This window comes from Salarias fasciatus, chromosome 22 (genome assembly GCF_902148845.1).
Source record: "Salarias fasciatus chromosome 22, fSalaFa1.1, whole genome shotgun sequence".
Taxonomy (NCBI): Eukaryota; Metazoa; Chordata; class Actinopteri; order Blenniiformes; family Blenniidae; genus Salarias; species Salarias fasciatus.
The window spans coordinates 28,298,128-28,434,891 of record NC_043765.1 but is presented as its reverse complement, the minus strand read 5'-3'; the positions used below and the strand labels follow the sequence as shown (position 1 = coordinate 28,434,891).

Here is a 136,764-nt window from a genome sequence, read left to right as displayed (position 1 = left end):
AAAAAGATGTTTTATTCCTCTTCTGGGGAGAAACTAAAACACACGACGCAGTCTGTAGAAACACTTTTATCCATGTATTTATTTTCTCCTCTGGATAGTTTCTTTTCTCTTTCGCCTGCTCTGATGGACGCTTTTTACGCACAAACACGTTTAGGAGGAAAATGTCTTCATTGTTTTTTTTTTTTTTTTTGGCTTGTTTTTTCTTCATATATACAATAAGTTTTCATGATGAATGTATTTAATTCGCCGAATCAAGGACATTTACAAACAGGGCAAGTTTTTGTTTTGTTTTGTTTTTTTTGTAACGCTCCTCTATTTTCGAAACACCTTGCTTTATTTCTGTGGTTTTACTTTTTTGCTTTCTCTGTGAAGTATTGTCAGTTGCCTTGTGTTTGAATGCTGCTCTACAAATAAACCTGCCTTGCCATTCATGCACAAGGCAAAAAAAGAAAAAGAAATACATTAAAATAATAGATATAACTAACGACATTGAAAAATAGCTTTTAAAAGCTAAAAAAAACACAATTTGAATTGGAGAATGCTCAAACTGTTTTTTTTAAATGAAGCGAATAATAATGTATTTAGGGTAGTGTACTTTGCTATCAAGGACATTTATCGCAAAACCAGGTTTATTTGTATCACAAGACAATTTAAAATGCTTCTCAAATACAAATGAACATTAAAATCACAGAAGCAGAACATAAGAAGAATTCAAAACATGAGAATGAATTTAGTTAAGGAATTAAACATGAAATTGATAATAAAAATAAATTTATAGAAGTGTATTTTCTGGTTTTCCCATGTTTGTATTTGTTCTCCCAAAACAAACAAACAAAAAAATTCTGTTTTGTCATCAGAACCCAACATGTCCCGGAACCTCCACAGAAAACAGACTGGCTCCACACACCACCACAGGCATAATGAGCACAGCGTGAAGATCCCCAAAAAAATAAACACTTCCCACTTTTTCTGAACACTGAGATTCCTGGAAAACACAATTTTTCCAAAACACGCAGAGAAAATGTTTCTTCTGTACAACACAGCAGGACCAGGGCACCAGGTCTGATACTGCAGAAGGACTGCAGTGACGGGACGGCCAGCGCCGCGCTACATGCTACATGCTACATGCTAAAGAGCTCCATCGCTCACGCACCAGTGATGCTACATGCTACATGCTACATGCTAAAGAGCTCCATCGCTCACACACCAGTGATGCTGCATGCTAAACCTGACTGAAGCCTGACAGTGTCATTAACTGGAGTGTGTGTCGCTACACACTCGGCTGGTCCCTCCATCTACTGGAAGACTGCTGGAGTCGCATGTAGTATGGATGCAGGGGTGGGTCGCAGCACCACAGCCTCCTCATATCATTTATAAATAAATAATCATATTGACAATAAGCTAAAAGCTCATACTCCTTTAAAAAAAAAGTGGCGTCAATGCATTTTTCTAGCATCAACAACACTTTGAGAATCCTAAATATTTGTGCATTCAGTCTTCAGAAATAATCTGCTCTTCTACAGCAAAGTGAACTTCTCCTACTTACTGCAGTGTCGTCTGCATAGAGGGAGAACATTCCTTCCATACAGAGTGTGTGGACGTTCACCATGAGAAGAACGGACGAAAAGAAGCTGATGTGTTTTCTGTGTGCATGCTTGAGAGGTTTTATCACAGAAACACAACATCATGGTGACCTGATGCCAACGGCAGCATTTCCTGTGTTACCAAAAGGATATTTTAAAGAGAAATATGCAGTGAAGGCATTAACTCTCCTGACAAATCCAAATATTCACCCTCCTGATGTTTTTCAGTCAGTGACCTCATTTTAAAAGCTTTGTTTTCTTTGTTTTATTTTGCCACGCTTTGAATCATCAGTCAACCTTTACTTACAAATCTTTTCTATACAAAGAAATAATTTCAAATTTTGTGTTTAATTAGAAATAGTTCTTTGATCCTGTGTTAAATATATATTTTGCCATAAACATAGTTAAATTTCTTCATTTTCTCATGAGATTTTAAAGGTTTGATTTAATGTAAATGTGCTTTATTAAAGCATATGTTAGAAAAATGAATTTGACTGTGTGTGAATGAAACAGACTATTTCCTAAAATTCCTAAAAATGTTCAGTTTCAGCTGATCAAAACTTTTGTCAAAGTTAACCAATTTTTGCCCCAAAATTATGTAAATTATGTCCAACATGAGGCTGTGCAATTAATCCATTTCTAATCATGATTGAATTCTTTACTGAGCAAGAAATTAAAAAAAAAAACCTGAAAATCAAAAAAGGGATTTTTCCAGTAACTGTGTAATTACAGTTACAGCTCTGCACACACACACCCATGCACACTCATATCTTTGGGCTGTTGGCTTCCAGGCCACCGTAGTATGAAACTATGAAATCTATAGATGAATGATGTGTTTCCACGATAAATTGATCAAAAATCCATCAATTTATAAATTGAAGAGAGTTCTTTGTTCTAAACACGAACAGAACTGAAGGAACTCAGAACCTGTTCATGGTGATTCAGGATTTTTTTGGTCATGGTTTCTCAGCCGCTCCAGACGCTCCAGGTCGGTCCAGAAAGCTCCGTCCTTCGTCTGCCGCACTTCCTGCTCGGCCTCTTTCAGGTCCGAAGCAGCGGCGAGGCTCTCAGACGCCCAACAGCAGATTCTGTTGCATTTCCTCTGCAGCTTCCCGTCGGCTTTTCCATGTTGCCGCTGCTCCCCGTCCTCAGATCCTGTTGTTCTTGACCTCTGACCTGCCCTCTCAATTCCTCCTTTTCTTCCAGCAGTTCCTCAACGTCTTCTTCCAAGCTGCTGAAGTGATCACAGAGCTCCATTGTTTGTTGTTTTGTTTTTGTTTTTTTTTTTGTATTTTGACATTAAATAGAATAATTTATCTTGACAGCAAACGTAACTCGGAATTAAAAAAAACAAACTCTGAACTCTAACCTCACTGATCCCCGAGGGAGAGGTGCCGCTGAGAGGTTAACTAAAATGAGAAATGAGTTATTTCACCAGTCAGCAGCTGTTTGACATGTAGATTAATGCAAAGTGAGCTGTTCTTTCTTGAGCTGTATTTCACTGATAATATATTTTATGTCACAGTTTATTTTCTTCCAGTTTAAATTAAAAGCGGTTGAAATAATTAATTCTACTATTTTTTTACGGTTTTACAAAAAAAGAAAATAAATAATAATAATAATAATAATAATAATAATAATAATAATAATAATAATAATAAAAAATAGTCAAAATTAAATCAGAATCCAAAATCGAGTTTTCAGTGAAAATAAATGTGGATTTTGTTTTGAGCCAAAATGGCATGGCTCCAATCAAACATCTCATTTCTAAATGTGTCTGAAAGAAGCACAGAACAGGTGATATTGTGATTTAAATGTAATCAAAGTGAGCAGGAGTGACACTCGGTCAGATGAGTGGAGGTTTGAAAAGACGAGCGGTGTGTGAATTCTGCCGAGGCAGGAACTCACAGAGATTCCGGTTCTGAGTGAATAGTTTCTGCAGCAGAATGTTTGGAGGATCCGTTTTCATTTTAACAGACAAAGAGTCAGTTTGATTTTAAACTCTACTTCAAATCCAGAGAGCTACGTTCAGTTCACTGTGATTAAACATACAAGAAAGAGGAACATCCTTGATGAATGGCAGGAACTAAAGTGGCTCATTTTTCTTTATTATCACTGTTCAGAGCATCAGTTAAGGAGTTTCATGGTACATTGTAAAAACTTCCACAGGAAGACCTTTGAGTCTTTCTACTGTTGCCATTAAACATTTTTCAATAATGTCTGATATTACGATGGTGACATGACTCCAGTTGTGTTCATGTCTCTGCATCGATTTTTTTTAAATTAAGATTTAGAATTTTTTTCATTGCATTTATTTAAATGGTGCAAATAGCTTTGCCAAAGTAAAGTTATTATTCACTCATATTAGGATTGTCTCTTTTTTACAAAAATCATCCACAAAAATGCAACTTTTTAATGGTTCAGATACAACTTTTCAAAATAAAGGAAGAACGAGTGCAGTTACTTTCAGCTTAAATGTCGACCGCAAAGAATTATAAATATAAGAATGTATCCTTATATCAAACATGTTTGGCTTTTGGATAAACAATAAGAATGAATTAATCTTATTGATAATAATATTAATATTCTATCAGAATTATTATTATTATTATTATTATAACAACACCACCACCAATCATAATAACAGTACTCGTGACAGTTCTGTGCTCAGCTGTGATTGGCTGCAGCGCTCTGCGGCCCTGAACAGAGTCAAGCGTTGTAGAATAAGTCTGTTCACGTCTTCAGGAAAAGCCTCATTGAGGCTGAACGCCTGCAGTCAGATTAAATCCAGCTGAAGCGGCCGGGGAAGGAGTTGGTGAGAGGGTTTCCCGTGGTGGAGGTGGAGGTCGGGTGCGAGCGTGACCTTGGGAGGCGGAGTTCCTGCGACCGTCTGCCCGTCTTGCGACGTGACGCTCCGGCGTTTAACTTCAGGATGACTCAGACTCTTCGTTTGTTCAGCTGAAGCCTCCATGCTGTTACGCCGCTTCCAGCAAATTAATCACTTCAAACAAGTGTGAAGTCGAGTGGAGCCAGCGCCGCCGCCGCCGCCGCCACAGCGGCGTTCGCGCGCCCAGTGTTTTGGGAAGCTTCCTGCCTGCCAGTGTTGTTGGTATTTCACTCAGCGGGGGGGGCCGCTTGGAACTTATTATTTATGGCTGCACGCGCCGTGAACTGAAAGTCAGCTAAACCGCGGATACAGAGGCTCCAGAAGGGATTCAGAGACGCTCACTTCTGCTCTTTTCATCGCGCTGTGGCTCTGGCTCTGGACGGGAGGAACGCCTTTCCCACATCCATCAGCACCAGGTGACGACGCCGGGATGAGGGGCCACAACATGGAGGGGTTCTGAAGGTTCCTGTCTGGAGGGTTTGGGGTCTTTGTCTGACTTGGACATCTGGAAAACTGAGAGCATCTATAAATCCATCTATCCACCCTCCATGAAGCCATCCATCCATCATCCATCATCCATCATCCATCATCCATTCATCCATTCATCCACAGAATACCACAGAATGCTGAACTCATCACTACACCACCCTACAATCTTCCAAACACAAACTTCCAGCACAACCGTGTTACCAAGATTGATTCACACATTTTTAACCATTTTTCAGCCAAATGTAGCTTTGGGATGAAAACGAGGGAACACCGTCAGTCCGTCACACAGGCGACACAAAGACGAATCCAGCTAGCAAGTCTGAGAGCGGACAGAGGAAGTCCTGATACCTGGAACAATAACACATGAACACAGAAAGATTACCAAACCAGGAAGCACAGCCGGTCTCCCCCACCCTGTGACCTTCACCCTGCAACCAAGGTCAACGTCCAGAAGAAATGCACCATAGAGGAGTCTGATGAGTCAAAATATCCGTAACCGTCGTTTCATCCCGCTGTGATGAAGTTACGCTCGTTCATGATTGTTTGTTTGACAAACCAGTGAGAACCTGCATTCATAACCTCTTCCTGATCATGAAACCTGGAACAGCCTCGACCTGTGATGAAGTATCAACACACCGTCCTGGAGACCAGGCCGGCACTTCATTCACTGTACTGCGTTCTGATGGAGGTTCCAGCAGGACAACGTCAAGCTCGACTGCAGCCAATCGTGGAACTGAAGGATGAAGCAGCGTGGAAGACGGGTGGGTAAAAGATGAACGTGTGACGATGTTCATGTTCAGAGAAACTACTATTTATGAACAGAGCGACACGTTTCAGACAGTCTTCTCAGTTCAGATGGAGATAGTCTATAAAAAATGCACTCTGGAGCTTTTTACACAGTGAAAATGGAACATTTTGGAAAAAAAAATGTAATTGTTTCTATAATAACAGCTGGGGCATCCTGATCAGTTTGGAAGGTTTTAGATCAGGCTGATCATAGCAATTTTACATTGATTGGGAACATTTGAGAGTGCGGAAGAAGAGTTAATGGAAGTGAAGCATTTTTAAAAGTAAAACTGGAATTTAAATGGACGTTTTCAAAATAAAATGTTTTTCTTTATTCTTTCTTTATTCTATCTTCCCAGTTTAGGTAAGTGTCGGATCTGGAACATATCGGGAAAAATGGGATGTGTATCGGGTATTTTCACAAACGCAAACTCTTCATGGAAAGGTGACGGCTGTGCAGCGCTCGCTCGTCGCTGTGCGGCCGGAGACCGCTCGCAGCTCGCCGCACAGCGTGTGCAGTGGGCCGCGGTCCAGCCGCACCGCGGTCCGGCGCCGTGTTGGATGGAGTGAAGGCGGCGCGGCACACTGATCCCACCGGAGCTCATCAATGATGCAGGGAGCCTGAAACAGGAGCCCCCGGACCGGCCCCCGCCCCCCTCCCCTCAGCACACACCAGCTGACCCCCTGCGGTTCAGCCGCGGTAACAGTAGCCCCCTCCCCGGCCGGCCCAGGTAATGAATCCACCTGAAAATCCAGCTGTAATTAGAAGGTGATAATGAACCCGTCCATCAAGATAAGCCGCTTTCTGGCATCGCTGCGCCGCGGCCCGCGGACGCCTCGCCAGAGGCCCGCCGGCCCGTGACCAGACACGGCGCAGCTGATCATTTAATAAGGCCGGGCAAAGCCTGACAGGCCCCGGGGCCGCTCCCGCCCTCCGCCGGGCGGCTCCGGGTACGCCGGCCCCCACCGACCCCGGCGGGTCAAACCCCGTTCAGACGGCTCCGTGCAGTTACACTTCCTCCTGACTCTTCATGGTGTGGATCTTCTCTGAGGAGGAGAAGCACGCACGCACGCACGCACGCACGCACGCACGCACGCACGCACGCACGCACGCACGCACGCACGCACGCACGCACGCACACACGCACACACACACACACACACACACACACACAGCTCCTGACACTCAGGAACCAGCTGCTGTTCCCAGAGTTGCAGGTTCGAGTCCAGTCGCTGTCACCACCTCAATGTTCAGCAGCCAGTACTTTCCATTAATCTTATCTGTCCATATTTTCCTCATACGCTTCATATGGTCCTTCTGTGGTCCGGATTGGTCCTTCTCGTGGGCTGGATTTGGCCCCCGGGCCATATGTTTGACACACCTGCTGGATAATCCCCCAAATATCCAAAAACTACAGTTTTTCTTGATCAAGCACACATATGAAAATGTGTGATTACAATAGCAGCAACATTTTACCATTTCAGTTCAGTTAACTGAATTAATTTAATACTTTGTAATTAATTAATTCAATAACTTCATGAATCATTTTTAATCGCATCTCAGATTTTGGTAGATGAATGAATCGGCGTTTGGACTCATATTTCCAGTATTTACACAACAGAACCACATTTGTTCTAATACAATACCCCAAATACTTAACCACACAATTCTATCTATTTCATATTTCTATCTTTTTGAATTGGCAGACCGAGAACACAGTGCAGTGAAACATTAGTTTAAAATAATAAATTTGCGTTTCTACTGTGCAGCCCGAGATCCCAAACATACCTTCAGTGTCCTCTGTTTTGTTTTTTGCAATTATTTTGCCAGGTTGGCTTGCTGGAGAGTGCCACTAAACAGAGAAATATGTTTCTAAAAAAAAAAAAAAAAAGGAAAACGCTTATGAGATCCCATCTGGTGTTAAGAAGCAGAAATGTGTTCAAACTGGTAATATTTTGAGGTAAATCCAAGCTCATCCGTCAGACTCCATCAGTCAGAGTTGTGAGCAGAGAGCGTCTCTGTTCGTCCCAGATCAGGTGTTATCCAGTCTCCACACTCTGAGGATCTGCTCGAGAAGAAAACAGCTTCTGTGTGAGTCGCACAGACATCAGAAGAGTGTGTGTGAGTGTGATTTACATATGAAGGCACAGGTGGAGCGCGGAAGAACAGAAATCCAGAAAAGGCTAATTGATAGGAAGAGAGGTTGCGCTGGGTGTGGAAAGAGCGTCTCTGAACAACAGAGGCTGTCAGTACAGAGGTGTTCAAGGACCACAGGTCAAAGAAACACCGAAACACAAGCATTTCTTCATGTCTGTGGTTGTTTCACTGTAGTTTAAATCTCAGAATGTATGCCTCCGACTGCTTGAAGACACACTTTAAATCTTCAGCTCTTTCCGGCGAGTCAAACTTTTGTAGCATCGATGAATTTCCAAATGCAAAAACGGACTCTTACAGATGTAAACGGATTAATACCACTGATGGCCTGTGGGGGCAGTGTGGAGGCGTTTAGTTCATGTGTGACCACAGAAAATAACAAAGAAGACAACAGAAATGTTGGATTCCTTCGAGGAAATCCCGAATCTGTTGAGCAAAACAAATCAGGACGAAATAGCTTTGCATTTGTCCACAGTGACGAAACATTTCCACTGAGAGTTTAAAATGTAAAAGAGCAAATTATTTTGGCCAAACCAAACGATATGACTACAGATACCAGGGTGAGTTTCAGTTGCCTCGATCTTACGCCAAACATTTCTTAAAATCTGCAACTTTGGAAACCCCCACATTGTTTCTCGTCTGGAACTTTCAGGCTCTTGCAGGTCGGAAGCTTCTCAAGGCCACTGAATGAAGTCCGCTAGACCCGATCATCAATCATTCAACTGATTCAATTACTGCGACAAACACGAGTCTGAAGTTTGAGATCTTCATTTGGAGAGAAGCACAATGTTTACGAGCGCTCATACATTTTTCTGGCCCGGTTACACCTACTCTACTCTACTCTACTCTACTCTACTCTACTCTACTCTACTCTACTCTAATCTACTCTACTCTACTCTACATTTTGGGTCTGACTCAGTCTGGTTAGAACGCCTGCCGAGTAGGCAGACTAGTAGAGTAGAGTAGAATAGAGTGGAGTAGAGTTGAGTAGAGTAGGGTAGAGTAGAGTAGAGTAGGGTAGAGTAGAGTGGAGTAGAGTAGGGTAGTGGACCAGGGTAGAGCAGGGTAGGTTCTGTGGAAATGGGCCATAGAGTCAATTCAAGAGTCCAACATTGTGTGAAGTTGTTTCAAAAGGTTTTTATATTTGATTTTATATTTTAAATATTGTCAGTTTAAAAACAAATGTCAAATTTGAAGAACTCTGTGCAAAATGAACTTTTGCAGGAAATGATCGAGTAGAGGCTCGAGGATATGTGTGACTGAGACGTGGGCGGTCAATATGTTGACCATCCATGTTTTATACATAAAAAACTGTGTTTTCCAACAGAAACCATCTTTAATCTTTCATCCACTGAAAGCTTTCCAGCTCGGACTCCGGAGGCTCCGTCCGTCCAGGGCTGCAGCGGCTGCAGGCTTCCAGGTGAAGCAGGTGGAGAAGATGGACGGACTGATTAATACATGAGGCTGATCTGATGAGATATTTATTGTATCTTGTGTGAGAGGCACTCAAAGAACCACAAACTCCACCAGTGTGTCCAACAAACAAACGTCTTCACCGGGTTTGTTACTGGACGTGATTTAAACGTCTTTTCCATGAGCCGTTACCGACTCACTTCCTTGGAACAGCTTGATGGGAGATCTGAACCTTTACAAGCCATCAGCACGTTTTATCTAAATGTCTCTGTAAAAAAAAAAAAAAAAAAAAAATCTTTAAAAGTGTTAATGGAACAAGAGCAGCATGTGGCGCCTGCACACAGACCGTATTAAAAGAGACGGAGGTCCTGAGGTACAGAGACGTTTGGCAACGCCGACAGGACCGCTTCAAACCAAACAGATGGCAGAAATGCACTTTTAACCAAAATGAGAGCTAATAGCTGGATGGAAACCACGTGGATCTCTCTTCATACCAGTCCAACTGCAAGAACCACCAAGAACCTGATCCTGGAGTGACCCATGAGAGATCGACTGCTTCTGTCTGACTGACTGGCTACCAAAACAAGACCGGTTTAATGAACTTCATTCTCATGAGCTTTACATGTTCTGCATCAAAGCAAAGCGAGAGAAAGTCATTCAAAGGTAGATAAATCAGCCATAACATTATGACCACCTGGTGGCTTTTTCTGCTAAAACAGAAGACTTGCTGTGATGTCTGGATCATTTTCCAGCAGATCCTTTGAATCTGAAAAGAATACTCTGAATGAAACTCGTCCCTCCATGGAGGACATCTGATGGGTTCTGGCCTGCAGGAAACAGCTCATTATTCTATTCCACTAAAACTCCTTTGACAACACAATGTTTCTGACTAAAAATGGAAAACGTTTCAGGTGTTCGAGCTGCTCTAAATTAGATATTTTTGAAAATGGCGCCCAAGGTAAAACTTTCTGAAAACAGTATTGAAAAATGAACAGCAGAGAGGTTCGCTGTCAACAAGATGGTGGGAATGTGACATAAAGTAAAGTGCTGTTGAGGCCATCCTGAAAACCACTGTTTTTTTGTTTTTTTGTATTTTAGTATGTATCACAGCGAGGAACAGGTACAGAAGTCGGTACTTTGATAGGAACTATAGGAACTGAGTGAATCTCGTCGGTACTACTGTGTGCCGATTCACCTAAAATCAAATGGTACCATGTTTTGGTACCTGAACGCATCCTTGTGACTGTGAGGGAGTGGAAGAGTCGGGGATTTTCCATGCTGGACCTGAATGCAGCATTGTCCACAAGAGGGTAATTAACGTCAGCAGCTAGCATGTCAACAAAGCAAGAGTGCCTACAAAGAACCACAGCTCCACCACAGCTTCAAAATAAGATGTAGATTCCTCTCACTGTGGCAGGAAAACCTCTAACCTTAGGAAGCCCCTGGTTAAGAACAAGACGTTTATTAGGGCTGAGGAGTGAACAGCCTCAGATCTACACCTACAACTCCTGCGTTCGGCACGTTAGCATGCTAGCCTCTGTTGGTATGCTAGCATCATTAGCGACTCGTCTGCAGCCAGAAACAAACTAGTATTTATTCCCACATAAACACACAAAAGTACTGAAAACTGGTCCTTTAGAGGACCGGTACTGATTCCCGGGTACCAGATGTTGCTACTAATGAGAACCGAACCCCTCTCTGATTAGTGGGTTCAAAACAATTTCAATGTCTTTTTTTGTTCCTTCAATATTGTGCAGCCCAAGTGTAAAAGCAAAACTTTCCTGAGACAAAAATGATAAAATTCAGCATTTTTACTTAAAGCATTGTGTAAAAGCCTGGAAAACTTGGAATCTTGTAATTGGTTGAGTAACAATAAAATGAGTTTGATTTCCTTCCTGTTGCTCTTGCTTTTTTCTTTCTTCTTCTGAAACATCAACACAGCGTTCACTTCCTGATTGAAACATCCCACCCACTGACTGGTGCTCGGATAAACAGACCCGGTAGAGTAAAAAAAAAAAAAAAAAAAAAAGAAAAATTAAGAAAGAAACACTGAAGGAGTCAAAATGTGCAAAACGTAAGCAAATCCATGCATCCATGGGCGAGCAGAGCGAGCTGACGGCAGCAGGCCTCCCGCGGTCCTGGCAGGGCTCTTCCAGTCAAACGCACATCGCCGTGCGAGACAATAGCTAATAAACATGGACTGCGCGGCTGATGGTGATTGGTTAAAGATGTGTACCGCTGGCCAGAGGTATGGAGGAGAGACCCATTACAAACTAGAAGGCAATAAAGTGAGCTCATTTACCGCTAACAGCCTAAGTACCTCAGCAATGGGTCCCCTGCTGGAAATTCGGGTCGATGCAGAAGCAGTAATTACACTTCTGTCTAAGTGTCCTAATGTGACTGCCTTCATTGTTTACCTTTCTGTCTCCTGCAAAAAAAACCCCGACTGATGAATCACTTTCATTTCCATCAACTCCGATGCGCCCGTAGCCACATGCATGTGTGTATTTCTGCCTGCCAGATGTGATTTAGCCTCCTAATCAGTCCAATGCAATTTGTTCACGCGAAGGAAAGAGCTTTAATGGAGATGTATTAATGTGGTAATCTGTTTTCTGGTTGTTTCTCCTTGGCACGTCATTTGCATGTTTTGCATATTTGCGCTGTTACAGAGATTAACAGTGATTCTATCCAGATCGAGATATTACGGGAACCTATCGGCAGATCCAGGCGTATTTCACACGCCGGAGGTGGGTGCCGCCATCCAAGCTGATCACAGCTCAGAGTTTTGGAGTTCTGTTGACAGGTGAGGTGAGGAGGGGCCGTGCTGGACTGGAGCTGATCTGTAAAGTACGTCTATACCCTCAGCTGTGGCCCTGAAGTCTGGGTCAGGGCTGAACCACAGCCAGGATTTTTTTTTTTCATTTAACTTGTACATTAAGGGGAATCATAGCTACTGTGATAGATGTTGTTTATATATGTTGCTGAAGAAAAACATATAGTCCCTCTGTTGAATTTCTTTAATTCATCTTGAAAATGTATTGAAAAAGGAGAAGAAATGGGTTTCTCAGTCCTGCAGGACATGATGGAGGACTGGGACACATGGTTCAGGATGGCCCTCGGATTGGACCGGGTCCCTAAACCAGGGTCCCGGGGTCTTTTCACATCATGGACTGTATTTCTGAGCTTCTCGTGAGGAAATCCAGAGTGATTTTACCTTCAAGCTCAGAAGAAGAAGCAGTGCTTTGAGAATGACCCCCCCCCCCCCCCCCCAGCCGTGATGAAGCCGTCTCAGACTGAGGAGGCAGAGGTTTGCAGTGAGGGGAGCTGTCCATCGGGGGGGCTCTCTCTGGCTCGGGGAGGGATTAGCGGGCATTCAGGGGGCTTCACATGGTGAGCCACAGCCCGTCTGATCAGAGAGGCACTCGCCTATCTCCCCACCTCACCCCCAGGGCCCCGATTTCACAGGGATTAGCACACAAAGTCGCCTAATCTCTCCCTTCACTCTCTTATCTATTGATGGCCATCTAAAACATGAATGCACACGCAAACACACACACACACACACACACACACACACACACTCACACACTGAAACACAGACACGGTGCAGCCAAATAACTGTAAGAATTTAACATCTGACAAATTGTGTAAGAATCCATGAGAAAATCTGTCTCTTCTATCAGCTGGAGTGAAGAGCGGAACAAAGGCTTCATGTCTGAGAGCAGATCAATATGAAAACGGTTCCTCAACTCTGATTGGCTCAAACAAATACAGTGCGACAGCTCACACACCCAGCAGGCCAGGTCAAGAAGGACAGCACAGGAAATGGTCACGATGGAGGAATCTTTTCTGAGAATGAAGCATATTTATAGAATTCCTGAAGAGAATCTCCACAATGCTCCACCTGTCATCACCGGTCTGAGGTCAAAGTTCACTCGCCCTGGTGCATGACACTTAGGAGACCGGGTTTGTTGAGAAGTGGAAAAAAATTTAGATAAAAATAATTGAAATTTGCTTAATTTTCTGCAGCAAATCGTTTCAATAGTTTTAAATGAGAAGAATTTGTTGATTAGTTGAAAAATCAGTTCTTCCAGCAGCCAAAAGTCCTTCAGCTGTGAAACGAGTAACAAACACACAAACTGTTTCTGAGCGACGGCTCAGCCTGGTTCTACAGGAAGTCTCCTCTAGGTCTGGTTCTGCAGGTTCCTTCCTGCTCAGAGGAACTCTTTCCTTTCCTCTGTGTCCTCGACTTGCTACCTGATGCTCTCAAAATAAAAAGGAATTGAAATTGTAATATTAATTTACGTCCTTTATGATTTCATGGTGGCAGAAGTTCAGAAGCACAAAAATCCAGAGAAACGTTAAAAAATGTCAAGAGATGTGTCTACTTCTGAAGCTGCCAAAACAAACCAAGAAAATCAAATTAAATTCAGAATGAAAAGAGCCCAGATTCAGGTTCCACGTATTATGGAGCAAGAGAAAGAGCACTGTTGATTAGAAAGCACAGGGAGTCCTGGCCTGAATGTTCGGCTGAACAGCGGCTCTGTTGGTCTGTCCAGCCGCTCCCTCCGTCCCCTCCGTCCCTCGGAGGCTAAATAACTCCTGTGCCCATTAAGTGTTGGAGATACTTCAGGCTGGTACCGAACGGCAGAACACAGACGTCTTAATTCAATCACAAAGCCCGAGGGCGAGCCGGCACGGCTAACCGCATCACGCTCAAGCATCTTGATTTTGTCAGAATTATCGAAAATGACAAGTGAACTCGACGTGAACCAGGGAGTCAGGGTGGAATCCTCGTATTGGCATTTCTTAATCTGAGCCAGGAAATCAATACCGCGCAGCCGAGCCGCTGCTTTCTCCCCACGAGTCAGAGGGGAAGAACCGGCAGTCCAGGAAGCTGTGAGCAGCGGTGGGAAGGAGGCAGGCCGAAAGGAATTTCTCTCCGTCAAACTGCCTTACAGACTGACAGACGCAGTTTAAAAACAGAATAAATACCATATCTTGGATTTTTACAGTTACAAACATGATAAAATCCAAATGAGTCGGTTTGATTTGTTTTAAACATCTTTATGTTTTAGAACCAAGCTAAAAAAAAAAAAAAGTGAAAATGAATGTTTAACAGACTGATATGTGAACAGAGGATTATTGTATTGATTGTAGCGAGAAGGAAAGTAAAGTAAAACACCCAAACTAGTTCAAAACTCCAGGTGTGGTAAGCAGGTTACCAGGTGAAGAGATTTCCTCATTAATCACTGATTATTCAAACAGTAAAGCTACGCTCATTAATTTGGTGAAGCACCGTTCTTAAGTAGGTTACCCAGCAAAACATGCAGCTGTGTAAAACAAAATATAAATATCATGTTTTCACAAAATACGGGATGAAGAGGGGAGGATAGAATCACTGGGTGTGACAGATTATTTCTTTCTTTAGCTTTTTGCTGTTGTTGTTGTGGTTTGTTTTTCAATGATTTTTTTTTCAAAAGTGAACTTGTCAGAACTTTGCTTGTCTTTGAGATCATCATCTGAATGATAGTTTTTGAATTATCTGTTGACATACAAGGAAATACAGAGTGACGCAGATATGATGTGTGGTGAATAGAAACTTGTATGCAGATGATGTTCATGTTTTTATACTTTGAGGTTTTCTTTTGTTTTGATAACAGTATTTTTTCTCTGAGCACTAATTCACAGCAGCTGCAAGTTTGATTTGTTTTCTCTCATTTTCTCATCAGTTTGTTGAGTTTTTGTCTTTTTCGCTGATATTTCTATTTCTGATTTTTGGCATGTGGCCCCCAGCCATGAAACAATACAAGCTCCCAGTCCCTTCATTATTTCATTAGTAATTAACTAAAACACACTTTTCGTCCATATTTGGATTTCTTTTTTATTGTAAAATATGCTTATAAAAATACATCAAAACATCATTTATTCAGTTCAGTCACTGTTTTTACCTCATTCAACACAGTATCTCAGATCTCAGTCCATCTTGTTCCATCAACGGTGAAACAAAAAGAAAAAAAAGGTTGGAAATGATGAATAGCCTGATTTAAATGAGATCTGTCGTAGTGCACAAGACAAAAAACAAAAAAGGGGAAATGATGTCAATGTATTGGAAATATTTTTTGATTTGGTGATTGTTTTATATTTCATGTCTTAAAAGTAGTGAGAACAGAAGCCATGTTGTCGTTCTGTAACTGGTCCCGAGCGAAATGCCCTGGCAGTGATTCACGTTTCCACGGAGGAAACCGGCGCTTCACCTTCCTGATGCAAACACGAGGCCGCGGGGAGAAATCCACACGCCGGGATGGGAGGAGGGGGAGGGGGAGGGGGAGGGGGAGGGACTCCGTCCAGCCCAGACAGATGGAGGCTTCACCAGGTGTCGTTCCACATCCACTGGACTGAGTCCATGCGGCAGGACCAGGGTGCTGACAGCCGCTGATTGCTGGGAGGAGGGGGTCACTCAGAGGACAGGAATGCAGAAGGGCCTTCCTGAGGGCCCACAGCGTCCCACCCCCCACCCCCCAACCGCCCTCATTCTTCTTCCCTCCGGCTCACTTCCTGTGCGCTCTCCTCTTCCTCCTGCCGGGTTCCTGCTCTCTTGCAGTCAACATGGCGGCCGGTTCAGGACTGGCGGAGAGGGGCCGCTCCAGACTTCGTCTTCACTGTAAATACTTCAAACTCTTTCTCGTGACGGGAACCGTTCACATGTCAGCCGATAAGGTACCAAGACCTGCTGCCCGGGCATCAGTACCGGTCCTCTACGGTACCAGTTCTGGGTCCTGTCATGTGTTTTTTTTTTTCTGTAATTTGTTGCTGGCAGCAGATGACGAGTCGCTAGTGGATGCTGCAGTGCTAACAGAGGCTAGCATGCTAACAGTGCTGAATGCAGGAGCGGTAGCTGTAGATCTGAGGCCGTTCACGCCTCGGCCTTGAGAAAGACCTCGGTCTTAACCAGGAGCTTCCAGATTAGAAGTTTTCCCGCCACAGTGAGCATAATCTGCATTTTATTTTGAAAAATGGAGCCATACTTTGGAGCTTTTTCTAGTCTTGCTTGTTTATTGACATGCTAGCTACTGACGGCATTACACTCTTGTGCGTGCAATGCTGCAGTCATGTCCGGCCTGGAAAATCCCCAACTCTTCCTCTCCCTCACAGTCATAAGGATGCGTTCAGGAACTGAAACATGCTACCATTTGATTTTATGTGAATCAACATTACGGAATTTGCTCTGTACATTTAGAAATATGTAATTTTGTGCCTTCACCTAGGTAACAATTTAACTTTATTCATCGCAAGAAAACATTTGGACACACCTTCTCATCCAATGTTCTCTTCTTAATTTTCTTCGGTTAATTGTCGACTCTCACTGAAGGGACCTAAACTACGAATGAACACACATAGTGAACCACAAAGTGTAAAATGACTCACTAACTTGCTTCCTATCTCCGATTCTTTGCCCTTCAAACTCTCGTCCTTCTCCAGAGGAGCTTCCAGAGGCTCCTGATCTGGAACGCTTTCCCCGCAGTCTGGAAGCAGCTCTTGGAGATGCTGAGCTCCTGCTGGTCCATCTGGACTGGGTTCAGGTCATGTGACTGAGGCGGTCTGGTCCTCGTGTCAGACAGTTTCCTCGTAGTGCTTCATGATTTTTTAGAACACTTTCAAAGTTTTTGCATTTTTCTGGACTGTCATGCCGCACTGTGGTCTGTCTTTACTCAACTTACAGGTTTTTGTCATGATATGAACTGTAACAGTTGCGAAATAGTTCAGCGGTGGATCAATAGGGAGTAACAAAATAATGAAAAAAACATTGATGAAACAATGTGTACAAAATTTTAAATTGCAGTATTCATAAATATCAAATTACAAGATGCATTTTAATAACATGACCATCACCGATCACCTGGTTCATCTTGTCTGATTTTACAGTCAGACTACGGTTCCACATGTGGACACAAAGCTCTATTTCTCTATTTTTGAGAAAGGTATTCATTAATTCTACAGATTTGAAGTGATTGGCCAATGAGCTGCTTGAATAAAAGAGTTCTCAGAGTTCCTGATGAACCTCCATACGGTCCATCCTGATCAGACTGTATTGACCCGATAATGAATAAAACATGAAACATGTTATTAATTCCACTGAATTGTTATTGTTAAATGTTGTTCTCTGTTCTCTGATTTGGCATTGGATTGCTCTGTTTATTGTCTGTAAAATCTATTATTTCATTCATTCATCTACCAGAATCTTTCCAGTTGAACATTCGGGATCAAATGAGATGTGATTTTTAGCAATTAAACTAATTTATTTGTGAGACTATTTTATATTGTTCTCATCTCTAAAATAGAGTAAAAATGAAGGCTTGACGATAGAAACAGCATCTGCTGCGTTTCGTCGACGCTGGAAATGCAGGAAAAGCCCAATTGTTGGACCAATTCGTCATAATTCAGCAAAGCGGTTCTTCTTCCATCCAGACGGCGTTCAGAGTGTGTTTACGACGGCATAACTCAGGGAAGTGTGTCCTCAGCTCCTGCCAGCTGAGCGTTATGACACTGTGAGGAACACCAGCGGCTCGGTATCCATCCGTCGTCACGCTGGAGGAGCTGTTATACATTCTGCGTTTGAGGCTCGTGGCCCACGAGCCCGCTCAGGGCGCCGGGTCAATTCTTTCATCGTACGGAAGGGAAATGAAGGCAGAAGCTATTTCTGAAACACAGAATCAGGTCTTTCCTCCCTTCAGTGGGATTGTACCGATGTAATAAAAGCTGTGTGACTGCTAAACAAAGCAAAGTCCATCACTCTGCGTCGGGCGCTGAAATCATTTAACATCTGTTTTTAAGCGGCGCCGAGCCGTACGGGCTGCAGTGCAGTCGGGAGCGAAGCCATCAGTCCGTCAGCGAGCGGCCTGCTCGCCGTTTGTCTTTTGTCTTTTGGTGTTTTTCCGCCGGCGCTGGAACCCGGCCGGAGTGTGAGAGGACGCCTTGCTTCCTACACATGAGCCGGCTTCTGTCCGCCGCCTCCCCGGCCTGCTGGCCTCTCCCCAAAACAAACCCTCTCCTTGAGAGGGCCGTGCTCGTGGGCCCAGCGGCGCCGGAGGAGAAAGGAGCTCCTGTGCGGCGGCCCTGGAGTCCTGATAGCCATATCGCCTCAGCGTAAGAACTCCCCGCGGCCTGATTTAATCGCAGAGACGCATCGTGACCGAAAGCTAAATATAGCGAGGCGTCCGTACAGACGGTTCAGCTGAGGCCGACCGCAGACCGCCGGGAGTCAAGTCCCGAGCAGGGAACCTCCGGCTGACGCGTGACGTCTGATCGCTGGCCGGTCCGTGAAGCCACCACAGCTTCGGGAAGGATTCCTCCAGACAAAACACACCTGCTGTATGTGAAATAACTGAAGGTTTACACTAATAAAGTCAAGAATAAAAAGATAAAAATCATCACTAAGACTGAATGTTTAGCAGTTTTGTTCAAACCTGAACTAAAGTCTTTATTCCAGGTTTTTGGCCTCGAGACCAAAGTTAAGAAGCTTTTTTCATCAAATCCAGCTACAACGTTGTCATAAAGTGTTGCAATAGATAGCATAGTGTGGAGTTTAATGTACTGAGCACCAAGCTTTCAGCCACACACCAAGCATGGTGGCGGCAGCATCATGGTACGGGAGGCTCCCATGAAGGTCAACAGAAAGATGTCGGAGAAAACTGGATTCAGTCTGCCGGGAAGTCATAGTTTATTCACTGTGAAGCAACACAACAAGTTGAAGCATGATTTAAAGACAGCGACGTGCCGTTAAAGGTAGATTAAGAACAGCCAATCAAGGTGGAAGTCTTTCAGGGTTTTGATTGAGGCTGAGTGGGAAGAGTCTGCTGCACAGTGCAGTCCAAGTACTCTGCCTTCACTGGTGTTTGGGAACCAGCGAACGGTTCAGCATCCAGAGCAAACGATGCACATCGGAGTCACATCTAAAAGAACCCACGATGCTTTCACACCAGTACAACACAAAAACCTCCATATGAGGAATTTAGAGCAGGAAAACAACTCAAAAAACAGCTGTGTTCGCCTCTCGCTTTCGCTTAGCACAATGCTAATTCCTATAGTAAAACCCATAAGCATGCTGAGGAAGCTGTTAGTGCGCAACATTTCATATACAAACACGAACTACAACTGCTGTATTAAATTCTATCCTTTTACCAAACTAATCCTGAGCTGGATTGCCTGGAAATGTGATGAATATGTAAAGACTCATCCTGAGACACGAGTTTAGGATTGAAATGTAAAACTCACTGAAGTCCTGATGTATTTTCAGCCTGACTTTCTCAAAGTGAACTAATGGTTTCCCTCCATCCAGCAACACAGTCCAGGATCCAGGAGGGTCGTTCTGGTTCCAACTTCAGTCCGAAATTCAATAAAATCCTTCATCCTTTCTTCACTTGAGCTAAATTCATTGAAACCATGTCGCTTCAGGTGAAGAGTCTAGAGGTGTGAGCTGTTTGTAGACTCAAAAATAAACAGGACATTTAGACATTTTGGAGAGCAGACTGTAGAACTCCGATGTGTCCGAACAATGGCCTGCGGGCCAAGTGTGGCCCGTGGATCAGTGGACATCATCCCTAGCAATTGTAGAGACTTAATTCCACACATTTTGATTTTTTTATAGCTGTCTTGCAGTGACATATCCTACCATTAGAGAAACATTTACTCTGTTTGAAGCAGTGATTTTTGAATAAACACACAATATTCATAATAATTATAATAGTAACTATCATTATTATTATTATTATCATTATTATTATTATTATTGTTGTTATTGTTGTTGATAAAACCAGATCATTTTTATTGATTTAATAAACGTGTCTGTATGTATTCTGATGTGAAGTCGTGAGCCATTAGTATGAGGGACCTGAAGTGGCCCACGAGCCTCGCGTTTGAGACCCTTGCCTGGCTAGGAGGGTCCTTATTAGGAGTTTCAGTGGATAATGCTGGGCTTGGACCAGTCCGCTGGAGTCCATCAGCAGTACGTTCTGGAGTCACATGACATGAATGCATGTCAGAAAAACGGGGTGTAAACTCAGGCTACGCGCACACAGAGCAAACACAGTAGCAACACACCTCTGGAGTTGCGTTGCCAGAGTCGGTGGAGTCTGGCAGTCGCTCATCTCACCAGTGGAAGTTGTGCTCAAAACAACGAGAATGAAACATCCTTGAAATTGCTTTCCTGAATGAATCCGCTGCACACGGAGCCGAGGCGGCGCTGTCCGCCGCCTCGGCCCTGCTTTGGGGTGTGTGTCTGCGTGTTGCGAGTGTCCCTCGTCCATTTAGCGCGTGGAAGCACACTGGCGCCGAATGAATGGGAGCAAACATCCGTCCAACTTATCTCTGAGCGCAGACGGGGGCTGCAGGTTCACACACAGCGGCGCTCGTGGACACACACTTCTCTGTGGGGAGCTTAAGAATACCACTCATTTCCCAGTTTTTTTTTTTCTTTTCTTTTTGAGTCCAGATCAAATGGAGGGAAACACGCGGTGAAAACTGGACCTTGAGGCTGCATTTGCATCGGCGTGTAACGCTCTTACGCTGTACATGCGCCTGGCGGGATGGAAGGATCCGGTGATCGTTTGGCTAAGTCTGAGCGGCGCGGCGAAGCCAGATATCGCTGCGGAGAGTAGTCGCTGGCCTGCGTTTGACTCCTGGCCCCCGCCCCCCCTTCACATCCCTTCCCGTGATGAAATCTGCTCCTGGTTTAGGTTTGCGGAGCCCCTCCTTCAGGAAGGAGAGAGGAATTCCAGCCATCTTTGAAGCGGGCGAACAATGGGATGCTCTCTGGTTGCCTTTGTGCTTCGGGCCTCTCAATGCAAACAAGAGCTCTGAGAACTGCTTCTTCATTGTCTCCTCTTCAAGGGGGCAATAAATAAGAGCGGGACGGCCAGACAAGCGGCTGGGGGGAGCCGGAATGGGAGCGCGGCTGTTCAGAGGGTCGGCCCTCAATCAGCGTCCATTCAGAGAACAGAGCGGCTTCTGTACCAACGCATGTCGCGCCGATTAATGAACATACAGCCGAGGCCGTTTCCTTGATTTATGGACGGCTGTGGAGGGGCTGCGGGGCCACGCGCTAACACGCCCACCTTCGACGAACCACCAGCATCCCTGTCAGTGGACGACCCGTCCGTTTGTCGACAAAGAAGTTTTAAAACGGACTCTTGCAGCAGGAAAAGCCGCCGCGCTCGGCCCACAGGTGCAGGCAGCAGGCGAACCATATCAATAAACCACGGCGCGCTCGGCTCCGATCGCAGGCGGCTTATTGCTTCAGGGAGTTAATACCAGGAGATCCATTTCAAATTTGGAGCCCTTCCACCAATTAAGTTTTGCTGGGTGAGCCCCCCCACCCCCCACCCCCCACCCCCCCTCGCAGACGGCTATCGCTCGTGCATCGACATTGTTCGTCGCTCGCCAGAGAGCAGACGAGGGGTTGGAGGCTCTTGACATCTTGAGAATGAAGCGAATTGATGGCGGCCCGGGAGTAAAGACTCAGGCAGGCTGAAGCTCTCATTAAAGAGCTCCAGATGTGTGCCAGATGTTGGGGGGGGGGCTAGCCATTAAAAAAAAAAAAATTAACTGAAACACTCTGACTTGAGGAGTGATAGGAGGCTTTCTAAGACAGCATCGGACGGCCACGACATGACGAGTACTCACCTCAAACTATCTATTCCATTCCGTAAAGCTTGGCTTGTCCTCCAGATGACACATGAACGCTCCTCATCGCTGTCAGCCGCCTCCACACAGACCCCGAGTCGTCGCTACGTCACCTCCGACCTTCTGCAGCAGGGTTCCCCAATAGGCGGCCCGCGGGCCGGATCCTGCCCGCCGAACCGTCCAATTCGGCCCGCGAGAGGATTCCAACACGCGTGCGCGCACGCATGCACGGATTACCCCGGGCCCTGGAGTGGACGCACGCACGCACGCATGCACGCACACACGCACGCATGCACGCACGCACGCACGCACCCCGAATTGATGGTTCTCGGTCCGCGGATGCATGCGTCGGCCGCTGCTGTCATCCCCGCACCACCCGATCTGTAGATGTATGCCGCCACTACCGCTACCCCCCCGCCCGCCCGCTCTCTGGTCCGCGGATGGATGCGCGGCCCGAGATTCACGTGCCCAAAAAAAAGTGGCCCACTGCCAAATCTAATTGCTGACCCCTGTTCTACAGTCTCCAGTAAGCATAGGCGCAGAGGTCGCCGTGTGTCACCACACCCCAGCTCGATGTTCATGAATGTATCAGACTTTAATCAGGTTTAGCATGTAGCATGTAGCATCACTGGAGTGTGAGCCCTGGAACTCATAAGCATGTAGCATGCAGTATCACTGGTGTATGAAGGCTGAAGCTCTTTAGCATGTAGCATGTCACATCGGTGGTGTGTGAGCCCTGGGACTCTTTAGCATGTAGCATTGCTTGAAGTTAAGTGCTGAGTGACGTCGCGCGAAGTCTGCAGACTGAAGTGTCTCTTGACATTTTGTGAGATTCTAGTTTACGGATCTCCAAACCAGCTGGAAGTCGCTGCTGCGCTAATTAACCAAATCAGACGGTAAACTGAATTTAGAGGTGCGTCACAAAAAGAACATAACATTAAATATGAAGCAATATGGAGGCTAAAGCAAAAATTCTCCTTAATGCGTATCTCAGTTTGTGGTGTCTGTGACGGTATCTGTGTGTCAGTTATGACATTAACTTATCAATAATCATATATGTGTGTCTGTTTGTCGTTTAGCTACAGCAGCCTGTTAAAACTCACCACAAATCAAACTGTTCATAACCTGAAATCCACACGCACGCCTTCAGCATGTTGAGCGAATGTCTTTAGCAGGAATATGAGCGGCTCTGTCATGGATCATCCTGCGGCTATGCCAGTTAGCTAGCTAAGAGTCACTGGATGCGCCAGCGCTCCCTCGTGGGGGAGTAACTGCACTGTCTCCATGTCTCCAGCTGATTTCTGGGCGTTGGGGTGAAGCCTCCGTGGAGAGAGCAGACTGGACGCCACAGTGACGGCCTGGTTCTGCCTGTCAGGAGGGAAACAGCCGGGAGCCTCTGGGCTCCAGTGGCCAATGCTCGATGTTCGCCATGAATCCAACCAGAGCTGTGCGATTCGGGGGCTTTGCGGCGTGCCGCTCCGTGTGCCGGTGTGTAACGATGTGCCGGGTTCTCCCGGTCTCAATGTGGAGGAGAGGAGGGTTTTTTTTGGTGGGGGCGGAGACTCTTGGCAGTGTGAACTATGGTTGAACTGCAGGAGGGAGTGCACTCAAAGGCTGGAAACGGTGGGGGTAAAAAAAAAAAGAAGAAGGAAAAAAAAAAACCTCCCAGCACCCCCCTGATAGCCCCTCCCCCCTTCTTTCTTCAATCAGTCATACTGCACCAACAATGGTCTCGTTTTCAGACATTCCTCTACGCGCTGTCAAAGACCAGTAATCTTTTTCTTACTCCTTCTTTCTCTGTTTTCGCCCCCCGCCCCCCACAAAGCCTCACTCTCATCACATTCAGCCTTCGGTGAATGAAGACGCCTCTCGCAGATGAAAAGCATATTGTATCTGACGCAGACAACGAGGAGAAGAAGAATTAAAAAAAAACCTTGGGGGTGACACTCCTCACGGCCGAGGCCAGTCAGCCGGCCACTGGAGTGAGCGCGCATTGATTTCTCGATCCGGGAGGTTAGCACATGGTGTAACGAGAGGAGTGTGCATTATTCATCGCTCGCCAGAGATAGAAACCGCGTGTGACCTAAATACCCCGCCACAGATTCTAAAATAACAACAGGAAAACACTGACAGACAGGCAGCCAGACTTAAAATGAGCCATGCAGACAAAGGGAGGGGGGGGGGGGGGGGGGGTGTAGGTGTGAGTGCAGACTGACACCCCATTCTGGCATGTTGGCAAACATTAAAGCAGGAACGAGCGCATCCGTGCGCACGCCGCCCGCCTCCCACTTTAAAACACAGTGAAAGTTACAGCGTCCTCTGACTGACTCACACTACACTTTAAGACGCACTCTTTATGTAAAGAAGATCCTCTCTTCTTTTCTTTTCTTTTTTTTACAGCGTTATATAAGGAGTGATGACGCGGAAAAGAATGAACTCAAGTTTCTACACGATTAATGAAATGAGCTTTGTTAAAGGAGGCAGAGCGCGAATCTGGACGAGCAGAGCCGCAGAATCCATCACGCTGTTTGAACAGGTACTGCAGACGCTTGAGAGAAAACAGGACTTTTAAAGAAACAGAGCAAGAATGATGACATTTAAAGGAGGAGGATGAGAAGGACGGATCATTTACGGAGCTCGAATCTAAAAGTCTGACATGTATCTTTGTTTTTAAAGCTAAACGACCAAATCTCACATTCGGTAAATAAATTCTATATCAAGTTATTCGGATACAGGTTACTCTTCATATCTAATAAATGTTACTTTTATATCCAAGATATTAGACATTGAAAAGTATCATGAGAAAAATGCATTACAAAGTAAAGATATAAATATTACTCATACAATAAAATCAGCAACATTATTAATTACTTTGTTGGTTAACAAAGTAATGTAACACATTACACTTAAAATATCTGTAATGAAATTACTTTACCAGACGTATTATTCTGCATTATTCACACCGTGTTGCTTCTGTGTCGAGGTCTGGTCCTTCCAGCCTGCGCAGCCAGCTTACGGCACGGCGGAACCATAACCAGGATTATGGTTTCATCGCATTTGTTTTCATTTTATAGCTTAAAATCATCAGGCCTTTCCTGGTGTTTCCAAAAGCCTGTGTTATGAGACTGTCTTCCTGCTCTTCTACATTATACAGTGAACCCCATGCAGACAGAATAAGTGATCATACAACCGTGTGTCTCCAAGTATCTAACCGGTGAATTGAGAAATTCAGATTCAGATGGATTATAAAATACCTGATTTTATGCAGCCCATTTCTTCATTTAACTAAAAGACTTGTGTTTGTAAGTAAAGCTCTTTGTTTTAATTATTCATAAGTACGCAGTGTCAAAACTACGTCTCTGACACTTAAAACAAACCAAAGTGTCTGAAAATGGATAGAAAGCTGATGAAGTTCCAGTAGTTGAAGTGTCTGAACACAGTGATCTGAACGAGCCAGCTGCCTGGAGCAAGATGGCCGCCAAGAGCGGACGTTCAGCAGTACGGATACTGCAGATGCCACGCCCATCTTTATGCATAACCTGAGTGAGCCAGTTTTTAAGATTCACACCCCATTCTGCTGTTGCTAAGCAACGGTTGCTGGGGCAGAGCAGCGTTTGTGTGATGATGTCACTGATGTGATGACATCACAGAGGAGTTCTCCTGGGCGCCGGTCGGCTGCAGCGAGTCGCGGTTCATTCTGCGTCTGGAGTTGTGTTCAGACGAAGGCCTTCCTCAGCGCTCCCAGCTCTCAGCTCGCCGCGGCCTTCTGCCGCCATGGGCGCAGCCTTGTTTCGAGCCCTTTTCCCCGAGTGCGACTGCCAGCCAGCCTGCGGAGCGTCAGCCAACGTCATCTCCTCTCCAACCACGTCCTACCGAGTGGAGTCCGTCCTGAGGAGGGGCAGCTTCGGCAAAATAACCAAATGCTTGAGGATGAGCGACTACAAGCACGTCACACTTAAAATGATGGAGAACAAACCCTCCCTGAAGGAGGCGGCCAAGGCAGAAGTAGGGAACACAGTAGTTTCATAGTTGTTGACTTCATACAATAAATGGCTCCATGAAACTGTACTCAGAATGTAAGTTGAAGCTAATGTGTTTAAATTGCATATCGACAGATCTCGATCCTACAAAGACTCAGAGAGCTGGACTCTGACAAGTGCAACTTGGTGAAACTTCACCGGGTTTTCAGCACCAGAGAAGTCATCTACATGGAGTTTGAGTCTTTCGACCAGACTCTTTCGGACTTTATGGAGAAGAGACGTTTCCGTCCTCTGAGTCTGCCGGAGATCAGACCGATTGTGGAGCAGGTATGTTCTGCATTCTTACCCTCCTTCTAGTCAAACTGTCAGAAAGTGGATGCTGATGAAATATTGTGGATGTAATCAACTTCCAGGTGGCGTCAGCTTTGCAATACCTCAAAGCTATGGATGTCATCCATGCGGACCTGAGGATGGAGAACATCGTGTTGGTCGACCAGCAGTCCCAACGTCTCCGGGTCAAAGTGTCCGGCTTTCTCCTGGCACATACCACATCCGCAGCCACGCCAGGCAAATGCATCCAGGCCCTGGCATACCGGTGAGTGACGGGAATGTTGGCCCATCCGTGACTGACAAGGTGGAGACTGTGACGGAGGCTCATGTGATCGTGGCTGTTTCTCTTCCATCAGGTCACCAGAGGCCCTGCTGGGCCTGCCCTACTCTACGGCAGTAGACGTTTGGTCCCTGGGCTGCATCGCCGCAGCGTTGTACTTGGGTGGGCTGCCCTTCCCTGGCTCCAGTCCCTATGAGATGGTAATTACCAATAAAATCTTCTCCGGGTTTGAAATGTACATGACATAGACATCCAAAAGAAACTGAACTTATCTGACTGATGTTTTTTTCTTTATCTCCAGCTGAGGTGCATAACCAAATCTCGCGGAGAGCTCCCTGACAAACTGCTGAGCGCTGCATTATGGACAAGCCACTTTTTTGTGTGCGACGACGTGACCAACACCTGGTGGATCAAGGTATCTCCCATTCCAACTCCGATCTTGGAAAACCTTCTGTTAAAACTGGCTTTTGAAATTTTCTAAAACTCTTTGTTGGCCTTTGTGTCTTCAGACCCCAGAAGAATATTACGGGACGTCAGAACATCCAGTAAAGGACAACAGGAGGAGAGCGCTGGCTTCTGTGGACGACCTGCTGAACGTAAGAGAGTCCAAAACCTTGGAGATAAACGTATCTTTGAATCGCAGCACTGCTGAAGCTCTGAAGACACAACCTGACCGTCACTGATGTTTCTCATGGCAGCTCAGACCCGTCTCCTCGGCGGGCGAGACCGAGCGAGCGGCTGAAGTCCAGGATCTGCGCATGTTTGTGGACCTGCTGAAGGGGATGCTGGAGGTGGATGCTGCGGCCCGCCTGAGCCCCCGTCGAGTGGTCCAGCACCACTTCGTAACCATGCAGCCCCTCGTCTCCGAGCACTACGGCAGTGAATAGTAAGACTGTCTGCCTTTAAAGGCTTCTCTTCAGATGTTTTCTCTCCAGTGTGAAGGTGACTGAGACTAACGGGAACATGATTGTTTTCCAGTATGAAATCCTGCGCTCAACAGATGGACGTCTGCGGTCAGAGGAACTCTCTTCCTCCTAATGCAGTTCAAGATGAGCTGAAACATCACAACAGGTACGTTCATTTGTAGGGTTTTTATAGCCTTATGATTATATTTTTTAACATTTGGGATGCTTCAGGGTGGTGCGTCTTTTAGTTTCACCTGTATGAGTTAGTTAGAAAGGGACAATAAAACTGCATTAACCTGATGTCAACCTGTCTTCCTCCAGCAGCAGCACGACGCCAAAGACCTGGTCGCCCCACCAAAACGCCACATTCAGACCAAGACAGAGAAAGAGAAAAGTCAGGGATGAGCAGGAGACGGCTGCTGACGGGACAGAGCCTCACAGAAAGAAGCCGCGTCCCTCAGCGGATCCTCCCAACGCCACAGCTAAACGGAAGCGCGTTGAAGACCCTGACAGCCACGAGAGTCCGAGGAAGAGGAGCAACACTGCCTCCTTCCACACAGACACTGACTCCAGGCCAGCTTCAATCCTGACAAAATGGCTCTGGAAACTTTTTAAAATTTAATCCAAGGCTTGGGCTGCATCATCTGATTGTACGAGGTCGTCTAATCCGATTGATAATCCGCCTGAGCCTCGTATAAACAGCAACAGCAGCAGATCGGGTTGAGGGGAAATGATAGAAAGGAGCATGAGTTCAGACTATACCTCCTAAGAAACACTCTGCTCGGGGCTGAAGGCTATCAGAACCTGGACAGTGGGATAGGGACCTTTAGCTCATGTCAGACACTGAATCAACAGCTGCTCACTGCCTTCCAAATTAAAGTTACTGTTTTCTTAGGTTTTCCTGGATGTAGCCGACATAATGCCTGTTACATAGAGGATGACACTCCGATTCTGTGGAGGTTTACAAGTTAAGAGACAGATTCCAGAAAGTGAACAGATGACGGAGCCTCTTCTGTTCATCCTCACTTCAAATTTAAGTTTAATGAAAATGCTTTAGGTCTGGATTGTGTCAAATCAAGTCGGATTCTCCCTATGCGGAACCAAACAGCATCTTTAAGTCCATATCTTAATGCTGGAGACTCTTCATGTTGGGGGGGGGGGGGGGGGGGGCTAATGTCTCCGTCAGCATCTCAGTACGAGATACGAGAGGAGGGGGGTCGTTGACGTTTCCTCTGTCAGACCAAGGCTTTGATGATCCGCCAGGGCCGTAAGCAGGTGGGACGCTGACAGGCTGGAAGCACAGGTAACCCCCCCACCCTGGAGGCCAGATGGGAGGAGAGCAGAGGGGGGTAATGCCGGCGTGTGAGTGACAGGATCCATTATCCCATATCCCGACACGCTCAGGTCAGGCTTTTTAGTGCTAATGATGCTGGAAAGTAGGGTTCAGGGTAGCTTCAGGGACCGCTGGAAAGTTCAGCTGTGAAGCCTGAGGACGGCGGTCTGCAGCCTGACACTTCCCGCCAAATACATTATTCACCAATAAACCAACTTCTTGTTTCAAAATAAAAGCACTGTGTCCCTGTCAAAAAGAGACTGAAGCAAACAGACGGACAAGAAACAGCAGCAGTGAAACCGTGAAGGCCTCCGCCAATAATCCAGCTGCAGTCTCACTACCAGTGACGCTGCATTCAAACCTTGTTTCATCCTTTGTTTCACCGCTTCAAGAAGTTTCTGCCACGAAAAGTTTAGACAAAGACAACTGGGTTGTAATTTAAAACACATAAAAGACTCAAATCACACGCCGTCCTTGGAACGATCCCGTCCGTTGGACTTTGGAGTATTGAGGATCTGCTGCAGTGGAAAAGTAAAAAACTTCCCCCTGAATTCATTAATGTGCCGAATGTGAGGTCTGCTTTGTGTTTCGTCTCTCTGCTCTGTGTGTGTGTGTGTGTGTGTGTGTGTGTGTGTGTGTGTGTGTGTGTGTGTGTGTGTGCTCCCAGGAGGTGTGTGATGTATGTAACCCAGTTCAGGTTCCTCTGCGAATCCCCGGGCGGGGCCGACCGGACCGCCGACCCGCCGCGGGGTGCGTTTGAGTGCGTTCCCTCCCGGGGACTCCGCCATCAGTTTGAAGCTCCAGAAAGGGAAAAAAAAAAAAAAAAAAACACCACCAAACAGCAAAATTCATTAGCCTTGTGTTTCTGTTTGATGGCGTTCAGACATCTGCATCCGACCGGCTGCCGTCTCGCCTTTCAGAGGATCCCTTCTGGTTTTATCTGCTTTTTGTTGTTTTTCATGAGGCTGCTGCTGCTTGGTTCATCTGTAAACTCCGCCCTGCGGTCGGCGAGGTGAGATCAGACCAGCGGCCTGGACTCCTCTCATCTCTTCTCCATCATGCTGTTTTACATTCGTCTGTCTTTGATTGACGCCACTGTTTCCACAGCACGGGTCAGTCTGGGGACATTTTTATACTTTCTCAAGATTAGCGTTAAAGAGCCTTTGACCGCCTTGAAAACCTCAAAGAATAGAGATTGTGTTAAAATATCAATATATTTGAATTAATGTTCTGATTCTGGCACCAATCACTCACAAACACGTTTCTGTAGCACGAAATTCACTTTATTCAATACGATCCCGACATTTAAAGCCATTTGGTTTTTTTTTTTCATACATTTTTGTATTTTGCACAGTTAAAATAATAATTTCTTGTGTAATTTAAATGATGGAAAAAGCCGACTCAGCATGAAAAGAATCTGAAACAGCGCCCCCTACAACACAGCCCAAAAGGATGTTTTAAGCAGAGCTGTAGGATTTGGTCAGCCTCTGTGGTGCGGACAGTCAGAGAAAAGCCTCTTGGACCCACGGCGTGAACCCAACAGGAAGTCGGCCATTTTGAATGAACTGGGCCATTTTTCTGTGTTTTTGTCATATTGCAGGGCAAACGCCTCCACCGGGTTAATACACATTTTAAAATCTGACCAGCACATATAACAGGCCTTCTTCATGACAAGTTACCCAAGTGTTCCTCAAATGTCAAAGGGCGTGGCCATGGCGAAGCTACGCCATCAAACAGGAAGTGGTGTTTAACTCTCCTCCACATGCTTCAATCTGACTGAAACTTTCCACGTGTGATCAGAGTCGGCCCTCATCGCATCCCTCGGACAAAATACACTGCCAGTCACAGCGCCACCTGCTGGACAAGCCTAAAATCGCTGATCACCTGGAGGGCGACAGCCCACCCAGCGCCGCTTCCAGCTTTCATCTATATTTTATGTATAACAGCTAAATTACAAATACACAGTGGGGGAAATCTAACGTGTAAAAAGCACTGTGATTAAAACAGAACTCCAGCTAACAAGGAAGGACGACAGTATTTATTTTAATATTTTACCTTTACTGCGATTTTATGAAACCAATGGGTGAAAACTGGAGAAGTGCTGAGTTGGAATTTATTCCAAATTCTCAGCACAAGCCTGTCAAACTTCTCATTATATGTGGAAAGTGAGAAGCTGGAGGTTTAAAAAAATAAATAAATAAAAGGTTTGGGAACTGTTTGACAGTTGATGGCATTTATACATTTTTAATTTAACCTCATGCCGATAATACACTCCGTTTTCACTCACTGATTCTAAGTGAATGCTAAACGCCAGGCTGTTTCTCTAATGAGTGTATCTTCTGCAGTTATGTGAGAGTTGAATTCCAGAGGAAGAGTCAAATTAAGGGAAATGAAACCCCTGAAAAAATGAAAAAAAAAAGAAGTCCCTCCCTACTGTGTGTGTGTGTGTGTGTGTGTGTTGTGTCTATTTCCACTTCAGAGTTGAGCTGCACACCTGAGCTCCAGCAGGAGGATCCCCTCTGGGTGAACCCGCCTGCTGGGTTTCATGTTGGAGATGAGGGTTTATTTTTCTTTAGGAGGAGGTGGGAAGAGGAACGGAGGAGGAAGGAGGGGGAACAAGTGGGAGTAAACACGGGGTTGGATCTGGGGGTTGGAGACGCCACAAACCGGAGTGTGTCAGGACGCTGCTGCAGCGGTGGGGAACACCGGGGGGTGGGGGGTGGGAGGGTACAGTCAGGAAATAATTCAACAGCCGTCATCCCTGCAAATCAGTGTTTTGTGTGTCAATCAGGCTGTTCTCCTGTGAGTTGAGTTTAGAAAAGGGGAGAAAAGAGGGTCTGCTGCCTGGTACCTGGAGGGAGACATGAATATTTAGAGTCAGGAACACAAACTGTGGAACAATTCCTGACTGGTTGATTTGGTCAGTAAGTCAGTGAGTCGGTGGGACGGTCTGTTGTTTGGTGGGTCAGTGGTTCACTTGTTGGGTTGGTTGGTGGTTCAGTCGTTGATTCAGCTGGTTGGTGGTTGAATCCATAGTTTGGTCAGTGGGTTGGTCCATAAGTCGGTCCGTCTGTGGTTCGATCGGTGGGTTGGTTGTTGGGTTGGTTGGTAACTTGATTGGCCGGTGGTTCAGTCGGTGGTTCGGTTGATGAGTTGGTGATTTGTTTGGTGGGTCAATCATTAAGTCGGTGGGTCCATCGGAGGTTCGGTCAGTCAGTCGGTCGATCCGTGGTTCGGTCGGTGGGTCAGTTGGTTAGTCGGTGGTTGGTTCAGTCAGTGGATTGGTTGGCTGCTGGTTGGTTATTTGGTTAGTTGACCGCCAGGCTGGTTGATTGGTTGGTTGATTGGGGGGGTTAATCAGTGAGCAGTTTGACCTGAATGAACGAATTCTGTGTGATCCAGCAATTTTGTCCAAATGCCAGGACACTTGACAAAACTGCAAGATCACGCAGAATTCAGGAAATTGGCTGAATTTAAATGACTTGTTGTGATCACAACTTCCTGGAAGGACTGAAAAGTTGTGTAGTGAGAAACATAAAAACAAAGTGGGGCTTATGAAATATGGTGCTTCATTAAAACTGAATTAAAAGAAAATTAGTAGAAAAACAAAAGAAAATGAGTTTAACAACATAGAACACATACGTCTTTGATGACTAGGGAACAGATATTCGCCTCTTTCTGGCCCTTTTTAAAGCACATGTAGTCACTGCCGGGTCCAGTAATGAGTCCTAGTGGGTGTATTAGAGCCTGAGCTGGTGTCTTGTGTCCGCTGCAGATTGTTCTTCCTTCTCTGGCTGCTGTTTCTCTTCCTGCAGGTATTTCTGTCTGCAGAGCTGCGAGTTTCTGATCTGTGGTTGTTGGCCCCACCATCCTGCCCACTGTTTACTCTCTGTTGTTTCTCTGTGTTGTTCCTTTCTCTTTTCACAGTCCCTTCACTCCAACCGATGGCAGCTGGCCACCCACCGCACCGTCTGTCTGAGGTTCCTTCTGCTTAAAAAAAAAAAAACCAAACAAAAAAAAGTTTTTCCTCCTCACTGTTACCGCTGGGTTTCTCTCGTTTTTTATAGGTCATTGTCAACTTCAATATTTCAAGTTTCCAGAGAGTTTACTGTAAAGTGCCGCCGTATAAAACCCACAGAGGTGATGGAAAGAGTTCACTGTGTTGGAAAACTCTCGTCCGATAACACTCACAACCAACTGAACCCTGCATGTCTAATCTTTAGAAGAATCCTGCTGGGAGAAGGCTTTTAATTTTTAGAGGGAACCTTTTGCACCAGGAGAACCATTTCGGTTATTTCACAAAAAAAAAAAGAAAATCAACTATTGGCTGAAATGATAAACAAAATGAATAAACTGATGCTCTTGATGTGATCTTGAAACATTTTCATGTATTCTTCATATTTTTCGTATTCTGTTAAGTGATAGGGAGCTTGTAATTCCTTCTGATAGCACACGGTGGAGTATTGAGTCACTTTTGTGTCACACAATTGTTAGAGCTCACTGACAGTTTCCAGAACAAACAAGAAAACCCATTGAACTCAATCAAAAAAAAAAAAAAGCAGGAATCACAAGCTCTGTAGAAATTACGCTAAAATAATCACAATTAATATCCTAATTGAAAAGGATTCATGGATAAAGAACAAGTCACAAAACACAAAGCTTTGCATTAGATTACCAAAGAAAAGCAGCATTATGTCTTAATCAGCCCGACCAATCCAGTGTGTTGAAGAAAAATAAACAACACAGCAAGTCGAAAACCCGCTGAATCCAGTACCGATGCCTCCAACCAGGAAGCGAAAAGCAGAGGAAACAGCAACACACCAATGTTTTGGTTTTCACAGCTACCAACTACAAGCTGACACCGACTGACTCAGAAAGACAACTGAACCCAAATCAGAATCTTCAGACGAGTAACCAGGAAGTTTTAACCACTGCAAAGTGGACTCCGCTCGTCCAAATGTGACCTCTTGCCAGTATTTCTCTCTTTTAATTTTGCATGAATAAAAAGGCAACAGCTGAACATTAAAGGTTGTTTCATGTCAAGACAACGAAATAGACAAGCCATTTTTAAAAATAAATTAATTAATTAATTAACCACAATAACATGTATTGAACCTAATAACGATTGAGCTCAACTGAGAATCCTGGGAGATTCATGATGTCATTGAAAATGGCCGCCTGAATGAACCTCTGATGAATGAATCGCTGTTATTTCATCCTGTTGTTATTTCGGGTCAGTCAGGGCAGGTTTCAGCTCGTCCAGGGGACGTTTTACTGCTCAAAACGAGTCCAGTGTGACTGGGAGCCAACAAACGTCAGCAATGCTGGCTGTAACTCCACCGAGCCTGGAACCCGTGACCCTCTGAACCTCGGCTGAGTCACCTCTCCATCACCTCAGCCACTCCCTCTGGGGAGGTTCCCAGTTCGCCGATCTTCGCGGGGGGCCGGGCCGGACTCACCTGCGGGCGACGGCGTGCCGCCGCCGCTGGACGGCTGCTGCGGCCGCGGCCGGTGGGGGGAGGGCGGGGGCGGGGGCAGCCGGGGCAGCGAGCTGATGACGGACGGGAACAGGAACGGGTAGACCCCCGGCGCGTAGCGCCTCATCTGGACCAGCGGGGGGCTGCTCCGGGGCTGGGAGGCGCGACTGGCGGTCTTCATCACGGCGACGGGCGAACGCTGAGCGGGCTGGGGCGTGGTGGCGGCGGAGGGGCCGGGGGGCCATGGGTCGAGCCCCGTGACTGCGCCTAGAGCGTCTGCCGCCGGCGTGGCGCCCCCTCAGCGCGCATGGCGGAGGAGATCATCACCGACGTCGCTTCCCTCTTAACGCTGCAACACAGACACACGTTAGCGTTAGCGGTTAGCGGCACATCCTCCAGCAGCGCGGCGGATGAAGCCGTCTGCAGGTATGAATCCAGACGGGGTGACCAGCCTGACGGCCCCGGGGGAATCTCCCGGATACGGCGAGACGCAGAGCTGTCAGCCTGCGTTTGTCTGCCGCTTGCTCACGTTCCCGCCTCCTCTCCGGTCAATCCTCCAGGTACAAGAAGCAGACGCCCGTTCCAGATCAATAACCACACACTGCCTGGCTTTCAACACGCCGCTGCGCTCCATCAGCACATTTCTTTTTTTTTTAGAATACTACAGGATGACGATCATGATGATCATTGATTTGAACCGATGCAGAACATCGTTGCTGCTGCAGCAGAAAACCTTCTGTCAAACGAAGCGTTTCCAGCACGGCCCAGCAGTTTTACACCAAACACATTTTCTACTCTGCAAAAAATCGAAATTTTTCAAAATTTCATAAACTTGTTTTGAGGGAAAATGTCTCATTATACTTGATTTAAGAGAAATCCACTTAAAAAGTCAAGTTTCAGCAAGGCCTTCTCTTAAATCTCTTAAATTTTCACTCCTTCTATTTCAGATGTTTTCACCTAAAGTACTTTTACCTTGAAATAAGTGAAAAAATCTGTCCACAAACCTGGTCAGATTTGGACTTTTTGCAGTATCAGTCTTTCAGCTTTCAAAATGAACCAATGATAAGCCGTTTGACCATCAGGTTCACCATTTGTAACGGTCTGAGCTCTGTTTCATCGGGTTCAGCTCCTCCAGCAGAAAGGCTCTCAGCCGTTCAGTGGCTCCAAGATTATCGTGTGACACGTATTTTAACTGAAAAACAAGTTTTTGATTTTAGTCAAATTAACGTGAGATAAGAGACCAGAGCAAAATTTAAAAAAAAATCAGATGAAAATGTTTATTCATGTCTTCACCTCCTCAATATAAAGACCTACGTCATTATCGGGGGGAAGAAAACCAGTCCGCATCGGGATTTTTTTTAAAAACTAATTTGTTGTAAAAAAAAAGTTGATTAAAAAAAAAACAGTCTAACAGTAATTGACTTAAAGCTCTTGTTTCTAACCTTTTTTTTTTTTTTTTTTTGTATAGTTTTGGCGGTTTGAAATCTACTAGTCTGTGCTGTATTTTAAAAAGACATGAGGATGAGTGGCTGAGTTTTAAGTAACCCAGTTTTCTTTATGCTATGATTTTGGCTTCTTTTAAACACAGTCAAGCTGTTGGCTCCTGATACAGTTTGTAGACATCATCTTTGGACTTTATCACTTTTTCAAGCAAACTAAAAGGCACCAAAATATTCTGACTCAAACAATCACAATTTAAATCAAATTGGGAAAGAAGCATATCGTCCCAGCTCTCCTCATTATGACTCTTTTTGTTGTCTAACTCGTCTCTGGGTGATGCTGGCCACCTCTGGCAGTATCTCCTAAATCACACACACAGTACATGTTCAATATTTTGCTTTGTGTTTTCTGAAAAACCTGAAAACCAGTATCAGCATCTTCAGACGGATGGAGGAAGTGACATGAATATCACCGCGATCGCCGACATTTTAGAAGCAACAACAAAACACACACACACTTAGTAAAGGTCAGACCTCCTCGCAGCAACAGTAAATACAGCTGAAATGTCAACATCTGGGTTACGTACATCTACGTTCTCCTCAATGCTAACGAGACAGGATTTCTCCCAGAAGAACCAATCAACACCTTCCAATCATTAACATGCTATATGGCTGAATAAAAGCAATGCTGAACCAGCGGATCATTACACCTCAACGATGCAGTCACCGCGAAAAACGGTGTAGTTTTCACAAGGAGAAGCATGACTGCTGTCTGTTGTTACAATATCAGCCATAAATCAACCTTTCAAAGTATAAATGAATAAAGTCGTGACGTTTTCACAGACGAGCAGTGATGCTGTGAACATCAGCTAGCCAGCAGACTGTGGCGGAAGCTGCAAGCTAGCTCCATGCTAGAGGCTTCCTGCGCCACCGTGTGGACCGCCTGAGGAACATCTGACGTCCGCACCAAGCGCCAAACTCCGCTGGTAAAAACTGAAGACGATGCTGAAGAGCAGAAAAGCTCCAATACCGTTGAAACTCGAGCATGATGGTTTCAAAAAGAGCCCGGTCTCACTGGAACCCATTCAAAACGCAGATTTTCAGAGTGTAAATAACCATATAAAACATGTCCTGGTCTCTGTCTCTAGTTTCTACAATCGTGCCGTCTTGACATTTTCACATAAATCATCTGTTGATTTTATTTTAGGAGGTAAAGTTTGGCATAGATCGCCCAATCACAGCGCCTCCTCTGTCCACGTGATGCGGTCATGTGACAGGCTGGACCAATCACATTCACATCCGGTCTCCAGAGTTCAATATGGAGAGATCAAGCTTAAAGCTTCAAAACGGGATTTCAGAACGCTGTGGGGGGCGTCACTGGACTGGAGACCCTTCCAGGACCTGGACTTTAGACTACTTCAGGACCAGGACTGGAGACCCTCCAGGACCGGAGACCATAAAGAGGTGAGCAGAGGTTTCAGTTCTCTACCTGACGAGGTCCTGACCTCCGTACATGAGAGGGGAGTCATCCGGGGTTACGGCTGACAGCGGTGTGTGTGTGTGTGTGTGTGTGTGTGTGTGTGTGTGTGTGTGTGTGTGTGTGTGTGTGTGTGTGTGTGAACCGCTGCAGCCAGCAGAGAGGAAGAGAGCTGCAGTTTGTTTGGCTTCAGCAGATTCAGCCCCGCCTCCCGGGGGATTCCTCCTGCCGTACCCACAGTACTGTAACAGGTTCAATCAAGAGGGACACACACACACACACACACACACACACACACACACACACACACACACACACACACTTTGAGGAGGCTCAGTTGAAGCCCAGCACTCTGTCTTGGAAGGGGATCCGAGGGGATTGGTTTAAAGAGCAGGTCCCTCAGTGTGAAGGCCGCCGCCGCCATCGCCATTGTCACCGCCATCGCCACCGCCGCCGCCATCGCCACCGCCACCGCCATCAACACACTGAATCTGTGCTTCATGACACGACGACGAGATGTTTACTGGGCTACTTCCATCTAACACACACACATTCATCCACCTGGAGAACACACACACTCACACACCTGGAAGAAGAGGAGCGCCTGACTCACACACAACTTTCATTACTTATGTTCAAGACTTTTTTTTTTTGAGGAATCAGTTTGCATCGAGTTCTATTTATTTATTGTTTCGATCAGTATGTACAATCAGAACGCTGCATTGCTATTTGTATATTTAGATTTTTTGTGTTTTTTTTTAAATCTAATCTCTCTTATTCGTTTTGTTTCTTAACGTCCAGTTTGTCTCAGTGCATGTTTGTAAAGCTACAACATGAAAATGTGGACTATTCTGGTATTATATCAAATATGATGTGTATTATTTCCAAATGTATATTATTATTATCATTATTGTTTCTCTTTTTTTACTGTTATTTCATATACGCTTTGATTCATCTCAATGTTATTTATTTACTTACTGATTTTGATGCATCCTGTATCAAGCAATTGTAATAATTGGAAATCTCATAAAACAATGTTTTATTCCTCAAACAAGAAAACATATTAAAACGTTTTAAAACATTATGGAAAATATCAACTCTGACATTTAATACCTGCACAAGTAAAAAACAAACAAATAAACTGGATGAATGTTCGACAACTAATCATTTTAATGAGCAACAGGAAATAAAATATGTGTTTGTGGGATTCTTACTGCGTTCAGTTTCCATTCTCACAGCGTCTCAGCTTTTTTGGCATCTGGACAGGAAAGAAACTTTCCTTGAGTTTAGTTTTTTCTCAGACTGGATTCCTCAGGAGTGAAATCAGGCGACGAGCTTCACTGGGAACCAGCATGGTGAAGCCCTGAATGCCGACGCTGAATGTTCCCGATGTTCTTGAACTACACACACTAAATCCTCCATGTTGGCAGTGGAGAGCTTCTTCAGTCTGAGAACACACACATTCAGTGACCTCTGATGACTGTGGGAGGCGCTGAGGGCCTTCCAGGCCATTCACAAACACACACACACACACACACACACACACACACACACACACACACACACACACACACACACACACTCACGCCTGCACACACACTTCCTCTGAGTCTGCAGCATGTGTCACATTAAAACATTATCACTCAGCTGCAGTCGAGTATTTGCAGAGAAATGCACCGAATTTTCGAACAAACATGCAATTTTGCCAATTATCACCATCCCACTAATGTGTGTGTGTGAGTGTGTGTGTCTGTAGGAGTGTGTTCCTCTGCCTCCAGAGTTTGGCTTAATGGGAGGAGAGACGTGCTGCAGGTAAACTGTTCTAATTCCACAAGACAGAGAGAAAGAAGACGAGCAGAAGCAGGGATTCTTATGGGAATGCTTCCTGTTTTTTTTTTTGTTTTTTTTTACAGGCTGGTGTTATTCAGTCAACAACACACACACACACACACACACACACCGTCTTCAAGAAACTTTCTTCCCTCACTGTGGCGAGAAACAAGGGGTAACGCACCGCCAGAATAATTCATGAGGCTTAATTTAGAAATGTGGCTCCTGCTGCCGTGGCGGAGGAAGAGGAGGAGGAGGAGGAGGTGATGAAGAGGAGGCGAAGGTGTCGGGAGGACGGCGCTGCTCACCTGGACACGGCTGAGGAAGGAGGAACACAGGACCTTATTTCTGTTGATGGAGCTAATTTGCTGTGTTGGTTTGTACTTTGTGAAAACACTCCTGGCTCATTTGTAACATCTTGAACAGAAGCGATTTTTTCACCGTGAAGGGCAAAAAGGAATACAGCAATAGCACATCAGGGGTGTCAAACATGAGGCCCGTGGGCCAAAACCGGCCCACAAGAGGCTCGAATCTCACCAAACCATCAAGCAGGAAAAACTTTCAAGAATTCATTGATTGATAAAATAAAAAAATCAAAGTAAAGTGACACTGAGACTCGAGCTGAGATATTAGCCATGCTGCCATGCAAGCTAGCTACCTAGCATTAGCTTCAAAGCCATCCTTCAAGGCTGAGTTTGGAACAACACCCATAATGCAACAGGGAGAAGAGAAGTTTTTCAGATATCTCACTGTATTTTGCACATGAAAAATTAATCGAAATTGGATTTATGCTGAGAACATTTTTCAGTAACAATTGTTTGGTTTTGTGAAAATATCGACAAAGATGCTCTGGGAAACTTTAAAGTTCCGATTTTAATGTTACTGTGGCTCGATTTTACCACTTAACATGAAATCTGAACTGGACCCCGGTATTAAAACATTTTGGCACAGCTGCTGTCAGTCCTGAAGATGTGATGTGGAACTGCTAACTTCTAGCTAACAACAGCCCAGCTAACAACAGCCTAGCAAACAGCAACCAAGCTAACAACAGCCTTGCTAACTATGGCCTTGCTAACAGCAGCCATGCTAACAGCAGCCAAGCTAATAACAGCAGATATAATAACAGAAAAACTAGCAACAGCCAAGCTAACAGCAGCCAAGTTCACAGAAGCCTAACCGTAATCATCCTAAAATACTGAAAATGAAGGGCACGATGTCGAAAGAAAGGGCCAGGGGAGCATAAAAAAATATTAAAACCAATATTTTCATGAGGAAAGAAGCAAACTGGATGACAAATATACTTTCATAAGCACTTCAGAGCATTGAAACCAAACCATTAAGTAAGACTTTTCAAAGACGCAATGTCAAAAACCAAAAAAAGAAATGTACGTAAAAATCCTGAAAGGATAAATGATGACTGGAATCGTTCATGTTTCATAACTTAAAACTGAATAAAGTGTAATGAATGGGATGTTTTTTTTCCTCCATGAGATGTCTGCAGGAAGTCCTGCTCACCCACAATGCAATGTGCTATTGGTACCAATCAGGTGAGACTGTGGACTAACTGGAATTAAGACATTAATACAGAGCTCTCATGGATTCTGGCAACCTTCCATCTTCTCATAGGGCAGAGCTTCAGACGGCGAGTCTTTCGGTTTTCGGTGGAAAGAGCTCAGAGCTCTTCATCGCCACGCTGGAATCGTCTTCACCTCTGTCTCTGTTTCTTCTTCCCCGTCTCCCCTCTCCGCCGTTCTCTCCTCGCTTGGTTTAGCAGCTCCTGATGGATGGAGGCCCCCCCGGCGCCGACCCCTGGCATCTGGATCGCGGCCGTAATGACCGGGCCAAGTGGTGCTAACATGCGTCAGTGAAAAGGTCAATAGACCCGAATGGCGAGGCGCGTATCGACAGCGCCATCCGTCACACGCCGGCGGTGGGGGGAGGGGCGGAGGGGTGGGGGGGCTGGTGGCGCTCTGACAACAACTGGTTGTACATCAGTCACACCGGGCTCAATTACAAAATGATTTCGCCGTCATTTTCAGGCTGAGGGGAATCAAAGGCGGCTCTGTGAGCGCAGCCCCGAAGGGACGAGATGTATGACAGACTCACCGCTAATCACACACACCGCACAAACACCTTCCCTTCATTATTCATACAGGAGCCACCAAGAACACTCCGCTCTCTCTGTCTTTCACCGTGTGCATTATTCATCATGCTACATGAAGGCGGCGGCGGCGGCGGCGGCCTCCTCTCGGCGCTCCACACACCACGAGCTTTCCGTTTCATGTGGAGCTCAGAGTCGCTCATGCTGTGAGTCTTGGGACCCATTCTGAGTATCAGGTGTTTGGAGATCGGGCTTTATTAATTCACGTGCAACCATGACCAGCGCACACACACACACACGCACACACACACACACACACACACACACACACACACACACACACAAACCATTACAGCGTTGCATGTATTCATTGTCCTCCACTGGATTCTTTATCAACGCGTCTTCGTTTGATTCCGTCAGCTTGCTCGGAGGGAACAAAAGGTAAAGTACAGCACGGTGCAATCGACGGGGAAGGAGGTGGAACAAAGACAAGACTGACTTTATAAACCATGTAAACCACCTGTGTGTGATAAACACCCGCCTGCCATCAGATAGAAGATCAGTAGGACCGATCGTCACACGGCTCACCAGAGTGCTGCTAATGGACGATTTCAAGCCGCAACAAGAGGAGAGATAAACACTGAGGATGTTTCTACTGATTATTTGATAAATGAACAAAAACTGTTCTAAGAACTTGTTGAGTATTCATTTACAATTTACAATCAAGTTTTTAAACATCAGCGCCAAAATCAATCGTGTCAAAACTTCACCAACGATCAGTTTCTTTCAGTTTCTTTTACCCATGATTTACTCCTGAAGAGGGAGGAGAAACGTTTTGAGACGAGAAGGTCGGCTTCTGGGTGCTTTCCCAGCTTGTTCCTGCACATTGGTTCAGGTAATATTCTATATATATATATATATATATATATATATATATATATATATATATATATATATATATATATATATATGTAGAGTGTATGTATGCAGCGTTGTCAGGGTTTTTGATTGCTGTTTGTGTTTTTCTGAGTGAAGAAAATATCTGCCTGTTAGTAGTGAAATAATTTGTATTTTGTTTTTGTTTTTTTTATTTAGCCAGTAAAATGTTGCTTAGTTCAATTTGTTCCAACAATTTCCATGGCGTCTGTGCTAACTGTTACCATGTCAGTGGGTTTTCCCATAGAAGCTAGCATTAAGCTAGCAGACTTTTTTTCATTACGGATCTTATTGACTGTGTTTTGTGGCATCACATCTGTGTGGAAAGCGTAATTTAGCCTCACATGAATATCTGCCAGTCAGCACGGACTCTTCTCAATGGCAAATCATCCTCAACGGTGAACCATAAAAAATAATTCATTTTCAAAGATTGTTTTTAGATCAATTAGGTGAAATTGGATAATTTCAACTCTGACAATCTCTCGTGACGCGCTCACAGTGGTTGAGAAACAGTGGATTAGCAAGCAATGCTTCCAACATCCAGTCAGCTGCAGCCAGGAATGAGTTGTTCAGCCACACTCAGCGGATTTACTCCCTTCTTGGTCAGGTAATTACTCTCTTTTTCATCAGCAGTCGTACAGGGAGTAGTATCTGGATTTGCTACACTGTAACCTTTTAAAATCATGACATTTGTTCCGAATCTGACTCGAAAACTTTAAAAAAAATATGATGACTGAACATGAGTAGCCACAACTGCAGACACAAACATGCTGCTGATGCTAATGAGGAAAGAATGCCCATGATGAGTTTGCGCTGACGGCCAGGCTACAGAACCTCGGATGACTTTCTTTTGTGACGGCGCTGAGCTGAAAAGCAGCTTAGAGGGGGACGGCCCAGAGTCCCCAGAAGAGAAGCCTGTGGTGAGAAACCAGGAAAACACAGTTTTTCAGACCCACTTTAGCACATTTCAATGCCACCTGAAGCTTGATCAATTCAAGAGTTTCTTCCTGTTTACAAATTACTAAAGACAGAGTTAGCTTTTCACCTTGTAAAGACACTTAACGAGCTCCGTTCGTCCAGCTCACAAACTACGCTCAACACTTCCTGGTGAATCTGGATTCAGGGTCATGGGATCATGCCATGAATGTCACAGTGCAAAGGATTATGGGATTAATCAACTGGCTGAATGGGGTTTACATGAAAAGCGATCATGAAAACACAGCTGGAGTTGAGGAAATGTGAAGCCAAATTCATCCTAAAATCTGGAAATGCACAGCTTCTGGTTCCCTGATGACTGAACTGAGCACATGTATTATTGCCTGTATCGACAGTGACGGGAATAATGCATCATAAAGTAGAGGTTGACTCTAACACCGCCTCTCCACTCATGAATTTAGTCAGCCAGTTACAGTCAACATCTTGCTTCGTGCCACTTTGTGAGCAGATGTTAGCTTTAGCATAATCTGAAGCTGCAACAGTCTCTTTCCTAGCGTTCAGGTTAAAAAAACAAAACAAAACAAACAAACTTAAATTATGTCAGAATCATTTTTAATTATAGTCAAAAATAAATATACATGATGATCTTTGAGTTGACATTAATGTCACAGCCCTCCAGGAGAGCAGCACTCATCAAAACAATAGAACCCCGGATGCTAACAGCTTGGCGGTGGGAGTTTGGGGCTTTGTGCTTCCACTTCCAGGCTCTGATGCAGCTTAAAAAAGTACTGCTTCATTATTTTCCCAAAAAAAAACCTCTGAAAGTTGACGAGGAGGTTATATTGACGGTTGGTCCGCAAAGGTGCAGTTTCCTCCGAACAAGCGTGGCGTGTCTGTGAAGCAGGGTGATAAAGCCGAGAGCCGACAGGACATGAAGTGAGCGGAGCACCTTAAATGACTGAGCTCAGGAAACACAAGCATTACTGAGGTGTTTCTAATGAAGAGTCAGCGGGAGCCATCCCCAACACAATCCAGCAATGTGTCAAAAAAAGCATCAGCGACAAAGGAGTTGAACGCCGTGGTGTCACTGTGTAATGTTACATCTATCACACTCAGAGAGGAAAACGACTCAATGTAAGGTTCAACGCCAGAGCATCAACAAGTCCTTATTCTTTATTTGTGGTATTACTTTTGTGTCGGCCACATTTCTTCCTCTAATCCAGATCAGATCAGATTGTCTTACTGACATGAACACTGAATGTTGAGCTGGTTTCTACGCACCACAATGTGACCCGATTCACTTCAGTGGATCACTCCCACAATGCTTTGCACTGTGATGTTTGCCGTTTGTCACACTGAAAGAGAATCCAACACCCGGCTTTACCTGGAAGCTCTCCAATATCAAACTTGGAATTAACTCAATGATCCACTTTTCATGCTTGTTTTTTCATGTTTTATGAAACTGAAACTTTGGTTGAAAGTATCATCAGCTGGAGACGAGCACAGATGGATTTCTTGCATGATGTGGTTCGGATTACCCACCATCTAAGGCGAGACTGTCGCGTCATGGCGTTAGGTGAACCGACGTCTCAGACGTGACGAGCCATTTACACAGACTATGCTCAGATCAAAAACACCACCCGCTATGACCCCATCCTAATGGTGCAGATATTATCAGACTGAAATGTTTACATGGTGCAAATTTAATTCTATCAAATGACTTTTGGTTTACGTAGGCACGGCTACAAACCCTCCAAACCTTCACTTCAACAGGATTCTCCTTCATCTGCTCCTTACGCTCACGAGAGGTTACATTATCATCTGCAAACATGCAGTCCTCCGAGTCCACCTGTGAGCCTACATCCACGTTCTCCATGTCCTCTAACTCCATGACGCCAGTTCACATGTCGAAGTGCATCTGCCTCTTCGTTTCACAAAAGTTATGCTTTCACACATAAAGATGGAATGCTGAAAACGGTGTAGCTAGCATGCCAGGCCAGGAGTTGCCATTGTTTTGAAATAAAACCACACACACACACACACACACACACACACACACACACACACACACATGCGATGCACATTAACAATGGTAAGCAAACAGACACTCGAATGGACAGACCCACTTTCAACTCTAAAATTGCAAAGTCCAGGAGAATATGGACTGGAATCAGGACCAGGACCAGAACCAGGACCAGGAACCTGGTTGCTCAGCGACAGCATTTAAGAAAAATGATTTTTTTTCCCCCATTTACACTGAGGTGGAGAGAGTGTGTTCCTAAAGTTCTACCTTGGGAGCTGTTTTAGAAAAGTTGCACTTGTCACTGGCTCTGATTACCCTCAATGAAAGTTTTTCATTTGAAAACATATAAACGAGGCCTGATATATTACCCAGTCACCCCTGCCTTAGTGCCATTTTCCACTTCCTGCAATTCGGATCCAGAACAGATCCACAGCTTAAAACTACGTCACACAGCAGGAGCTTCAAGCATAGATATATGACCACAGCTGTGTATATTGCTACTAGCATTAGCCCCATTCTAATGCACAGCTGTATTTCCACTGGATGTATTTTACTTGTAACTTGATGAACCCCACAGCTGAAACAGACTCACAAGTGATCCGACAGCAGCTCCATTTTCTCCGCATACAGCAGCCAATATAGCAGGGATCGGATGAAAGATGACGGACCTGTAAAGCCATGTATGACCAGATGCCGCTCCAACTAGTTGTCTGGTAATGTAGTCAGAAGGGCTAGCATCTACGGCTCACTGGGGTGTTTGGAGGCTGCAGAACCAGGTCTCATGCTCAGTGAACTTCGCCTCCAAAGTTAGCGAAGTGCTGTTCCTAACGCAGAGGGACAGAGGAGTCATCAACGATGCTAATGCTAAGCCTTTCACATCCTCAAATACTGAAAAAAACCCAAAAAACAGCAGCTCCACATGGTTCTCTACAGAGAATATCTGGGTGGGTGTTGGTAGCTGAATGCTATTGGTTCATTTCCATTTGATGCCTTCAAGGCGTAGCGCAAAGATGGACTTGAGTGGGTCAGGACCAGAGCAGTCAGTCAACCAGCCGATCTGTTAACTGTCCATACTGGAGCAGATCGGACTCATCCCGACTGTCCTCCACTACTGTTTCCTGCTCGCCATGCTCCATCAGCTCAGCTCTATTCTCTGTAGTTACTGCAGCTCCGGATACCTCCCTCCTTGGCATTCAGCTTGCTTTTTCTCCACCTTCCTGGCGTCCTGTTCCTTCGAGCATCTCGTGACTTTTCACTGGACACTTCTATGGATTCTGTGATGCACCATGTCTCAGGTTTTAAAACACGCCTGCTTGCAGCTACGTTTCTCCAGCGCTGAAGCCACGGCGCGGTCACACTCCGGAGGCGTGTGATCTTCCCATGCATCCCAGTGAAATGGGTTCTGGCTACCTGCGGACCGGGTTCTTTAACCACTGACAAGCCACATAACCAGAAACATGAGCGTAGGCTTTGGAAAACAGCCATCAATCCATTTCTATAGACATATAATGACAGAACTGGCCCTTTAAAGTGGCTTTGTGGTCAGCTCACGTTCACAGATCCAGGTGCCTGCACCCGCCTCAAACCCGGCCCGCTCCTCTGGCTCCGATTATCTCCACACGCTGGAGAAACGTCTGAAAGCAGCTCCTAATCATGCTAAGTGTGACTAACCAACCCTAGCCGCTGCCTCCTCGGGACACACACCAGCACACATATGGCGGGGACGATAACTTCAGGAGGATATAGTGTTACCAGCACACGCTCGGCGCTCTGTCGCCGGCGTGATGTGAGACCCAGCGAGGGCACAATGGCTGCCACACGCCCCGAAACATGCAGAGGAATTCATTTCTGCGAGAGCGGAGAGCGCCAGCCTCTCTGGAAATACTGTGAAAATGAGCCGGTGAGGATTCCTCCGCTGCACATCACAAAGGCTGGCTGTCCTGCTTTACTCGTCTCCAGCGAACTAGGAAAAAACAAAGCAATACATTCACTGAATTCAAAGTAGATTCTTTAGAACAAGATGGATACATTTGAAACCATGAAGTCAGTAAACAGAAGCCACTTCCACTTTACCAAACAAGATAAAACATTTGTTTAAAGGTCTGGATTTTCCTACTCATGACATTTGCTCGCTGTTTAGTGACTGTATTTGGAGCTCAATAAAGCAACTGGTATTTTGTCTTTGATTAAAAAACAAAACTCATTTTGTGACGTTGGTTTGTGTAAAAAAGATCTTTGAATAAGGAAACAGTGGCTGGATGATTCCCACACGAGACGTTCATACAGCAGACTGGAGTTCAAGGTGAAGCAAAATGAGTGTTTGTGTTTCAGTAAAGATTTTATTGGGGTACCTCAGCACAGTCAAGTCATCCATCTCCTTCATTCACTTCCAGTTCAGGCCCTCATTTGGTTCTATTGATTGCATTTTCATTTTCCATGAGAATTTCTGATAATCAATGAAACAACAGCAGAGTTCAAACAGAAGGGGTTTTTTTTTTCTTTCTTTTTCTGCTTTTATTTTCCTGCTTGCAGTTGCCATGAAGTGACTGGATGAAACTAGCAGCAAATTAACTTAAATCTGGCATGAAAATCAAAGAGTGAAGTCAGATTCAGGAGAGATTGCAACAGAGAAACTACCGAATAATGAAGAGCAGATGAATAAAAGGCGCGGGGGGCCAGCTGAGGAAATGCATGCATGCTCCCACTATAACGAAAGCATCTATGCTAAAACCTGAACTGATTCAAGCCACTTTTCCAAAAGTTTGATACAGATACAAAGCAGTTTTATATCGTACAGTGTGTGTGAATGAATCTAAATGCAAAAGCTCCTCCCAGTGTTTTACCCGAGATCACTAGTGCTGTCAATTTTAATCGCGATTAATCCATTGAGGTCTGCCAATTGGGTCAAAGAAAAGAATTAGAGGATAATAGTCTTTTTCCATGACATTGGGACTGATTTATGAGGATTAGATTCTTCATTGCAATTAATCTCAACTTAAAAAAATTTAATTGTTGACAGTTCTCCATGAATTAATCACGATTAATTGTGATCAATGCAATTAAATTGCGATCAATGTGATTAAAACTGACAGCACTAGAGATCACACATTGTCTCCTGATTGTGGGAGGAAGGAAAAGTATCACATTACATGCATCCAGGGATAACATGAAAACTCTCAACAGACAGAGACAGAAATAAAACTAATGGAGTTCTTACTGTGACCTGAGTGTGAGGATCTAAACTGAAAAATACAACAAAACCTAACAGTTTTCTCAAACCTGGAAGTGACTAAAGTGAAACAATCCAGGATTTTCATTGTTAAAATTCAGACAATCATGTATTTTTGTTGGTGACATCCAACTGATCGTGTGTTTTTGATTCATAAACCCAATAAATCAAGTGTTCCAGTGTCTAAATCCAACCAATCAAGTATCAGCTGAGTTCAAATGAAACATTTCAATTTTCTATTGACTGAATTCAACAAATCACGAGTTGCTAAACCTAACGAGTTTGTCTGTTGTCAAGAGCTTTCTGAACCCAGTGAATTGTGTATTTTCACTGTGGACATAACTCAGGAGCAGTTCTGGTTCCTGAAAGTAGCTGATGTATTATCGTCATTTCATTCTGAGGATGTAAAATGACAAACAAAGGTCTGCACTGCTGGTGTTTCTACAGCTACATGCATTAGGAGGCTCACAACCAGGTGGCTAACAACGGCGAAACTATGTGGCTAACCTCAGCTAAACTCGGTGGCTAACAATAGTTACACTAGGTTTAACCATAGGTGGGCTCGGTGTCTAACCACAGGCAAACGAGGCGGCTACAACTGGTAAAATAGGTGGCTAGCAACAGGTAAGCTAGGTGGCTAATCATACGTAAACTAGCTGGTGAAGCACAGGTAGGCTAGGTGTGTAACGACATGTAAAGTAGATCTCTAACCTCAGATTCAGATAGATCAGTTAAAAAATCAAGAGACAAAATGAAACCAAAACCAAGCCAAATGATGAGGATGTGCCATTCATGAAACAAGATGAAAGAAACAGTACAAGGAATAAATGCATTAGTTATGTTGCAGTTTCTCACGTGTCAGGAGCCTGGATGGCCGCTGGTACAAAGCTGTTATTGTAGCGTTTGGTTTTACAAGCAGGCCCCATAACCCTCGGACCTGATGGGAGCAGCTGAACTCAGCATGAAGAGGGTGGAGTCATCTCTCATATTAGAGTTAGCTATCCTCTGGAGCTGTTCAGGGTGACGCTGAGACCCTCCAGTCAGCTCTCCAGACCATTTCACTACTATTAGACTGTTTGTGCTTCATTATTGTACATTTAGTTTCAGTATGTCTCAGGAAAAAGTGGTCAATGTTAAGACGCGTCCGTCCAGCAGACATGGATTACAGCTTTCAGTGTTCCTGTCGATCTTAACGCCGCCCGGCTCTGACAGAAAAATGAAAACGCTATTTGAGAACATACAGAAACTCCTAATCGGGACATTTATTTTCTAGCTTCAGCTCAAAAGAAAACAGCAGTAACATATCACAGGATGTTATCATGGAGCTTACAGCCCCACAGTGCCGCCGTCAAGGCTCTGACATGCAACACGCTGCGCTGCGTGTTTCTCATTTCGCCGGGTCATTACATAATGGTGTAATTAGTGTTGAAAAGGCTCAGGAAGGCACAGATCCCGATAAGATGTCAATACAGAGCGGAGGCGCAGCGTGTTAACACTGAGACGTTTCATATTGGAGGAGAAAGCTTCAGAGGCGCTCTCCCGCAGCCGCTCTGTTTTCATAAACTGGAGACACCCCGAGCCGTCCGTCCCCTCGCAGGGCCTGGAGCCCGGCCAGCCTCAATATTGTCTCATTTCTCAGCGAGGCTCCAGAGGAAAGAGCCGCATCCACAGAATCGGCTCTACACAAACTTGTTTGGGATTCTGCTTTGTGTGGCGGCGGCAGCGGCGGCGATGCGGGAACAGCCGCGTTCGCGCCCCGAGGCCGTCGACCGGCCCGCCTCGTCACCTCGTCTGCAGCGAGCCGTGCTGGCAGCGGCGGCCGGGCTCCGTCTTTTGTCTCCTCGTCCCCCCTCAGCATCCTGTTGTCTGCTTTGCATGGAATGGCCTTGTCCTCAATAGTGCCGTTGTCCTGATTATCCGTCCAATTAGCTCCGCCCGCTCCTGAGCTCCAGCGAAACTTTCTCAAGTCTGAGCGACTGTTCCAGTTACACTTTACTGGAGGAGCGTGGCGATGCATCACAAGCAGATTACAGCTGCAGCCAGGACGGAGACGAAGCCTCCTCTACAGCTCCATCACAAACACAACTGCATTTACCGGCTGGAAAAGCAGCTCCTCCGTCAGCGCCACCCAGCCCGCACACTTCCTCCAACACCCCAGCCATCAGATGACACTGGGAGGACGTCTTCAACATGAATGTCAGATTAATATTGTCTCCTATTGTCTCCAATATCTATGATGAAAAACTGAACAGAAAGCTGTTGTAACTCACACAACCGGGACATACGTGACTCAAGAAGCCATATTGAGTGTGTTTATTCCAGAAAAAACACTTTGTAAGGCAGGAAAGCAGCACTGAATAATTATATAGGCAGACTTTAACAAGGACATCGCCCCAGTGAGATGGATATTTAAAATGAGAAACTGTGGAAAATGTGTGATTTTGTTCAGCTTGACACCACTGTGACAGAGATTTAACTGTGTCGTTGGCATATCACAGTGTACAATTACTGACTTTGATTTGGATTTCATTAGACTGAGTCCAGCATCGGGTCCCATACTGTGTGGCGTAGCTCCTTGTGCCGCTTATCAGAAAACGTTCAGTGATATCACCAACGACGTCTGCAGTTTAGAGATCCTTTAAAGTTAACCAGAATGACAAAGTAAATTATGTCCAACTGAAAAACCGCGAGCTGGTAGAACTCCAGCTAACCGAACCAGCAGAGACCTTTGAAGCAGCAGAGTTAGAACGACGTTGCTCGTTAGCTAAACCGCGCAGCAGGTAGCTTCTCAGACAGGCTCCAGGGCCCACACATAAGCAATGCTACATGCTAATCATGAAAAACTGTGACTGATTCACTCATTAACAGCGAGCTGGAGTGTGTGGCGGCACACAGCGAGTTGGGTCTCCCAGTCTGCTGTCGGTATCGTTAGCAAGAAGCTAAAGGTTAGCGGGAGCGCTGGTCCTTTAACAACGTGAAATCAGTGCATCTCTTTTCACCTATAAAGGGTTAAAACGATTCAACTAACGAATAAATTATTGATTTTATTAGCCCACATCTTAATATTAGCTTATTACATTTTTGAAAATGTTATTTATTGATGTGAAATTTCTTCTGTGGCAGAAGGAAAAAACTATCTGGCTTGTCTTTCTACTTATTTGAAATTAGTATAACCAGTGATTTTATAACATTTTATTAACAAAGCCAACAGATTATTGCTGCAGAAATACTTCAAAATGCTACTTTTCCATCAATTGTTATTGTCTCACATGAACACAAACAGTAGATCCAGCCTTTGTCTTGAGTTAATCCCCTGCAGGATCTGCTCATGAACACACACACACACACACACACACACACACACACACACACACACACACAGTCTTGTATTTCTATCCTTGTGGGGACCGTCCATTGACTCCCATTCATGTCTAGCCCCTAACCCTGACCCTTACCCTAACCCTAACCCACACCACAACAAAGCCTAACCCTAAAGAAATGTTTTTGCACTTTTACTTTTTTCAGTAACTACAACATGGTCAAGAAAACACTGTTTCTCCTACTTAGGACCGGAAAAAGGTCCCCACAAGGCACGTCGTTCCACGTTTTGCTATCCTTGTGGGGACATTTGGCCCCAACAAGGATAGAAATACGAGAACACACACACACACACACACACACACACACACACACACACACACACACACACACACACACACACACCGTCGTTCATCCCTGCCTGTGTTCTCCCTCCATATGGACTCTTCTTCCTGGCTGGCTCCTGGTTCCTGCCTGTACGTGACGCTCCTGACTCACACACCGGCAGCCCCGGTGGCTTGTTGACAGCAGCCAGGCTCTTTTATGCAAATTTTGAAGAAGTAAATAAGAAAATCTGAACAGAAATTGGGGCGTTTAAAGTAAAATGCAGGCCAAACTTTGTGGGTTTGCTGCAGGAACATGCTCAGAGTGCTGACATCTGTTTGGCTCATTCAAGGTGATTCCTGAGGCCTTTCCTCAGCTGGCCCTCTACGACGTTCATTCGTGCACTTTAATATATTTTTATGAGGGTTAAATAAGGCTGTATAAACTTTTCAATAAGCTTCTTCTGGAAATAACCCTTCCCTCTGGAGGTGGAACTCTGTTTTGCTGAAATCCTGAATGAATTCAGCAGAATATGACAAATCCCTGCAGTTGCCCCGACAGTGAGCAGGAGCTAGCGCTAGCTGTCACAACACAAACCACCAAACTACGTAACATCTCAGACACACAGTAAGTTTAACTCTCCAACATCAGGAGCCTCTCCTTCTGGTTCACAGTGGTTAAACGACAGCATTCCTATGAGCTGGAAAGCTACTTCTTCTCCAGGGTTGCCAGATCTGACTCACTGTTTTCAGCCCACCTTAATAAAAACCAGCTCAAATCTCAATCTCTGCAGGAACTCATATTAAAACTGCAAAACTATTACATGCAACACAGCTGGACTAAAGAAACAATGGAAACACATGACACAAACACCCAAGAATCCCTGAAAAAAAACACCCAATCTGGCAACAAAGGTGGTATATTTGGTGGACAGACACAGCAACATCCTGTTCTCAGCAGAACTCGCTGGAGGGACTTTTAGACTGGATGAAGTTCAGGAGCAAGGCTCATTTGGAGAAACACACTGAATATGCTGCTGCTGGACCTCCGACACCTCCGTGAAAGTGTTGAAAACCTGCATCATGATAGACCTTTTGTATGTTTTTATGAGGAATACAGAAGTAAGTTGGGTGGAGTTAACTTCCCCCCCATGTTCAGCATATTCTTGGTTTTTCTCACTGCATTGTGCATAAAATACACGAACAAGCTCTTTGATAGCGAGTCACTTCTCGCGACATGAAGATTCATTTGGGCGCATTAGGGACAGACGGTGGGGGCTGGAGAGTCTCTGGGATGGTGGTCTTGGAGTGGCAGAGGAACAAGCGCAGCGTTTAGTGATAAGCTCCGTGCGGCTGGATGTTAAATTGCCTCAGTCAGGATTAGAGGCCGAGATCAGTGGCAGAGGGAATCTGTTGCTTTGTTAAATGATAGGGCGGTCCGGCTCCAAAGCCCCTCGCAGCTGGATCCCACCGCAGTCCGTGAAATGTGGGCTACAAGTAATCATCTGTGGGACCGACCACCAACACACACACACCATTCTCACAGCTCTGAATCTGAATTACAGCGAACGCTGATGCTGCTGGCTTTACGCACAGAGAGCAGTGTACCGCATCAACAAACCTCAGCAGGGCCGGTCCCAGCTTTTCTGAGGCCCTGATCGGGGGCTGCCCTGCCTCGGTTCTCGCTCTGCGGGAAAACCCCTGATTCAAATAACCAAGAGCTGCTCGTTATATAGACGCATGTAAATATAGAAACAGAAAATCAGCTGCAAGGACCAACAAGGGGCTGAACTACTGAAGGTCTGTTCAGGTATAGCCTGCACAAACATGTGGAAGGTGGTTTAATCACAAGACAAGAAATATTCAGTGTGTATTTCAGATCACGCTAAATATTTTGTTGAAAACTACGGTTGTCCTAATCGCACCTTTTTGGCACCGATATGAGCATCTTCCGATCCCAGATGATATGATTTCCTGATACGATGCTTGCAAATATAGAATAAATTAAAGCCGCGAGCGGCGTCAAAAGGCCCTCGCCCGCCGCTTACCTGACCCGCCCCGTTTTATTCTTTCAGTGATGTTTGTCAAATTTGGCACATTTCCATGGCAACAAGTACATTTGATTTGATGGGAGATTTTTCACTTGGGCCCATTAGAATAACATGGGGAACTTCAGCCATCGCCACGGCAACACCGTTGAAATTACAACATGGTTACCATTTGCTTTTCTGATCGGGGCGACATGACGGAATTATCACCCAAATTCCATTCATTTCTGACAAACTAATAATTTTACTCCCAATACAGATTTTATTTTGATTCTGTAGGGGGCGCTGTAACACCGATTTTCAAAGTTTCACTGTCTATGTGTCCAGGAAGCAAGGATTAATCAGTGATTAAAATTTGGTTTGGATTGGAGTCATTATGTCGAAATGGCAGCCATTTATCACACTGAAAAAATGGCAAAATTTGACATCAACTTTGCGGCGTTGCCACGCAGAAACCGTGATCTGAAGATTTGTGAATTGGATAACTTTTAATTGTCTACTTGTGTAGATGGTGTCCACCAAATTTCAGCTCATTTGGAGAAGCGCGCGATCAAAACGAACATTTTGTACGACGTCCTGGAAAACGCTGACTCAGCATTTTTGAAAATTCAATCCCAGATAGCTGCTTTCCTGCTGTTTTGACGATGGGGTCATAATAATATTTTTTGTTTGTCCCAACAAGGCGCATGTGTATACCGAATTTTGTGGCTGGACGACAAAGTTTATTGCGGACCCCCTCCCATTGACGCAATGCATTTTGGGTTTTGCAGGTGGCGCTGTAGAGCCAATTTTTAAATCCCGATATTGAAACACATATTAAAAAAAATTTTTCACCGGAACTGAATTTTGTGCAAACTTTTGTGAGTTTTCGAGCATGTTCAGGGGGTCAAATTCCAGTTTAAAGAGCAGAAGAAGAAGAAGAAGAAGAAAGAAAGAATAATATTTTTTGCAAAAACAATATGCTTTTTTTTTTTTCTACCATTATTTCGCCCACATGTTATATATTTTTGGAAAGGTCTCAACAAGCCCGACGCGTCTGTGAGGTGTGTGAGAGTGTGAATGTCTGTGGTCGAGCGCTATGCGCTCGACAAGTCATGTTTGTGTGTGAGAGTGTGTGTGCATTTTTTGTATTTGTACACGTGTGTATGAGTGCATGTCAGGGTGTGTGTGTCTGGACATGTTGGCCTATGTCTGAGGTCGAGCGCTGCGCGCTCGACTTGTCATTTTTGTACGTTTGAGTGTGTGAAAGGCCTGTGGTCGAGCGCTGCGCGCTCGAAAAGCCGTGTGTGTGTGTGCGTTTTTGTGTTTGTACACACGTATGTGTGAGTGCGTGTCGGGGTGTGTGTGTCTGGACATGTTGTATGATGTCTGTGGTCGAGCGCTGTGCGCTCGACTTGTCATCGTTGTGTGTTTTGAGAGTGTGAAAGGTCTGAGGTCGAGCGCTACGCGCTCGACTAGTCGTTGTCTGTGTTGCAGAAACAATAGGCCCTTCGCCCTTGGCAGGCCAGGGGCTCGGGCCTAATAAAAAAAATAAAAGAATACATTGAATTAAAAGTTATATTTTGAAAATGTACGGTTAAATTTTTGTTAGTCTGCAATGAGTTTTATTTTGAAAAATGCTTCACATCCAAAAGTTTTTCTTTCCTATTAGCAAAAGCTTGATAATTCCACAAGGGGCCAATCATTTGCAGCCTTTCAGTGACACCTCATATTCATGCACACACTCATTTCACAACTCAATAAATAATAAATAATTCAATAAATCATCGATGGAAACAAAAACACTTGTGTACAGAGCAGAGAGACGCTTCTGATCATCGAGATAAAACACAACAAAAAAAAAAGATGAGCTCGTAATATAAAAAAACAAGGCCGTATAAAACAAAAAATAGTGACAACAATCATAAAAACAGTTAATAAGACAAGAAATAAAATGAGCCCTCTCGATAAAATCCCATAAAAGTCATTTAAAATGTGTGTGTTCTGTGTTGGGAAGCCAGATAATGGGTGAACTGTACTTCAGACTGCTGACTCGATGGCCACTGGGCCGCTAACGCTGCCTACCACCTGGTGCTGTACGGGGCTCGGTGGACAGCAGGTGACGTGAAAAATCATCAACGAGGTGATCGGCTGGATTTTTGGTACCCGATCGTTCTAAATTTGTTTGATCCGGTAACAAGAAACATACAACGCAACATGATTTACTGAAAACATTTGCATCAGTTTTAAACTACTTTGAAAAGAAAGGTGAAAGCAGCTCAGCCCTCAGCAGGACTGCTGCTGTTACTGTAGCGAGAGACGTTTCCTCAGCTGGCCCCCCACGACTCCAAGATGTGGACTTTATCATTCGATGTTTTCTTTGTCGTTCGTCTTGCAATCTTTTCAATCGTTCTTGTTGTTCTTTCCATTTGCACATCTTTCACTCTGCGACATAAGTTTTCTTTATCATGCTATACTTTTTTAATGCCCTCCTTCATCCAGGGAGCTGATGGAGGTCTAGGGTCTTGTTCAAGGAGCCACATCAGCTCTGGGATTCAAACTGTGAGCTCTTCTCTGACCTCTGGGTTACCACTACCCTACAGCTGCCTCTGTTAGTTTATAAAGTCATAGTCATGTTAAGTCAAAAACTGGATGTTATCTGTCAAGATTGATCAAAGATCTTCATAAATTTGTCCAATATAGTCTAAGAAATCCTCTAAAAGCAACAGCAGAATCGTCCCTGGTTGACAGTTTTACAATCTCAACTGTTTTGCTTCGCTCAGACCAAACCCTGGATATCCGATCGCTCCCATTTCCTCCCGAATGAGTTTCAAAAATACACTTTCAACTACATTCATGAATTGTAATTCCAAACACAGCAGGAAGACGGTGACATGATAACAGTGCCCGCGGGGTTCAGATGTTAGGAGGAGTTTGTGAGCAGGAGTCCAACACCAACATCTAGTCAGGAAACATCCAGTGGAACAATAACAGAGCTGTGGCCAGTTCTCATTCAGGAACTTTCCACGTGAACTTTGGCTGCTGAAAATGAGAGCAGGGAGGAGCAGCAGAAACTCTCAGGAGTGAGGGGTTTGGATTCAGACCAGATCCAGGCTGAAGAACTTTGAAAAGAGATCCATTACTGTAGTCGAGTGTAAACATACAGACACTTCCTGAATTACTCTGAAAATCTGGTTCTCAAAGGAAACTGCAAGAACAAATGATTAGATATTATCAGTTGGCGTCCCTGAAAATGAAAGAACCAATCAAATGGTCTAATCTAATCCCAACATGGAAATCCAACACCAACTGGCTTTTAATATGTAGTATTGGAGAATAGTTCCAGGTGATAGGTCTTTTAATCAATGTCTTGATATTTTCAGGTCATATCGTGATACACTATATCTACAATTTAATATGATGCAAAAATGGGAAAAATCAGGACAAAGCCAAACTTACTAAAACAGCAAAATAACCATGAAAGTCCATATTCTGGTGCCATTCATTTTAAAGTGGTGGATTATTATCCACAGGATAATATTAATTTGCCGCACTGCTTCCTTCTGTGGTGAAACCACTGTGGTATAAATCGCACAACAGTGTTTGTTCAATGCTTTCCCAATGCCCAAACCACCGCCAGACGATGGATCCTGAGCACCAACAGGTTTCAGTTAGTGGTGTTAAAATGTGGAGAAATTCACTGAATTAGCAGTTTTCGGAATGAAAGGTTATAAATTTCAGGAGACAGTGTGTCAGATCAGACTGGAAGGGCTGAGAAAGTCTCTCCAGTGGAGTTTGACATAATTCTATAAGCTAATAGAGCGTTCTGAGAGGTGGTAAATAAAAAGGGCCTAAAAAACACAGCTAAACATGATGAGTTGATAAGGAACGCAGAATCTAAACTGAGAAGATGAGACGATTTTACAGCATGATCAAACTTAAAGGGACGTGTTTGTGATCCCTGCGAGGAAAACCCTGCTGTTTTCAGGATACCTTTGAATTCTGCTGCAGTGCGGCGAGATGCTAACGTTCACTAACAAGGTTGGACAGTGTGAAATCAGTGTTCAGCATTTGTAATATTCAAGTTGTAGATTATTATTCAGGGCGGTGATTGCTTAATACTGCAGTGTGTTGGGCACAAACACTTCTGAGATGATCTATTAATGGAGTGCGCCAACAGTCAAACTGTAGAAAATGCTGAGTTTATACGAACGGGTTGTCAATAGGTTATTAGGTGATTTACATCTTCTCATTGTTTACAATTTCATCTGTTTTCCACATGTTTAAAAATGAAGTGTGAATCAGCTCAGCCTTCAGAAATGCTGCTGGAAGTGTGGGGGGAGGCATTTCTTCTGCTGCCCCCCCCCCCCTCAGCTTTTATCTGCAGACTTTCATTTGATTTGTTTTTTTTTTTTCAAATTGCTCAACATTCACTTGAAGTTGCTTCTTTATTTCCTTCTCCTGCAGCTTTGACTTTGTGACAAATCATCCATATTTTGTTTTTCGTTATCTGGAAATGTCAAAACACAGATTTTTCTTGTTTGATAACTTCCTTAATCAACACATTTTGTTTGTCTGCTCAATTGATCACTCCTGCTTGTGTTTGTTGACATTTTTTTCATCACTTGCTCACAAACTGAAAGCGAAATCCAACTGGACGGTCTTGAAATGCATCATCATGCAGGATCTTCATCAATCATTCCCTTTGTGTTTGGTCTTTCTTGAGACTTAGATGCAGATCAGATCAATTTTTGAAAGCAGTTTGTGGAAAAAACCAAACGTCGACGGAGTTCTCCTGCCGCTGTGTCTCATTCCAGAGAGTTCCGCATTAATCACGTACAGCAGCGTCACCGGTGCGTCACCGAACAACCAAAAGCCTTCCGTGCAGTCTGCCTCTGCCTCTGCACCACTCCAAACATTTAGAAGTAAATATCTGCGGGGTAGTCGGCGTCAGGAGAACTCATTAGCTTTTCTTTTTTTTTTTTTTTTTTGTCATCTTCGAGTGGAGTTTGTTGACTCATTTTCACGCTCCGTCCGCGATTTGAAAACAGCTCAGCCTTGGTAAATCCCCCCCGTCGCCCCCCCCCCGTCAGCCGGTGACTCACAGCGACTTGACAACACGCTTCATTCAGTGATCATCTCGGCCATCGTTATGGGACAAACAAATAAAGAAACAAACAAACAAATGGCAGGGCGTAATGGATTCGATATGCAGAAAAAAAAAAAAAAAAAATTGGGCCAAGTGGAGGAGGGGGAGGGGGCGGGGCTTCAGCAAGGATGGAGAGAGGAAGAACAAGAGGAAGATCCTTTGAAGGTGTCAGAGCGTGGACAAATTAGAAACGAAGACGCTGCCGTCCCATCCGATTCTATTAGGAGACAAAAGGAACGCTAAGTGATGCAGATTAACATGTGGCACGGGGGGGTGGGGAGGGGGGGGCATGATCAAAGATGGAAAGATGAGGCTTTTGGAAGCATCCTCGCTGAAGGAAAAAAGCTGGGGGTCATACAGCTGTCACTGCCTCCCTCGCTTTCATGTACCCAACAACCCCCCCCCCCCCCCTTCCCCCCTCCCCCTCAGATCCTCCAACGCCAGCAGCGCACAATGCATGTTGGAACCCCGAGGAATACTGCGTCAGCCCAGTGCCAACGCATATGAAACAAGGCACCAACAAGGCAGCGGGAAGCAGATTAACATATAACACAGAGGAGAAGAAAAGAGCTCGGTTTCACAGGCGCAGCACCACAGAAGAAGACGAGAGCGAAGCCAGAGCGGTGCAGTACAAACACCACAGCGCGACAAGCCAGTTTAGCAGCAAGGAAGCGCTGGAAGAGACACAAAGGGCGGGAAGTCTTCCTTCTGCACACACTCTTCCGCCAGAAACATGATTCTTATCAGCGTGTCTGGGCAGCGCAGTGCTGCGCGGGCCTCTCCGTGCAGGGTTTGCATGTTCTCCCTGGGCCTGTGGCGGCTTTTCTCTTGTACTTCGCTCTCATTTCTAAAGTGAAGGTTTTTTCAAAAGTGAGCTTGATTAGCTCCAGCTGTCTGGATATATTGGAATGTATAAAAGGAGGTAGAAAAGATCGCCGCTTCATTTCCTGCTCTGAACCATCAGTGTATCGGCAACAATCAGTCAAATGAATGAAGCTCATTGGCTGTAACATGACGAATAGATGGCACCTTCCACTCAGAATCGCCCAAGTGTTCATCCAGGTTCATCATTCCATGTGTTCTGTAATGTGTACTAGTGCAACATGAAGTGTAATTATTGGCTGATGTTTGAAAAAGAACCTTGAAAACCAGGATATTGCCCACACTCTGGTTTCTAACAGGAAGGGGAGCGTCATGAAGAGGGCCGTTCATGTAAGTTATGTGAAGCAGGAAATCCTGGAAGAGGCTGTAAAGCTTGCAGTTTATTCCTCAAGGCTGCAGCTCCAGTCACAAAGGAAGCAGGGAACGTCTACGGCAGATACTCTGCTGTTGTGTTGGAAATATAGAATACAAAAGAAATACTTTTATTTTGAAAATCTACAAATGTACTCTGGATTTGTCGATACCTGATCATGCGTGTTGTGACTGACGGGTTCAGCAAGGGCGAAACAGAACTGTTTGTTCTGGTTGATGATGAGAGTCGTCTGTTTCTGTATCCAGTAGACATGCTACGTCTTGTTGGGAGCTCAGTGTCTCTTGTTCAGTGCTGAAAGTCGTGACATACCAGAAAGGAGGAATGGATTGGATTGGATGGATCAAACACTTTGATCATACAGACTGGGCAAGGCATGTCGATACCAAGAGAATAGGTGCATATTAGTCAAAAAGTCTGAAAACTGTAATGGGAAATTGACAAGTCGACTTTCACGTGGATCTGTTTGGACGTTGGACATCACACGTTAATGTAAGAATAAAGGGAAGATAAGAAAAAGGGACCGAAAAGACAAAATTCGATTTCATCTGTCAGGGTTTCTGTTTCGGGGCCTCTGAGAGGGGCTGTGGTGTTTATTTTGATATTCGTACGTAGAGCGGTGGAACTAGAGTGGAATGAAATTCAGGCTGACCCTCGACCTCGACCAGTGTTTGAAAGTTCAGCGTGAGCTCCAGCCCCGAGGGACGCCACTTCAGGATCCGCTACCTTCCAGACCTGATCCATCACAGTCAGGCACATGATTGGGCACCAAGGTGGGGTTTGGTATCTTGCCCGAGGGCACTTGGTGAAACCTCGGGACTGGGGGAGCGGAACAGAAGCAGCTTTATGTCCAGCCGGACGGACGATTCATCAAATGAAGACATCAAAAGTCAGATTCTCCTCGTTGCCCGACGGATGATCCTGCTGAGGCGGCGTGCTAATGCCGGGGAAACAACACCGCGCTGGCACAGGATAAACTAGACGGCGTGCATCCTCATCCTCGTTTCCCGTCCAAGAAGGCGAGCTGGTGCAGTTCTCGAGCCCGGTGACTCATAATCCACGTCGTCTTTCATTTAGCGGGAAGAGCAGTTGGCGTACTGCGATATGGAAATAAGAGGAGCTGATCAAAGCTCTCCTCCCCTGGATGAGCTCCTCATCTGTCTCTCCAAGGACTCCCGGCCTGCCAAGCGCCGCCGCTCCTAATACAGACGTTTCAGCGCCCGTGCCCAACCGCCCGCCATCATTAAACTTTCATGCTGACACGCGGCTGTACAGATTCCTGCGAGCCCCACAGGCCCGGCTGCAATCCGCCTGACCGCCTCCCCCTCTCCTGCCGGGCCCCGGGTCCGAGGAGGGATGGATATCAGGAGGAGGCGGACTCATGAGGAGCAGGTGGTTCAACATTCAGACGTCCATCAGAGGATCCTTCAGCAGGTTTGGCTGCGAGAATCAGACGAGGCCAGTGAACACATTTTTAAAAAAAATTTTTGCAAATGTAAAATTAGAGCAATAATTCTATAAGTCTCTATTTGCTATGGAAATGTATTTATGTAACTTTATTTACACAGTAATTTGATGTGTATTAAGATATGGATGCAATGATGCATCGGTCAAAAATCTTTATTACCTGACAAGATAAATTAAAAAATGCAAACAGCAGAGGGCGTAGTCTAGTCGTTGAGCACCCGAGAGTTGCAGTAATACCGCCCGGTTCAGCCATTTTTGTCCAGCAGTCGTCTCTGTGTTGTTTATTTCTGGTGGTTACTGGCACCATTAACACATCAGCGCCATCAAAATGTGGATCTGATGCAGCATGACTGAATTTTGTTCAGGAAGAGTTATTGATGATGCGATTGATTGTATCTGTTGCAGGTTGAAACGAAGTTCTTATAGCACAAAATCTAGCCTGTCATGCCATAAAGCCATGTTTGACCTATTAGTAGGTATAAAACAAGCTTTTAGAGAAATACAACAGCCTCAGATAACATTTTGAACTTGTGATATTAGGCTTCAGACATACGTGGCATAAAAGTCGTTGGACAAAAAAATGGCGCCTAATTGTCGTTACTTTCTGACTCGACGGTTCTGTTGAGTGCTTTCATTCCTTGTACTTAAAAGAAGACCAGAAAACACAGGATTGGAATTAGTGGAAATATCCAAAAGATTTCAGCCATAATTTGAAAAATTATTCTCTAAGGAAAAAAACAAGTATTTTTGACATCTATAGCTAATCGCGTTGAATCGGCCACTCAGTGAATCAGTACTACTTTTTTTTCATTAGCAATGCAAAAAAAAATTAAACAGCACGCACGCTAGCAACTATTAGCATGATAGTATTGATTAGCATGCTAGCATCCATTAGTATGTTGGTATCTATTAGCACGTTAGCGTCTGTTAGCGTGCTAACATCCATCAGCATGCTAGCATCTGTTAGCATGCCAGCATCAATCAGTGACTGGCTGTCTGCAACCAGCAACAAATGGACATTTATTACCTTATAAACACAAAAATGTACCAAAAACTGTCACTGTAGAGTACTGGTACTGATTCCCAGGTACCGGGTCTTGGTACCAGATCGATTCCACTACGGACAATAGCCATCCCTAGTCTGAATGTAACGATAGCTCCACTTTGGTGATGTGGCTGATTTACCTGATCTGGGATGAATGACTGACAAAGTGATCGGTGTGTGAAGAAGGTCAAGCTTTCTACTCTAACAGCGTCTCAGAGGTCTGAAGTCCGACCGTCTCCACTGCATCGTCCAACGATCAATCAGGATTCCCTCAACTGCAACAATCTCAAAACCTGTTATTTTCTTTCAACCCGTGTCGGCTGATGTCAGTATGGATCACATCAGACTTTGAAGTGGGCTGTACTGTAGGAGGAGTGTGCAGTGAATCACTGGTGGGGGTCTGAAGCCACCAGAAAGGCAATAACTCAGTCAGTTTTCAGTGAAAGAAATCCCGGCAGTCCTCGGCTGACTGTGAAGAGTAGGTGCTCAATACAAATAGATCAGCAAAAGGTTCTCTATTTATTTTATACATCCAAAAATAACAGAATTATTATATCACAGGCCTGAATCATGTTGTTGATGGAGACTGAATTCGTGGTTTACACATTTTTGTCAACAATTTATTACCTCGTAAACAGACAAAAGTACTGAAAAATGGTACCATTGAGTACCGGTACCGATTCCTAGGTATGTTTTGGTACTGTTCTAATGTTGATGGTACCCATCCCTAAGTCTCCATGGACAATTTTCAAACCTGACTCGGATCTTAATTCATGTTTACGCGTAAACATGGGCGTTTTCCCTGGGTTTCGTTGTCGTCTAACCGGTCAGACAGTGAAATCGGCGGGTTGCCACAGCCGTCCTTCCAGCTGCTGTGATGCTTGATGCGTTGAGAAAGAAGGAGACGCAACCGACTTCGATCAAGCCCATCTTCATGCAAATGAGGACCTGGAGGAGGGACTCGGGGGGGCGGCGGCACAAGGACCTCGGAGCTCCACTTCTTGCTGATTGTATTTGAGCAGGTGAGTAGGATCCATAGTGATTCAGCCGCCACGTCGGGACGGCGGCGATGGGAAATGATGCAGAGGGCGCCCCGGCTAAACTCGTGTCATGAGCCAAAACTGTGTTCTAGCACGATACACCCCGTTTAACCAAGCTGACTGGAAACAATTGATTGTGCCCATTTTCACAGAGAGCAGCGGGGAAGCTGGAAGCGACGGCGGGACACGAGAGGAGGGAGTGCTAAATAAAGAGAGCTCTGTCTCATTCTTCCCTTTCCCCCCGCCGTGCTTCAGACTTGACACCGTAGATTTGAAGCCCCTCTGTTCTGCTCGGGAGACGCATGAGGAATCATCCTGACGGCTGAAGACAGCCCCGTCAGGTGTGTGTGTGTGTGTGTGTGTGTGTGTGTGTGTGTGTGTGTGTGTGTGTGTGGGATGATAACTCTGACAACACGGCGCCTCAGGAAACTGGAAATCCCATCATATTTACCACAATCTGCTCACTTGTAGCTAATCTATCCTGATAGAAACACAGAGTTTGTCACTTCGCCACAGAAGGAGGCCGCCCTCACCCAACACGCGCATTAGCCTCAAGATGTACCTACAGCTCAGGTGTGCGCTCGCATCCTGCAGGATAACCAATTCACATCACTCTAACGGAGTCCTGGTAACTGGCGCTAAAAACAAGCGCTGCTAACAGCAACGAGGGGCGTGGGTCACCAGTTAATCCGTAACACCGGGCCGTTGAGCAGACGTGACGTCCAGCAGTGCTAAAACAACCGCATCCGGACCAAGGATCTGCTTTAAACATTCATTTTCCTGGCAGGAAGGCCGATAAAACTGCCTTCAGGAGGGCTTAAAGATGGATGAAAAAAAACCAAAAAAAACCTCACACAATTCAGAGCACCACAGATGGAAGTGACGCGCTTTTCAAAATAAAGCCGAGTACTGACTAAGGGAAATGTAAGGAAAGGTAGTGAAACAGTCCGGTCTGAAGCGGTGGATACATATGAGAGTAAGCTGTCTGAGTCGGGGCTCGCCACGGGATCCGACCACCTGGATCGCCCCGGGTGTGAAAGGGTCCAACAGTGGGACGGTTTCAACGGGACATGTTGAGTTCCAGTTTGAAAAAAAGAAAAAAACTCCACAAACTGTCAAGCTGTTCAAAACAAGCAGCAGCAGCATTTAGTGTGGTTTATTAGGAAGTTCAACTTTGTGTAATTTAACACCAGCATGAAAATGTGTGAGGAAAATTATTCATTGTTTTTTTTTTTCTTTTTTAATTTTTCTTGAAGAATTAACAAAATGGAAAAAACAAAACGTACTAATGTACTACTAGACTTAATTCAGTTTCCTTAAAACAAGTTGGATTAAATCAGACGGTGGGTGGAGTGTATCCCCACATCAAGCACTGTTCAAACACTCCTGTCAGTATTGTTTTATTATCAGTACTGCTTTAATATCAGTATTGTTTTATTATCAGTATTGTTTTATTATCAGTATTGTTTTCTCTTCCAGAGCTGAGATAGTTTTGAAGTTGACCAGCTGACATGTCGCCGCTGTGACGTCCAGAGAGGAAATCCCACCAAGGAGATCAATAAAGTGTTAGTTCTTACTTTTAGCCATCGATGTTTTACACAGGAAAAATGGAATCTGACTTAAAGCCGTGAGGAAGTTCCTGCAGCTTCTGAAAAGAACCACCGTCGCTTTTCAAATCACTGATCCAACAGCAGCCGTGTGTTTCCTGCTGCTGCACCACCGGTTTATTTCACATTCAAGTCTTTATTGATTTAGACGCATAAAGAAATTCATGAAAGGACGTTTTAGAGACTGATTTCTGTAACACACACACACACACAAACACACACACTGGAAGTGCTGAGTGCTTTTACTGAGCCATAAAAGTCGAACAGGCCGGCAGTGTGTTGAGACATCAGCCCAGCAGCGCCGTTTAGCATAATGTGGGCCGGACTGGACTGACACTCATCTCCCGCAACGATCAATACACACAGAAAGTGGCTGAAGTGGAGCTGAACAACTCCAGAAGAAATGAGAGGTCCCGGGCGCCGTGCGGCATGCTGGGAGCGCTGCTGATGGTCACCGGCTGCTGCCGCCGTGGTGTTTTAAAAAAAGAGCAACCCTGACGGCGCTCCATTGTGCAATCCTTCATTAAAAAGCAATAACAAGAGTAACCTGTTAATGACTTTCCCTCCCGTTAATGGAGCTCTCTTTGTCTACCAAGGTCTCTCTGCAATAACAACCAAACAATGGCGGCCATTGTCCTGCAGGGCGGAGGCGGGCGGCCGCGGACGCGCTGTTGATGTTTTTACAGAGCTTCTGGGAGCGCATGACTGATTTGTAGGCTGAATGGAAAAGCAAACAGAAAACAAAGATGAGAACTTCCTTCACGAAACCGCCGTCTGCCAAGTCATGGGATCCCGCGGCCTCGGGCTCCGGGTCACGGCGTCCAGGTCGGCCGGCAGACGCACGAACCGCAGCGAAGCACCAGAAGAACGAACGGCGTTCATTCAGCGGTCCGGAGCTGCGTCCTGCTTTCTTCAAGTCAAGTCTGTCTGAGACTGAAGGGTTCGTCCATTTCTTTCCATTGTTTCCTCCACTGTCAGCCTCCTGACGCCCAGAACTGAAGTGGAACGCCGTATTTACTGGACCACGAGCCACAGATTTTATTTGTTTGGCTACTCAGCCAGTTTCCATATGAAAACACAGCAGTAGTTCCATCTGTGACCACTAGATGTCACAGTTTGACAACAGAAAGCTGCAAATTATCTTCAGCTTTTTGAATAAAGCTTGATAAGGGTCACGCACTGAAATCACCGGTGTGTGTGTGTGTGTGTGTGTGTGTGTGTGTGTGTGTGTGTGTGTGTGTGTGTGTGTGGACATGAGTCACATTGCCTCAGCACTGGAGAGTCACAAAAATGCAATGACTTGTGATTCGTTTGCAGAAATGTCAAAAAGTAATCGAAGAGGATTTCAACAATTAAATCCAATATTCCTCAGACGTCTGAAGCACCAGACCAATTCTCAGACGGAGCGCTCCGATAAATCACTGATTCAACAGCCGCAGAGCTACACAGCATTGCTCACATTCACCCATTCACGTGCCATGCAACCCATCCACTGGGAGCAGTTTGGGGTTCAGCGTCTTGCTGAAGGACACTTCAGCAGGTCCATGTACATTGTACTACGCTGCATCAAAGCAGTTCAACATGCTTTTGTTCATGAGTACATCAGAAAAAATTACAGTCAGGAGGGACGAAAAACAACCTGCAGCAGTCGAAGTTTGAACTTGGGTGGATACACTCCACCCAGTAAGACCCGCTGCTGTGAAAGTACAACACCAGGTTTAGAGAATCCAACAATAGTTTTTTTTTTCCTTTTTTGTCCTCTTGATAAACGTTTCCATCGTGGGTCCTACAGGTTCACCCAGCATTGCTAACCTCCTGTGTAGATGCATCAGTTTAAAATGCCACATATCCAGTTTAACTGCATTAATTTAATTAATTAACAGAAATGAAGAGATTTGGTGATTAAAATTATTTAAATTCTGTGTATAGAATGAATGTCTTAATGAAACATTTACTCCCTGTTTCTGTTATATTTTCACTATATAAATAAAAATGTGCAGCGAGTTGAGCTGTGACGAGCTGGGGGATTGAACCCGTTACCCGTTTGATTGAGACGTCCTGCTCTACCCATGGAGTCACACGCTTCACTCCATCACTTAAAGCCCTGTTTCAAACACGTCAGGTTAACATGACGCAAATCCTTTTCCACATGTAAACACCAAGCTGAGGAAGACAGTCTGGAAATATTTAGTTTTGTGTAACCGCACTGGATGATTCTAATAAAAGCTGCAGCCCGTGGTGAGAGGATGAGAACTTCCTGCAGAGTGAAAAAGTGATTTATTTACAGCTTTTCCTTACAGGAAGCCTCATATCACTTGAGCCCAGAAAACAATCAATTAAAAAACAATTTGGTTTCTTTCAGTAACTGTTGTCACGATTTGAACAAGCGAACCTGATCTGAGCAGCTTTCATCTGACCGCCGGCCGACACCTCAGACTCACAACGGCGGCCACCGCTGCACTGTTCTAGACGGAAGCGGTGGATGAAGCGGAGAGGAGCGCCTGTATTCCTGCGCCAGGTGTTGCTCTCGCCTGGAGAAAGCTCCCGTCAAGCCGGCCGTGCTGGAATGAGTGTGACAGGGCGCATATCTCATCAATCTAAACGAATCCCGGAGCCGAGCGGTGGATTTTCAGCAGAGCCGGCCGTGGAAGGCTCCTCCGTTCCCCGGCTCTCCTTCGCTGCAGCAGCTGCAGAGCTTAGATCCCTCTTGAATATTACGAAACTGACCTAATTTCCCGAGCTCGCTGCAGGCAGCGATACGGCTCCTTTTGTACTTTTCATTTTAGCCTAAATAATTGATTCAACTCTCGTTTTGCCTGTAATCTCTCCCGTAAAATACCAGCGAGCGATCGACTGCGAGCCTGCCGCCATTATAAATTAAAAGGGATAAATATGTAATGGCTGTTGTTTCAATCCAATTGCAAACTCATGAGACATGCAGCTCCATTTCATTTGTGCAAAAACATTCTCTTTCATGGGGCACTTTCCGGTCATATTTAAGCAGCAGCACTCGTCATATCTAAAAATGGGTAAAGCACACAGCCAGAGAGGCCTGCTCTTCCTCCTCCTCCTCCTCCTCCTCCTCCTCCTCCTCCTCCTGCTCTTATTGTGAAAGATTAATGCTCGGTGAAGTGTTGCTCAGTTTGTAAAGACGACTTCCCCGACGCGCAGCCAGACACGCGGCCATGTCAAGAGGACTCGAGTGGATCATTGTACAGCGGTGTACAAATGGGAGTGTGCCAAACCCAAACAGTCGACCCCCCCCTCCCCCTCCCCCTCCCTCCAATACAAACATCTCCCAGTTCTGATCCGCCTCGGGACTTCTCCGCAGTGTGTTTGACACCTCCAGTGGAGTGGTCCCTGCAGCCCAGGGTCTGATAAAACATTCAGAGCAGGATCCCCGAGCCCCCCCGCACCAGCACCTGCTCCGGTGATAAGGAGGGCGGGGGGGGCTCCTCCTCTAATTAAAGCCCCAGTAAACCCGGAGTGGAGCCGCCTGCAGTGAGAAACCCACAGAACTGCTGGGGATGGCTGTTTGAGGAAGCCTCTGAAATATTAAGACGGCGCTGACAAACGGAGGCTCAGGTGAGCGGCGGGGGTGGGGGTGGGGGGCTGTCAGCCTCTCGGCTTCGCTTCCATCACGGCTCGGCGAGGCGGCTTACCGGCGGAGGGGAGCTGGAGGGGCTGGCCAGTCAGCCGTACAGGCTCCAACTCTAAATATTGGGAAATTTCCATTTTTATGAGAAAAAAGACTCCAAATTGTACAAGCCTGGCCATGTTTAGAGTTTTCTTCATGTTCATAAAGTTTTTCTCCTCAAATCTCCACTGAATGCATCTGATTGGCAGCTTTATCTCACATGTATAAAAAACACATCTATCCTCAGCGTGCATTGGTCATTTCAATTTCCTGATTGTTGTTACAGCTTCACTACTGATCGGTTTAGTTACCCTGTATGGTCACTTCAATCTTTACTGGTTTCAAAGTTCTGATAACTTATTGAAAATTTAGCTTAAAGGTGCCTTAAGGAGTTTGCATGTTTTATGCGAAACAGCGCCCCCTGCAGGCCTTGGGCGTAATGCAGCTTAGTGAAAAACTCGTCCCTGTGGCTCGCGTGCACGGAAGAGGGGAACTCCGTCTTCGCTCGTTTAGTAGCACTCAAGTAAGATTTAAGTTTCTTCTACCTGGTGGAGTCTGTGTGGAGCTGTGGCAGTGCTAGAAGCCAGTCTGTTCTTACTTTCTGGAAGATCCTGCTCAGTTGTTGCTCACTAAGCATCTGGCGGAGTAATGGCGGACAAAACGAAACCTATCCAGCCGAAGCGTGCATTACGTCATTCCTTTCAAATTCTCCCCCAAAAAAACTCTGGTGCTGGACCGGCACTGTGACTTTCAAGTGACAATTTAGCGCTGTTAGAGGTACTGGTAATGAATATGTCAGGGCACATTGTACACATCATTAAAAATGTGTAACATATTTATGGTGGAAAATAAGTATTTTTAAGGTTGAAAAACTCCTTAACGCAACTTTAATATTAAGAAAATAACACATGTCCTAATAATGGACCAATAAAAATCAACAGAAAATAAATAAGAAACCAATCAGTCACTCAATCAACCAACTAACTAATAAACCTTTGCACTCAGGAGTCTCAGTTAAATTCCAACTCAGAGACATTAAGCAGGGAAGAATTTAGGTTCTTTGTCCTCTGAGAGAAACTGTTCAGTAAATAAATAAATGACACATTGTCCGTTCCTGATACAGTAAACCCTCTAATGAGAGGACACCCGAAACTAGAAGGGGTGGTGTCCCCTGGAGACAGGCGTCCCTTCTTTATAGTGTCCCCTGGAGACAGGTGTCTCTTTAGAGGGACCTCCTATGAGGACTAAACGAAGGACATCTTGAAAACAAAAGAGTTGGAGCTCGTTGCTGTAAATGAATAATCAGAAATCCCAGAGGAGACACGAAACAAGCTGCTCTGTAATTGTAGGAAGAGTTTGGTTGATCTAATCACTAACGAAGGCTTTCTATTGATTATTAAGAAGACTGAATAATTCTGGACATGATTTTTTTTTTTTTTTTTTTTTTACAAATCTAAATAAAAGCTGAGAGATATGTGTTCTACAATGGTGCTCCTTAACTTTTGGAAGAAGTCTGTATTGTTTCTGGTTTAAAAAAACAAACAAAAAAAAACTAAAACCTTTCTGATTAAATGAAAAATGTGATTGAAACCAATAAAGTAATCAACTAACCAACCACCAGTAAAGTAATCAATCAACCTACCAACCAATCAACCAACCAGTGAAGTAAACAATCAAACTAACCACCCAGTAAATTAATCAACCAACCAATACAGTATCCAACCAACCAATAATCCAACCAACTAGCCAACCCACCACAGTAGAAACCACCTACTTCCTGGAGGGAAATACTTCCACATGATCCTGTTAGTTCATCTGGTTTTTCACTGTTTAAGAAGTGTGTTTAATTTTTCTTTTTCTATTTCTATTATCTGTTGTAACGAGAATCAACTACTGATGCTGTTAAAAGCCTGTCAACCACTGAAAACAAGACAGAAGTAAAAACCGGTTCTGTCTTGTTGCCATCGTCTCTGTTTCCTTGTGTGCGACAGTGTTTATATCTACTGTGAACAGTGACTAACATGTTTGATACCCGGCTCTTACATTCAGTTTATTCTTCTAACTAGCATAGAAGAAGCAGGTTCTGATGTGTCAGAAACAGTCTCACAAAAACTGACCGCTAGATAATAGTTATTAAGTAAATAACAGCATGGTGTTGACCAGGATGAGCAAAACACACCTCGAGCACACATTCTGATCTGTCATCATTTGCGTGCGCTCTCGGTTTGCTTTTCAGATTTGTCAGCAATGGCTCGATTCTCCACAAGTTGTGATGCTTGGAATCAGAGCTCAGACACAGCTCCAGAGCTCCTCCTCGTACTGAAGCGCCACGCTCGGAGGCAGAGCAGGGAGAATCATCCAAAGTGTACGACTCAACACTCATACATTAATGGATTATTTAATAACTGCTGGCAGCAAGCTGTCAAATCTCTGAGAGCCAGACTGGGGATCAACAACACCAAGAAATACAACTTAGGCTTTACATTCGGCACATTTAAAGATCAGGAATTCAATGTAGTATAGCTGCTTCTGACTCTCAGTCACACACATTTTGTTGTTTGGCCGTTCATATAACTAATATTAAGAAGTGACTTACACACCGAAGCATAACATGGTGGACGGCAAGTGACTGTAACAAGAGAAAGCTGCTCCAGAACCACAGGAAAACCTCCGGTATGACTGTCTGTGGCTGACAGAGCAAGAGAAAGGTCTCCTAAGAGAAAAATCCACATAGCAGGATCTGAAGTAAAAATAGAAAACAGAAAAAGAGCAGAAAGAGTTCAGATTCTGGGAGGAACTTGTGAACAACGGGAGAAAAGTAGAGAAACTGTTGAAGTGATGAAAGAAACAAAGAAGGCTAAAACGGCGAAAAGCTGAAAGCAAGACCGTCCGAGTCGAGGAGAATTTCTTCCACAGTGCAGTTACATCTTCAGGGATCAATGAGACTCAAACAACGGTGTGACCATGTTTCTAATCTCTCCATGATGCAACTTTTGGAGGCTTGTGGTGTACATGAGGTCTCAAGGAAACATTTTCAAGGATTTGGTCTGGACTTGATCTTGTGATCCTGTGGTCTTGACTCAGTCAACGCCCCTTGACTGTTTTTGGGACGCTCTGATCTTGGTCTAGAGTAAGTCTTGAAACCCTAAGCTATTGGTCTTGTCTTGATCGTGAGATCTTAAAGTGTTGATCTTGTTTTGGTCTTGGTCTTGACTCAGTCCTGGGACCTTAAACTCTTGGTCTTGTCTTGGTCTTGATCTTAACTCAGACTCAGCAACTTGAACTCTTGGTCTTGAAATGCCCTGGTCTTGAATCTGTCACAGCCCCTTAAGGTCTTGACCTTGAGATGCCCTGGTCTTGGTTTTGACTCATTCCCAGCCCCTTAAGGTCTTGATCTTGTCTTGAACGGGATTCGCTGGTCTTGGTTTTGGTCTCGGTCTCTTTATGAGTGGTTCTAAACACAGCATTAACCTGTGGTCAGGATAATACGGTACACGTTGGTGGTTTGTTTGTTGGATTTGGTGTCCTCTTTGTAACAGAACAGGTCCAGGACCAGGACAGAGAGCACCGCCGTGTTAAGAGAGCCATGACACGAGTCAGAGAAAAACCTTCTAAACCCTCTGAACTGAAAGGCCTTGATTAACAAAAGCATGCAGTAAAAGTCAATAAGCTGTTTCGCCCAGTGGGTGAAATAAAACCCACCGTCCACAAAAGGAAAAGGGAAACACTTGTTAACAATGATAAGTGACCCGAAAGACTCACAAAGGCTAAAATAATTGGGTGTCATATTGCGTAATGAGATTCTTCACTCGATCAGAGCTCGACAAATGGACTGTGGAAGTATTGACACATGATGAAGAACCTTTCATCCAGCAAAGGGAGGGAAAGCAATCGGGGCCATGATGCCGGCCCCATTCTCCACAGTGATTCTATTTTCAGAGTAATCATGCCATTAACAATTCATTACCTTTTTATGAAATCAGAACGGCGGCGCTGAAAGCGGCTAATATCCCTCCACAGTGCATATTTATACACGGGGACGTACGACTCGGCGGGGGCTTGATGACTGGAGTCGTTAGCCGGGCTGCTGACGGCGCCGCTGGTCGTTAGCGTCGGATTGAAGGTGTCACGGAGTCAACGCATTAGCGGCGCGATGCAGGCGAGCGCGGGCGGATCGTCCGGCGTGATCGGGCGGGGCGGTGCGGGAGGTGACAGGGCGGCGGGCGGAGGAAGAAGGGTCTCCTCTGAAACCACATCCAACCGTGGGAGCAAATGACCGAAAGCAAGTAAATACCTCTTTAAATGATACAAGTTCTGCAACCGAGGTTTTAATATTAAGCAAAACTGTAATTCAGACCATAAAAAATGGTTTAATGCGTTCAACTTTTCAGTGCTTCGACTATAAAAAGGTTTCCGAGGGGATTTATATGGCCTGCAGACGGAGGGAAATTTCAGTATTACCTGCTCAGGGTAGTAATTATAGTTCACTTCACTGTATATCATCGTTTTTCTGCGTTTCAGATTCCTCCTCTGAATGACTGCTTTGCCCTTTGTTCCTGAAGAGCTGGAGCTGGATGTTGAGGAAGTGGACACGGAAGATGCTGATGAGAGCCAGGAAGACTCCACTACCTCAACATACAGTGGCAGAGATACTTTTTATGTCTCCATTTTGGATGTGATGCTATGCTATAATATGATACTTTTCCATTAAGTTACTCTCTTTTCATGGTTAATTTCCCAAATTTCCCACAATTCCAAAGGAAAGTTTCCACGTCCTAATATTTCCGAAATTCCCAAACTTGACTTCACAGGGAAGTTTACTCAAGTAAAACTAACCTTGGCAGCTTCCCAATGGCTGCATCCTGAAGGTTCCAGGTAAAACCAGCCCAACGGAACATTCCTGTAGACATTAAATTAGCATGAGGGAAACAACAGATGTACTTTTCTCACTTTCCTCCCTTGATAAAGTCAGTTTTCTCGCTACAGGCTGGTGGAAAGTGTCTCTTTTTCCCACGCTTTGTTCTGAGCGCCGTACTTCTGACGATGGCTGACTTATCGACACGCAGCAGTCGCGGCGCTCCGGGGTGTTTCCTGATCGCTTCCTCTCTTCAGCACACTGTCACTCCCATTTCCAGCCAGATAATGCGGCGGCGGCGAGTGGAGAGTAAATATTTGCACGGAGCTTTGTGTGACTTCTAAATCACAAACTGTTTCATAAATCCCTTTGTTTATCGCGCCGTTTATTTAATGCTCGCTGCTTTTTTTTCTTTTTTTTTTTTTTCTTCGCATCACCGTTTTGTCCTCGATGTGTCAAGTGAGGAAGCGTGCCCGGGCGCGGACGCTCATGAACACAGCTCTGAGAACGCCTCAGAGGGATTGGAGACCGAGAAATCCCGGCTGCGGCGCAGCGGGAGATTTCTGTGAACTTCTGTTTACCTCGTGTTGGACTTCATCTCACTTGTTTACTTTTATTATTCTGCATCATATTTCCACAGCCTGGATTCATCTCGGTGGAGGATTTTTTTTTCTTTTTTTTTTTGGCATTTACAGTATTTCTCATTCCGGCACGGTGATTTTAATTCAGTCGCAGAAAGTGCAACACTTTATCTGTGTGTCTCACACACACACACACACACACACACACACACACACACTTCCTCAGGTCCTGTTAATCTCTCCTGATCTCTCTTGCTGTATATCCGGCTGGGTCTGACCCGTGTTTCACTCTTGTGGCAGGACTGTATTAATAGCAACCGGATCCGTCCAGCCTTTGAAACTCGATTCGCCGCGGCCTGAAATGAGGCTATTTACCGGCTTCTAAAAACACGCTGTAGTCCGGCTGGAATGCCGCAGATGACTTCCACATGTGCCGAAAGCTCTTCAAAGTGCTCTTTATAGGAAAAAAAAACCAGCTGCTGGAAGAAGGTCTGCTTTCCCTTGTTTGTGACAAACGGTTTACATAAAATAACTGCTGATGGTTAGCAAGGACGGGCGAAAATGCTGCTGTGCTCATAAAGCACATTGATTTGATTGTTTACATTTATTCTGGAGAAATTATTCGATTCCTCTGTAAAGTGTTTACAGCTGCAAAGGTCAAAACTGTGAAAGCAACTAAAATGCTAACTAAACGTACAGTTTCTGGTTAATAAATGATTCATGTGTTCAAGTCCAAGTTACAAGAAGCTCTAGAAGCACATGCTGAAGCTGTCAGTAGCCTACCTCTGCATAAAGAAGTACATGATAGGAAAACATCTTTAAATTATAACATTTCTCAGCTCAAAGGACCATTCAAGTGCATTCTGGGAATTGGATGTTGAGTCACTCTTTTCAATAAGCTTCTCTATATAAAGAGGCCAGAATGAGGCGCTGCGATACCTTTGGTAGTAATTTTCAGTCACTGATTTAAGTGTTGACAGTTTTTCTACAGGTATAATGAGCAGAAATGTGTGTTACAGGCTACTGCAATTTGAACTTTGCGTAATCGTGTATATCGTGTATAAAAAGAGGTGGTGTAAGAAGAAGGAACAAACTGCAGTTACACTGGATTAATACAGACTTAAAGGTAAAATGGACAATGTTTTAGCCAATGAATGGCGTGATGCGAGTCTCAACTATTGGTCCTCCGACATGTCAATCACGCTGGAGAAATGCTTGCGTCACGCCGTCCAGCGCTCGTAGGAGCAGCAGAGCCGGTAGGATGGTCTGGCGCATGGGCGTTTTTCAAAAAGAGAGTAACAGACGTTTGGCTTCGACTTTTCGAGAAAATAGTTCATTATACCTTTAATGAGAAATAACTGATTTCTACGACTGAAAAACATCTTTATGAAGACATAAAATAGATCAACTTTCTAGTGTTGCAGTACTCCAGAATGGGGTAGGTCCATTTTCAAGACACACATTTTCAAGACGCTGGTTTTGATTAGGTCTTGGACTCTTAAAGTCTTGGTGTTGTCTCAGTCTTTGGATGTTCTGGTCTTGGTCTTTACTGAGTCTTGGGACCTTAAAACACTGGTCTTGTCTTGGTCTTGGTCTTTCAGATTCAGATTTAATTTATTCGTCCCCGTGGGGAAATTTGTCTTCACCGACCGAGACATAAAACAACAACACACATTACACATCACAGACAAGAGCAACTACAGTGGGGGCAGACACAACAGTATGGGGACACTGATGACAACAGACTACTCCTGCTCCTGTCTTTGTCCTGACTTGGTCTCTAGGCTCTTTGGTCTTGACTGCAACACTAATAGTTTCTCAAGTTCAGGTGGATCCATTCTGCATGACTGAATCCGGTTCCTCTCCAGCTGAATGTTCTGCTTCATATCCTGGTCGGCTGTGGAGATGAAATGAAAATGCAGAAAAAACACGACATCCAGAGACAGACATAGGATTTGATCGGAACTGGGAAGAAGTGATCAAAATGAGAGTGTACATGGACTCTGTTCAGAATTACTACGGACATGAACCAAGCCTCTTGTTTCTAGTTGATCTTCTTTCTGAACGAAGTCTATCAGATCCAAATCTGCTGATGAACATGTTCACATGGGACATTTTAATTCAGATCAGGCTTTCATTCCAACCATTTGTGACCATGTTTACCACACTGGGCCTACTTTGATTGAAATATTCAGTGAAGTGAGAAAAGTGATTTTCCAGAGATATCAGGAGCAGAATTGCGGGTGCTGCTGAAGGAACGTGTCCTTTGTAGATTTCCTGGGAACTATTATTAGCACATAAATGTTCTGTGGGCTTTCACATCTGCGTTGGAGCTTTTACCATTTTAGATCCAAGTGGACCGTTTGAGTCTCAGGAGATAGCGAGGAGAGAAAGAAGCAGGCTAAAGTACAACAACCGATAAATAATCAACATGTGTACATTCTGCGGTTTAGACTTCTCCGCTGTACCGGCATGCATTTATTCATATCACCATGCAGAGTAAGTACGCTTTATCCCGCGGTCCACACCAGCCTCCTGAACACTGCCAAGATAAGTCATGGAGTCAGTGGCTTTTGAAGTTAATGTGTCAGATTTTCCCTTTTTAAACTTTCACACATGCATATATTTAATCAAATATTCAGTTTGTCTCCTTCAGCAGCCCCTTGATATGTTTCCGTTGCTCCCTGCAGTCTGCCTCGTGTACCGCTGAGTCCTCGGTGTTTCACACTAGAAGAGCAAACTTCGGCACAATACAATCCAGCAGAATAATGAGGTGCTGGAATTAGTTGATCACTTGCATAGCAAATTAAAAATTGACCATGACATGGAAATAAATCTACGGCTGACATTTGGAATGAAAAATAGCCCATTTATCAATTATAGCACCATAATTGCTTGGCGAGTGCCATCCCTCCTTCCCCTCTATTGATTCGCTTTGACAGCTTCCTTCATATTGACAAATCCATGAGGGCGGAGGAGCGTTCCAGCCCCCCCTCCAGAGTGCCATCCATCTCCCGCCCCACACTCTTGAAGCAAACCCCGCGCTTTAATGCTCATTTAAATGGGACACAAATCACTGTGGGCGAACGGACGGCCCGCTCAGACGAAACGGAGCGTCAGCAGCGGTGGCGGCGGACGGCCGGGCGCAGCACAAAGCCGGAACGAGACCGTCACGGAACGAGCCGCGTGAAAAATCGTACTGCTTTTAGAGAACGTGGAGATTCGTAGAGAGATCTCAGTCTCGCCTGAACGGGTGACTTATCAACATATTGAGCTAAATCCCTGAAATGTGCAATAAAATAACGTACTGCACTGGTTTGGAGATTTGGACCGCAGCAGGCCGAAGACAAAACAAAGTCATTCCTGTTTGCATGCAGCAGTGGAACCTGGATACTGTGGAGTCCTGGTATGGTGTGAAGTTGGTGAAAATATGCTTAAATCATGCATTTTTTGTCGTTTTTTTCCATAATATGATAGAAAATATCCACCTGGAAATGGAAAGAATCATTAAATTGTGATTATAATTGAGGGTTCAAAAGAGGAAATTTGACAAACTTTTTTTTTTTAATATTATTTCCAACTATTGACCCCCCTTTTACGATGATCTGCCTCAATCTCAGCCTATCCTGTGTCTTCTCTAGAGTTACAACAAGTTTCACTGCATCCTTTAATCTACAGTAAAGTTTTCTCCTCCTCCTGCCTGGAAGCTCCATCATCCTCTAGTCCAGTAAGTCCCCGATCTCTGCTCAGCACACCGTCAGCCGCCGCCCAGCTGTGGATCTGGTCCATCATCATCTCCTCCAACAGAAACCCCAGCGTCCTCACACAGAAGCCTCAAATTCAGAAACATACATTCAGGCTTCGCAATTCAAACAGCGACAGGAAATTGTTTAGAATCTACTAAATCTTCATGTAGAACTGAGAGTGAACCGGTTTCAGTCCACCGCTGCTTCAGATATGGCGTTAAATGGCACCTCAAAGCGCTCAGCAACCAAGCTGCGTCCTCGGTGAGCCGAGCTGTACACACAGCCACTCCAGAGGCCATAAACGACAACGGCCCCTCGCAGGGCCGTAGACGGCGCCGCCCCGGCGAGATTGCGGCAATCCCTTCTTCCAAACACCCCTCACTAGTGCTCGGGTTTGATCGCCAGCTCCATAAAAGTGAGCGAGCGATGGAAACAGTCCGCAGTGAGCTTCTGAGGCCGGACGGGGCCGCCGTTCTCGTAAGGGCCGATAATTCAGGCGGAATAAGACTCGAAATTGGTTCTGAGACATTAAATGACATCTGAAGTCTTGCTCGGAGGACTCATCGTCGCCGCCGCCGTCATTATTTTAAACTAAATAGAGCTTCCAGCGTTGAGCAGAGCTCTGTGATCTGGACAGTCAGACGCTGGCGGTGGATCCTTCCTCTTGATGCTCACTATTGATTAAACTGTGTTTTTAGTGGGAGAAGCGGCTGCAGGTACAGTCGACACGGCGTCCAGTCGACACGGCGTCCAGTCAACGCTGCTGAGCAACTCGTCGCAGCAGCAAGCAGCTGTGTCAACACATCTGGGAAGCATTCCTGGTTTTAGAACCAAAGGAGGCCTCTTAGCATGGGAACGACATCAACCCAGGAAGGAGCGTGAAAACAACGAGCTGCGGTCAAAGGCTTTGAAGCTCCAGTTGTCCATGTTTTCACATTATCAGCAGACCGCCTGCAGCAGTCTTCCTCGGCTTTGATGAGCGCAGCCACGTCGCTCAGATAATTGTTTCAATTTGAGAACCAGAATCTTGGCGTTACCGTCGGCGGAGCCGGATGAGAACCTGACACACAGCCTGCAGAGAACCGGTCCAGACGGACGCCGTGCTCTCAAGCCCATCTTAGTTCATGTTCTTCTTTTGGACTGAACTTGGTTTAAATTTCCTCTAAATGAAGTGCATCAAATCAGATATCTGTCGAGAGATTTATTTTTTATACATTTCACCTCCATATATTTCAGCAGCCTCCTACAGAACAGGAAGCCGCTGGTTCTGCGTTAACAATAAAGGTCTGTTCTGGTGCCAGCAAGGCCGCTTTCAAAGAAAATGAATTTTTCATGCTTTCATATGTTTCTCGTCTAATAACTGATTCACTCATTAATGTCGAGCTGAAGTGAAAACAGAACTCAAATGGTGAGACTTCCCCGTGTCCTCCTGTGAGGACCCCACAGTTTTCTGCAGCTGGGCAAAAATTCAGCGTCCAGAAGAAACAAAACGGCTCAGATAAACAAACAGCATCAGACAGCACCAAAAGCACCAAAGCTCCACGGCTGAAGACTCACTGAGAGCAGAAAGGATGAGAGAATCCAACCGCCTGTAACAGTGATACTAACATCAACGTGTCCATGGTGAACCAAATGGACGTTAGAGCGCTTCTTTAAATGAGTGTTTTCTCACATCAGAGCGCTTCCTTCCGCCCAGGGGGAGGTTTTCTGGTTTAGTTTGGTTTGGTTTGGTGGAATCTCTGATCCCAGCCTGGTTCAGGCTCAAAACGAAAACAGTGCTCTCGACGAACCGTCGCTGAGAGCTGGCGTCTCTCTGGAGCGTCCCCATGTTAATCCACCGTCCTCAACCAAGTGCCACCGGTGAAACATAAACCATGACGGAGCAGCGGATAACCGTTACTCCCCATTCAGGCTGGTTTAGTTTCTAACCTGCCAACATTTACATTTGCGACGGTGTTCACTATCGTCATCTTCAGTACATGTTAAAGCTCATATAGATTACAGTTCCTACAGCAGTTCCTGGTGTTAAACAGCAAAGCTTTTCCAGTCCTTTGTTCCAAAATGACACAGATTTGGAAGAATACAATGGTTTGTTTCAAAGGAGCGATTCCTTCAAACACATCATGACAAAGACCTCTCCTCACGCCGAATCAAGACCTAATGCCACCGCAGCCGCTGATTTCACCAGCTTTCTGTTTCACATGCAGAGCGATGAGTAAATCTGCTCCGCCTTGAGCATTGCAGCTTAGGAATCTGGCTCGCCATGCTGGATTTACAGTAGCTTTTACACCCTCCTCCAGTCGGCTGCTCTGCTTCTGCTGGTGACACAAAGCAGACCAACAAAATCCATCTTCCTACCTCAACCTGGCAAGGCTGAACCAAGGGGACTCGGGAGCGTTCACAGGTTGACGCTGTGGCCTGTAGGTGTAGTCAGCACACACACGTTACACTTTCTGGACTTTATTTTGAAATGTGGAGATACTGTAAGTGTCATAAGCAGCAGCTAAACAACAGACGATAGCCGTTCGTCTCTCCTGTGCCATTCTGAAGCAACGTCTTGGAAACCATTTACTGAAGAATGAGGCGGGACGGCTTGATAATGACAGAAACAAAGGCAGCAGAAACTGTTTGTCACGGAACAGTACATCTTGGCAGGAATAACCGTAGGAAAAAAAAGAAAAGACATCACATTTCCCCTTGACTGTACACAACCGATGTACTGTGGTCAAACCGTTTGAAACTGCTCATTTTGGTCTATATTACTCTGCATTTGAAGACGTTAGTCACTGAATAGAGAAAGTGAACGCCTCCATCAACACAACCCACAAAACCTCTGTTTGCAGTCACACTTTGTATACATGTGAGACCACTAGCGCCAACTTCAGGTAGACTTTGAGAGGTAAACTGTATTTTAGGAATAAGTCTTTTCCCAACATGCCTTCTTTCATGACGGGCGATTCAGAGATTGTCCGTTCATGATGGGGAACTAGCCCCTCCCTCTGGAACTAGCCCCTCCCTCTGGAACTAGCCCCTCCCTCTGTCGGTGGAGCGCTGCTTTACTATATGCTGAATAAATTCACTAGAACATGAAGAACCATCACAGTTAGCTGAAGCTAACTGGAACAACATATATGACTCATTCAGACTCACAATCAAAAAAATAACCATCTTCAGGAGCCGCTCCTTCTGGGTCACATTCTGGTTCAAACTGGCTGTTTCTATGAGTCACAACTATAAATCCACCATAAACATCAGCAAAAAAAGTGGCATCTTCTGAGAAGGAGAGTCTTCAAAAGTTCAACTTTTGAGGGTCATGGAATTCTAAACCAAACACTCCTCCATCCTTGAACACCGAACTTCTGAATGTGACTTGAATGAGTCTGGATCACACTCTGACGCTGACGTACCAACAACTTCTCTCTCTGGTGGAAAAGTCTTGGTAGATTTCTTCATGAACGCTGCAGGAAGTTTTACTCTGAAGTGTGACAGAGTGTGATTAACTAGGCCAAGATCTGCCAACGTTCCAGGTAAATCTTCAGCCGTGACATAAAGTGGAGGTGAGCTGTTTGTAAACATTTCAGAAAATCCCTCTTGTGGCGTTTCCAGGTTTGCTCTGAAAAAAACTGTAGATGACAGACATGGAGGACGTTTCAAGGGAAATGTTTTCCAGGTGTGTTTTGTTAAAGTGAGCATACAGCCAGAAACCTTTGAGGCAGCTGGAGGTCAGCATGCCGACACCTCTCTGCTCTCACTTTGACCCTGGGTGAAAACCAGGTCTTCACAAATAAATATGGACGAATTCTTCAGAATGTGAAACACGGTGGAGGTACCATCATGCAGTGGGCTGCTTGATAGCACTGGAGCTACTGGAGGATGGGACGGAACAAAGTAACGCCAACATTTCAAGATTAACAAGACGATAAACGGCTCAGACTTTATGAAAAACATGCAGCTCTTGAAAAATTATTATAGTTGTAAAATTGTTCAAAATCAATGAATTCAAATGTAACTGTCTGCTTAGTTAAAAGTCTGCACCTAAAAACCAGGAGTGATAATAATTCTGTGAATGTTTCAGGGAGGACTCCACCACTTCCATTTCTATTTCACGTGGCTCAGAAAGGCAACCTTCACTGGTGGAACCTGCTGAAAGGCAGCGTCCTCCTCAGACTTCAGCAGGAACCCGTTCACCGGCTGGGAACAGGAAGTGGCTGCAGCACATGGCTTTTATCGCGGCACACTGTGAATCCTCAAACACCGAAGTTCTCCTGGATCTCCTGTCCGCCGGTGCTCCGCTCACAGCAGTAGTGTGCAAAATGTAGGAAAACCTGAACAGCTGTAATGTCATTATGGAAAAGAAGTGTCGACTGTGCAGATTGCAGTTTACCTTCCGGAGAAAATGATCCGTGGCGAGCAAACACGACCCCGTCCTGCTTCATCTGGAAATCCACCAGTGGTTCCGTTCTCTTCAATCGTGAAAGTTGTGCATCATATAAAAACAGAAGAATCCTTCACCACCACCTTTCTACCAGGACCAGGCAGAGGGTCACAGTCACACCAACTCCTCCAATCTCATCCTGATTTCAACAGAATCCAGATTGTAACGCACCGTTCTAATGGGATCAGCATTTAATCAGATTAGTCATGTTCCATGTAACCACGGCGGCTGATTAGATGGAAGAGGGAAGATAATCACGGAGCAGCTTCGACTGCGAGGAGCAGCAGGAAGTCAAGTCAGAGGCGCGAACGGGAGCGTCTCGTTTCCCTGGTGAGCCCCAGGTTACAGTGGCTTTAAGTAGGGATGCACTGATTCACTAAACTCACAAATCGATACGATTCACCATACTATGTCGACGATGCACTTTTATTTATTGCAAAGTTATTTTCCAAACAAATTGTGACTGAAATCTTTGAATTATTTCTAACAATTCCAATACTGTATTTTCAGGTCTTCTTTTCATGAGCTAAACAATTTTAGGAAAAGATCAAGTTGTGTTTTTTCTGTTGAGATTTCAATTCGATTCACAGGATTTCTTCAAATGAAGCTTCAGAGCAATACTCAGCGTGCAATGAAACAGATTTAAAACACCATACCATCAAATCATTGAATGTTAATTACTTCAATGGAAGGACGAGTAGTAAATGGTAAGAACCGTCTCCAAAATGGTTCTTCTGCAGAGGAATATTCATGAGCATTCTTTGAAGTCTTCCACCAACTGTAATTGGTACAACTGAAGAAATGAAAGAGTCATCTTAGACTGTTACTTTTGTTTTTGACAGAATAACTTACAAGAAAAGTGTCAAAAAAAAAAGAAAATAAAGTAACTGAACTTTAGGAAGCAGGACGGAAAGAACGCGCTCAAAAACTGGACTGCGCCCTCTGCTGTTTGCTTCTGGATGCTGTTATTATTCCGTTCAGTTAAATTCATCAGATGCTTAGAATAGATTTTTAAGCATCATGCGATGCATCGTCTCATCCCACCTTTAGGATCGACCTCTGACCTGACCCCTGAAACATTAGAGAGCCTGTAGCTTCCTCACTCTAACAAACACAGGCTGGGCCTTCAGAAAGAAATGGACAGTTTCCAAGGTCTATTTCACTTACAAGAAAATCCCTTGTTGTTTTTGGAATATGCACAAATTTAATTATGACAACCTCTGAGCCGGTAAAGCTCCTCCAGACCCGGAGCAGAAAACCACAGCTCAACACTGAAGTCTTCAACTGGGTTCATCTGTCAAACCTCACATCGTCAGTGGAGACGGATAACATCCACATCACCACTCTCTGGTTCAGCACGCTTGTTTCATTGATGACTGCTAACGAAGTGTTTATTAGTGACATTTCAAAGTTCTGTGAGGAAGAAGTTTTGCTGAAAATAAACTAGTCAAGTTGTTTCAATTCCAATCACTGGTTGCAAAAAAGTCCTTCATCTCTGCACAACCTCAAAAAGTTTAACCATTAGCTGTAGAATGTAGATTTGCCCATGAAGACCAACATAGCCTGATTTCATTAAGGCACTTACATTCATACGTATAGAGTGAAATGCGTTAATCAATAACCTTATTTCACTCACTTAAGTCAATGATCAATGACCAAAGAAGTCCAGAAACACCAGGACTAATTTCTGCTGTGTTAAAGTCAAGCTAAGTTGAATCGGCAACAACAAGTTATAAATCACAGTGGAAGGTTCGAGGACTGAGCCAATGACTGTCCAACAAATCTACACCGGGCCTTTTCTTTCCAGGATTGTAATCAAACCCACAGAAGGACTTTCAGGAAGCAGCATCAGTCAGACTGCCTGACATTCAGACGACCCGTCTGAACTGGTTTCAGGCCTGGCTCCTTATTCTGTGTCAGGATTCTTGACAGAAGCAGAGCTTGTAGAGGTCTGGGTCCGAGACTCCTTTTGGCCAATCCGAGGTTTCGTCTGCCCTGATATTACAAAAATTTAATTTGAAACGTCAAAGGAAACCAGAATCCAAGATTTTCTACCAGTGCCACTGCTTCGTTTTGGGCATTTAGAGATCAGAGCAGGGATCCAGAATCTGGAGGTCCACCAACCATGACCACGGCTGGATTTTCTCCGCTGATGGAAGACCTGCCTTCTATTGTTGGCGACTTCCACACATTCCTGCACCTGGGTCACGGTCCAGCTGCCCCCCCGGCCCCGCCGACCCCCGTCTGAGAGCCAGGTGGTGGGCCACACTGCTCCCAGCTGTTCAGACCACCCTCCTCCACGAGTCCACCGTCATGGCTCAATCGTCACACACATTAAATCCAGATCAGCCAGGAGGGCCCGCTGCATGCTGGGTAACATGGGTTTGGATCCTCAGTCTTCTCACGCAGACGGGATTTGAAACCTGCTTTTGAACCTGCAGGAAGTCGGCGTTCAACTCCAGACCTCGGCTGCCTCTTTGTCTTTCTGTCTTCTCTGCAGAGCCTTTCCTCATCAGCAGAAACTCCGTTCACCACTGCAGAATGATCCCCTCGCCATGAACAGCCGCACACACACCCAAAAATTCACTTGGAATGGTCGCTCTCTTAGAAAACGACTGTTTTACGCATAATTACCTTCGTGTTTTAATTGACTTTTTAATTTTCACAGGAAACATGACGGGACGCAAACACACCGGTGGTTCTCAATGGCGGCTCCCCAGAAAGGCTCAGTTTAACGAGTTAAACCTGAAAGGACGGAATATGTGAAGGTCAAGCTTCAATCAGGTCAGACTGAACTGCCACTGGATCAGAACTTCACCTCTGAGAACGGCACTTCCGTTCTTAGGAGCACACCGCCATATTTAATCATCTCAACATACAAGATGAACAATCTGTCTTTTGACCTCAGTCGGTTTTACCCAGCAGGCCGTGCAGTGGACTCACCTCAGTTAAAACTCTGGACCCACCAGTGTGTCTGATTCAGTGTTTTTTATCATGACTGGTTTCAAGCAACAGGAGTCACAAACCGTCCGACGCCAAACTGTAATGGAGCGGGGTTCCAAACATGATTTCATTCTGAACAAAGCCACAGCAGCCTTGATCTGCCGGATTTAATCCAACTGAAACAGGCACAAACAGAGCTCAGACCCTCGCAGAGAAAAGGGGATTTAAGGAAATTTAAAGGAAAATGCAGGGTAGCTGGAAGAAAATGAGGGAGAAATAAAATGATTAATTATCAGATTACAGAATCACGATCAGCTCAGAAGATTTTTCTTCTGACCGGAGGAGTAATTTAAATTAGAATGAAGGTTTATTCCTACCTGAGGAAACGGGGCAGTTTGGTTTTGCCAATTAGATTCCATCCCCTCATTACGTTTTACAACATTTTATAGATTCTTTGTGTTAAAAAAAAACTTAAAAAGTTAAAAATGCTCCTCGGACCAAAACCTTTCCCACGGCGTTTCACATTTAGATTGTGTTCATTTTAATAACTGCCGAGCAACTAAACGTTCCCAAGCAAAAATCAGCGAATAACTTTTTAATGTGAAAGAACATTTTGAAAGAACCACAGGTGAAGCATGGAGCCTTGACGAAGAGTGAAAATCATCTCAGAGATATACGCTCCTGAAGAGTCCATAAAATAAAACATGGTGTGCCTCAAGGCTGAATCCTGGGTCCCCTGCTTTTCTATTCACACACGTTCCCATCAGGAGACACCACTTTCACTGACAATACACTGCTTTATATTCCCGTGTATCCTGATGAAACGATGCCTGCTGACTTTTTTTTTTAAAGAATGTACCGTTTTACATTTTACAGCTCAGCCTGCACAAGAAGGACGTCACAGTTATCAGTCCTGAGAAAGAGATGCTCTTAAAATCACAGAAATAATCGATCAGAGGGAGCATAAAGCAGGTTTCTGGCTTCACTCCAACTCCGTTTTGTTACTCCCAGCACTAAAACAGGTTTTTACCATTTTTGGGAGTATATTCAGTGTTCAGTCAATCACTAAACAGAATCATGACAGAATCATTACAGAATGCCTTGCTTTCTGATCTCCCCTGGTGGAGCAGGTTAACCCCTGAAGTACCGGGTCCGACAGCTGTCAGCCCCACTTCAACGTGTGTAAAAAGTGACTAAAGTTCTGTGGACATGATTTCTTTCAACTGTGTGTCAAACAAGAAGCTTTAATCTCACTAACTGAACGCCCCAACTGCACTTTGACAACCGAGTATTTGTTTTATAATAACTTTAAAATCCAAATACAAACAATTCCTCCCGACACAAAATGCAACAGAAAGCAAAATCCATTTGTTCCACCCCATCATATTGGGTCTCATATGGAACTCAAAAAGCTATACTTTAAGATGACAGCAGGCAGAATATTCTCTGAGCCGACCAGCTCCAGTCAGGGGGAAAACAAACCCCAAACCCATCTTCACATTTCACAGCCAGCACCGCAGATCGAATGTTTCTCTCATTTCTTCACCAAATCCCACAACCATTCACACCAAACACGTTTTAATTCCTTACCGTTTTGTGTTCATTTTCCATCTAGCCACGCTCTCCTCTGACCTAAATTAATGGCATAATCCTCTGGAATAGTAAAAGAACGTCATGCGCCTGAATGCAACTTGCTGCCGCTTGTGGCCATCTTGTGGGCTTGTCGATAATCTTGGGAGTTTAAATAAAGTTTGTTGACGTTCTTTCGACTGATATGCGACACTTCCCTGAGGCATCAACTAACTGGTGCCGCATGGCGGCACACTGATTAGTGCTGTTGCCTCACAGCAAGAAGGTCCTGGGTTCAAATACCAGCTGGGATTTGGGGCTTTTTTGTGTGGAGTTTGCATGTTCTCCCCGTGTGTGTGTGGGTTCCTTCCTGCTTCCTCCCACAGTCAAAAAACATGCATGTCAGGTTCATTTGTGACCTTAAATTGCCCCTAGGCGTGAATGGTTGTCTGTCTATATGTGTCAGCCCTGCGACAGCCTGGTGAACTGTCCAGGGTGGAGGTGGGCCCCGCCCTCGCCCACAGTAGGACAAGCGGTTCAGAAAGTGAATGGTTGGATGGATCATCCAGCTGGGAGATGTCTTTGAGCATCTCCGCCGTCTTGGATCGAAGACGTGGGGTCGCACTGCAGAGCGAGATACATGTGACTGACAGTTAGTTATTGTTTCTGTGAAATATTTGACCTTTTTTGTTCTGAAGCATGAATATTTTACTCTGCTGTGCTTTTCTACAGCAAACTGCTTTTGTTTTTTCTCTATGTACATTTTGCAGATTATTGTTAACATATTGCAAAGGGGATTTTTTTTTCATTTTCTATGCGATATATTTGACTGTTTTTGTACTGATTATACTATTAGAAATATATTTCAATGGAAAACCAAATGTTATTGCTCAGTCATTTATCAAAAATTATTTTATACTCTGCACAATGGTAGAAACTATTAAAACAGCGGCTAAAGGTCAGTGCCAAAGAGTGCATTGTATATATACAGACTCCTGTAGTGGAAATTAAACATATTTTATAGTCAGATTCCTTTCAAAGAAGTGAAAACCCCATTCGGCACAGTTTGGCACAGGTTGGGACTCCAAGTGGCCAAATGGCCAAATTCGCCTGGTCTATCCAAACTGAACACTTTTTAAAATCTATGTGCTTTGTGCTAGTCTCATGAAACTTGGTACCATTGTAGTCATGGAGTAGCTGAATTCAGGCAGTGGCATTTTTTTTGGCTGGCTTCATTGTTATCATGGTGTTTTTCAATGTATAATCTGAAAAAAAACAGCCAAGGGTAATAATTTTTTCTTTTTTTCTTCCTTTATCAAAATTTGCTCAGGCATGTTAAAAGTCACAGTGTTTCTGATACCGGAATTATATTCTGTAGCATGTTAGCTATCAATTCAAACCAAGAATGTGCACATTGTCCTAATAACTGTGGAGATATCGTTGATTTAATATGGAAAGAAGTTTTTAGGCGACCCTTGGGAGCTTAACAGGCTGAACAGGGAAAAGAACAGCGACAGACATTTTTTTTTAAATTAAACTCAGTGCAGACTAGAAAATTTGAATCTAGATTGTCAAAATCAAACTATGTGTGTATATATATATATATATATATATATATATATATATATATATATATATATATATATATATATATATATACATACATATTTATATATGTATTTGTATGTATGTATAGTGGAAGCTGACAGGCTGAACCAGAACGGAGCATCAACCATTTCTGAGGGAGCTCTGTGGAACAGCTTCACCGTGACTCCCCCGTGTGCACGCTGATCTCTCCAGACCTGCACTCAACCTGGCAAATCAAAGTGTGCAGAGCAAAGCATGCTGGGTAAAGAGCCCGCCAGCACACTGCGGCTATAACAAATGCGGCTTTGGTGGATACAAATTGAATTCCTCAGACGGAGAGGCTTTGGGCTCGGACAGGAGCGAGATCATTGGTTTGTGTTCTGCTGTCCATCCTTCATGCTGTGGGACAACGGACATCTATCATCTGAGTGTGTGTGTGTGTGTGTGTGTGTGTGTGTGTGTATGTGTGTGTGTGTGTGTGTGTGTGTGTGTGGCTGATGTGGATGGGGGAAAGATTTTCATTCTAATCCACAACTTGATAAATGTGCCTTATGAAATGAGACTGACTCAGTGTGAGTGGTGGAAATCCAAGAGACAGCAGCAAGGTCAACGCAGCCGACAGCACACACACACACACACACACACACACACACACACACACAGGGAGTGGTGTAAACAGTGGCTTGCTATGAAGCTCCTTTATCAATGAGTCTTCCAGTCTTTTGTCAGTCACTTAGTTCATTCATGAAAACTGGAAGTTTCCGACTCTGAAAGACTTTAGTTGCTCTCGGTTTACAGAGCAGAGCGACTCCACGGCCTTCAGCCCTCACGGCATTTAGAAGGGTTCCAACAGTTATATCTATGACTATAATCATGAGTCAATGCAAACTTTTAACAAAACTACACAAACTTTGGATTAGATTTAGGATTTTGAGAGCCATGGAAAACAAGTCATTGACTTTTTTTTTTTGTATGTACGAGCAAAATAACATTTTTCTTCGATTAAATGTATTTACTTTTTACTTAGTAATGTAAACTTAGTACAAAAAGAAAAGTACCTTTGTTTGGTTAGACTGCAGGAATCATCTTTAGTGAGGAAACAATAAATCTCACATTCTCACTCTAAAGTATTGATATATCTGTCTGTGAACTGTTTATCTGACCTGCCAGGGTGTGAAACATGAGGCCCGTGGACCTAAAGAGGCTTCAGTCTGTCCAAACCACCAGGATGATCATAAAATTCCAAACAAAACATGGATTTTTTAAAATGATTTTCATTGATTTCTGCAGAGAAGCAGATGCAACACAACACAGAGACCTGAGCTGAGATATCAGTGATGCTGCCGTGAAAGCTAGCTGGCTAGCTAGCTTTGAGGCCAATGCTAGCGAGCTATCTAGCTAGATCTGAGGCTAATGATAGCAAACTATCTAGCTAGCAATGAGTTTATAAAAACATTCATAACACAACGGCTCAAGAAGAAGTTTTCTGGACCTTTCTACTTTATTTAGCGCCTCAACATACGGAGATAAAGGGATTTTGGTTATTTTTTTATTCTATGTCTTTGGTTTTCATGAAAATAGAGACATAATCTAAATGTACACACTGCACCACAACAAATAAAAAGCTACATCACCTGAAGATGACAAGATATCTGCTGCAGAACTTTGTAAAGTTTACATAAAAAAAGTTGTACATATTTCTTGCACTGCACTTTGAAATGTTTTGAATAAATACAAATATGAAAAAATCACCTTCTCAGGAATATTATTTTTTTCCTATGAACATATGGATGGAGAGAACAGACTGTTGGGAGGGACGAGAAGGTCTGCCCAAAAAAGTGAAAGTGAAAGTAATCGCTCGGGCGCCGAGTGATTCTGAAACAGAAAAGGCTAAATAAACTCCAATATTATACACTAACAATGTATGTGCTTCATTTTCTATAAATAATCTGTAATAAAAGAGCAGAAAAATAGTCTGGAGCAACAGAAAAGCTCCCCAAGGCGGCGTGGATCAGTGCGCATGCGTGGAACGCGCACCACGTGAGCCCAAAATGTAGAGTACTCGATTACTCGAAGAAATAATCAACAGAGTACTTGATTACCAAAACACTCAATCGCTGCAGCTCTAGTCTTCGCTCATTTCATTTGGAAGAGTCTTCTGTGAGACCAGGATCTGGACTGGCAGCTTGACGAGGATCCAACCTGAAAAGGAGCCAAACCGACACCTGAGCAGGTGATCTGACCCTCATGTGAGCTGAACACGCTCGGCTAAAAAACACAGGAAGCAGCAGAAGAAGAAGAAGAAGTGAGTCGTCTTCCCTCCACACTGCTTTCTCGATCATTACACAGTTTGCTCCTCCAACCTTTTCACTTGCTCAGTGGGATCGATAACAGTTTATCTGATCATTAATCACATCGCCCCCCTCCGTCCCCCGGACACAGACGGAGCGCTGCAGGGGAACATAAAGAGGAAATCTAGTGTCTGAAGTGCGACGCCGCTCCGCGCAGCACTCTGCCTCTGGTGCACACGAGCAACGCATTCCTCCAGGGCCAAATATGAAAGTGGCCATTTGTATTCCGCCGGCCGCCCAGTCAGCAGTCCTCCCTCGCTCGCTTTGGATGCCTCGGCATAGTCCATCTCACTAAAGAGCTGGAAATCGAGCCGCCGTCCGAGAGGCCGCTGATATCCCGGCATCATTTGCCGGATTGCTCGCGCATCGTGAAATCCCCCGGCTTTAGAGCGGATTTGGCCGGTGAGCGAGCCGGCGGATCAAAGCGGCGCCGGCCGGGCGATCGGCGCGGTGTTTAGGAGCGCTCCGAGGGGGAACCGCCGACGTGACCGGACTGCCCGGACCGGGTCAGGGGTGCCGGGTCCCACCGGGTCCGGGGGGACGGGGGAGGGGCGGGGAACAGGTGGCGATGATCACCTGACGGCTGCGTCGTCCTTTACAGGGAAACACACTTATTTCCAGTAGTTTTAAAATGAACAATGATTTCTTCCTTCCTTCCTCTTCAACCGTTAAGATGAGGCCAACCTTTTAAATATATTGTAGTTTAGAAACAAGGACAGAAACTTTATCTTCAGAGAAGTTTTAGTCACAACTTAAGAAGGCAAACATTTCACTTTATTTCCAGCTGTTTTTGTACCTGATTTATCAGGTTCTTCCTTCGTTTTCAGCATTTTTCAGACAATTTCAACATTTAGAATACAAATCCTTTAAGCAATGATCCAGACAGAAGAAATACAAAGAACGCTGAATCTCAAATAAGACAAATGAAATTATTTCATGATTGATGTGAATAAATCTTCACCACGACTAATAGAAAGGAAGAAATGAACAAAAACACCATTACAGGGAGGAGTTCTACAGTCTGGTGGCCACAGGAAGGAAGGACCTTTTGGCCATTTTAACTATTTTATCCCTTTTCTCATCATTTTTGCTGGGTTTTTTTTTTTTTTTTTTTTAATTTTAGAAATTGTATCTATTTTGGCCTTTTTCAATTCTACCTTCTTAAATCCAAGAAATACAAATCAATTTGAAAATGACTGCAGTGTGTAAGCAAAACAAAACTATAAAAGCATATTTATTTAGGTAAATTGGGGTTTGGTGACGGGGGAGGGGTGGTGCTCCGACTCTGAGGATGATTCCAAGGATTTCAAATTAAAGAAAAAAAAGACGGATTACTACATTCGCTCCCTGCTGCTGATCGCTCAATCTGCCTCCGAGTAAACTCCGTTTGCTGGATGAGGAGAGAAGCCCTGTAATGACGCTCATGGTGTCATTAGACAGTGTAATCACATTGTAAGTGTGCCATAATTATAAACTCAGAATGTCATATAATTAGCAGAACGTGCAAAGCGGAGAAGAAGACAAACCGCAGAGGGACGATCCCACCGCTCAGCCGCTCCGGCGTGACGAGCAAATGAAAAATATTTTACGAGCCGCCTTCAGTGAGCGAGTGTCAGGTTCAATGGAACCGAGCTGCCTTCGTGTCATCTGGGATTATATTTACACATTTCTGCACAAACAGGCTGAGCGAACCTCAGAATGTCAAACATAATCCAGCGGCAAAAAAATGAAAGGAACGTAAAAAATACATTTTATTTTATTACCCTGGATGGATGGATGATGGGACATTTGACTATTGTCAACAATGAATACAAGTCTAAATGTAGGTTTTCAAAATAAAGCTTCCCATCTATTCTTTTGTAATCTGTATTTGCAATTTAGCAATTTAGCAACAACAACGTCGGCATCAGGATCGGAAGATTCTCGAATCAGAAAAATCAGATCGGTATGAGGAGCTGAAAGCTGTCATCAGGACATCCCTACACTATGGTTTATTCATAATATTCATGTCCTTGCAAACATATTTCATCACAGATGACTCATTTCCAGACAGTTTGCTGAATCGGGCTCCTGATCTGATCTGACCTCCTGAGTAAAAACCCACTGAGAGAACCTGAAGGTCTCCGGTCGACGCTCAAGCTCCTGGTGAGAGAAAAGCTCCAAACCAGCATCTCCCGGCCGAACGCGAGTCCGGCGTGTCGACGTACGGTGAAATAAAGGCTGCCAGCGTTCATTTAAAGCCGGGATGTTCAGGTAGAATAAGTAACGTTTGAAGTAAAATTGGGAAAAACTCCACGAAGTCGGGGAAAAAAGTGATAGAACGTCTTCAAAAAACATGAATTTCTAAAAGAAGAACATAATTATTGCTGGAAAAAAACCTGCAAAACTGTTCAAAAGGAGGATGAAAGCCAAAATTTCAAAATTGTCAACAAAAAAGTACTTGAAAATAGGAGCAAAACTCTTCAAATCAGGTACAAATATAGATTAAATGTAATAAAATGCTCTCTGTTCTGAACCCTAACTTCATGAATGTATCATAAAATATATTTTTTGCATCAAAACTGTATATGAATCTTCCTGAGCTGCATTCACCTCATTTTAAAGGTTAAATGTTCTTTATGGCTCCAGAACTGCTGGACTTGGTGGAAAGTCACAAAAACGGCGCTTTTGGTCAGAAAGGTTGCAGAACACAACCCAAACCAGGCAGGAGCGGCGGCGGCGGCGGCGAGGCGAGGCGAGCCGTGGCCTCGCTCTGAACCGGCCGCTCACCTCTGGAATGCGGCGCACGTGGGGGCAGGGATCACCCTGAGTGACGGCTCAATGCCGCCTGTTGCTGCGGCGCCGCCTCGGCTTGTCTTCATTCAGCAGGATTTTCAGGAACACACTGAATGGCTCCGGCCTGAACCCGCCCGCCCGCCTCCCCACCGCTCTGACGGAGGGGGGGAGGGGGGGGGGTCCCTGGCACCTCGCCGTCACCCCCTCCCCCCCCTCACCAGACACAGCGGATGGGGGTACAAACGTTTGGCACGGTGCGGCAACTGATTTGCCAACAGCCGTTCTGGCAACCGCCGGCTCTGAAGGTTCAGTGAGAGGTGAATCATCACTCACACACACACACACACACACACACACACACACACACACACACACACACACACACACACACACACACACACACACACACACACCCGCGAGCTGCATCATACACAGCGCCGTCAGCAGCACATCTCCAACCAAAATGAAGCCATTTCCTGCGAACGTTAGCGTGTGGCGGTGCCACAGCGCGGATTTTCTCGGCCAGGTTTCATTTCTGCTTTTCCTTCTTGAATCGGGAATAAAGACCAGGGAATCAAACCGGCGTCCACAGGATCCACTGCAGGGACAGACACGCCAAGAACTCAAACTGCTGGCATTAATGTATGGACTGTTCCAGGAAGTGCACTGTAGTGGAACCAGGGTTCGAATCCCTCCACAGAATCGGACCTCAGCCAGTGCTCTAATGAGAGGATGTCCTCAAATCCAGGGGTAGTGTCCCCTCTTTATAGTTACCCCTTGAAACAGGTGTCTCCTCTTTATGGTTCCCCCTTGAAACAGGTGTCTCCTCTTTATGGTTCCCCCTAGAGACAGGTGTCTCCTCTTTATGGTTCCCCCTGGAGACAGGCGTCCCCTCTTTATGGTTCCCCCTGGAGACAGGCGTCCCCTCTTTATAGGTCCCCCTGGAGACAGGCGTCCCCTCTTTATAGGTCCCCCTGGAGGCAGGTGTCCCCTCTTTATAGTTCCCCCTTGAAACAGGTGTCCCCTCTTTATGGTTCCCCCTGGAGACAGGTGTCCCCTCTTTATAGGTCCCCCTGGAGGCAGGTGTCTCCTCTTTATGGTTCCCTCTGGAGACAGGTGTCCCCTCTTTATAGGTCCCCCTGGAGACAGGTGTCTCCTCTTTATGGTTCCCTCTGGAGACAGGTGTCCCCTCTTTATAGGTCCCCCTGGAGACAGGTGTCTCCTCTTTATGGTTCCCTCTGGAGACAGGTGTCCCCTCTTTATAGGTCCCCCTGGAGGCAGGTGTCTCCTCTTTATGGTTCCCTCTGGAGACAGGTGTCCCCTCTTTATAGGTCCCCCTGGAGACAGGTGTTTCCTCTTTATGGTTCCCTCTGGAGACAGGTGTCCCCTCTTTATAGGTCCCCCTGGAGGCAGGTGTCCCCTCTTTATAGTTCCCCCTTGAAACAGGTGTCCCCTCTTTATGGTTCCCCCTGGAGACAGGTGTCCCCTCTTTATAGGTCCCCCTGGAGGCAAGTGTCTCCTCTTTATGGTTCCCCCTGGAGACAGGTGTCTCCTCTTTATGGTTCCCCCTGGAGACAGGTGTCCCCTCTTTATGGTTCCCCCTGGAGACAGGTGTCACCTCTTTATAGGTCCCCCTGGAGGCAGGTGTCCCCTCTTTATAGTACCCCCTTGAAACAGGTGTCCCCTCTTTATGGTTCCCCCTGGAGACAGGTGTCTCCTCTTTATGGTTCCACCTGGAGACAGGTGTCTCCTCTTTATGGTTCCACCTGGAGACAGGTGTCTCCTCTTTATGGTTCCACCTGGAGACAGGTGTCTCCTCTTTATGGTTCCACCTGGAGACAGGTGTCTCCTCTTTATGGTTCCACCTGGAGACAGGTGTCTCCTCTTTATGGTTCCCCCTGGAGACAGGTGTCTCTTTGAGGGACCTGCTATGAGGACTAAATGAAGGACATGTTGAAAACAAAAGAGTTGGTTTTCATTGCTGTAAATAAATGTTAAAAACTACCAGTGGAGACACGAAACAAGCTGCTCAGTAATTCCAGGAAGAGTTTGATTGGTTTGATCACTGACGAATTATTTTCTATTGATCATTAAGAAGACTGAATAATTTTGGACACGACACTGTTCATTCAAATGTAAAGAAAAGCTGAGAAATATTTTTTTCCAGCAAGCTCTGTAGCCAAAAAACTCATCCGCTGTCCGTGTTTGGCGAGGTGTGTCAACAACGACGCAAGTTTGTCCTCTCGACACAAGGTGTGGGCGCTTGGCGGCTCCGCTGGTCAGACTGTGTATCGATACAGCGCCACACGAGCAGACCGGACTCATTTATTGAGCACAACATTCAGAAAAAAATAAGAATAATGGTGCAGGGAGGGAAGGAAGCCCAGAGGACTGGTTCCACCCAGACCTTGGTTTTTAAGTGGCATCCAGAGTGATCACAGCAGTGACGGTGTGAACGCAGCGGGCTGCAGCCGTGCTGTTCGGGACTTCTTGTTTCACAGCAGGGATCGTTGTTAAAATGTTGAACCAGCAGTCTGACCTGCTGCACGTCAAACAGTTTCAACCGTTTCGTTTTCCGTTTTGAGTTTAACTAGAATGAAAACACCTTGAAATCAGATGTGATTTGAGGAGGAAACCTCAGCAGGCTGGGACGTTCTCTGTCTTTTTGAGTTATCTGAACCTCTTCTTATTTATTTATGCGGCGCTTTATAAACGATGGCAGATTTAAAGTCAGTCCTTTCTCTGATTTACGGAGCAGAACTGAAGTGATTGGCGTCATTTTCCACTTCTCGTTCAATGAATTGTTTTTTGAAAGGTCATATTGAGATTACAGAACTTCTCTTCAATATCAGGCCTTCCTCTGATCAGCCAGAACATTATGACCATTGACAACATGTTGTAACATCAGTGGTCAGTATTTACAGAACGTGTTGGAAAGAAGGAAAATCCAGGCCGAGTTTTGTGGTCTGATCCAGCGGTCGAGCGGCGGATCTGACAGATTCGTATTATTTTCACTTTTTTTTCCGCCGACTGTCGAAGCCACCTGCGGTGCTTTCTGCAGCGCAGCTCAGCATCCACATTCACGTTGCCTCTTCCGCCTCCATCTATTGTTTGTTTACTTGAATTTGACTTTCCAAAACCTGCAGCTCAGCCAGACTTTTCCACAGACGACCGTGAGACTTCACACGCCCGGACGTCCTTGAATACAAAAAAAAAAAAACCAAGGAGAGGTTCAGAAAAATCGTTCCGACAATAAAACCAGGGAAAAAATAAGAGAATCAACGGTTTAGTTCTGCTCACGCCTCCATCTGCGGCGAGAATTTAATGCATCGCTCACAAAAGTAAGGGTGTTGGGAAGTTTTTAAGACAGAATCAACAGATCCCCGACCCCACCATGTGGCCCGAAACTAGGTCTGCACATAAGATTGGCCAGCAAGGAGGATCCAAACCAGCCACACTTATTTTACATGAAGGAAACAACAAAGATCAAACTGGAAGACAGGAAGCAGACGGAGGGATGGATGGAGGGACGGACTGGGTGACTCTACACACATCAGGAGGCAGGAGACGATCAGACACAGCCGGAAACAACCAGAGCGAGGATTCAAACTAGCAGCCCGTCGCCTCACGGTCCGACCAGTTCCAGCTGGGGTGTTCTTCGTTCTCCAGTAACAAACCCTTTTACCTGACCCAGACATGAAAACCTGATGAAGAACTACATTTATTGCTGAAAACAGAATCATTGAAGAGAGCTTTCAGAATAATCTCAGTATGAGTGATCAAATCCAAGATGGCGTTCAAAGTGGCCGCCAAATGTGGTTTCTTGCTATAATTACTCACTGATTGATGACATGATGGCTCCATGTGACCAACTGTGTTACTTTCTATCATTAGTAATGTGAAAAGTATAAATTAAACCAAATTTTCATGTTCAAGGAGAAATCTTGGCTCATTGAGCTGAACAGAGAAAACCTGATCAGGAAGTTTTCCACGAAACGACGTCTCCGTTTTCAAAGTTGAGGAGTCACATTACCAGAATGTCGTGTACAGTCTTCACCCTCGATGCTGCGCTGTGAGAACAGGAGGTTCTAAACACCTCAATTCACCACAGAACCCAATGGCAGCCGTTTCCAAGGCCTGATTTTGAAAGAAGTTTAACCCCTAAAATAAATTTCGAATAAAGAAATGACGTTAGCCCATTTCTTCAGTCCATTCAAAGAGTCATTCACCCCAGGATCGTTAAAATCTGAGACGGGCCATGCTCCACGTCCCGCCTGGTTTTCTCACAGATCAAAACAATCAACAGACAAAGAAACGTTCTCGCTGTCAGAAGGTTCCAGAAGCCGAGTCACCCTGTTCCTGCTGACGAATCTCCAGGATTACAGACTGCTGAGCAGACTCCTGCCGTGCTGTTCAGACGTCGAGACATGCAGCGGTTTGAAAAGTAACCATCAGAACAGGAGCGCTGAGGTCTGGGAAGCGTGGCCTCGGGCCGCCCGGCTGCCGCAGACTGTCGGCTTCCTGTTGACACGCTGGAAGAACGTCCAACATGTGGGTTCATCTCAAACACTCAGGCAAATGTGGGGGTGTGCCAGGAGACTGCCCAATGGCTCCATGGTTACAGCGATGCTGGGATCCATTAGCGAGCTGTCAGCAGGATCCAGAAATAAACCCGTCGGGTTCAGGTAGTTATGGGAGGAAGGCAGTCGGTGCAAAACCCAGTGGAATGAAGAGGAATGCCAATCACGCTTTGAACGGCATATTTTGAAAAGTGTTGTTTATAGGGTGGCCATACGTCCGGATTTTAAACGCCTTGTCCAGCGTCCTCCGCAGCCTCAAGCCAGACGCTCATTTGTCCTCCTTTTTAGAGTTGCACCTGAATGCAACACTGCATATCGTCCAATGGTGTAAGACTTTTGGTTAAAAAAAAGAAACGCGGTTAAAATGATTGGCTAATAGCAGTGTCACTCAATTCTCTGGTTTCTCATTGGTTGAAAAAATGTTCCCATGTGCTAGCTGCTGCATCTCATTGAATGTCAACATGCCGAAAAGACGAACCTCATTCAGCTCAGAGTGGTCAAAAGAGCAGCATTTATTAGCAAGAGCAGCAAAGGTGATTTACAGGCTGACTGCACACTTTGTCGATGCGATGTTGACATTAGCGCCCAAGGAAAGGCGGCCATTGAAAGGCACAGAGAAGCACCAATGCAACAGACGGGCTGCAGGTGCCTCCTCCCTCCAGTTATTTTCACCTGAAGATGACCAGACATCTGCTGCAGAACTTTGTGAAGTCTATCATGCACATTTGTTGTTTACATAAGAAAGTTGTGTATATTTTTTGCACTGCAGTTTGAAATGTTTTGAATAAATACAAATATTATGAAAAAAATCACTTTCTCAGGAATTCCCCCCCCCTCCTCCTTTTTGGTGTCGTGAAAATGGCCACCCTAGCTGTTTAGCATTTGAAGGCAGTTTTCAGCCCATAACGTAACGTAAAGCATCCATCAATCCAAACTATCAGTTCTAACATTCAGTTCAAAGTCATTGCTGAAGATTAAGCAAGGCGACTTGCTGCAGCCGCTGATTTCAGAGCAGAGAATCAAACGAAAAATCAAAAAGAATTTCAAAATAAAAAGACAAGTAGACCAACTTAATGCAATGTCTACTATAAAAGTACAGTTTTGAAACTGAAAAAAGCCCTCAGCTAATTTATATGATTAATCATGATTTAGAAAAGTATCTTTAATCACAATTAATGCGATTAGCAGCCCAAAAATAAACACAAATGAGACATTAACCACTTGATTTTTGTTTTGTTTTTTAATAAATCAGTTTAGACAGGTTGATTACTTGAAAAATTAGAGGAAAGATGGTAGAAAATGAAACACTGGTGTCAGCGGTAAAAAGTTATTAAACCTCATACAGCGGCGGGTCCAGAGCTAACCGATTAGCTTTAGCGGCAGGATGCTGGGGTTGGTTCTCAGGTGGTGAACACTGGTAAACCAGGAGCTCCCCCAGTCCCAGGTGGACCCTGCTGCTGGATCCCAGCCTCTGAAAAACCACCGGCGGTCCTGGAAGCTGCTTCTCTGCCTCCCGCCGTCCCGCAGGCTGGAACCAAACAAGAGGACCAGACCGCGACGGAGCGGAGCGATGATTAGTGGTTTCAGCTGTCGGCGCTCGGCAGGACGAAGAGCAGAGGAGTGAGGAGGAAGACCCGGAACCTGCTGCTGCTGTGAGGATGAGGAGCAGGGGGGCGGAGGATGAAGAGCAGGAGGGCGGAGGATGAAGAGCAGGAGGGCGGAGGATGAGGAGCAGGAGGGCGGAGGATGAAGAGCAGGAGGGCGGAGGATGAAGAGCAGGAGGGCGGAGGATGAGGAGCAGGAGGGCGGAGGATGAGGAGCAGGAGGGCGGAGGAGGAGGAGCAGGAGGGCGGAGGATGAAGAGCAGGAGGGCGGAGGATGAGGAGCAGGAGGGCGGAGGATGAGGAGCAGGAGGGCGGAGGATGAGGAGCAGGAGGGCGGAGGACGAGGAGCAGGAGGGCGGAGGATGAAGAGCAGGAGGGCGGAGGATGAAGAGCAGGAGGGCGGAGGATGAAGAGCAGGAGGGCGGAGGATGAGGAGCAGGAGGGCGGAGGATGAAGAGCAGGAGGGCGGAGGATGAAGAGCAGGAGGGCGGAGGATGAAGAGCAGAAGGGCGGAGGATGAAGAGCAGGAGGGCGGAGGATGAGGAGCAGAAGGGCGGAGGATGAAGAGCAGGAGGGCGGAGGATGAGGAGCAGAAGGGCGGAGGATGAGGAGCAGGAGGGCGGAGGATGAGGAGCAGGAGGGTGGAGGATGAGGAGCAGGAGGGCGGAGGATGAGGAGCAGGAGGGCGGAGGATGAAGAGCAGGAGGGCGGAGGATGAAGAGCAGGAGGGCGGAGGATGAAGAGCAGGAGGGCAGAGGATGAAGAGCAGGAGGGCGGAGGATGAAGAGCAGGAGGGCGGAGGATGAAGAGCAGAAGGGCGGAGGATGAGGAGCAGGAGGGCGGAGGATGAAGAGCAGGAGGGCAGAGGATGAAGAGCAGAAGGGCGGAGGATGAGGAGCAGGAGGGCGGAGGATGAGGAGCAGGAGGGCAGAGGATGAAGAGCAGAAGGGCGGAGGATGAGGAGCAGGAGGGCGGAGGCTCTCGTTAGGGAGAGCGTCTCTCAGCCATTATGGCAAATAGAAATCCACATTTCAGGAGGCGGACTGACAGATCCTGCACACACACACACACACACACACACAACACACACACAACACACACACAACACACACACACACACACACACACACACACACACACACACACACACACACACACACACACACACACACACACACACACACACACACACACACACACACTGCTGAGTGCCAGAAATTAACCCAGAAAGACTGTGTTAAAGGGGAGCTGTGCAGGAAACACACACGTCCCAGGAGGCCAGAGGGACGACACACACTGGGAGAGGCCTTCTGCTGTCTGTGCACATGCTCCAAATAGATAAAAAAAAATAATCAATCAGGATAAATGTAGAATATTCTAACCCTGGTAAATCCAGTTTGCAAACAGTTTATTAAAATGTTCATGTAACTTCTTGAACTTTTGTAAAAACTAGACCTGTCAGAGTTAACTGCATTAATTAATGCAGGGATGATTAAAGCTTTTTCTTTCTTTTTTTTTTTTTTTTAATCAGAATTAATCATATAATTAGATTTAGGGGGGGTTTTTTTCGGTTTGAAAACTGTACTTTTGATATAGACATTGTCTACGTGTCGTTTTATTTTGAAATTTTTTCGCTGTGTTTGATTCTCAGTCAGAAATCAGTGGCTGCACGACGTCGCCTTGCTGAAACTTCAACAATGACTTTAAAGTCAGCTTTTGAACTGATGGTTTGGACTGATGGATGCTTTACGTTGTGGGCTGAAAACTGCCTGCAAATGATAAACTACACCATTTAAAACATGCAGTTCAAAGAATGATGAATCGCGAGGATTTTGAATTTAGTGCATTTTGGACTCAGATTGTGCAGCAAAACAAAACCATGATCGTAACAGCGGCCTTAAAGCAACAGTTACTTCACGACACATTATTCATATTTGAAAAAAATGCATCTTGAAGATGAAAAAAATAAAAAAATCATGTATAAATACATTTATTTAGTATGTTTAGATGTAACTGTAGCACTGTTGATCATTTTTCTCGCTCTGTCAGTCCAGTCCAGAGGTGGCGGAGGTTTTCCAGTGACACTGAAGCAGCTTTCTGCCGTCAAACAGAGACATCTAGTGGCCGAACATGGAATCCAGTCACAGGCGGAAACCTCGATAAAACAGAGCAGATGTTCTCATTTCTTGATCGTTGAGCCAAATCGCCTGTTTTGGTGTTTTTCTCACAGTGAGCTGTGATTGGCTCTGACATGGAGAACGCAGCTACAACCCACCACTTTATTGTTTGAATGTTCTGCTTCCTGTAACACTGAGCCAGCCTCACACACACAGGATCTGCTTTCTCTCGCTTTGCACCCAGGAGATCAATGGAAATCAGCTCTTTCTAGGTTTGGACTAACAGATCAGTCATGTGCAGAAACACTGGGAACAATGGAACCAGTCTTCACTCGTGTGTTTTATTATTGAGGCCCGTCGTCTTCTGTCCATTGACTCAGTTCTTTCACATTCCAGGTGAATCTGTCAGTAGTTAATTTATTATGTAGTTTAATGTATTTCCCCTGGAAAAAACCAGGAGGATCAAACTGCTGCTTTATTAGGGACCGAGCCCGAGGGCGAGGTGGCCTCAGAACTGAGGCCACCTTGCCCGAGGGCAAGGCCTCTATTGTTCTTCGTTCGTTTGTTTCTATATTATTATTATTATTTTACTGTCGCGCTCGAGCACTAATTTGACCCCCTAAACATGCACGAAAACTCACCAAATTTGGCACGGACATCCGGACCGGTGGCCACTTGATATAATGAAAAAATTAACTCTATAACCTCATCTGCTCTCTAGCGCCACCTAGAAACAGTAAAATAGCCACAGCAACCATTAGGAATGTCGCAGAGAGACCAAATCGATGTGGATGCGTTCGTCTCCTCGAGATCTAAAAGTCTCTCATTGACAAAAATGTCCTAAACCCAACAGGAAGTCCACTATTTCCCTTTCAGTGTAAAATTTGGCAAAAAATGACTCCTCCTTTAAAAATTATCTGCTCCGAGACCGCTTGTCGTGGAGACGTCAGGTTGGTGCCAAATAAAAGAGGACAAGTGTCTCTCCCAAAGTTGTTAAAAACTTTTTCAAAAGTCTCAGGGTGTGGATTTTATTAACCCTTAAAGTTTGAAGTCTGAAAACGCACTTGCAACACTACAATGGACAGTGCGACCCGCACGAATGTCGCAGAGAAATAAAATCAACATGGATGAGTTCGTCTCATCGAGCTCTACAATTTACCAAGAGACATACCTATACCTAAATCCAACAGGAAGTCCGTTATTTCCTGTCAAATCAAATGTGCCTCAAAACACTTTTCACTCAAAAACCACTAATATCGACTGTTTCACCCTTCACAGTGTGGTACAGAGAAAAGAAACATATGCACGCGTTCGTCTCATCGAGATCTACAACTTTCTCACTCGTGCCTATGACCTAAATGCAACAGGAAGTCCGTTATTCACACTTTCTGCTCAAAATTTTGCTCAAATTTTGCTCAAAAATCTCACCTTCTTCATCAATTAAGCCTCCCGTTTCAAAACTATAAGTCTGACTGCTCTGAAAAGCTCTACAGTGAAAGACAACTAAATTTCCGCTCACTTTCTGACATTGTTTGCTCACTTTGGTCCACGGAAATGCATTTCCCCAGCTGTTTTGACCAAAGAGAAACTGTGTGTCTGCCGAGTCACACTCTAACATCATGTGACCTACTTATGCCATATATGGGCATTGAGCCTCAGGGCTGATCTGAGAGCTGCTGTAAAACATTCTGCATGTTGTCCCTGCTTTCCACAGTAGATGGCGCTCCGTGACCATAAATCACACGAGTGATGGATTGCTGCTCAAACAGGCAAATGAATGTATGGAATCACACTCACATGGATATATTGGTGTTTGACATAGTGGAGCAGACATGACTATCAAAATAAGAGCCTCACACCCCATATTTTTGCAAAATATGACATTTTTAACAAAGCACAGGGATAATTTCAAATTCAACAGTGTTAAAGGGCAACTCCGGTTTTTTTGATACCTGGACCTTATTTATAGGTGTGTGCCTGCTCATATACTCACTCAGACAAACATGGTGCAGCTTGGATTCCTTCAGAAGTTATTTAAATCCAACCGATTCAGCGGGGGCCACGGCAATGGAGCTTCCCGCACTGCAATCCATTGCCGTGGCCCCTGCTGAATCAGATGACAGATGCTAACAGCGACATGTTAGTGGATGGGAGATGCTAACAGCTACATGCTAGCGGATGGGAGATGCTAACAGCTACATGTTAGCGGATGGGAGATGCTAACAGCTACATGCTAGCGGATGGAAGATGCTAACAGCTACATGTGAGCGGATGGGAGATGCTAACAGCTACATGTTAGCGGATGGGAGATGCTAAAAGCTACATGCTAGCGGATGGGAGATGCTAACAGCTACATGTTAGCGGATGGGAGATGCTAACAGCTACATGCTAGCGGATGAGAGATGCTAACAGCTACATGTTAGCGGATGGAAGATGCTAACAGCTACATGCTAGCGGATGGGAGATGCTAACAGCTACATGTTAGCGGATGGAAGATGCTAACAGCTACATGCTAGCAGGTGAGAGATGCTAACAGCTACATGCTAGCGAGTGAGAGATGCTAACAGCTACATGCTAGCGGGTGAGAGATACGAGATGCTAACAGCTATATGCTAGCGGATGGAAGATGCTAACAGCTACATGTGAGCGGATGGGAGATGCTAACAGCTACATGCTAGCGGATGAGAGATGCTAACAGCTATATGCTAGCGGATGGAAGATGCTAACAGCTACATGTGAGCACATGGGAGATGCTAACAGCTACATGCTAGCGGATGAGAGATGCTAAGAGCTACATGTTAGCGGATGGAAGATGCTAACAGCTACATGCTAGCAGATGGGAGATGCTAACAGCTACATGTTAGCGGATGGGAGATGCTAACAGCTACATGTTAGCGGATGGGAGATGCTAAGAGCTACATGTTAGCGGATGGGAGATGCTAACAGCTACATGTTAGCGGATGACAGATGCTAACAGCTACATGTTAGTGGGTGGGACATGCTAACAGCTCCATGTCAGTGGATAGGAGACGCTAACAGCTACATGTTAGCGGATGAGAGATGCTAACAGCTACCTGTTAGCAGATGGGGGATGCTAACAGCTACATGTTAGCGGATGACAGATGCTAAAAGCTCCACGTCAGTGGATGGGGGATGCTAACAACTCCATGTTAGTGGGTGAGAGGGTGCTGGAAGTCTATGGAGGACCAAGTTTCCCAGTGACTTGGACTTCGGTCATCAAGGTACGAGGACGACCTCAGTCGGGCCACCTTGCCAGAGGGCGAGGTCCCGTCCAATGCCGCTTGCGGCTTTAATTAGATTTTAAATTCGGATTTTTTTCTTTTCCTTTGTTTCAAGCCCTGCAGTCACAGCTGAGCCCGAATATAAATATCAAACAGATACTGAATTCACTTGCTATAAGGAACAAAAAACAAAGCAAGGCTGAAAACAGCATGACCGTGACGACTGGGAGACGACAGAACAAGAGAGCGGAGGAGTGCATGAATAAAAAATACGGAGAGGAAGCAGCTCTTTGATTACAGTTCATTAGTACACTCACAGTTTAAAGCCGCGGCTTCATCTGGACGCATCAGTTAGGCCTGTTTTATCCTCCTCGACCAATTCTGTAAATAAGCCTCGTTAAAGCAGAATAGAGAATATCATTCCAGCGGTACTTCAGACTCGCTGGCAGGCGTTCCGCTCTCGCTGCACGCCGTGACAGACGCCCGGGCAGCGTGGCTGCCTCGCCCAGGGGAACAGAACCCACAACCCTGGCAGTATGAGCAGGGTAGTGTTAGCCATGGACAGACTGACAGGACGACCGTCAGCTTCAGTTACCTTCATTAAACCTTTAGTTTGATTCGTTCTTTTCAGGCAAGTAGGTTTGAAAAACACTGGCGTGATTCGATGCGATGATTCACCGGCGTGCTTCAGTCTTCGTCAGACGTTTGGACGAGTTTCTGTCTTCGTCATACGTTTGGCGAGTTTCTGTCTTCATCAGAGATTTGGCGTGCTCTGGCTTTCATCAAATGTTTGGCATGTTTCTGCCTTCGCCAGACGTTTGGCGTGCTTCGTGCTTCGGTCTTCATCGGTAACGTCACGAGGTGTTTGGCGTTTGACATGACGGCGTTTCTGACAAAGATGGAAGCTCCCTGTCGAAACCTGCCTGAAAACACTGAAGGGTTCTCCTCTGGGCAGTTCTGTCGTTACTGGTCGCTGTCAATGGTCGATCTGTATTGATCAGACCAGCAGGACCAGAACCAGGACCGATTCTCATCTTTGTCATTGTAGCAAACCGAGTCAGTCAACTCAGTACGTTTTTTGTCCACAGACGGCCATGTAGAGACCCCAGACTCAGAATGAGAGCACCCCGAATTTTTCAAAAAGTCAAACACACACGTACCATCTGCCTGGAACAGCAACGTCTGAAGAGCTGGAAGAACAGCGTCAGTCAATGCAGCGAGTTCGATTCAACGTGTGAAAGGAAAACAGGAAGTGGTCATAAAAGACTTTCTTATATTCACATTATGTATATTCTCGACGTTATCATTTCTGCTTAGCACGAGATCGGAAGGTTTAGATATCAGGATTTGCATCTATTAACAGAGGTCTGAGCCACGTTCTCCTACTTTTTGGTGCGCCTGAACATTTTGGGCTTGAATGCCTGTAAAAGCTGAACCCTGGGAAGCAGAATCAGGGATTAGACTTTGTCTTATTTCCAGGACTAGTTGGCCGATCTGAACATGTCAGCTGCAGGAGTGTCACTGGAAGGTTTAAACTGTAAATATCACTTTAAAAAGAAAAAAAATATTGAATCAGACTGGATTCATCCTATAAAAATCCAGCAGACGAGTGAATAAGACTTTTCAGTACAGAAAAATGTTCTTTCAAGTCTGCTTTACAAGTTGGAGTCCATCACACATTCAGGTGACTGTTGTGGTTCAGGTCCTACCTACCAAACACAACTCAAACCCAAATGCAAAACGGTTCTGTGTTTTATTTTGCTAAAACGACACAGGAAACGACAGGCCAACTGCATCCAGGTGTCAGCAAAATGAGCCGATCGGTGTTGCTAACATTGTTTGAGATGGAAAATGGATTAAAATCCTAAAATAAGACCTCACTTTGTGGATAATTCACTGTATAATTTGCTGTCGCCCATGAATGACTAATCCTTAGAGGGATCAGCTGAAGAATTTGGCAAAACGGTATTTCAGGTGTCGTCCAAAGTTGATGTGCATCCCTGCAAAGTTATTGATCCTAAAGTATCAGTGTAGAAGATGAAGTCTTTCACAGGACTGTGCTGACGCTGAACGCTCTCCTGGGACTAGAGCTGGACAAGACCTCCTGAGATGTCTGAAGCGTCAGCAGAGTCCTCAGTCCTGTGATTCTGTCACGTTCTATATTTGGCCGGTCGAGTCCTGCTCATGCATTCAGGCTTGAATCACAACAACTTCTCAGCACATAACAGGATCCTCCAGGCATGTCTGCGCCGTTCCAACATGAAGTTGAGGATTGGAACACGCTGCCAGAACGGTTATCTCTCCACAGCATGTTTGTCTGAATGAACGGAAGTGTGCCAATTATCAAGGTATTGGAGGATTAGAGTCACCTTACACAGCTTAAAGTGCACATGGATTTATCTAGTCAATTCAAAAGACATCCCCCTGACAAACAGTTTCTTTACTTTTTTGGCTCTCTGGCGCCCCCTCAGCATTAAAGGCCCTCCTTAGATTTTGAAAAACAATAGTAAAATTGGGCTTCGGTGGCAGATTCTAAGGATCTAAGAAGTTTATTAAGATGCCCGTAATGTAGAGTAGGGCTGAACGATATGGGCAAAATTTCATATCTCGATATCCATGCCAGATATCTCGATATCGATACGATATATTACAATGGATTCAGTGAAGGTTAAGCATTTTTCAGAAAAATAAAAACATCATAATACAAAAAGGATGTAAAAAAAAAATGCAGTTTTATTTATGAGAACTCACTGCCACTTCCACCAAACTCGTTTGTGCAGATTCCGCAGCCGCCCTCTGCCATCAGCTGTCAGCCAGTAAACGAGGTTTGTGGTTGGCTGGCCTTACCTGTGCATCGGCGAGCTGACATGCAGGGCAAGCAGGGGAAATATTGATATCGTTGATTTTGAGAAACTAATGTCCTGAATGTTCATATCCCGATATCGATATGATAACAATATATCGTTCAGCCCTAATGTAGAGTGATGCTTTTCTCACTGGTGTCGGTTCCTCTAGTCATCAAAAAGTTCGTCTGACTCGACTAATTAAAAAGAACCAGATCTTTTGGATTCAAAATAGTTGATTTGTCCGACCACATGCAGCACAAATTACTTCTTCTGACTTCATGATTTCTCTGTTTAAAAGAGTCATTTTTGTTGTGTGTGTGTGTGTGTGTGTGTGTGTGTGTGTGTGTGTGTGTGTGTGTGTGTGTGTGTGCGTTTAAGAGTTAATCTTTTTATCGGTTCTTCTAACTCCACTCATTAGAAAGCGTTGACTCCTGATTCCATGACTCCACTCATTTAAACGGGTCGTCTCTTTGGCTTCACTCATTCAAATGAGCCGATGCTAAATTACATGCGTTTAATTTTTTTTTTTTTTCAGGGGGGTGGTGATGACATTCTTATCAGCTGTCCTTTGTGAATGAGCTCGTAGGTTTTTAGCACAAATTGTCTCATAATGTAGACCTCTAGACTATGAGCCTGTGATTGGTGTAATCAACCAATCATGAGTTGCAAACACTGCAAACACATCAAACACCTCAGCCTCCTCACTTTCTGTTAAAAAAAACTATGGAGAAATTCAACGGTGAAGAAAAGTCAATGCTGTGATGGACATACAACAAAATGCCAAAACGGGAGCTCTTCCCCGTCTTTACATTCGTTTAAAAAGATAAAATTAAAGGATCTCCAGAATAGCTTGAGAAAATTATGGCTCAAAAAACTAATCCTTGAGCACAGTTTGTGTTGGGAAGACAGACAGTGAACTCATATGTACATCTGACAGTCAGTCAGTCGCTAACCAACTGCTTCCTCCAGACTCTGCCCTCAGTCGCCTCACTTGATTTGATTTTGTGAACATCGCATTGAAGAACTTTGCTTGGTGAAGAAAACTGCAAACGTCAGGGTACGTTTTGGATTTTCCAGGGTGTTGTTCAAGCTCTTAAAGCAGGCGACAGGCCTGCGAGAAAACATGTGAGCTGCGGTGTGAAGAAACAGAACAAAGCTCAGCTTCCAGCGCTGCTTATGTGTGAGTCTGAGCAGGAACAATGAGAACATTTAGTGCTGCTTCTGGAGGGAAAGTGTCTCTCCAGAAAGGACTTTCCCGTCTCTATCAGCACAGGAGAGCAATCTGCCCGGCGGTCCAGCCGTGACGGGCAATTTGTTGATGTTTCAAATGGTTCTTCTCGTTTAAAAATCCCCGGCAATTTGTCCGATCGTGACTAACTCTGAAAAGTTTGGCTGACGTGTCGCAGATGGTGATCTGAGGGTCTGAACACTGGAGCTGGAGTGCCAGACTTCTGTCAGCGTTCCACTGAAGAGCCAGAAACTTCAACCAACGCCATCGACTGCTTCAGAAAGTATTTCAGGTGGAGTCACACGCAACATTCAGGCCTGTTTGAGCTCATCTCTCCTGGCTGTTTCTCATTATTTTCAGCTGCAGACACTCCTGCCACAACATCTGCAAACACCCAACGAAGACCATGGCTGAAGGGAAGCTCGTGTTTGCCTGGCGCTGCGGATCAGAGTTTCAATCTCTCATCCACTGTCCCATAAGACGACTGGCTGTAGCTGGTGGCTAAGCTAGGCGTCAGTAAGCTTTTAGCTGAGCCACCAGGCTAGTACCACCAGGCAGGACGCAATATGAACTTCCTGGATGACGGAAAAGACAACCAGAACGGGGCAGGTGGTCGGCCTCGTTCCTAAACCTTGACTTTGAACTGTGGGGGAGTTGTAATGGCCTCTACTACAGCAATACTGCTGAGCCGCAGAGCAGTGACTCTTCAGCGCCATCTACTGGAGTGGAGGTGCAGAAGTCCTGCTGTATTCACAGTGCAAAAATTAAGCTACTGTTTTCATTAAAAATTGATATTAGGAGCTGATATATTGGTTTTAGCATTTCTGCAATTTTCATGAAAACAGACATAATTTCCTAAAGCTAACCGAGACAGAGAGACGGCAAATGTTTCATTGAAATAAATAGTGACGGGTACTGTTGACGTTTGAACCGATATGGTACCGATACCTGGGAATGGGTTCCGGTACTCAACGGGACCAATTTTCAGTACTATTGTGTGTTTATAAGGTAATAAATGTTAATTTGTTTCTGGCTGCACACGAATCACTAATGGATGCTAGCATGCTAACGGATGCTAGCGTGCTAATGTTTCAGAATGAAGGAGTTACAGCCATAAATCTGAGGCTGGTTGCTCCTCAGCCTTTAGAAAAATCTTGTTCTAAACCAGGAGCTTCCAGATTATAAGTATTCCTTCCATAGTGAGCGTAATCTGCATCTTATTTTGAAAAGTGGAGCCGTACTTGGAGCGTTCTATCAGCCACGCTGCTCTGTTGACTGAATGCTCGGCTACTGAAGTTATTATGCTCGTGTGACTTCAATGCTGCGTTCAAGTCCAGCATGGAAAAGTGACGACTCTTCCACACCCTCACAGTCACAAGGATGCGTTCAGGTACCGAAGCATGGTACCTTCTGATTCTATCTGAATCGGCACTCAGTAGTACTGATGGGATTCGGTCAGTTCCTATTAAAGTACTGAATTCAGAACCCATCCCTCGTCACAAAAACTACAGTAGTTTTAACTGTGTCTGTGATTTTGTTAAACATTACAAAACCGCAGTCTGTGGTGTGGAAGCTGATTAAAACATGTCAACATCGTCCAGTCAGTTTATCTTCACTTTTAGACACTCAATGGAAAGCATATGCAACACAAGTATCGCCTTAATTCAAAAGCCTTAATTCAAAGAACACTCTGCGCTAATGCACACGCTGCGCTAGCACGCCCGCTATAGCGCACAATGCAGGCATGAATAATAAATGCTCTCATACATGGAAATGCAGCTTTTAATAAAGGATATCACAAATAGCAGCCGTTCATCTCGCTATCGCATTATCTACTACAAGTGATGGCATAATTAAAGACGTACGGCGAGGGAGAGCAGTAAATGAGTAAGATGGACCATGTAATGTGGAGAGTCAGGGAGCGGAGGGGTGAGAAACAGAGAAGACGAGATTATAGAGAAGCCTTTGATGCCGAGTCTGGCTCTGGGAATCCTAGTGTGCCTTCAGGGGAAAGCTCTTCTCACACAACATCAATAATGAATGAAAGATATCTTGTTCAGTGGAAGACTGAACTTAACTGGCATACTGATTTGTTACCGTGAACCTTATGTAAAAATTGCATCAGGGTGTTTGCTCTGCTTCATTAGCCAGATAAGGAACCGATGACAATCGGGGGGATGGGTGGGGCGCGCAGACAGTAACAAAGAGGACACAAAGAAGACTTTCTGTCTGGTAATGTGGAAACTTTTAATGCTTATTTGTTTTCCACTTGAATCGGTGTTGCGGTTTGCAGACTTGCTGCTGCCTCACACACGAGTGGAAGAGCAGAACGCCGCATAAACGCTCCAAAGTGGAGGAGTAAATGGCCTGAGCTCTGCTAGCTGTGCCAGTCCAGCACGCGTGCTCACGTGTTGTTCGCCTCGTCATTTTCTTGGCCAAATCATGATATTATCTTCTTAACTTTCCTCTCCTGCCACTGCTGCGTCGCCCTGCCCTGTTCCATCCTCAGCCTATCAGCACGCCAGCACGAGTCCAGAACCACGCTCACCTCAGGGACCTAGGCATAAACAGTCAAATACGACTGAGGCAATTATCCCGTGAGGCTAACGATGCAGAGTTCACTGTTCCAACAATTTAAAGCTCTTCACAGTGTTAGGTATGCTGCGAACAGAGCGGATTCTGAAGGACCACAGAGGACCAGAGCTCCTGGGTAGACCAGCACTAACCTCGGTCCTGGACTGAGGACAGAGGGACAGAGTCTGCTGTTAGCTTACCCACCCGCTGTTAGCTGTCATTTGATGAATCCATCCCCAAGCTAGCAGACTGGAGCGAGCTGTCTGAACAGTGTTGTTCGTATTATCGGCGGAACGGAAAGACTTGGAAAAACAGATAATACAAGATAATACAATGTCTGTGTTAAAAAAAACAGTTTTCAAACTGAAGAAATCCAGAAGCCTGATCATGGGATTAATCACAGTTTAAGAAAATAATCTTTAGTCATCCCTACATTAAAAATAATCACAATTAATGCGATTAACTCTGACAGTCCTATTAAAAATATAAAATTAGCTAGCGGGTACAACCATTACAAGTCTATATCTAAACTTTCAATAGCAAACCTCGGATTTTTCTTCTGTTTTTTCCAGGTAGATTCTAACAGAAATTAGTTTGAAATCAGCCAACATGTGATCCTTATGGAAACCAACTCCAGATGAGTTAACTGTGTTTGAGTGGTTCTTACTCAATGGATACAGGCTGGCAGCTCTGCTTTCATTTTGATTTTTTAATAAATTACAGTTATTAAAAGAAGCTGTTGTTTGTCTTTGTTGTGATTTCCCCTTTTGCATCAGTGAAATATTTGCAATATTAATGCGGAAGAAGAAAGGCTTAATTTACAGACAGAATCGTCACATTGGTGTGGTTTCTTAGATCAGAAGTATTAATTTAAGCCAAGGGTAAATTATGCAGAGATATCCCGTGTATCGCGATGCGGCCCAAAAATATCACGACGTTGATAAAATTCCGTATCGGTCAAAACGTCCGGCCTGTTTATGTGAGAAGCTGCAGAGAGTCCGGAACACGCCGGCAGCCGCTGCAGAGCTCCACTCCGGCGGATCAGCTCCCTCTCTCTGGGATCATTGATTTCAAATCACTTGGAGATCTTTTTAAATCCCTTGAAGCCAGACTCAAAGAAATCCACTGCTTTCCTTCTGAAGGCCTTAAAGATCTCTCTTTAGATGATGACAGCGCCGACTTCAATCACACGCAGCAAAGCGGAGCCTGAATGCCGGCGGTTTCATTCCTACGACTCCACCTGTCCGTCCGGACCACCGTCTCATCACCGAGGATTTTTTTTTTTTTTTTAATAGTCTCCAGCAATAAACAGAGGATTAAATATTTGCGGATAGTCTCCTTTATTCTCTGTTATCTCCATCATCCAGAACAGAACGCGCCCACTCACCCGACACGGTGACGGTAAACCGCAGCGGCCCGTCACTTCGCCGCCCCGCCGCCCCGCTCTCACCACGGCTTATTGATTCTTTAAGCTATTTAACCTGCGGGAGGGAGGCGGCCATTTTTAATGAATTAATCACATGTTCGATTCCCGTACAAAGCTGCCCATGAAATGATCATGACGCCGTCTGCTGTGTGTGAGGGAGGACGGCCGAGGCTGAGCCGCCGACGCCTTCGTCTCCAACTGCTCTAGCAGAGAGCAGAAGTGGGATTTCTCTCGTCTGAAGGGCGTGTTGCTGCGCTTTAAATACTGGTTTCATTTGCAATGCAAATCGCTCCGTTCCTCATCTGAATAATCCGCTCGGTTACCCAGCACCACGGTGTTGCCGTGCCCGGCAGACCGCCGCTCGCGCCGCGGCGCCGGCCCCGGATCCCCAGGCTGAAGGGCAAACGGCTTCCACACACTCGCCGTGCTTGTTTGACACCTTCTCCGTTCAGCACAGGGCGGGTGACACCCGGCACAGCTGGGCTCGATGCGCTTCGGGGACCGGGTGCTCCGACTCCATGAGCTGAAACTGTACGGTGAGCCAGGAGGACCAACATTCATGTGGCAACTCAGAGATGGAACGACGCGCAGGGCCGGGATTGGAAGGCTGGACTGGTGGTCCTGATTTAGAAAAGCCCAGTTCTGAAGTGATACATGTCCAGGGTCTTTCATCTGTCCGTCAATCCATCATCCCTCCATCCAGCCATCATCCCTCCATCCAGCCATCATCCATCCATCCAGCCATCATCCCTCCATCCAGCCATCATCCCTCCATCCAGCCATCATCCATCCATCCAGCCATCAGTCCTTTCAAACCATCCATCTTTCATCCATCCATCCATCAATCCATCATCAAGCTATCATCCATCATCCATCCATTCATCATCCCTCCATCCCTTAATCCATCCGTCATCCATCAGTCCATCCATCCATCCATCTTTCATCCATCAGTCCATCCATCATCCATCAGTCCATCCATCCATCCATCCATCCATCCTTCATCCATCCATCATCCAGCCATCATGCATCAGTCCATCATTCATCCATTCATCATCCCTCCATCCCTCAATCCATCCATCCATCAGTCCATCCATCCTTCCATCCTTCATCCATCCATCCATCATCCAGCCATCATCCATCAGTCCATCATTCATCCATCATCCATCAGTGCATCTATTTGTCCATCCATCCTTCCATCCACCCATTCATCATCCCTCCATCCCTCAATCCATCCATCCATTTATTCATCCATCCAGTCCATAGAAACCCGACCAGTATGCATCATGGATCCTGGCTGTTATCTACGGAAACTGACACAGTCAGCCTCTTAGTGCAAAGCATTGTGGGATTGATCCACTAACTGAATGGGATGGTGCTGTTGTTGAACATAACCCTAACACATCACTTCACTAAAATGTCCTTAAAATGTGGGCCTTCAGCCAGATTTACAACAGGTGACCATGTACACAGGAACACTAACAGATCAGCAGCCACTGCAGTCACTCCTGCTCTCAGTGCCTTCAATATGACCCTTACATACATTTTCTCACTCTAAAGTTAAAAACTTTCCCTTGCTAGTATTGAAAGCATCATTTACCAGCAACACTGGTCAGCCTCTTGGACAGGTGAGAATAAAGCAGTATAAAAACCCGATCCACTCGGACCATGGCCGAATGGTTATGGTCAGATCAGTAGCTGGGAGCATCTCTGAAGGCTTTCTGATAAGGTGAGTATCTGCCGGGACAGCCGTGAAGCAGACACGATGGGATTTATTGCTGTGCTCCTGGTGTCAAATGCCACGAGGCACCTTCAGAGGTCCTGCAGAGTTCAGTCCTCAGTGGGCTGCTTCGCCCAAACACCAACACACAGGCTCTGGTCCTGTCTGTAGAATACTCATATCACCAAAGTCTTATAGGCCAAGTACAGAAAACTGCATCAAACACTCAGGCGCCATCAACCACTTATTTTTTAAATTTAATCTCTGAATCGTGAAGATCTTTTCGTTTAGTTTGCACTGTGAAAATGAATGAAAAGAAGTCACAGAGGGTCACATCATATGGAGACCCTCATGAACAGGGGTGAGAAATTATGCCAAGAGGCGACATGAAACCCAAGACTGCAGTAGAGGTGTGCTGATACATCGATTATTAGATTAATCGTGATGCGACACATAATGATTCGATTACGATTCATAAATATTTAAAATTGATTATTTTTCATAATAACTAGACGCCAGGAGCACGGACGCCACTTGCGGAACTAAAGTATTGTTCCTGCGCACCACCCGGACATCTGTTGTGACGGACCGGTTAATATGGCGACAGCTAGCTCTTTAGCTACAGTAACAGAGTGTGAGATTCATTCTTCTGGATTAAAAGCTAGTGCTAAATGCCAACGCTGCTTTTGCTAAAGAGAAAATCATTCAAAGTTCTCGTCCACAACATATTCATCCAATAGATATTCGTCCATTTTACGCTACACTGGAACAAAAAGCACCGTGTAGCCTCATGTCGCCCCGGAAACAATGAGCCGTACTGCGCATGGCGCGGCGCCGTAAACAAAGCTTTCAGTTCAGAGGTAAACAAAACAACCAAAACATTTATCTCTGTAATATGCCTGAAAGAAGTCCAGAGGCGTTTGGCAGCGTGACGATGTTTATTCCAAGAGCAGGGATCAGAAACATGCGTTAGCATCGGCAGTCGAAAAAACACGCACACAACAACACTGCAGCTCCCGTAGCTCCCGCTGACGTCCCACCACCGCCTAGACATATAGACATAGATATCTAGATGTAGGTGTCTAGATATGTTGCACGCCAAGTAGTAAATTCAAATTGAACATATATCTGCATATATGACATATCTGCTATTGTTTGCACTTAAGGGAGGTAACTGTTGATCTTTTGTCAACAGGGGCAGCCTTTTGTTGTATTGGCTCTTTAGGCCACAGCTACAGGCACAAAGTTTATGCCATGGTTGCTGATGGACCACTTGACATCAATAAAAAATACTTTTTTTGGATTTGAATTTGTTTGATTACTTTGATTTATGTATACCGAGAAACAGCTGTACATTGTTTCAAAGTATGAAACAATGTACAGCTAACATTAAAATCTGTTCGGATAGTAAAAGGCTACAATCATACAATATTGCACGCCCCAGCTGCCGAACAGGACAAGGGGGAAAAAAAAAAAAGATTTATGTATACCGAGAAACAGCTGTACATTGTTTCAAAGTATGAAGTGGGCACTAAGTGAGGGGGAAAAAATGCACAAAAAATCATGATAATCGTTTTTATCATTAATATCATGATAATCGTTGAATAATCGAATCGTAGCACCCTGAATCGTAATCGAATCGAATCGTGAGGTGCCTTAGATGGCACACCCCTAGACTGCAGTGAAGCCAAGACCCAAGCAGGACTCGGTTCTGATGATTGAAAATGATTTCAGTCTGTACAGAAGCAGAACGAGAGAGAATCTGCCGCTCGCTGGATGTCTGGACGTTACAGACGCCGTCACCGCTAACGGAGGCCGAGGAGGAAGAAAACATGGAGATCACTGAGGAGGAGAGGACAGGGGAGCCATTAGCAATGCTAATGCTAAGCTAGTGGGTGAATTCAAACCATGAAAAACAGGCTTTATTTTGTGTTTTATCTTTTCGGAATATGAGTGGACTTAAACTCAGACTTTCCACTTGTGAGGAAAGCGTGCTACAAATCAGTCTTTGCACATTTCTTTAAAATAGTTTTTCAACGATTTTGCAGCAGTCTCACAGATCTTAAAAAAATATATTCAAAGTATTTCCTCGGTCCTGAATTTCATCCCGTCTAAAAGTCCCTCTAGTGAGTTCTACTGAGAACAGGAAGTGTAGTTCCTGACAAGCAGCTCCTGCTGTGAGGGGAACTGTTTACATACTGATGAAATTATTCAGTTTATCAGTAAGGCAGAGCTCCACCTTGAGAGGAAGGGGCTATTTCCAGAGGGAGGGGCTATTTCCAGAGGGAGGGGCTATTTCCAGAGGGAGGGGCTATTTCCCTTCATGACATCATGAGGGGAAAATCTCTGAATCTCCTTTTTGAGCAAAAAATAAGCTGAAAGGTGGAGCAGGTGAAGCAGATGACAGACTTTCTTCAGCCTCACACACAGGATATGGAGACCAAGAGATCCCCATTAAGGCCTCAGTATACTCCCCCGTCGCCACGACAGCGTTCCTACGACATCTACGTCGTAGCCGTACGACAGGCTTCGTCGGGGCTTGACGTGCGCCTCCCGAAAATTGTGACTTCGCGTCGAGGCGACGCGTGGTGACGTGAACGTCGAGGGCTGTGATTGGTCCGCTTTCGTGTTGTTTATAGAATGAAGTAGAACTCACTGCTTTTCTGATCCGAACAGAGCTTCGGGAGAAATTTAGATCCAAAATTGAGCGGCGCACATCCCTATACTGTTAGCAGTGTTAGCACTGTTAGCAGACGGGCTATGTGTATAGCCGCTCCGAAAATGGCTTTAATCGTCCAAAAGCTCATTAGTTTCACCAATATTTCATCCTGGTCCGCTCACGCCACTCCTCCATGACAGCTCGGTGTCGCCAGATATGTCATATATGCAGATATATGTTTGGTAAATGCACGTGTGTCTAGATACGTACATCTAGAAATCTATGTCTATAGATCTATGTCTAGGTAAAGCCGGAGCTACGGAAGCCGCATTGTTGTTGTGACTGCTAGCGGCTTGGCAGAGGAGGGCGTTCCCTTGACGCAGAAGCAAGATATGTTCAGTAGCGGTGTAGGGTTGCCGGCGTAGGAACGCCGTGGCGGGGACGGGGGAGCATACTGAAGCCTTTAGAAAACCATTACAACTCGAATATTGCATAATGTGGGACCTTTAAACGGTTCTGCTCAGTTTCAATAGTCAGTAGACCTGATTTATCAGAAATTTCACTTTTCACACATTGTTGGTATGACCTCCAAAGTTGCAGTCTTCACTTGCGAATCCTGAAGCTTTAATTCCCACTTCAGGAGCAGTGGAAAGAGAAGAGTGAGAGATCATCAGTGTTCACTTCATTATGAGGAGCCAAAACAAATTTGGAAAGTCTTTAGATTTAATCAGTCGGAGAATTACAAATCAAGGTTGGGGGAAGAAAAGGTGATTAAATTCCTCGACAACCAGCCGTTTTTCCACAATGAACTGGAACACAATTCATCTTTGATTCTATATTTATTATATAAGTCTAATTAGCAAAGATTTTCTCTCTTTTTACCCAACAAGTGAAAACTGTAGTTTCATAGTATTGGCTATTTAGTTACAAGCAAATAAGTCTTATAAACTTCTTTTTTTGCAACACAACCATTTTAAAGAAAATAAAAGTTAAAATTAAAATGGATTCCAGGTTGTTTGATCACTCTTCAGCACTTCTCCACCAGGATGTAGAACTATCAAAATAAACTCCACCATCATCTGCATACATGCGTCAAAAATATGAAGAAGTGTTTTAACGGGAGCAAAGAGAGACAAGCTGAGGTGAAATCATGTTGTTCAAACGACTTAATTATTTTACATGAAAAAAAAAGTCAATGTGCAATGATTCTAACGTCAATTTTTATTGTCGATTCAGCAGATTCTATTTCAGTTTAATTTACTTTCTTAGATTTACACCAATGGAAAACCAGAAGCAGGGAGGGAAAAACACTGCTGCTGTTTGTTGTGAAGTAAAACTTTTAATTTTAAGGTTATACGAGTATCTGATGGTTATTTAAAAAAAAAGATATTATTATTTTGATAGAGTAATAAAAACTGTTTTAATTTAAAAAAAAATCAATGATTTATTGAAGAAATAATAATCTGGAGATTAAATGTTAGAAGAATAACCATGAAAAAAATGTTCAACCGAGGTGTTTCTAAACTTTATTTTCTGAGATCCGTCAAGGAGCACAATCAAATGCATTAAAATCAAATCACTTCCGCATTCCAGCGGTGTGAATAAATTCCTGACCCCCCCCCTGGGGGTCACCTGGTGGGCTGAGCAGCAGGTTAATCCCACCGTGAGGAGGAGTCCCGGCTCTGCAGTCCGGAGATGCTCTTCGGCGCAGCCTGGGTTTCGTCCTCAGACAGGACCAGCTGTGCCCTTCAGAGTGACTCCCGCCTCACACACTCCTCCTCACATCCCTGGGAGCGTCTTGCCACCTGCTGACCGTCGCTGGTAATCACATGACCGAGCAGCGAGTCGCTCCGGCTGGACTCCTTCGTCCCAGTTTTCAGGAAAACAATATTCATTTCTGTAATGAGCTTCCAAAACGGAGATGAAAAACAGTGTGTGTGTGTGTGTGTGTGTGTGTGTGTGTGTGTGTGTGTGTGTGTGTGTGTGTGTGTGTGTGTGTAGGATGTAACTGGTGAGAAAATGAAGACGTATGGAATAATTAAGAGGCTTTGATTTGGGCGCGTGGCTCAACATGAAAGCCTTGGGAGGAACACAGCTGATGGAATTAAGCACATTATTAATGGAGGCTCACTGCAGGCGGCGGCGGCGGCGGCGCTCGCTCAGCCTTTGATATCGGCCTCCGTCATTAATACTGCATCGCATTGCTCCAGTCCTAATGGCAGGTTCCACCTCGGCGTGGAGACAGAGCCTCTCACCTCCATCCATCCGTCCCGCCGTCCATCAACAGAAACAGATTTACCAACCCGAACCAAGGACTCCTGTAACCTCTCTCTATCGTTCATCCCTCCATTCTGCCCTCTGTGTACACTCTCCTCCATCCATCCTTCAGTCTCCACACCTGTCCTCCCATACATTCATCCTTCCGTCCATCCGTCATCCTTCCATCATATATCATTCTTTATATGCCTCCACCTTCCATCAGTCATGGATTTATCCCTCCATGCATCAGCGGATCTGTCATTCAACACATGCATCCTCCATCCCTCCATCCTCCATCCCTCCATCCTCCATCCCTCCATCCTCCATCCCTCCATCCCTCCATCCTCCATCCCTCCATCCTCCATCCCTCCATCCTCCATCCCTCCATCCTCCATCCCTCCATCCCTCCATCCCTCCATCCCTCCATCCCTCCGTCCTCCATCTCTCCATCCTCCATCCCTCCATACAGGGAGAAGATCTCAGACACAAGTTTCTAACAAACCAAAAAAAAAAAAAAGAAAAAAGAAAAACCAGGGAGGCAGAGAAGTGACAGGCTGTCATTCCGTCCCGGACTCTGATGGCATTCCACAGAGGACAGCGCTGCCGCGCGCATACAAGTGGCTTCATTAAGAGATTCACGAGTCAATCAGAGAACATTAACACACTGGAGAGCGCGAGGAAAACATCAAAGGCTTCTAAACTGCAGGCATGAAAGGCATGGGAGATGAGCTTTCTGAAGGGGGGGGGGGGGGGGGGGGGGGGGCGCAGACCCGGGAGTTCAAACAGTCAGGTCCGGGATGCTGCTGCCGCGCGCGGTGCCGCATTTTTTAACCTGCATGAGCTGCTGCAACGTGGAGAATCTGCGCGTGCGTGCACACGCACAGTGCATGTGTCTGTCCGCGTGTGTGTGTGTGTGTGTGTGTGTGTGCGGATCATTTCACACTTGGTCAGCAGCTTCGGTCTGCAACAGGTACAGGTGCCATCCCATTACGCGCCAGCGCGCGTGAAGAGGAGGGTGGCGGCGGGAACACATCCGCCACGCACGTGCAAGGTGCTGTCTTGATTGCACGTGCACGCATGTGTGTGTGTGAGGATCGTTTCACACTCGGTCCGCAACAGGTAAGGTGGCGTCCCGTTACGCACGGGAGGAGGAGGGTGGAGGCGGCGGAGACCGCGTCCTGCACGCGGGGCGAGCTCCGTCCACCAACTTCACCCCCACGCACACAAACACACACACACACACACACAAACACACACACAACTTTGTTCCCTCCATCCCGCACATGCACGCACACTTACCCGCATCCCGCTGCCGCTCGACGCCCTCAGAAAAAAGCCAAAACGCGCATCCTTGACGCTCCGCGCCCCCGACGCCAGATACAAGCTTCTCTTACCGGGTAGGAGACGGGGCAGAGCGCGCGGACCCCCCCTCTCCGCTGGGGGGTGGAGGAGACCTGGAGCAGCCCCTCTCCGGCTCGGGGTTGCCCGCCCTGACCGTGCGCAGCGGCGGCAGCTGCAGCCGCCTCCTCCCGCACGCAGCTCCGCGGGGGTCGAGCCGGTTCAGCGCGAGACGGGAGCGCACGTGAAACTGACACCGTTCACCACATGACACCAGCTTTTAGGGGGCGCGCGGACCCGCGTGGCACAGTTCAACGCTCCCGCTGGAGCGCACGCTGCGCGAGACTCACGTCGAGATTTGATGTCACGTGAAACTAGAAATGATCAATCAGTGTAATTAATAAGGAAAAAGAGTTTTTAATTGGCAGATTTCACATTCAGAAACACAGATTCTAACATAGTTCTGAAATACATGTTCCAAATTTGAAGAACATTTTAAAACAATAAATAAATTACAAAGAAAAAGCTGTAAATAAAAAAAAACAATAATAATATTTAAGACCTCCTCCAATAAGAACAATGAAATAGATTAGATTCAATTAGATTCAGTAGATTATTAGAACACTAATATATTTAAAAAAAAAAGCAATAAAACTCAAAACATTTAAAGAATTCCTCCAATGAAACGCCTTGCTGGCCTTGTCCTGCTTGGACCCATTTTATTCTCTTTTATACCATTATTTTATTTCTCATTTTTCATTTAACTTAACAACTTTACTCAACATAGAAGTTAATAGTGTCAATCTTACTTTACTGCTATATTTCTGTTTTTTGCACAACTTTGTTCCTTATTTGTTCAATATCGCTGAGAAAAAGAAAGTCAGAGAAATAAAGATCACACAGTAAATGTAGGTCATTTGAAGATTGTTTTTGTAAGTTATGTAAATGGAACTGTAAATTACAGTTTCAGTTCTTTCATTCAATTATTCCCATTTTCTCAGTTTTATCAGGACTTATTCAAACTGAAGTTTCCTTCAGGAAATGTTTCTTTATCTGTTTTGTTCCAGTTTGTACAGAAAATCCTTCAAATTAGCTTTTTTTTTTCTTTTGCGTTTGGCCTTTATGTATTATATGCTTTAATAAACTGAAATTGTCAAAGAGATATAAAACGGGGACATTTTCATTATCTGAGTAAAACTAAAACAGCCCAAACCGTTAAGTTCCACCAGAGGATTGAAAACAATCCTTCACTTCTCGGTTCCTGTTTCAGACCGGCGTCCAGCTGACTCTCATCTGATGCTTTAATGCTGCATTCACACCGGACGCGTCGCAAGCGTCGTGAGCGGCGCTTTTCTATGCAAAGTCTATGGTGGACGAGCGTCGTGGAGCGGCGGGCGGCGGGGCGGCGCATCAGGACCGTCATGAGCGTCGCTTTTCCAGCGTTTCGAGCGTCGACGCCCACGACGCTCATCCCCGGCGTCAGGAGCGTCGTGAGCGTCGCTTTTTGAGAGTTGGGAAAACTGAACTTTCGACGCGCTGCCGCTGAGCGTCAACCAATCAGAGACGATCCCTCCGGTACTACGTCACTACGAGTGATCCGAGCACCGATGCGGGCCGGCCAGTGTTGCTAACTTGATGACTTTCTCGCTAAATCTGGCGACTTTCCAAAGCCTCTTGGCGACGTTTTTTTGTCAAAAGCAACTAGCGACAAATCTAGCAACTTTCTCCGGTGCTCTGGAGACGTGACAGGAAGTCTCGCTGCTGTCGTCAATGAGCAGCGGGTGCTGTGTGAGCCCCTCCCCCGTCCCAAAGCACTCACAAGCGGTCAGTCTCGGCAGCGCTCCCCGCTGCAGTCAGAGCAGAGAGGAGCAGAGCAGCCAATAGCCACTTTTCCGACAACGACGCGGTCTAGCTTTATTTAACAAATAAAGCCGAGCCGCTCTCCTGATGCGATCCGCCATAGCTGGAAACAGAAATCAGCCTCCAGCGCGCCAATTAACTGACGTGCATCAAGAGCGTCGCGAGCGTCGCGAGCTTTGTGACCACCCGGTGTCAAGCGTCGTGTTTAAAGCGTCACAAGCGTCAGCTTCGAGGCGTCGCAAGCGTCGACGACGCCCGCGACGCTTTCGGTGTGAACGTAGCATAAATGACAATAATCTGACTTCACTCTTTTACCCACCGTATCTCTGGGATGTGTTGAGCAGACTTGATCAGGCCCTCCGGGGAGCTGATGGAGAGCAAAGGTCATGCTCAGGGACCCAGTGGTGACCTGTCCAGTCTGGGATTTGAACCAGCGATCTTCCACCTGTTCCATTTGCTCCAGTTATTATAATCCATTCAAAGTGTAAAGACTGTTGTGAAGTGGAGGATTGAAGGCTGCTTTTTTACACTAGATTTTTTTAAATATTTTTTTAATATGAAATTCGTCATTTTGCCACCAGAGGGAGCGTGTTTACCTCCGTTGGTCCACGTGCCACAGTTTGAGAATCAAGGGATGAAAACATTTCATTTCTTCTTCTTCCATCACCTTACCATCATCCTCGGTCATTTTACTGTCTTCAACCTGATCAATAATCAATATTCCAGCGTCCTCACACTGACTTCATTGAAGGCTTCATTAAACACACTTCATCGGTCTTATGCTAGATGTGCATTGTGGGTGTTCATGTTGCGATAACCAGATATTTATGGTGTTAATTAATTTGCCTTTTGTTTTATTCGTTGTAGAAAAAAAGTTTAAAAGCAAAACAATTATAAACAATACAGAAGAGAATGGAGCTTTTCTGAATTTCTGCTACTTCAGTGCTTCATGAAACAGCTGTTCTGAACATGATCAGAGGTTTAACTGGAAGAACAGTCTTTTACTGGTCCTGGACTTTTTACTGGTCCTGATGCTGGTCTTGGTCTTGGGCTTTATACTGGTCCAGGTCCAGGTCCCGGCCTATATACTGGTCCCGGTCCTGGTTACAGACTTTATGCTGGTCCTGGTCCTGGTCACAGTCTACTGTCTACTGGTCCTGGGCCCAGGCTACATACGGGTCCTGGTCCTGGTTCCAGTCCAGATTCTCCTGGACTTTAGAGCTGACAGTCAGTGTAACAACAATCCAGCTTGGTGTTCTGTCCATGTGAATGACTGTGTTCTTCATTGTTAAAGGATACAGGATTTTCTCGAAAACACGAAGCCCCACGTCTGTTACTCACTTTTTGAACAACGCGCATGCTCCAGACCATCCGCCCGGCTCTCCTGCTTCTCCCAGGAAACGCAGCAGCGTGCGAGCGCGACCTCCTCTTCTCCGGCGTGCACGGCTCTGTTTACAGTTTCTGCGATCGGCCTCCTTCATACATAAAGCTTGTTTTCCAAAACAGCTACAGTTTCATTATGTCAGACCCGCCATCGGTCAGTACGAGCTCAGAAGCTCACCGGCTACATAAACACTCTGAATGCGCAAAAGGGAGAAGCTTATTGGGCGCAAGCAGGTAAAACCGCCTTACGAAAGCAGCTCGTCAGAATGATTGACAAACAGACGCACCAATTATTCAGGTGATCCACCCGGAAATCAAAATCCTGTATTATACCTTTAATGTGTAGACTGTATTGTTCTCTGTGTTCTCCATTATTAGTGTTTCGAGTGTATTTTCCTCAGCGTGTTTGTGTAGTGGTGCTACATGAAAACTCCATTGATCTGTTTAGATGTTCTAAAACTAAAACAACAACATGATGCCTTTTGAGTTGAAATGTCAAATAAACCGGCTCTGAAAGAACAAATCCACTGTGGTTCTGGATCAGCAGCTGTTGGACCAGGATTATCAGCACTAGGGATGCAACATATGGAACCGCTGGGTCCGCTCGGCACGGGACAATACGCCCTGATGTACCGCGGTTTTTCGGTTTTGTGATTCATTTTCCACAGCTGCTTTTCAGCCCGTCGTTTATGTGTATGCGCCTCTACGGACGGGTAAAAGACGCTCTCTCTCTGCGAGCTAATGTCCAACCGCTGCTGCGTTGCTGCTCCCGCTGGCTGTTCTTCTTCTTCTACTTGTTTCCGGCAGACTAGGTGCCTCACGGCACACTGCTGCCTCTCTTGGTGAAGTCCAATATCGCAGCAACAAATATGCTTTTGGATCGAAGTGCAGCGATAGCTGCCAGGTCCGCTTATTATCAGCTTTTTATTTTTTAAAAGTCATTTGTCAATGTTGGCAGTCGTAAGTTGATGTTTTTTGGGTTTTTTTTGCTTGTTCCAAAGTGCCGTTTGAGCTTTTCTGCTCCCAAACCCAGCTGAGACTTGAAGCATGCCCCTATTGGAGGCTCCAAACACATCCACTTTATTGCGTATTTTAACTGAACAAATCTGGCAACACTGAGTGCGCCTACAGAAGGCGTGTCCAGCACAGCGAAGAGTCCAGAAGAGGCACCAGCTTGGTTTAAATCTCCGGTGTGGGTAAAATTCAGTTTATACTGCTGTATAATGTAAACAAGCTGTCAGGCAACAAGAGGATATTTATTATTTGAAAATACTGTGTTCAGTATCTGTTATCATGAGAGAAGCGCCTGATATTATACAGTACACCAGTGATCATGTTTGTTCATGTTTACTGTTAAATACAGTTTCTGCTAACAAGCAAAATACAGGGATATTTCTGGCAGTATAAAGTTGTTCTCTTTATGCACAAAATGTGTACCGTACCGAACCGAGACCGACGGAAAAACCGCGGTACGGACCGTACCGAGGGTTATCTGTACCGTTACACCCCGAGTCAGCACTGTGGAAAAATAATGCAAACCAGACATGACTGCAACTTCTTCTGCTTTTCAAAGACACATTTTTTGAAAGTTGTGACCTGTAGTCTGGAAAACATGATATAAACATTTATTTTTTTTATTTTTTAACCATCCTCATGGTGAACCTGTATTGAAAAACTAACCTTGATCCTGTGTAGTTCTCGCTGTATCTTTCTGTTTTTCTACTTTGTTTGTACCAAATCAACCGGCGGCACCACCTGCTGGTCTGGCATGATCACTACATCTGCCATGAAACTTTGCTCAACCAGAAACTCCAGACCGACGGGTTCTCTGAAGCGTTGTGGAGGATAAAGCTCCGGTTCTCCTGCAGACGTACAGAACACATCAGACACTTGTGCTGTTAACCCCCCCCCAAGCCACCACCACCACATCTCACCCCCCACCGCAGCCCATTCAGGAGCTAAAGATGATGCTGTTATCAGCCCTGAGTCCTGAGTGTGCATCCCTCCCTCCCTCTTCCAGCAGATATTATCTGCAGGAAGGGGAGAGCGATGGCGTCGGAGCGCAGGGAAACTCCTCTTTCTGACAGCGTATCAACTGGGAGCTCCTTATCGCCGCCGTTTGCTGCCGAGCCAGACGATTCCCCCGGCGGCTTTATTCTCAATGGCCGCGACACTCCATCCGTCTGCCGCTCCGCTCGGCGCCGCCACATGCAGATGAGCCGACCCGCGTCAGCAGAGCGGAGATTTTCAGGGAAACCCACTCCGGGCCTCGTTTCTCAGTTCAGGATTTTATTCTTTATTTTATTTATTTTTCTATTTTTTACATTCATTTCTACCTGCAGCGTTAGGAGGTTTAGTTTTATCTCCGCTGAAAGCTGTGAATGAACACAACCAACTTGAATCAAACTCACAGGTGACAAACCGTTTAGCCGTTATGGTAACATGCTACATCAGAACAGTTTGAACAAACTGCATACATTTTTAGTCATTATGCTAACATGCTACATCAGAGCAGTCTTAATAAACTGCTTATATTTTTAGGCGTTATGCTAACATGCTACATCAGAACAGTTTGAACAAACTACTTTCCGTTTTAGCCGTGATGCGAGCATGCTACATCGGAGCAGTCTGAACAAACTGCTTCCTCTTTTAGTCGTTATGCTAACATGCTACACTGGCGCAGTCTGAACAAACTGTTTCCTCTTTTAGCCGTTATGCTAACATGCTACACTGGCGCAGTCTGAACAAACTGTTTCCTCTTTTAGCCGTTATGCTAACATGCTACACTGGCGCAGTCTGAACAAACTGTTTCCTCTTTTAGCCGTTATGCTAACATGCTACATCAGAGCAGTTTGAACAAACTGCTTCCTCTTTTAGCCGTTATGCTAGCATGCTACATCAGAGCAGTCTGAACTGAAACCGCTGATAAACTGAACCTCTGCTGGTTCAGTGCTTCTTCAGAGCATCTCGTCTTCATTCCTTTTTCATTTCCATGGTTTAAATGTCACAATGTCATTAACTTTGTCCTCTCCTCTCTATTCTCTCTCTGCACCAAAAGTTACTTCTTTACACAAAAAAAATACTTATTTTGGATGTCTGATTGAATAAATTTAATTTCTAAGCCATCCCGCTGTCTTCTTCTTCTCATTTTATTGTTTTTTTTCTTTCTATAAACACATCATACACTTTATAATAAAGCAATAAAATATAATTGAAGGAAAATAGATTAATAAAAACAACCAAGAAAAAACCTCTCTATCCTCTCCTGTAACCTTGACAGTTTTCTACCCGTCGTCTTTGTTATTATTCCAGCACGTCAAGCAGTGAGCAGCCTGACTGTCACTGAAATTACACTTTGAAGCGCTTTGTTGTTCTCTGTCTTGTTCTTTTCTCTCTTCTGGTGTCTTGGCAGTCAAAGGCCACTTAAGGACTCGTCAAGTCGTACACTTTCTTTAATTCAGAGTATGTTTCAGCAGACATCGGCTGACTCCTCGTAGTTACACTGAATCGTTAAAACACTGGATGTCAGCTGGCATCGTACAGCTGCAGCTCATTTCAGAGAAGCATCTCCTGATGTTTCTCTCCCTGTCCTTCTGCTTCAGTCATGTTGATTAGATTGATCTCTGTTCTCTACCTGTACCTTTTTAGTCATATTCTCTGATCCGGCTGATATTTAAGTTAATTAAAGCTTTGAACCGACACAAGACTTAAAGTCCACTCTACAGCCTTCTGCTGGACGTTTACGGCCTTCACCTCATGCTGAAACCATCCACAGACAAATGCAGAGGGTAAAAATGCTCAAACAGCTCCTTATGTTAGGAAACATTATCAGTTTGGACTCTTTTAGAGCCAAAATTCTGATTGAATATTCCAGAATCAGCATCCTGATCATGACTGTTATTTTATGGCTTCTAGCGATAAATAATGAGAACAAATGAAGTATTGATGAGCGGTAGCAGAGAGCAGGTCAGCAAGCACTACACTAATATTCTATTAAAGCTGTCAACATTGAATGTTTTTTGGAATTCAGAGCCTACCTTGGATCTTAGCGGGAGTTTCTCCCGTTAAATGTGGATCTTGTGCTTAAGTTGGTGGGTGGAAGATGCTCTAAAGCAGAAGTATCAACCTCACAGCCTCCTTCAGTGATAACGGTCTTTGAATTAAGCTGAGCAGTCGGTTCGCTTCGCAGGAGAACATTCAGCTCTCCAGACATCCCAGCTAGCAGCAGATGCTAACATAGCTACGCTACCAGCCATGTTAGGTGGCTGAACACATGTAAACTGCACGACCAGCCATCCAGCTAACCTGTCTGACCCCGGTTGCTTCAGAACAGATCAGCGACAGAAAATTACATCATGCAGCAGGAGCTTCAAGCCTGGACATGGCGAGTAGCATTAGCCCCATTTTAATAAACCGGCTGTAAAGCTAAGTAGCTTACTTGATTACCGAGTGACGTTGACAGCTAACAGTATTGACTTTAAAAACCGAGCAGAGCAGTCTGAGTTAGCAACAGTGTCTAAGGGGGGGCGGGGCTTATCCTCAGGTCCATTCTTTCCCGACCTGCCTGGTTGAAGCTACGTTCCCTCTTTCTTGTCTCCGTTTCCCACGTTCAGTGTTCCAGCAACATTAAACGCAGCATCGGTGTCGTCCGTCCCTCCGGGGAAGATGGATCCTCCCGTCGCTCTCCAGGTAATCACAGGCCGGCGGCGTTTACAGGAGGGGAATTGAAACATCTGTAACAGCTGCACGGTGCTGATGCTCTGGAAATTGTTTCTCTCCGTCCTGCCTGGCAGCCCGGCGCATTAAGCAGGAAACACGGGGAGCAGGTGTTGGATCTGTAGCGACGAGCCCCAGACGACCTCAGGTCAAAGGTCATCTCCCGCACTCAGACGGATGTCTTCACTCAGGCGCCTATCTGCGTTTGTCACCCGTCCGCCTGAGACAAGATCGCACGTGGCGAGCCGTGAAGCGGACCGTTTACACTCGTCCGTATCTACCGGCCTCTGATCACCTGGAACACACGTCTGGTGCTCCACTGGGACGCAGTTCTGACAGACGGCCAGCAGAGGTCAGTGTTTGACTGCTTCATGACTCTTCTGATTGAGAGAGGCTGAAACAAAGCAACACTTTCTTATTGCTTTTGTTTTGAGCACATCAGTTCATTCTTTTCAGATAAAGTACCGACATGTACACCAATACTGTGACAGTTGTGTCAATGTTGAACAGTTGGAAGAGAATGTGTGGGGTCTTTGGCTGCATGGCGTCTGAAGGAGATGTTAAAAACGGGCCGTCCAGCGTCCCTCACAGCCTGACACTGCTCTGCTTCTTATCTCTGGCGGCAGACGGCGGCGGCGGGCTCCGCTGGGCCTGTGGGCTCCATCCATCGGCGGCGGCGGAGCAGTTCAGGGGGTCAGGTGAAGGGCAGCTCAGGAAACAATGGGACAGGTGAGAAAACGATAATACCACACAGAGCAGGCGTCCTGACGGGGAGCAGCTCATCATGGGGGGGAGCTGTGACGGGAACAAACGTTTCTCCTGAAACCTGAGCAGGACCCAGGTTTGCGGTCGCCGTGGTAACAAAGAGGTTGGGGTTAAAGAGGCGTCCACTGCAGATGTGATCGTACTGATTTATAAAGCAACTTCAGTGAAACAGGGGGCAAAGGAAAAAACATCTCATTCACCAAAAAGGGGGGAATGTTGACGGCATCTGTCCAATAGAAAAGCCCGCAGAGCAGCGTCCTTCACCACGGAGGACCAGAGAAATACACGAAGAATCCCAACATCGTTTAACAAACACATCCCACAATTCATGAGAGGAGATGATACAAACAGACAGAACTCTGATCTCTCAGTGTGTCTTTATTCCAGCAGCTGTTTGGAGCAGAGCTTCCTCAGTGTTCGTACATTAGTTTAGGTTTTACTTTGGAGCAGACTCCTCAGTGTTCTTCAGTCTCCAGTGGGTCGACAGGCTGAACCGTCCTGGTCAGGCCGACCCGGAGGCGGCAGGAAGCCTCCGTGACGGGCCACATCTTCCTCCTCATCACTGTAACCTGGACACAGGGGGGGGGGGGGTTCCAGTTTAAGTGAAATGGTCAGCAGGTCAGCGAGCACTGCACTAATATTCTATTAAAGCTGTCAACATTGAATGTTTTTTGGAATTCAGAGCCTACCTTGGATCTTAGCGGGAGTTTCTCCCATTAAATGTGGATCTTGTGCTTAAGTTGGTGGGTGGAAGATGCTCTAAAGCAGAAGTATCAAACTCACGGCCTCCTTCAGTGATAACGGTCTCTGAATTAAGCTGAGCAGTCTGTTCGCTTCGCAGGAGAACATTCAGCTCTCCAGACATCCCAGCTAGCAGCAAATGCTAACAAAGCTACACTACCAGCCATGTTACGTGGCTGAACACAGGTAAACTGCAGGACCAGCCATCACGCTAACCTGTCTGACCCCGGTTGCTTCAGAACAGATCAGCGACAGAAATTACATCATGCAGCAGGAGCTTCAAGCCTGGACATGGCGAGTAGCATTAGCCCCATTTTAATAAACCGGCTGTAAAGCAACCAGTGTAAAATGGCCGTTAAGCTAAGTAGCTTACTTGATTACCGAGTGACGTTGACAGCTAACAGTGTCGACTTTAAAAACCGAGCACAGCAGTCTGAGTTAGCAACAGTGTCTAAGGGGGGGCGGGGCTTATCCTCAGTTTAAGTGAAATGGTTTTAATTACCAACAAATTCCTCAGTTGGGTGAAGGTTTGAAATGGACGTATGAAAAAATGAAATTTATTTCGATGCAGTTTCAGTGAAATACCGTATTGGCCCGAATACAAGACGACTGTGACGACCCTATTTTTCAAATATCACTTTGTGAATATAAAAATATATTGAAGACAATAAGGTTACTCATAAAACAAGTTTTTACTGTACAATTATTCTAAACTCAAAAACTCACAACAGAGATAAAATTTCATTTGATTTAAGATCAAAAAATATCACTGCAGCATTAAATATAAAATATATTCTCTTTCTCAAAATAAGCAACAATTAAGCATCTCAAAGGTTCAATAACTGCATTAATGATGTAAATGACTTTATAACCATCAAATTCGAGTTCTATTCAACTTCATGAACATTAATAATTCTAACATATCTTGACTGCTTGGCAGCTGTTTGTCGACTCTGCTGTTGAACCATCAGTTTAAAGTTGGCATTAAAACTTCTCCTCTGTTGTTTGCTCACTTGTCTTGAGTTACAGCTCCTTCGCTCCAGATGGTCACCTTCCTCCATTTTTCATCAGATCACTGTGATGCTCCATTGGCTTCCTGGTCACCGGTACTTTGGCTCCATCTAGTGGCGCGGATGTGTAACGACAGTCTAGTACGACCCCATGTTTGAGAATACAATTTCTGGAAAAAAAATATCATTCTATATTCGAGCCAATACTGTAATTTTGAAGTCAAATTCCAGATCTTCAGACTGACTGAAGGCGGGAGACAGAAGCAACGGGTCATCTAAACCTTCTCCTTCAACAGGACATGACCAGGACAAACATGTTTTTACATGACTGTGCCACAAGATCTTAATACTCTCTATCAATCTACCTTTTTAACTTTGAAATCCACTGAAATAAATTACATTTGCACCTTTATTTGGTCCAGTTGGAGTATTTGTAAGGCAACTATAAAGAGATCAACTTGATTTAACTTTGGCTAAACCTCACAGAATCACACTGGAGCTAAATGTCGAACTGCTACAGGTAGACGATAGAATGTTTGTCCAGAAGTCATGGGAGGTGTTGAATGTCTTATGAAGTCAAAGAACAATTCAATGATGTTTAGTGCCGACTCTTTCTACACCAAGATGAGGAGGACCTGATGGGTGGACATTTTTCCAAGATTTTATAGAAATCAACTGAACGGTACTACCTGCTTTAAAATCTGCTGATTTTAAAATCATTTTGTCTTTTGTGCCTCTGACTCATGCTACTGTCCAGTCGCTGACCTGTCTGACCTGTCTGCTGCATTATTTTCACTCAGATTGGATCCTGAAAGACAATATTTGCCTGCATTCACCTAAAAAGGTAAAAAATGCTTCACATTTGGCCCAGGACTTTGTCTCTGGTCTGGGAGTTTGTGCATCGGCAGTGAGGGGGTCTGGATCTGGACCTGTCAGGTGGAACTCTGATACAGTAAGAGCCTGACACTGTTCCACTCCTGAACCGTCTTCCTTTTTTTTTTTTTTGTTTTTTGTTATGTTTTGATTGATTAAATGATTCCTTTTTTTTTTTTTTTCTTTCTTAGTTCAGCTTGATTGGACACATCGCGAACACTGATTGTCTTTTGCCTTCCCGGTTGATCGGCCTGGACCAGGATTGATTGTTTGGCATGGAGGTGTTTCCAGCTGTCACTGTCCCATGGTATGCTGGTTTGTTTAAATTGTGCATCCATGACTGAGTGCTGCTTGGCGTTTCTGTGACAGTGGATCAGTTGGAAATGGTCGTTGAAATACAGGTAATCTAGGAAATATAAAATAAATTAAAGCCGCAAGCGGCATTGGTCGGGACCGAGCCTCCCCGTCGGCCCGCAACTGAGATGTCCTCATACCATCTGGCTGAAATCCAGGTCACCGGGAGTTTTGCCACTCTGTAAACATCCATTTTCTTGATTTTACCTCATTTTCTGTTGTAAAAGGGCTTTTATTTTGAAGGAATTTTGGGCTTTTATTTTGCTGTCATTGACACTGGTTAACCCAAAATTGTCAATGTGTTTTGTTTGAAAAGTCTTTTTTCACAAAATCTTGACTTTTGTTTTGAAAGGGTTTGAGGCTCTTATTTTGACACTCCATAATCCTTTTAGACGTCAATGAGACGAACGTGTCAGTGTTGGTTTCATCTCTCTGCAACATTCCTGCGGGCCGTGGCGCCTATTTTACAGTTTGTAGGTGGCGCTAGAGAGCAGATGGGGTTAATTTTTCCATTTTATACAATTTTTCGGCGGTCATGATGTGTGTGCCAAATTTTGGTGAGTTTTCGTGCATGTTTAGGGGGTCAAATTTGCGTTTGTTTGGGCGTAGGAATAATAATAGCCATGAAAAACGACAAAAAAAACGGACGAAGAACAATAGAGACCTTGCCCTCCGGGCTTCGTCCCTAAAAATGACGATGCGCTTGGAGGAACTGATCTTACTGATGCTTTTGGAAAAACATTAATAAAGAAGTGTGACACAAATGAACATGGATTGACTTTGTCTGGCTTTGCTGTCTCAGACAGTAAGTTACGTTATTGTTCAAATTTGAATTTATTTTGTGTCTGGTTTTGTTTAATTTGAAATTTAACAACAGGAGGGACTGATATGGAATAATGCTTTGTTTCCATGGTCTCAGGACCACGGAGCGACGGACGCTGTGTTTTGACTGAAGTCACTTGGTATCAGGAGAAACAACGTCTGCTACTCTCGTGACATCTGGCGATACGACAGGGCATTGCTGGATGTTGTGGCGGCGTTCGGTTGGGTTCTCCTCGGAGTAACAGCCTTGCTGATTTTTGTGTGCGTCCTCTGCAGTCCTCAATAAATCCTCCTGGTGCAGCGTCGACACCTTGACTCGTCATCTTTGGGTCTGACTCACCAAAAATTCCGCAACGCAGGCGACCCGGCGTCAGGCGGCGCCTCATCGGGGTCGAATCTGTATCTGTATCCGTACGGCCGCAGGTGATACGTCAGGTACTCCAGCATGTACAGCTCGACGGGGGTGATGTAGTGGAAGGACACGGCGAGGTCCGAGCAGCATCCTGGACCCTGGACACAGAGGGGACGGACACGGCGAGCTGAGTCCCTCAGCCGGGACACACCAGGCTCTGCGGGGTTTCTTACCTCGACGGGAGCGTAGTATTCGTACAGCAGATAGTACGGCGTTCGTCTTTTGAACTGCTTCACTACGTGATGATCGGGAGGGAAGGCGTGGAACGTCTGTCGGCCCTTCACGTCTCTGGAGTCCGCCAGCTCCACCCGCATCGTCTCCATGCACTGCCCCAGGGCCACGTCTTCAATGTGGGAGGAGTGTGTGCAGTTCCCGGCGCTGAACCCTTGGATGAATCTTCTCAGGGCTTCTCTGCTGAGGACGTAACCCGCTCCTCCGCTCATGTAGCCCTGGCGGACGAAGGGCCGGAACCTGCGGCCCAGGTACAGAGGCTTCTCCGGATCCAGCCGGGACAGGATGTACCGCAGGTTCTCCACCACCACGAAGGTGTCGTCGTCCGCCTTCAGGAACCAGTCCGCCTCCTCCAGGTGGTTCTGGTGGATGTGCTGGAAGGCTCTGATGGTCTTCCAGTACAGGTTCTCCTTCCCCTCGCTCACGTTCAGGCCCACGGTGGGGAAGTCGGTGGTCTGCGAGCTCATGTAGAGCAGCTTGTGGCAGTGCTTGGCCCACGTCGCCTTGATGTGTCTGGTTCGGGGTTCCAGGTTCTGGGGTGCGGTCATCACCCAGCATAAGACTCGTGTCGTGTTTGACAAGGTGCTGTTCCGCTCTGGTGGCGACGGAAACACAGCGGTTAGCTCGGGTTGCAGGCCGGTCTCTGAGAGGGAGGACTCTGCAAATTTGCACTGAAGTGTGAAAACTGGCAGAGGCTTGGCGGCCATCTTGGATTTTCCAGTTTGATGATTTCTGTCAATTTTTCAGTCAACTTAACATCAGATAGAAACGTTTTGATATGAAACCCCCGAGGAATGGCTCATGTTGTATCAGAATATGACTAGAAATGGAAAAATGTACCTTTTGGTGGCGGCCGTGTTGTTTTGCCAAATATGACGACCCCATTAAAATTAGGCTTTGGCGCCCGGCAGATTTGGATTCAGCAAATCAAAAACTACCAGTGTGCCCATTTTCATGCCTCTCCACAAATTTGCACAATCCTTCCTTGAAATCCCCCCAACAGCCAGGACTGTTAGGAAAAAAACTCCAAACTGCACATTAATACATGTAAATATGCAAGATGAAATGTTAAGAAAAGGAGACGTTACCACAGCAAGAAACATGCCAGATGCTGAAAGTGCATCACATGGTGCAACAAATGACTCAATGAAATCATTCACAGCTTTGCTTTTGCACATTCTGCCCCTTTTCTTTTCATTGTTCATTTGATATGTAGCCTGTATCGACTCTAAAGAGAGAAATGCATCAAACAGGAAACTTTTTAAAAAGTCAGACCTCTGTTTCATGGTTGAAAAATAGAGTTGTTAATAAATATTTAACCATTAACGTTCAAATTTGACACTGTAATTGCTCTAAACTAACAGGAAAACACTTGTTTTTTCCTCTTTAAACTGGAGCTGTGAAACCTTTGATTTTCCCATTTTTCCAGAGTACTTTTTGTTGAACAGGATGTGTGAGCTGGTCTCCCTCTGGAATGCTCTGGTCCAACCTCACGAGACTCAAAACAACACCTGGAACCTCCTGAGTCAAGGTCGTGCTTCGGGTTTGGGGCCATTGGTGAGGATTACGGCGAAGTTAGGGCTCGGATTAGGGTTAGTACAAGGGCTACGTATATGTGTATATTGGAATGCGTTGATTTTCTGTGAACCAAAAGTTTCTGTCATTCACCTCATCAGCAAACTAAAAGCTGAGAAAATGGTAATTTTAAAGGATAGATTTAAAAGAATACTCCGAAGACTTTGGACCCACGCCCTATCCCTATCATTTACAAAGTGAGATAAGCTCATAAATACCTTTTTTGTGTCCGTTCGTCCAGTGCCTGGCTAACAGCTGTTAGCATCGTAGTTAGCTTAGCTCAACTACGGCAGGTGAAGAGGAAACAGAGCCAGACTGAGAAAGTGGACAAAATCCTCCTTCCAGTGGTCCAGGAGACGGCGTATTAGCACGTGAAGTAAATCCGAATGGTTATAAAACTTTTTAAAAGACGTGTTTTCTTTTCAATCCCTTAAAACAGCGTTTTGATACACACA

At 45.3% G+C, this 136,764-nt stretch overlaps 1 protein-coding gene across 1 annotated transcript; it reads right to left on the bottom strand.

Moving 5' to 3' along the window:
• Positions 1-34,566: 34,566 nt before the first annotated feature.
• Positions 34,567-135,318, bottom strand: c1galt1a (core 1 synthase, glycoprotein-N-acetylgalactosamine 3-beta-galactosyltransferase 1a). The gene is made up of 3 exons (XM_030120129.1): positions 134,677-135,318; positions 134,432-134,601; positions 34,567-34,648 (listed from the first exon to the last, which is right to left on the bottom strand). The coding sequence occupies exons 1-3, from the start codon at positions 135,280-135,282 to the stop codon at positions 34,567-34,569; spliced, it is 858 nt and encodes a 285-aa protein (XP_029975989.1). The 5' UTR covers positions 135,283-135,318.
• Positions 135,319-136,764: the final 1,446 nt, after the last annotated feature.

What these genes read in the sequence shown, in the direction of transcription:
- c1galt1a (XM_030120129.1), bottom strand. Translation starts at nt 135,282, where the DNA reads ATGACCGCACCCCAGAACCTGGAACCCCGAACCAGACACATCAAGGCG. An exon ending in AATACTACGCTCCCGTCGAG is followed by an intron (nt 134,602 to 134,676) that starts GTAAGAAACCCC and finishes CTCTGTGTCCAG; the next exon opens with GGTCCAGGATGCTGCTCGGA. An exon ending in CCTGCGTTGCGGAATTTTTG is followed by an intron (nt 34,649 to 134,431) that starts GTGAGTCAGACC and finishes TCTGTGTTGCAG; the next exon opens with CGTTAAGAGGGAAGCGACGT.